Source organism: Mobula birostris, chromosome 8, assembly GCF_030028105.1.
Source record: "Mobula birostris isolate sMobBir1 chromosome 8, sMobBir1.hap1, whole genome shotgun sequence".
In the NCBI taxonomy this organism is placed as follows: domain Eukaryota; kingdom Metazoa; phylum Chordata; class Chondrichthyes; order Myliobatiformes; family Myliobatidae; genus Mobula; species Mobula birostris.
Window position 1 is genome coordinate 94,344,361 of NC_092377.1, and position 120,900 is coordinate 94,465,260.

General features: G+C 43.2%; 1 protein-coding gene and 2 non-coding genes across 6 annotated transcripts; all 3 read left to right on the plus strand.

The window, feature by feature from the left end:
- The first annotated feature begins 6,667 nt into the window (after nucleotides 1-6,667).
- Nucleotides 6,668-88,706, plus strand: LOC140201499 (retinol dehydrogenase 13-like). 4 transcript variants are annotated; one of them, XR_011886882.1, is made up of 8 exons: nucleotides 6,668-6,828; nucleotides 29,683-29,801; nucleotides 35,214-35,369; nucleotides 57,884-57,988; nucleotides 71,040-71,252; nucleotides 77,825-77,926; nucleotides 79,907-86,087; nucleotides 87,493-88,706. XR_011886882.1 is itself a non-coding variant. In XM_072265693.1 (7 exons), the coding sequence occupies exons 1-7, from the start codon at nucleotides 6,764-6,766 to the stop codon at nucleotides 80,131-80,133; spliced, it is 987 nt and encodes a 328-aa protein (XP_072121794.1). In that variant the 5' UTR covers nucleotides 6,668-6,763; the 3' UTR covers nucleotides 80,134-86,112. The 4 variants fall into 4 exon arrangements, 1 of the variants encoding a protein (XP_072121794.1); XR_011886881.1 differs by having other exon boundaries at nucleotides 79,907-86,064; XR_011886883.1 differs by lacking the exon at nucleotides 35,214-35,369 and having other exon boundaries at nucleotides 79,907-86,064.
- On the plus strand, nucleotides 68,647-68,760 carry LOC140202380 (U5 spliceosomal RNA). Its single transcript, XR_011887095.1, has one exon. It is a non-coding gene; the product is annotated as a U5 spliceosomal RNA (small nuclear RNA).
- A 374-nt stretch (nucleotides 88,707-89,080) lies between the features above and the next one.
- LOC140202378 (U5 spliceosomal RNA) lies at nucleotides 89,081-89,194 on the plus strand. The gene has a single exon (XR_011887093.1). It is a non-coding gene; the product is annotated as a U5 spliceosomal RNA (small nuclear RNA).
- The last annotated feature ends 31,706 nt before the right edge of the window (nucleotides 89,195-120,900 follow it).

Here is a 120,900-nt window from a genome sequence, read left to right on the forward strand (position 1 = left end):
TACACAGCCTTAGCCTATTCTTAATTCAACTGACTAGAGAGTATTGGTTTGCATCTGAACACAAAAGAAACTAATAGTAAATTAAATATGTCATTGATTGTATCTGTCAAACTCTGCCCATCAGTTGTTGAGTAACTCGGGTGTACTAGTGATCACTAATTTTTAATGCTGGATGCTGAGGAGTGCATTCTGTTGTTATGGAAAAGGATGAAAGAATTAAACTTTGTAGGGTCACCTTGTTTTTTGTTAGCAATTGAGTAATCAATTACATTTGTCTAAGTAGTCAAGTAAATTTGGGAATGATTGAGAGGCTACAATGTGAAGTGCAGAGGTCACAACCTCTTCCAAGAGGACGACAACCTTGTCATGGTTTGGAGGCTTGCAGGCCTCAATGACTTGGCTGGAGTCAGGGCCAGTCATTACTGCAGACAATCCAGGAGCTCATTGCAGGCCACAGGATCAGTTCAGCGTAGGGATAAGTAAACCCTACAGAGCAGCAAGCTGAACACCGGCCCCGACACCCTGATCTGGCCAGTGGATAAAGCGACCAAACAACATCGATCTCCGACCCATGCCCTGCCACATCGATATGCTTTCGGGCTCAGACCCCATTGCTTCGACTTGGCCCATGCCTGACCTTTCCAATTCAGCCTGATGCCTTGACTTTGCCTCCAAGTCCACTCCAGCAACCAAACATTGGCTTGTTCCCCACTGCCTTGATTCATCCCGTACACGCCACACTGCAACCCTCCTGCACCCACGAGACTTCAGTTCACACCATAAAAATTCCAGGTCGTACAGGTGGTTCAAAGCTCAACGCCAAAAGGGAAGTCACAGCCTATTGATTGTAGTGATCATTTTGAAGGGAAGAAGTGTGAGTAATACAGTAGTTAATAGTTGTGTTTGCTGCCAGTAAGTCATCACTGTGCTTCACCAGCGCCACCTTAAACCGGGTTACAGTGTTGGAAAATATTACCAAGATGCATGAAGGTTGATCACAGAACGGTTTGAAAACAAGAATGAAAACTGAGGCTTTTCCACCACTTTATGTTTCATAGAGGACCAGAATATAAAAACAAGGATATAATGCTGAGGCTTTTTGAGGCAGTGGTGAGGCCTCACTTGGAAAACTGTGAGCAGTTTTGGGCCCCTCATCTAAAAAAGGATGTGCTGACATTGGGGTTCAGAGGACGTTCACAGAAGTGATTCTGGGAATGAAAGGGTTAATTTATGATGAGCGTTTGATGGCTCTGGACCTGAACACACTGGAATTTAGAAAAGTAAGTGGGTGGGGGGTGGAATTTTGTTGAAAACTTTTGAATGTTGAAAGGTCTAGATACAGTGGATGTGGAGAGGATGCTCCCTATAGTAGGGGAGACTAGGACCAGAGGGCACAATTTCAGAATAGAGGGATATCCATTTAGAATGGAGAAGAGGAAGAATTTCTTTAGCCAGAGGCTGATGAACCTGTGGAATTTGTTGCCACAGGTGGCTGTGGAGGTCAGGTCATTGGGTGTATTTAAAGTGGAGGTTGATAAGTTCTTGATTAGTCTGGGTGTGAAAGGTTACAGGGTGAAGGCAGGAGAATGGGGTTGAGAGGAAAATGGATCAGCCATGACAAAATGGCAGAGCAGACTCAATGGGCTGAATGGCCTAATTCTGCTGTATGGTGTATGGTCTTATATTTCAGCATCTACCGTATTTCCTTTTTGTGATTTTCTATTTCCATTTCCTCTGGGATTAGTTGTCCCATTCTCACTCTTTCACAGGCCTTTCATTCACTTATTTTTTGTTACAATTTACTCCATCACAAACATCCTTACCTTCCTCCTTTCCTCGTACTTTAAAACTTACCTCAGTCTTGATAAAATGTTATTAACCTATCCTACAAGTAGGAGAGTCCAAATTAAGAGGTTAACTTTTCCATCAACTCTGGAATCAGAAAAGCTGCCATCTCTCCTCTAAATCTGTGTGTTGCATCAAGCCCTTTGCCAAATGTATCAGGAGGTAACGGGTGAGAAGATGGGGATGATGCCACACGTTGGGGGAACTTGGGTCAAAACCTCCCTATATGTTACTGTCTTCTGCTTGGACTCACTGTCGGTCTGGGTACTGATCAGCATCAATGTCCAGTTTGAAGGGACTTCAGCAGCCAGAGTCAATCAAAGGCAAGACCACATTCCCTGTCACTGGTTCAATTGATTCTTTGTTCCCTTTACCATCAGGTCTGATTACTGAAAGGGACAGCGAACTTTTGAAAATCTTCCTCTCAGGAAAATAATCATACCATGCACATTAACAGCATTCATGAACTTCTAAAAAGTCTGATCATGAGAATAGACAGGGAACTTTTGAAAATCATTCTCTCAGGAGAATAATCATACCATGCACATGAACTTGAAACATGTGAAGGAAAACAATTTAAATACAAATTCAATCATTCAGTATCCATTGTTGGACAGTTTTGCACTATGATGCTGGGAAAGTTGTCTTCTTGCTTCAAAGTGGGAGCAGGTGAGGAAACAGAATAAAAGAATCTGAAAGAACTCACTCAGGAAGAGCAAATAGAGTAAAAGAAAATACAGAAAATGTGAGAAGAAGCAGTGGCAAAGTGAAGAGAAAACGGCAATAAGGGGGATGTATAAGAAAAATAATTAATTGAAACCTAAATTGAGAAAGACAGAAATAGTGAAAAAGTAACTACAAAGTGAAACTAGCAACAAGAGGGTGGCATCATATATTGTATCTATTTTATGTAACTTACTGTAATCAAAAAGTTTCATGTTTTTTAGTTAGATCAGATCAGATTAGATTAGATTATGAAGATACGCAGTCCTCTTTTATTGTCATTTAGTAATGCATGCATTAAGAAATGATACAATGTTCCTCCAGAATGATATCACAGAAACACAAGACAAACCAAGACTAAAAAACTGACAAAAACCACATAATTATAACATATAGTTACAACCTTGCAAAGCAATACTGTAATTTGATAAAGAACAGACCATGGACACGGTAAAAAAAAGTCTCAAAGTCTCTCGAAAGTCCGATCATCTCACGCAGATGGTAGAAGGAAGAAAAACTCTCCCTGCCATGAGCTTCCAGCGCCGCAAACTTGCCGATGCAGCATCCTGGAAGCACCCGACCACAGCCAACTCTTGAGTCCATCTGAAAACTTCGAACCTCTGACCAGCTCTCCGACACCAAGCACCAAGCACCATCTCTGCCAAGTGCTTCGACCCCCGCCCTAGCAACAGGCAATAGGCAAAGCCGAGGATTTGGGGCCTTCCCCTCCGGAGATTTCAGACCACACAGTAGCAGCTGCAGTGAAGCGGGCATTTCAGAAGTTTCTCCAGATGTTCCTCCGTGCTTCTCACGGCTGTCTTCATCAAATCAGGATTGTGCACAGTACCTACTTGCAAATACGAGATCATTTCGGAGCGGCCGCGCGCACCACGTCGCACTGCCATCTTCTCCTCCCCTCCCCTGCAGTTATGTCTGCAGATGGGCATTATTAATACTCTGGATTTAGCTTGTGTATTCTTGATGTAATAAATTTCCTCCAGGTCCATCTCATAATGCTGGGGCTTTGTAAGGCATTGCTCAGACTCCACTTGGAGTATTGTCAGCAGTTTTGGACCCATATCTAAGAAAGGATGTGCTGGCATTGGAGGGGGTCCAGAGGAGGTTCTCAGGAATGGCCCAGGGAATGAAGGGATTGAAGTATGACGAGTATTTGATGGCTGTGGACCTATACTTGCTGGAGTTTAGAGGAACCTCATTGAAACCTTTTGAATATCGAAAGGACTAGATAGAGTGGATGTGGAGAGGATGTTTCCCATAGTGGGAGAGTCTAGGACCAGAGGGCACAGCCTGAGGAGGGAAGGATGTCCCATTAGAACAGAGACAAGGAGGAATTTCTTTAGCCAGAGGATAGTGAAACTGCGGAATTAATTACCATGGACAGCAGTGGAGGCCAAGTCATTGGGTATCTTTAAAGAGGGGATAAGGCAGGAAAATAGGTTTGAGAGGGTTAATAAATCAGTCATGATGGAATGGTGGAGCAGATTCAATGAGCTAATTGGCCTAATTCTGCTTCTGTGTCATATGGTCTTATACAGTATGTCAGTGATAATAAACCTGATTCTTATTCTGATTTGCTAGATATTTCCAGCAGTTCTGTTTGTTTTCAGTTTGTCCACTCTGGAGTTTGAACACAAAAATCAGGCTGAAACATCAGCCAAGAACTAAGGGAGGGCCACACTGTAAATCTGATATAAAACAAAATCTGAAATGAACATAAGATTCCATAAATGATTTCAAAGAAAAGCAAATTTCTCCATGTTGTCCTGCCTGATAGAAATTTTGAAAACAGACTACCTGATCATTTAACACAAGAGATTCTGCAGATGCAGGAAATCCAGAGTAACACGCAGGAAATGTTGGAGGAACTCGGCAGGTCAGGCAGTATTTATGAAGAGGAATGAAGAGCCGATGTCGTGGGCTGAGACCCTTCATCAGGACTGGAAGAAAGGGGCATTTACTTTTCATGCATTCTTACAAATTTTCTGAAAAGCACTCAGCTGCCAGCTGACAATGCTGAGGGCCCTCACCATCCAGGACAAGCCCTCTTCTCATTCCTACCATCAGAGATGAGGTACAGGAGCCTGAAGACACATACTCGGTGTCTTATGAATGTCTTCTTCCCCTCCACCATCAGATTTCTGAACAATCCATGAACACAATCTCATTATTTTTCTCTCCTTTTGCATCACTTAATTTTCTTCATATTTGTTGTTGTGACGCCGTATTTTATGTATTGCACTGTACCGCTGCTGCAAAACAACTAATTTCACAGCAGTATCAGTGACAGTAAACCTGATTCCGATACTTTTTCCATTGGATTCTCAGCAGGTCAGGCATCACCTGTAGAGCAAGAAACAGAGTTAATTGTTTCAGGTTGATGATCTTTATAATTTCTTGGTACTTACAAAATCTGCAGCACTTCGTTTCTGAATTGGAGTAAAACTCAAATAATCTGCTGTCCAGTTGTTCAGATATTCTGATGGTTCACCAGATGCAGATTCTCACACTCCTATTATTGCATTGGGGCCCTGTTTCTTTTTAATTTCAAAAATAAATTTTATTCACAGAAAACATTTGCAGAAAATACAAAAAAGTTCATGGCTTTGTTTATATTCATAGCATTTTTCAGTCTATGCATTACAGCATTTTTGGGTTTAGACATTTAAGTGTAAATGCATCCTATTTAAAAGGCACCATGGGCACTCATGTGGTCACTTATTTGAGAAGGTCTTACATAGAGCAAGGCCACAACTGCACTGTGCAGCAAAAGCAAGAGAACCATATGCCTGATGACTATGTTCTTGCCAGTTATTGAGAGGGAGCACCGCTCCCACAGTTGCAGTTTTGCTTTAACTTGGCGTGCCTGCTGCAGCCAATTTTTATCACACACCTCAGCTCCTGTGAACGAGATTCCCTGTACCTGATGGTGAAGTGGGTGGTGGGTGGCGGAATGGTGGGGCCAGTTTCCAAAGACCATGGCCTCAATCTTCCCGCATTTTGCTCGGGACCTGAAGGCCAGTCAAACTGGTGATGATCTGATCAATCTGCAAGACTACCATAGTTCTGAGGAGAAAGTGATGTTGTCCACATACACAGAGGCATATCCCAATTTTGTTCCTTCTTAACCTCGCTGGAGCCCAGTTCTCTGCAATATCTTAAACTCAGCTGGCCCTGCCCCACACTGATCTCTTTAAAAACAGTAAGCCCAATTTTCCAAACTTCCCTTAAACTCACTGAGTTTCTTGGAAGGAAAATCTATCACACCACCATGCAAAATCTTAAAAAAAAGACTGCATTAAAACCATGCTGTGATATTATGACATAATAATTAATAATCCAAAAAATCCACCAGTCCAACACCAAAAGCATGTCAGATTGTAACAGTTTTATTGATTACAATTGATCACTTTAAGTGTCATCATTATCACATAATTTACATCAGTATAATTTAGAAAGACTGCATTTAATCTCCTGGTCACTGAAATTTATTTTTTGAGACAATATTAGGAGTCAATAAGACTCATTTCAGGATCATTGAAGTACAATGGATTTATCTCAGAACCTTTCCTGTAACAGGTGTAACTGCAAGACTTTTCCAGAAGCTAAAATTACTTCCCTGTAAATAACAAACCAAAATTTAATATTGTCACTTTTAATCTGTTTACAGTAACACACAACAGAGAGGTAGTGCTAAGAGAAAAGCAAAATAAAATAGAATGCATAATGCTTTAAATCTGAAGTAAAACCAACGATTGCTAGAGACAGGAGGAACTCAGCAGGCCAAAATTCCTCCAGCATTTTGTGTGTGTGTTGCTTGGATTCCCAGCATCTGCAGATTTTCTCGTCTGAGTGCTAGAAATATCAGTAGGCCAGAATGATCTGTGCAGGCAAATAAAGTTCATGTTTCAGGTTGATGACCTTTCAAGAAAAAGGTTTCAGAAAGACGTGTTGCAGTATGGGAAGTGGCTCTCAATTGTGAACTACATCTCCCAGAAAGCGCATGCCTCGATGTCACACCTGCACATGCGCTTTGGCTTCGGCGCGCCCTGATTGGTCGATTTCTAAGGCCAACCGGCGCCGTAATGTACCGTCCCGTGGCGGCTAATGATGGAAGTCGTTGGGGTTCAGTGAAGTGATTGTGTGTGCATTGACAGGGAATATTGGAACGAGAACTATGTCTAAGTACATACTGCCGCTGTCAGTCGCCGGCACGGTAATTGGCGGGATGGTCCTAGTCAAGTGAGTAGTTAATTGGGAGTCGACCTGAGCTGTTGCCTGTAACTTGGTCGTCATGAACGCGTAGTTGCTGAGAGCCCCAGTCGTTGTACCTTGTTGAATTGTAGCCTGCAAACCCCAGTAAATGTGCCCAGTCAGTGACCGAAAGCAATGGGAATTCACGTGAAAGTCGGATGGAAGTTGAAGCCTTATATGGATGGCGATTATTAGGAAAGTTGTCAAAAGAATATGTCGAGAGTAGGTTTTAAAGGTGATTTTAAATCATGAGTTGTCCGAAGCTGTTATGTCAGTCAACTTTGGTTTTGTAGATTCAGATAACAAAGTTCAAAGTAAAATCATTATCAGCATATGTATATATCGCCCTGAGATTCATTTTCTTGCAGGCATTCACAATAGAACGAAAACTACAAAGACTGATAAACAGCCAATATATAAAGAAAGACAAAATGTACAAATAAAAAAAAACTTTTAGAGTAATTGGAAGTGAGTCCATGGGTTGTGGAATCAGTTCGGTGTTGAAATGAGTGAATTTACCCATGCTGGTTCAGGAGCCTGATAGTTGAAGGGTAAAAACTGTTCCTGAACCTGGTGGTGAGGGTTCAACTGCTCCTGTACCTCCTTCCTGATGGTAGGAACGAGAAGAGAGCATAGCCTGGATTGTGGGGTCTTTGATGGAGGTTCTTCATGGATCACAATTCAGTCTGGAGGCTTGAGAACAGCACCTAGACTGACAATCCAGTGTGCTGGTGAAGAACTGCTGCAATATAAATGATGCCAGTAAAAATGATGCAATTTTTAATTGGGGCCCTTTTGCCTGCCATCCTTGACTTTCAAATAGCCCCATGGAGGTAACAATACAATGGTAATATTTGAGATCATTAAACTAGATTTCCTACTGTTGTGTCCTGTGTTCATCTCTCAATGAGTGGTACAAACCCAGATGATCAGTAATATTTCTGTTTTTGGGAGTTTGATATCTGAAAGCTAGCCACCAAATTCAAGATTTTTTTTATTATTCTTCAGTACACAAGTGTAAAGGAGAATGAAATAATTATTTCTCTGGGTCTGAGGCAGCAAAAAAAAAACAATGAGCATTAAAAAACTCAATAAATACAAAAGCAATCCCATAAAACACAATGTATAAGTAACCATTGAATGTGGGTGTATATACATTAGATTAGCTTCTATAGATAGACTAATTGTATGGACATAAAGTGACGCTAGGTGCAGGAGTATCTGAACATAAGGTGACTGGCAGGAAATGATGAAGTGACAAAGTGATTCTTGGCAAGAGGAACTCTTCCAGGTAGCAGCAGGACACGTGAAAACACAGTCGGAAAGTGACTGACAGTGTGGGGACGAGGTGTGGAGTGAAGCATAAAGTGGCAGTGCTTGGGAAGGGGATGAAGGGTGTGGAGGGACTGCGGAGAGGAGTTGCTGATGTGGATATCGTGGTGATGGGATGGGAAGGTTTCTAGCGTTATAACAATGATGCTCCCTCTCTACCGGGAGGAGATACTTTGAGCCAATGAAGTAGTTTAAACACATTTATTTTTATTGATGCATGTTTAAATTCAGAAAAATTCATTCTTAACACACATTTAACACTCACTGAGGATTTCTACTTTATAAAAGATTTACAAAGTACAAAGAATTTCCAAACATAAGTACAATTCTTAAACTAAAAGAACATGCGAACGAGTTGCAGATGAAGAAGTCGTCCATTGCAGTAACTGAAGGTTGAGAAATGAATTCTGTTTCTTCTTTCTGTAACCCCAGTTTTCTCTTATTCTCTTTGTCACTCCTAACAACCCCCTCCCCCTGCCTTTCTGATATTTATACTATTTTTCTACTTTATGACATCCTCTGTATGTGATGTCTTCCAGGTAACTTGCTGGGACAAAGTAACTTACACAGATGGTCCTAGAAGGTTTTGGTAGCTCAGATCCCAGTCACCCACAATTAATGCTGTCCTGTTACACAAACCTCCCAAACTGTAACTGTGTTTGATGTGGTGAGTTATCTAACCCCACTGTATTGTGTGTGGCTAGTGGAGACAAGTCTCCTGGTCACTTTACTTTACAAAGCTGCATCTCCAACTTCAAACTGATTGCTGCTTGCAATTTACATTAATACCTGGTGATTATTTCTTGTTTACAACAAAAGACTGTGCAAACAATATTTGTTAAAAGTTTAACTTTATCACCAGCAACTCACCCTTTGGCCATGTAGCCGAAAGCTGACTTAAGCAATCAACCTCTTGGGCCCTGGAAAGTGAATATCCATCACAAATCCTATAAAGCATGTCTTGTTAGAATTTGCTTGATCTAGATGAGCCTGACCACAGATTGAAATTGTAACAGTTATTTAGAGCAACAGTTCTTTTCTGAGAACTTCCTTTAAAGTGCTATTAGTCAGTTTAATTCAGTATGTTTAATAACCATTCTTTAATCTTGCTTTCACTTCAAATTGAGCAGTTTGGATAAAGTAATAAGCACAAAAGATTCATTAGATGCTAGAAATCCAGAGTAATATACACAAAATACTCAGCAGTTAAGGCAGCATCTATGAAATGAATAAACAGTTGACGTTTCAGGCCGAGACCCTTCATCAGGACTGGAAAGGATGCCAGTAATTTGGGAATGTGTTATTTATGCTATTCGTTGTCTTTCTAGTCTTTCAGGCAACTTCCATTTATAAAGTTGGAATGCTTCTAGCATTATTGCATATATTTACAGTTTGCTAACTTGTGCTTGTTTTCAGTGTGTTTGTTGTATAGCTATCAGGAGCTGTTGGCCTAGTGTCACATGAAATTATAGGTACAGAATGAGAGAATTGATTACATAGAAACATAGAAAACCTACAGCACAATACAGGCTCTTCAGCCCACAAAGCTGTGCTGAACACGTGCCTACCTTAGAACTACCTAGGCTTTACCCATAGCCCTCTATTTTTCTAAGCTCCATGTAGCCATCCAGGAGTCTCTTAAAAGACCCTGTCGTTTCCGCCTCCACCACCGCCACCAGCAGCCCATTCCACGCACTCAGCACTCTCTCTGAGTTTCTAAAAAAAAAACAACTTACCCCGACATCTCCCCTGTACCTACTTCCAAGCACCTTAAAACTATGCCTTCTCCTGCTAGCCATCTCAGCCCTGGCAAAAAGCCTCTGACTATCCACAGGATCAATGCCTCTCATTATCTTGTACACCTCTATCAAGTCACCTCTCATCCTCTGTCGCTCCAAGGAGAAAAGGCTGAGTTCACTCAACCTATTCTCATAAGGCATGCTCCCCAATCCAGACAACATACTTGTAAATCTCATCTGCACCCTTTCTATGGTTTCCACGTCCTTCCTATAGTGAGATGACCAGAATTGAGCACAGTACTCCAAGTGGGGTCTGACCAGGGTCCTATATAGCTGCAACATTACCTCTCGGCTCTTAAACTCAATCCCATGACTGATGAAGGCCAATGCACCGTATGCCTTCTTAACTACAGATTCAACCTGCGTAGCAGCTTTGAGTGTCCAATGGACTCAGATCCCAAGATCCCTCTGATCTTCCACACTGCCAAGAGTCTTACCATTAATGCTATATTCTGCCATCATATTTGACCAAAATGAACCACCTCACACTTATCTGGTTGAACTCCATCTGCCACTTCTCAGCCCAGTTTTGCATCCTATCGATGTCCTGCTGTAACCTCTGACAGCCCTCCACACTATCCACAACACCCCCAACCTTTGTGCCATCAGCAACTTTACTAACCCATCTCTCCACTTCCTCATCCAGGTTATTTATAAAAATCACGAAGAGTAGGGGTCCCAGAACAGATCCCTGAGGCACACCACTGGTCACCAACCTCCACGCAGAATATGACCCGTCTACAACCACTCTTTGCCTTCTGTGGGTAAGCCAGTTCTGGACCCACAAAGCAATGTCCCCTTAGATCCCATGCCTCCCTACTTTCTCATGGGGTACCTTATCAAACGCCTTGCTGAAATCCATATACACTACATCTACTGCTCTATCTTCATCAATGTGCTTAGTCACATCCTCAAAATTATTTAAATTAAGGACCTTTCATTAGAAATGATAAAATTAGAAATTTAACAGGTTTTAAGCACTGCTTAGAGCTTTCCAATCTATTTCCTTTTAGTGAAGAACTTTACCAATGGAGTCAAACAAGTTGCTTTTCCTCTTTCCCCTCTTTTCCATGGGATCAATGGTGGCTTGCCCTCTTGTTTTGTGGGTGCTGTGGGTTACAATGTCAATGTGGAAAGGGCAGAATTCCATAGAAGGGGCAGGGTTGTCTAAAAGGGTCAGTGGGTTGGGCAGTTGGATGGTGAGGTGGTGTGCTCTTTTTTTCTGTCTAAGCAGGACTTCTGTGTGTCTGGCCTTGAAGCTCTTAATACAATCCCAAAATGCTCATCCTCTATTTGGGATGGTCATTTGCCCAGTTTTCCCAATGATTTGTGGGGACACTGTATATTATTAAAGAGGCTTCCCCTGTCTGCCTCATAATCCATTTCAGTGGCAGAACTTGAAACAGAATGTCTGTTTTGGAAGTCTGGTGTCAGGTGTGCACACAGTGTGGTTAGCCCAACAGCTCACACTGAGTATAATTAGGGCCTCAGCACAGGGGTCGTTGGTCTGGATGAAGACACTGATATTGGTTCATGTTTTCCAGGGTCTCGCCATGAACCTTTATTGTCTGAGGGCAGTGTTGTGCATCAGGTTAGCAAATGACCTGTGCCTTGTGAGTGTTGAATGTAATACCCATCCTCTTGGGTGCTTTAAGTGAACAAGCCAACAATGTCTGGGTACATGCAAATGTAAGCATTATCTGCTTACTGCAGCTCAGCTCTGCTGCTGATATTTGAGTATCCTTGGTTCTGGAACAATCTCCCATTACTTTGAAGATTCCCTGAGAAAATGAATCTCAGGGTAACATATATGTACTTTGATAATAAATTTACTTTGAAGATTATCTTCACTATGAGGAAGTTTGTTGGAGGTAAGATGTAACAAGGTAGCAAGAAAGGTGCTGGGGCAATGATGCAGGGTTGTTTGACATCTGTGGTCACTGAGACATGGCTGTTGTAGATCTACTGATTAGGAACATGGCTTCTATGACATTATGTTATGGAAGTGATGACAAATTTCAGTTGGCTGCTGAATTTGAAGGGGGTTTTCTACAGTCGCTCCTGATTGAGCCAAAGGCCAGGTATAATGGTTGGTGTTGCTACCTGCATTTCTGTTGGACTGGTAAAGTGGTGGCTTTTAGACCACACTGCAAGTCAGGGAGCAGTGCCTCAGTCATTTGGAGCAGCCTCTTGAGGAGGACCTTGGCAATGACCTTCTCCATGGCAGTGTGTAGGATATCCTTCCCTCGCAGATGGTCATGGTTATGACACAGTGGTGCTAAGATAACAACCTCTCCCTCAGTGTCCAAAAAACAAAAGAGCTGATTGTGGATTATGGGAGGAATGGAGGCAGGCTCGTACCGATCAACATCAATAGGTCTGCAGTTTACAGGGTGAGTCGTTTCAAGTTCGTCGGTATACACATCACCGATGATCTCTCCCGGACTGTACACACTGGCTTTGTGGCAAAAAAACACAACAACGTCTCTTCCACCTCAGGCGACCAAAAAAGTTTGGGGTGGGCCACCAAGTCCTCAAGACCTTCTACAGGGGCACCATTGAGAGCATACTGACTGGCTGTATCACCGCCTGGTATGGAAACTGCACCAACCTTGATCACTGGGCACTGCAGAGAGTGGTATGGACAGCCCAGCACATCTGTGAATGTGTACTTCCCTCCATTGAGGACATTTATAGCAGCAGGTGCAGAAAGAAGGCCTGGAAGATCATCGGGGCACCCATCACCCCAACCATAAACCATTGTTTCAGCTACTTCCATCTGGTAAATGGTACCACAGCATTAAAGCCAGGACCAACAGGCTATGGGACAGCTTCTTTCTACAACCCATTAGACTTTTAAATTTCCATGTCTGGAGTCATAACACAAAGACTTTTACTCTCTCACATTGTGGGATGAATGTAAGATTTAAATAAATTCTATTCCAACTTTGATGTCCCTGATCAAATGCAGATAATGGGATTGTATATCTGTGATTGAAACAGAGGGTTACTGAGGGTTTTTTTTAATGAGCTCAAGCAGGGATTCTGTCTGCTCTCTGGACTTTATTATTTTTTTATTTGGTGTGTAGCCTTTGTGACTTCTTGTCAGTCAAGAGATGTAGCAAAATTTGACCAAATAGCTTTCTGTGGGATGGAGTTAAGGCTGTTCACTTCAGGGATAGAATTGTAACTGAGAAGGTCTCTAAGCTATAACTTTGCCTAATGAGCTCACCCCTGTTCCAGGCTCTTGGTGGGGAGGTGTCTTGAGTTTTTAGGCCATTGAGTGCCATAGCAACACTGAAGAACGTGCGTGCTGTGGCTGCCAGCAAGGTACTGAACCGCCTTGCACTGTCAATCCACCATCTGTTCTATAGGTCTCATAGAGTCTTTAGATGATACTATAATTGGTTTTAAAATCTTCTAATTATACAAGTGATTCTGAGGAATGTCAGGATTTCAGTTTCAAAGTCCAATGAAAAGGTATAATAGTGTTGGCGATTATCTAATGATTTGGAATTTGGTACATTAAAAATGGAGAAGTATATGATAAACTGGAGAAGTGAATTTGGCTTTTTTTTTTACAATTGTGTTCTATAAGCCCCAGCTACTATATTTTCTCTTTCCTCTAATAATATGATTAACAAATGTAGGAATGACTGGATAGTAACATAAAGTAAAAATGATAGAAATATAATCACTGGATCATTATTACTTATTTGCTGGTGTCATAAGGAGTTAATCATTACTTTATAGGGCACATTATAAACATTGGTTTTATCATTTTCATAGTAAATATGTTCCCAAATGTAGCCAATGTTAAATATTATAATTTAGTTGCAAAAATCTCATTGATAGCTTATCTTGGGCCCTAAGTTCACATGAACCAGGACTCATCAGGGGATCAGAGGTGGAGTAGATTATCAACTTTAAATTACTTGGCACTATCATTTCAGAAAATCTGTCATGGTCCAGTACTGCTATTGCAAAGAAGGCATGGCTGTGCCTCTGCTTGCTTAGAACTTTACAAAGATCTGGCATGTCATCTAAAGCTTTGACAAACTTCTATAGACTTGTGGTGGAGAGTACACTGACTGATTGCATCATGGCATGATATGGAAACACCAATGCATGAGCAGAAAAGCCTACTAGAAGTTGTGTATGTAGCCCAGCCCGTCATGGGTAAAACCCTCTCCACCATTGAGCACATTGCAGGAAAGCAGCATTCATCATCAAAGACCCCCACCATTTAGGCCTTGCTCTCTTCTCGCTGCTGCCATCAAGCAGGAGAGCAGGAACCTCAGGTCCCACACCACCAGATTCTGGAACAGTTATTAACCCTCAACTATCAAGCTCTTGAACTAGAGGAGGTAATCACTCATTCACTTACTCCAGCACTGAACTGATTCTACAACCAGTTTCAAGACTCAATTTCAAGGACTCTTCAACTTGTATTTTCAACATTTATTGCTTATTTGTTTATTATTAATAAATTTTGGGTTTTTTTGCAAAATTTATTGGCCTTGCACATTGTTTATCAGTGTTTTTGTGTAGTTTTTCATTGCATTGTGTTTCTTTGTATTTACTGTGAATGCCCAGAAGAAAATGAATCTCTGGGTAGTATATTGGGACATATATGTACTTTGATAATAAATTTACTTTGAACTTTGAACATGTACTCAGTGGCCAGTTCATTAGGAACACCCGTACACCTGCTTTTTAATGCAAATATCTAATCATGTGACAGCATCTCAATGCACAAAAGCATGCAGACATGGTCAAGAGGATCAGTTGTTCAGACCAAACACCAGAATGGGGAAGAAATATGATCTAAGTGACTTTGACTGTGGAATGATTGTTGGTGCCAGACGGGGTTGTTTTGAATACTGTATCTCAGAAACTGCTGATTTCCTGGGATTTTCATGCACAACAGTCGCTAGAGTTCACATAGATTGGTGTAAAAAATGTTTTTTTAAAAATCCAATGAGTGGCAATTCTGTGGACATAAACACCTTGTTAATGAGAGAGTTCAGAAGAGAATGACCAGACTGGTTCAAGCTGACAGGAAGGCAACAGTGGTGTGCAGAAAAGCATCTGTGAATGCACAACATGTTAAACCTTAAGGTGGAAGCCCTAGAGCAGCAGAACATACACTCAATGGCCACTTTATTAGGTAGAGGAGGTACCTGGTAACATGGTCACTGAGTGTATATTATAGCTGAGAACTCCTAAGGCCATGATCAGAGCAGGAAATGGAAGTAGCATTGTTGATGAATGTGGGGGAAGGGGAACCCTCTGAAAATAAATTGGAAACCCATTAATAAAGGTTAGTAAACGAAGACATGCTCTGCATTTAAACATTGTTGCACTTAACCCAGAAAGGTTTAATGTTCTTGATGGACTTTAATAGAAATGCAAAAGCTCAGTTCCCAGGCTGACTGCATTCTTGCAAGCATAAGCACAAAGAAAAGTACTTCTGCTTTCTGAAATATCCTCAGTGAGGATGGGATGTAAAATCTATGCCTAGTTTTTTTTAATATGATTGGTACTTGAAATGAAACTGAAAGCATGGTACTTGAAATGAAACTCAAAGCATGCAGTTATAAAATACTTTCTTGCTTTTTAAAAAAAAGTGTCTATTACATATTTATGAGTAAATTGACTTGTCTTGTACCATAGCAATGCACTTCAGGGAATAGCCTATCTTCTTAAAGCCTTATAATGGGATCCTTTTCTTTTACATGATGGTGAAAAATAATTATTGGCCAGTACACCAGTGCAAGCTCCTTCACTGTTTTATGAAATAATTGGAATTTTTACATCCACCAGAAAGAACAGACAGCCCTCAGTTTCATGGTTCTTCCATGAGTTTTGATGGATTTCCTTACAATATCTTCCTCAAAATCAGTAAAGCAGATTTAAGACCAAATCTCTTATTTTATTTTTTGTTAAAAATCACTCTTCTAATTATAAACACAAGAGATTCTGCAGATACTGGAAATCTAGAGTAACACACACACAATACTGGAGAAATTCAGCAGATCAGGCAGCATCAATGGAGGGGAATAAGTAGTTGACATTTCGGGCTGAGACCCTTCATCAGGACTGGAAAGGAAGGGGGACGAAGCCAGAATAGGAAAGTGGAGGAGGCCTCTTAATCTTCTAATTATGTTTTGTTTTCAGTATGAAGCATCCTCATTCATAGTTGCTTTTGAGTCCTAGCGATAAATCACCACCATTTTCTACTTTATTATTCGTCTGTGGGAAGTGACTGCCTCAGCTTTTATTGCCTTTCTTAATTGCCCGTGAGAAGATAATGGTGAGCGGCCTTTTTGGATTGGTTCAGTCCTTTAAGTGAAGGTTCATTCATTTTGTATGTAAGAATACTTGTGCTGAAGGAGTTTTGCTTCGGTTTATTTATGTCACATTAAGGAAGAACAAGAAGGAATAAATCAATAAATCAATCTCTATATCACTGCCAGAAAGAAACAGGGAGTGGAGTGGTAGTTTTTCCACACACAACATATCTCTCACTCTCAGTCCACTTGTTTAGATGGTGACACTGGCGAAGTCTGGAAGAAGACTATTAGCTCGCTGTCACTCTCAGAGTGGTTTATGGGATTAAAAAAATCAGAAAAGGTGACATTTAAAAGGCAGAAAATTAATATATTTGCAAATTGGATGTTAGATTGGGAAATATTAATTCTACAATGATTTGTATCCTCTTTCGAAAATGCTGTTATATGGGAAAATTCTAAGCGTAATTACATGGAAGACCAGGTTCAAGAATAATTACTGCTCCTCAGCCATCAGGCTCTTGAATAAAAGGGGATAACTACACTCATTTAAGGACTCTTTTATATTGCTATTTCATGCTCATCATTTATTGGTATTTATTTATATCTGAATTTGTAGAGTTTACAGTTAACAGTTCCTGATGTTTACTGTTTGCAGATTTTGTTCTATAGATTTCCAAGTATGCCCACAGAAAAAGAATCTCAGGGTTTATGTGGTGACATGTATGTACTATGATAACAAAGTTCAAAATAAAACTTATTATCCGTTTTGATATTTAACCTCTTGTATCTTGGAGCATTTCACAAACTGTGTTCAGCTTATACCTACTCCCTTTGCTTTTTACTTGTTTAAAACCTGCTGGATCTCCAGCATTTTCCAGTTCTAATAAAACATGACCTGTATTATTGACTTTAACAATGCAGAGATGCATTCGTGCTGGCTAATCAGGTTTCATTTGGAGTGTAGTGTACCATTCCAGCTGCTATAGTTCAGGATGGTAGCAATTTTCTATAGAGGTGCTTTACCAGAATAATATGAGATTGAAGAAGCTAGGGTTCCTTTCCTTTAAGTCTAAAGAGGAGACCCAGTGAAGCTGTTCCAGATTATGATCAGTTTTGATGGAGAAAATATGACAAAACTGTTTCCTCTAGTTAATTGGTTGGACTTGTTGTCTCAGGTCTACAATAATAAACAAAAGAACTGTAAAGGAAATTATTTCACACAGTTTCTATCATTAGGAATTCAATAGCTGGAAGAGCAGTAAAATCATTTCCTGTTTGAAAAAATTTATAAAGGTAATTATACAAATGTTTGAAGTAAACGAATTTCTAGATTTATACAAGGAGTATGGGGTATGAATGTAAATTAAACAGCATGGGACTGATAAATCTTGTAAAATCCACCCTGTTTTTAATTATTCAATTATCCTGCTCATTAATTTTATTTAAATAGACGTTCCATTCCCTATGGAGCTTTTCTGATCTTATTTGAGGAATATGGAAATTGAAGGTTACTGGCATGCCAAAAGAGTACATTATTATTAAAACAAAATGGCTGCTCGGGAAGCATGGAAGTAACTTGGAGAAAACATTATGCAAGTCCATTATGTCAGCATTCCAATTTTCTACATTACTTTAATTGCTTAAAGGCTTCCTCCCAAGACAATGTGGAGGCTAACCATAATAGGCCTGTAAGGGACAAAGGGTGGAAATCCAGAGTATCCAATTGATGTTCAAAAAGATAGTTTACAAATCCAAAAAGAACCATCTTAATACCCACTTAATTTTAAGCTCATGGTTCATTGCCGTCAAGTGCCTCAGGGACAGTCTGACAGCAATGCCCAGGTGGGGGGAAAAAAAAGCAATCATACTGTTCCTTTGGTTGCAACATCAGTTTTCGAAGTAATTCAGCTTACGTTTTCAGATAGGAATTCTTACATATTGAATCAATACCAATTGGGTGTTGTCTTTGAAGTTCACTGAGTTTAAGGCATGTCCTTTTCTCTGCACAAGAGAGGTCAGTTCTCCTATCATTTTCCTTCTTAAAGCATCCTTTGTGATAGGAGAATAGTGAGATCTGAAATAGAAACGCTGAGGACTTCTTAAAAAAAAAAGTTGTCTTCATTCAACAGGCTGCACCTTTTACCACTTATTTACCCAACCTAAGTCTAGGTTTCAATGAGGCATCGTTAGTCTCATTCAAGTTTATTGTAATCTGAGTGTACTTGTTATCAACTAAATGAAATAATGTACCTCTGGACCATGGTGCACCCACAAAACACATCGCACACAGAACATAAAATATTACCACCAATAAGTTTATGAAACATAGTTCAAAATGCATGTAGTGTGCAGATATGTAAACAGTATAGTAAACATCTCAATGCCCTAGTGATTAGACCTTATAGAGATCAAGCGGTAGAAACCAATCCATCATGCTAAGAAAGAAGATTTTTTAACATTCTTCCCAGTTGTAAACATCAGAAATATTCAAACACGAGGAAATCTGCAGATGCTGGAAGTCCTGGTGAAGGGTCTCGGCCCGAAACATCGACTGTACCTCTTCCTATAGATGCTGCCTGGCCTGCTGTGTTCACCAGCATCTTTTATGTGTGTTATCAGAAATATTCAAGAGCTTTGCTCTTCATTGGAGGGGGGAGGGAGAGGTTATGGCAAAGACCTTTGATTCCCTAATTACACAATCCAGTCTTGAAATAATGCAACTTTAATCTGTTGCTGCTAGCCCTACTGCTCTGCTATTATATATGCCTTGAGTTTTTAATAGATTGTCTGTTAAGTTTTTTCAGCTGAATACAAAATAGTACTCCAACTGACTGAATATGCAGCTGACCAAAATCCCTGCACTTATTGAAATCTTTGTAGCCTCCACTAGAAATGGCAGTTTTGACTTATTTCTGAAGTAATAAAAGTTAATTTTGGAGTAGATTAAATGATGTTGAGCTATTTGGTTGTAATGCAGTGTGGCTAAGATACCAGGAGAAAAAAACAAAATCATTTGCAACTCCCCCCGCCTTCTACTGCCCTACAGAGAATGCAGAATTCTTAATAAATAATATCTTTGAATCTTCTGGCTAACATTTACTGATAAGGTCATTCTCTTAGTAGTTTTCTTTATATTTCCTGTTTTGGATGATTCTACATAGACAATAGTTAAACAAAGCCTTCTCATAAAATAAAATATCTTTAGCATTCAAAGCAGGTATAACTTCAAGACAAGTAGGACAAACTAAATGAAAAAAGTCATTTCCTGAAAAACTATAAGGGTTAATCTATTGCAGTACATCAATAATCTATTTGCTTAGTTACTGCCCTCTTAATAGTTATTTTAACAATACAGAACAATACTATAAAATTATTCTCCTGATATTCTTTAAAATAAATTGCCAAGTGATTTTAAAATATTATGTTAATATTACACATAACTTAAGGGTGCTTGAATTAATTTTTTCTCCTAATATATTACTCCATACAGCACAACAACCAGACAGTTCCTTGGTTGCAGAACAAAAATAAATTGTACAACATCCAGTTGTAAAATGTTTGTCAGCTGGCTATAAGGCAAAAGAATAAGCTGTGCTTATTAAATAAGAATAGTCTTATATGAACTTTCCAAGAAAAGCAATGCCTTGTATGACAGAACGTCTGGTGCTGATTTAATGCTGTAACTAAGTCTTGCATGGACTTTGTACGTGAAAAGTGAAAATCAGTACTTCTGTACATGAATCATTCATCTTCCACGAATAAACAAAGCCTACAAGCCGTTGAAGAATTGTGAACTCTCTTTGCACTGGAGCATTTATACTTAATGATCAGTTCATAATATAATGGGAAAATTTAATCTTGACGGTTTACCTATCTAAGTTGCTAATATAGCTGCCCTTTAGTGTCAATCAATCCCTCATTGTTCAGTACACCGAGTAGCTTTCCAGGTTGTTTCAAATATGAGGAAGAATCGTCTATATTAACAGCTCTGGAGTCTCACACAGGCCAGATCAGGAAAAGATGGTAGATTTCCTTTCTATAACATATTAGTGAACTTGTTACATTTTTATAGCCATCTGATAGTTTCTCAGTAGCATTAATGATGCTGGCTTTTTAATCCTAGGTTCATTTATTTACTTGAATTTGAGTTTTTCCGCTGCTATGTAGGGATTCAAACATATCTGCAGATCAATAATCCAGGCGTTTAAGTACTAATTCAATATTTTTGCCACCAGACTGCCTTATCTCCAAGGAAAAATGCTTCTTTATCTTGCAATTAATTTGTCTGAATTTGCCTTCCTTAGGCCTTGGCCTTTTCCAGGTTGGAAAGTTTGGCACATTGCCAAAGAATGAAAAATGGAGGTGGTACTGAAAATTTGCATTTTGTAGCCTGTAGCTAATGACCCCAAGGTGTAGTTTGACATCTTGTTCTGTGAGATCAGAGATGGGCCATTGCCAAGAATGTAAAGGGCATGCTAAACAAACAAAATACCATCCAGAAGAATTCGGATGAAACGTTCTTAATCATCTCTGATAAGTGCTTCATTTTCACAAATAAGAGAACTACTTATGAACATAAAACAGTAGAGTACAGGTCATTCAGCCCAAGATGTTGTACGACCTTTTAACCTACTCAAAGTCAATCTAACTCTTCCGCTTCTCCCCCCCCCTCCACATAGCCCTCCATTTTTCTTTCATCCATGTGGTCATCTAAGAATTTCTTAAACCTTCCTAATATATCTGCCTCTATGGTAATTCACTATTACATAGCAATTTACTATTGAATGTACTTATTTTAATATATCAGTTTTTAAATTTCTATCATCAGATCTTAAATAAGTCAGTGTTGTTACCACGCACTGAAACTTGTTACAACAAACTGCCTTCATGAGTTTTGGTTTAAATTACGTCAGTAATTATTAAAAGAATCATGTGCTCCATTGAGAAAAGTTAAAACCTTTTCGAGCTAAGACATCACAAGTTAAAGGTTAACTGAAAAGTTTCCCATAGTGCCAATGAATGGTGCTACAATAAGATTTCTGTATGTTACTCTGATCAGTAAACTGCCACTGCTGTCATTCTCACTGCAATAGAACTTTGGAATCTGATTATCACATGTTACTCCATTATCTAGAATAAGTAAGCATTTTTTTAATTAAATCGGTTGTTGACAATATTTAAACATAAATCATTAATGCCAGATACTCTGACGTTTCTTTGTTCAAAAATGTGTTGAAAACTCCAAGTTCAGGCTTCACCGTTGGCAGTGGTGCAATAATATAGGGTTTTCTTCTCCCGTACCCACGATTGCCTGAGCAACAAGCTGGTCTCCAGTACTAGTTACTTACCTGTGAAACACAGGGCCACCCTGTTGTAAATTGAAAGATTTTCTGCTGCAATACATTGACAGCTAAGCCATCAGGTTGAGTGTCTGGAGAAATTCTCAGAAGGCATTTTAGGATTCCGACAATCACAGCTTTGTAAAATACTCAAAAACTATTACAATTGTACTGCTATCAAAGTGCATGTATGTCACCATATACAACCCTGAGATTCATTTTCTTGTGGGCATACTCAAGTCTATAGAATAATAACTATAATAGAATCAATGAAAGACGGCCCAACTTGGGCGTTCAACCAGAGTGCAGAGGACGACAAATTGTGCAAATACAAAAATAAGTAATAATAGATAAGCAATAAATATTGAGAACATGAGACATTTTAATTTATTCTATTTAAATACAGATATTAAATTAAAATATGAGGACCTCCATACAATAGCTATAACTAAAGAGGTAGTGTTGAGCAAATGTGAGCTTGAAGATAGTTAAGTCCTTTGGTCCTGATGGAATGCATCCCAGGCTACTGAAAGAAATGGCAGAGGTTATAGTAGAGGCTTTGGTGTTAATTTACCAAAATTCTCTGGACTTTGGGCAGGTCCCGGCATATTGGAAGATGGTAAATGTCACACCACTGTTCAAAAAAGGATGTAGGCAAAAGGCAGGTAACTGTAGGTCAGTTGGTTTAACCTCTGTAGTTGGGAAAATGCTTGAAGCTATCATTAAAGAAGAAATAGCGAGGCATCTGAAAAAAAAAATGGATCCATCAGGCATACACAGCAAAGGCAGGTCCTGTTTGACAAACTTGCTGGAAATCTTTGAGGATGTAACGAGCTCAGTGGATAGAGGGGAACAGATGGACATTATTTACTTGGATTTCCGGAAGGCATTCAATAAGGTGCCGCATAAAAGACTTATCCATACGATAAGGACGCATAGAATTGGGGGTGATGTATTAGCATAGATAGAGGATTGGTTAACTAATAGAAAGCAGAGAGTTGGGATACATGGGTGTTACTATGGTTGACAATCAGTGGTGAGTGATGTGCTGCAGGGGTCGGTGCTGGGCCCACAACTGTTCACGATATACATTACCAATCTGGAAGAGAGGACCGAGTGTAGTGTATCTAAGTTTGCTGATGACACTAAATTGAGTGGAAAAGCAAATTATGCAGAAGATACAGAGAGTCTGCAGAGAGAGATATGTATAGGTTAAGTGAGTGGGCGAAGGTCTCACAGATGGAATACAATGTTGGTAAATGAAAAGTCATCCACTTTGGAAGGAAAAATCAAAGAGCAGGTGATTATTTAAATGATTAAAAAATTGCAGCATGCTGCTGTGCAGGCAGCAGTTGATGATTTCTGGACCAAATCTCAATGAGACTAGAATTGTTTCTGGAGGTTATGGAGGAACAGCCGAGGGAATCATTGCCAGCAACACCATCAAAGCTGTGGGTAAATAGTCGCACTGCCTTGTGTGTCCCTTGGGAAAGGCAAAGGCTAAGGAGTAAACCTTATGGAAGATTCGGAGTGGACGTCTAAGGCGGATGGATGGCTTACTATGTCACTTTCCGGCAATTCCTGCAGCTGCACTTGACACCAACTGTATTGGCTCTTCCTTTCCATTAGACTCTACCAGCAAAGCTGAGGGGGGGGGGGTCTTGATGTCTGGGCAGCCCAAGACCTCCATATTCCCTCATCCAGGCCTGTGCCACTATGGAGAGGACACTCCATCAACGTCACAAGATATCGGTTATTGGTTATAAGCTCATCCAATTGGCCTAGAAAAGGAGCACCAGGGACCTCTTCTGATGGTGGGAGACACCACTGCATCTCACTGGCCAGCTATTGCCTACCTCAGATTGGGCTGCCCCCAGTCAGTAAGGCACTGTCCCGCCACTGCTTGCCTGCCTCACTGGGTGCGTGGGGCTCAGAGTTCACCTCGACAAGCAAGCTGTGAGTCCGCATCAGGTAGAAGGATTAAAACAAGGAAGACGCCAGCTCTTCGCCTCGCAAGCTGGGACATCTGCACCTTGTGTCCCGAACTGACTGACAATCTCCAACAGAACGGCAGTCATAGACTGGGAGCTCACTCGGCTGAACATTGACTTTGCCTGCCTCCAGGAGACTCATTTGGCGGATAACGGTTCCATCAGAGAGCCCAATTACACCTTCTTTTGGCTGGGTCTCCCTCATGAAGACCCAGGCAGTGTAGGGTTGGTTTTGCAGTGAAGAACTCTATCATCGCCACCATGGAACTACCAGCAGGTGGAACAGAAAGGATCCTTGCTCTCCGCTTATTGTCACTTTCCGGCCCTGTAAACCTCCTGAGCATCTGTGCTTCAACACTTGTTCTTCACCAGAGACTAAAGACTAGTTCTATCAGACTCTGGATGAGACTATCCAGAATCCCAAGCATTGAAGGATTGTACCTGCCTGGAGACTTCAGCGCTAGAGTTGGAGCTGACCACAAAGCCTGGGCTTCTTGCCTTGGCCTTCGTCAGCATGATGAACAAGAATACGCAGAGACTGCTAGAGCTGTGCATCACCAACATGTATTTTCAGTGTAAGGAACGGCACAAGGTCTCCTGGAGACATCCAAGGTCTCACCAGTGGCATCAGCCTGATCTTGCCATCACCAGGTGCAGGGACCTGAGCAGTGTTCTTGGCACTCGCAGTTACCACAGAGCAGACTGCGACACAGACCACTCCCTTGTCAGTAGAGTGGGGCTAATGCCAAAGAGACTCCATCATTCCAAGATTAAGGGCCAATCTCGCATCAACACCTGCTATACAGTGAACACTGACAGAGTACAGCAGCACACTGGGAAAAAAGGAGCAAGTGACTGAAGCCAAGAGGAAACACCCTGCTGGCTTACCCTGCACCAGCATATGTGAAGCCCTCAGAGCTGCTAGAAACAAGGCATAGCAAACTGCCTGACGATATGCAAACAACTACTGGCTGAAGTTGTGCAGCAAAATCCAATCAGCTGCCAACAGCAGGAATGCAAGAGGGATGTTTGACGGCATCAAGTCAGCAACAGGGTCTTCAGCCACCAAGACTCCCCCCATTGAAGTTGAAGAATGGAGAGTGATCATGGACCAGAGCAAGCAGCTTGAAGGTTGGGTAGAGCACTAATGAGAGCTGTATGTAACTTGGAACGTGGTGACCAATGCTGCCTTGGAGGCACTGCCTCGCTTGCCAGTCATGGAAGAGTTTGATGTGTTGCCATCTATGGAGGAGCTCAGCAAAGTCATCAACTGTCTCGCCAGTGGAAAAGCCCCAGGGGAAGATGGAATTCCCCCCCCCCCCCCAAAAGTCTTGAAGAACAGGAAGCTTGCCTTGCTGCATCATCTTCATGAGCTTCTGTGTCTTTACTGGGAGAAAGGCCACGTCCCCCAAGACATGTGAGATGCCAACATTGTCAGACTGTAGAAAAACAAGACCAGGTGATTGTAACAACTACTTAGTGTGGTGGGGAAAGTGTTTGCCTGTGTTGTCTTGGCACGACTTCAGAGCCTTGCATTCAGAGTCTACTCAGAGTCCCAGTGCAGGTTCAGAGCAGGTAGATCTGCAGTGGACATGATCTTTTCATTGCGCCAGCCGCAAGAGAAGTGTCGAGAGCGGCAGAAGCCACTGTTTCTGGCATCCACAAGCCTGAATGCTTGAAACTGCAGTGAGTAGAACTGTTCTGAATTGTCTTACTGCTTATTTATTGACAACCATCAGTGACAAAAATCATTGTTTTATACACAGAAGCAGCCGCAACTGACGCTATTTAAAGACTGTTTGCACTAAGCACAGTGTAGCGTCTAATGGCCACACAAGTGCGTGCATCTAATGCTAGCTAGAAACTTCAGCAGCAGTCTTCCGTCCCAATTAAGTGGTATAGTGTCCCAAATAAATGAGGGGAATCCTGGCTATTTTCTTGATTAGTTTTTGTTCTTTAAGAGTTGTCCCAAATAAACAGCTGCCCCGATTAACAGATGTCCTAATTAGCTGGAATCCACTGTACATATTAAAGTAGTGGGAATAATGTGATATATTAAGAAATGTTGGCATGTAAGTTTTGTATTATGTTTATCTTTTGATGAATATAATATATTTTGAAATGTTGAAAGGCGTTGTGTTTATTTTTGACTGTATATTCATTGTCCATTATCCATCACCTATTAAATTCTATGTTCTGTCTCCAAAATTGCTTCTTTGGAATCTTGGAATTTTTAATCCCTGGATTAGATACAAATCCTCTTTGGGATTGAATACAGTGATATACCACCACCAAGCACAATATTGACACTTGTTCTTAAATTGTTAATTGAAGATAATTAACTTCCCCTCTCCATCAGAGTTGCATGGGAAATACTGAGGGTCTGAATCACTCAGTCAGTCAAGCATCATGAGTTGAGAGAGAAGCAGGCTTGATGTTTTGTGTGATGGGCCCTCAATCGGGTTGGAAAAGTAGAGAAAACAACATGTTTTCATTTGCAAATATGGTAAGGGAAGAACAGAGAGAGAGTACCATGGAGGTGCAGACCAAAGTTGAACCGTTTTACACCCCAAACCCAACTCAAGGCCTCTCTGTCAATCAGTGCGTAATTTTTCTCTGCAGCAGAAAAGGAACGTGATGCTCAAGCTGGAAGGTGTCAGTTCCATCACTCATAACCTATGACATGACTGCACGTATCCCATAAGGGGAGGTGTCACAGGCAAACTTCACTGGATGATGTGGATCATAATGTGTGAGCACAGTGTCTGACATCACCATTTTCTTTACCTTTTTGAAAGCCAGCTCATGATGCTTTGTCCATTGCTATTTCTTCCTGATCTGTGGTACTAAGTTCAAGCTGGAGTACCGTAACTAGGTTTGGCAGGAACCTGTTATAGTAATTGATGAAACCTAAAAAGGATCACAACTGTGACATGTCTTTTGGCCTTGAGATATCCACCACTGCTTGAATTTTCTCAGCACTCTTGTGTAGTGCTTGTGTGTCAGTGGTGTGACCACAGTAAGTGATGCTTGGTTTAAAGAATTCACACTTGTTACATTGTGCTCTGAGCACATTATCTTCTCATCTTTTTAACACTGTCTTGAGATTTTGGAGATGTTCCTTGTTATCCTCACCAGTATCAGTGATGTTATCCAGGTAACGCAGCACCTGGTACATAGCTTTCTGTCAGAGAGCAGGTGCAGATGCTCCTCTAACATTAAGCCTATTATAGTGATAAAGCCATTTATGAGTTTTTATGGTGAGAAACACTTTAGACTTTTCTTCCATTTCCATTTGTAGGTAGGCCTCAGCTGTTTTCCTCCAGAAAGATTTGCAAAGGTATCCTCTAGCCTGGGCAGAGGGTATTGATCTACTTTCAGTACTGGGTTGATGGTGACCTTAAAATCACCACAGATCCTGACAGACCCATTCTTCTTAGCTACTGGGACCACTGGCATTGCCCATGAGCTCCACTCAACCTTGGAAAAAGATTACTTCAACCTCCAGAACCACAATCAGATTTATTATCACCAGCATGTGTCATGAAATTTGTTAACTTAGCAGCAGCAGCAGTTCAATGCAATATATAAAACAGAAGAAGAAGAAGAAAATAATAAATAAATTAATTACAGTATATGTATATTGAATAGATTAAAAATTGCGCAAAAAAACAAATAATATATATTAAAAAGTGAGGTTCACGGGTTCAATGTCCATTTAGGAATCGAACGCCAAGAGGAAGAAGCTGTTCCTGAATCACCGAGTGTGTGCCTTCAGGCTTCTGTACCTCCTACTTAATGGTAACAGTGAGGAAAAATTCTGGTTACTTTATCATGTGTGCTATAGGGAACCAGATGGGCTTTGCAAAACTTGGGTGTGGCATTTTCATTTAACATTATTTTACCCTTGAAATGCTTGATTTTTCCAGCGCCGTCCTTGAACACTGCTATGACATCATCTGGTACTTAATTTGCTTTCGGTTGACTGTGTTGCAGGAGATGTGGTATGTAAACAGTGGATGGGACTCCAATCAAGTTGCAGTTGTCTCAGCCAGTCACGTCCCCACAATGCTGACCATCCTGTATGTACCACATACAAGCTCAATGTGGCTTGTTGGTTGTTGCATTTCACTGTTAGGAATGTCATTACCACAGGAGTTATCTTTTCTCCAGTATAAGCTCTTGGTTGGATATCTGCAGGCTTCCATTCAATATTTTTAAAATGCCATTCAAACTCATCTTGTAGAATGACTGAAATAGCCAAGCCAGTATTCAATTCCATTTTAATTAATTTGCCGTTCACTTCTGGTGTAAACCATATTTGTTTGTCTATTGTTTTCACGTTATAATTCTTAAGGCTAACTAGTCCTGTGTTACTGTCATCATTATCAGATTTTTTTATCAATAGCATGCAGATTAGTGTAGTCCTGAGCAGTCCATCTATTTTTGTCTGCCCGATATGCTCTTTGTATGTGTCCTACTTTGTTGCATTTTCTGAGTTCCGCCTTTAAACCTGCATTGGTCTGGTGTACGTGTGCTCCTGCCGCAAAGTTACACAGTTTGTTCGGCCAGGCCGGTATCTGTTTAGACTTTGCGCTCTCACAATTTCACTGGTTCTCAACACTTCTTTGGCATTGTGTTGCTGCTGCAGAGCACCAAGTTTCGTTTCATTTCATATAAATAAACCTGATTCTGAATCACATGTACTGTTTTTCAGTTTTCAAGTATAGTGCTTGCAATTATGAAACTCCTAAACTATTAACCAGAGATGGATTTGTTCCATTAAGAATTTTTTGATGAATTGCAATTCTCCATGTATGCTGTTTAATTATTTAGCTCCTGAGCTGTGTGATACTTTGTTTTTTCCTTGAATTTTTCCCCTCTGTTAAACATACTTTACACTTTTGATGGAAAAGGTGTTTTACCCATGTACAGTATAGCTTCCACTAATATGATACATTAGTTCATCTTTTTTGGTAGCTCTGACAACTCCATTGAGGTCTTCTAAGAAATGTCAGCAATTGATGATAGGTGTAAATCCAAATATGATCTTGGTATTTTAATCAAACGTTAAGGCTGTGTTTCTGATTATCACTTAACCAATCTGTTCTTTTTCACGCTTTGGTTGGTGATTTAGATCATCTGTTCAGAAAGGAAGTGCAGAAGGAGTATTATTTTGGCCATCTTTTCCCTTACCCTGTTATGAAGTCCTTGGCTGTTGCTTGGATGTGGCTGATTGGACACCGAGCTCTTCAGTTGCATGCTTGTGATGTGAGATTAGTAGATACTGAATGTCAGAAGTTTTTTGACCAGTTGAGACGCGCCCAGTCTCACCGTGCTCAGCTGTCCTTCACAGATTTGCACTTCTCAACAAGGTCATATTAGCAAATTGAAAACCATACTTTAAATCATTCTCCTTATTAGCTGAAGGTGTTCAGGTATTCAACAGCATTCCCATAACTGCTTGGGTGAGACTAGCTCAGCCTTGGATTTAAACTGAGGACTCCAGTCTTTAATGATGTGGTGGGCTGTACACTTATTCACTTAGATCTTTGTCAAGGCTTTTTAAGAAAGCTTTTGGAATGATGTAATCCAGACCGTAAAGTCCTTTGTTAGTTTGTGAAATATTTCAACTGCACTTGAAAAGATAATTGCGGCCAAGAGAATATGATCATTCATTCACTAATTCTGTTGACCAAAGTGAAGTTTGAGGGCAAAGCAAACAAAAAGGCAAAATTAAATTCATATGCATTTTAGTTAATGATAGTGAAAAATTAAAAGCTATTGTTTGTACCTTAGAGCGAGATTTTGGGTCTGAATAAAGGAACTCCTATTTTAGACACTGACTGTGCCAAATGCATATTTTCCTATTCAGGCTATTTGTGGCCTTTACAACTGGTTCTCCTAATTACAATTAGCATTTACATAGATCCTCATCCATTTAAATTTTTTACTTTAGTATCAATAAAGATGAGCTGAAATCAACTGTGCATATTATTTGTGGAATACATGTTTCAAATTTTGCTTGTGTGATAATGCATGCCAGGTAATTATTCATTCAGTCTCTGATTTATTTGCCTTTTAGAGATTATGTAACCGGTGGAAACTGTCCAAGTTCAGCAACTGTCTCAGGAAAGACTATAATCATAACTGGAGCAAACACTGGAATTGGTAAAGAAACTGCTCAAGAGCTGGCCAGAAGAGGTAAAATGGGTGTGGGGAGAGTGGAGAAAAGGAAGTTCATCATCTTGAATCATTGTCATTATTTTGTAACACTGTTGCCAAGGTGATGTATTACTAAATGGCTGACATTTATGTACAACATTTAATAACTTATCTCCAAGTCCTAAATCCTCAGTGTTAAGTTTTACACATAGAAATCAAAATGTTACAATGCATAAACAATCTGTTTGTGCCATCTTCAAGTTTAGTCTATGGAATTATGAAGCTCCTAAAATATTAACCTGAGGTTGGATTCCATTCAATGTAAGTTTTTGAATGAAGTGTAATTTTTTCATATATACTTTTAATTTTATTTCCTGGATTTTATTACTTTAATGTTTTCTTTGCATTTTCTCCTCCCTTATTTGTTTTATTTTATTTTGTAATATTTGCCATTTCTTTAATCCAATCTATTTTTGCCTCAATCACTAATCCTAGAAATCCACAGTCTCAAAATTTGACATATAATACAGATTTAGTTATCAAATGGACAGCAGTCATTCTTGTTCACAATTTCCCACAGGTTACATTTAGTAAGAAAAGATGCCTAATGCTAACATGTTGTGATGAGATATCTTTAACCTACAGATTACTTTGAAAATTGACTGATTTGAATGTCTGTTAATAAAAGCTATCAATAAATAATAGGAATTCAGTTTGACATATTAATTATTAGGAGATAGGATATAAATTACCAGTATTATTTTGCAGTATTTTTCCAATTATCCAAAGTGATAATAATTTGAACAACAGTCAAATTTTAGTAGGTGCGTTAATGCAAATTTTTTTTGGGTCTTAATCAGAACCACATCAATTAAAGCTGTTCAAGATTGTGTAAAGTTAGCCTTCTAAATGGAGAAGCCATAAGCAAACATTGTGCGAGTTGAGTGTTGCCTCACCTGGTGTCAAGTAAAATGGTGTTGGTGTGGAAACAGAAACCCTGCACTATTGACTTTGGAAACAAGATTCTAGATTAGTTTGAAGTAGTGTGGAAAGAAGGCTTATTAACACTTACATTAGCTTCTGAGGTGGACTTCTGCTCTTGCTGTTTCTCAGTTTAGCAGTTTTTTTTTGTCAAAAGGGTAAGGCCTATGCCACACCAGCTGGTTCAGCAAAGACAAAATGATGTCTTTGAGTCTTATGGCTGATTATATAGTGGCATCTAAATTACCAGTGGCTCCATTACCAAGGGACTGCTCGAACATCTTCATATACACTGCAGCAATACCTTATTACTTCTTCACCGCCTCCTGGCCAGGAAGACAAGGAAGGCAGATGAATGACAGCATCTCCAACTTCAGATTCCCTCAATAAAATGAATCTCAAGGTAGCATATGGTAACATGTACATATTTCGATGATAAATTTACTTTGAACTTTGATTGCACCATCATCCTGATTTGGTCTCACCTTACTTTCACTTGCCCCGTCTGCTGGCATTGTGACAAAACACACTCCAATGGTTCAAGAAGGTCCCACTGCCTTAGGGCAGACAGTGATGGGAAGTTAATGCTATCCCTTCCAGTGCATTCATCTTCATTTTTGTGGGTCTTGGAATTTCATGCTCATTATGTGCTCTTTCCATACGTTGAGGGCCTTGCCCCATCCCAAAAAAAAACACTCTCATCCTCCATGAGCTGCAGTTACTGTTTGGAGAATAACTATTTTGGCATTCCTCTGTTCATCCTACCAACTAACATAATTCATGTCCCCCAAGTTGTGAACCACTCTCACAGAAAATAGGTCAGTTTGAGCCTCCCCTCAGTCTCCTTTGTGATAAAGAATACAAACCTAATTATTTTCCTTGTAACTATGATTCTCCAGTCCCGATACATCTCTGAATCTCTTCTATACTCTCTCCTCTGGTTACATGATTCTCTTTAATGTGGTGTCTATACCTGTACAAAACATTCACAACTCAGTTCATGTGTTATAATTTGCCAGCTCTTGTATTTGCAGACTAGAGCAATAAATCCATGTATTCCATATGGCTTCTTAATCACTTCTACTCATTCTACTGCCTGGAAGAGTGGTTGAAGCTGAGTTATTGATAGCATTAAAGAAGCATTTAGGTGATCATTTGAATCACTTAGGCATAGAGGTTTACAGACCAAATGCGGGGCAAAGGAATTAACGTGGTTGGTGTGGATAAGTTGGGCAAATGGCTGTTTGCACACTGAATGACTCTTTCATTCAATGATGTGTGGACAAACTCTCCAAGATCCCTTGGTTGGTCCTCACTTGGTCTTGTACCATTCATTGTGTATTCCCCTGCCATGTTTGATCCACACACATGCATTATCTCACAGTTCTCTATCAAATTCCAATTGCCAATATGGTGCTCATCTACCCAATCCATTAATATTTCAAAGCAGCCAAAAACTTTCTCTCCATGAAAACCTTTACCACAAAAAAACTTTATTTTTCACTATCAAATTTGAAAAATCTTTTTGAGAAGGCAGATAAAATGTGGATTGAAGCTGGCAATGGTGGCCGCAAGCAAAAGGTTTGCCAAGACTGATTATCCTTTTTTTAAATATGAAGAATGGTCACTTGAGTAGTTTTCTGTGACCATAGCAGGAAGAGGCAAACACGAGGAAATCTGCAGATGCTGGAATTTCAAGCAACACACATAAAAGTTGCTGGTGAATGCAGCAGGCCAGGCAGCATCTATAGGAAGAGGTACAGTCAATATTTCGGGCCGAGACCCTTTGTCAGGACTAACTGAAAGAAGAGATAGTAAGAGATTTGAGAGGGGGAGGGGGAGATCCAAAATGATAGGAGAAGACAGGAGGGGGAGGGATGGAGCTAAGAGCTGGAAAGTTGATTGGCAAAAGGTATACGAGGCTGGAGAAGGGAGAGGATCATGGGACGGGAGGCCTAGGGAGAAAGAAAGGGGGAGGAAAGTCCAGAGGATGGGTAAGGAGTATAGTGAGAGGGACAGAAGGAGAAAAAGGAGAGAGGGAAAAAAAATTAATAATAAATAAATAAATAAATAACAGATGGGGTATGAAGGGGAGGTGGGGCATTAACGGAAGTTAGAGAAGTCGATGTTCATGCCATCAGGTTGGAGGCTACCCAGATGGAATATAAGGTGTTGTTCCTCCAACCTGAGTGTAGCTTCATCTTGACAATAGAGGAAGCCGTGGATAGACATATCAGAATGGGAATGGGATGTGGAATTAAAATGTGTGGCCACTGGGAGATCCTGCTGTCTCTGGTGGACAGAGTGTAGGTGTTCAACGAAATGGTCTCCCAGCCTGTGTCGGGTCTTGCCAATATATAGAAGGCCGCGTTGGGAGCACCGGATGCAGTGTATCACCCCAGCCGACTCACAGGTGAAGTGTCGCCTCACCTGGAAGGACTGTCTGGGGCCCTGAATGGTGGTGAGGGAGGAAGTGTAAGGGCGTTTGTAGCACTTGTTCTGCTTACAAGGATAAGTGCCGGGAGGGAGATTGGTGGGAAGGGAAGAGCCTCATTTCAGTGACTAGAGATAGTGTTGTCTGAGGAGTTAACATGTCCTTTTGACCACAAGGGGCTTTTCCCTGGGTGCACTAGCTTCCTCCACTTAACCAACAACGTTCTGATTAGTAGGTCAATTTGCCATTGTAAATTATCCAGAATACGGTTGAGTGATTGGAGGATCAAGGAGATTTAAGGGCATATGAGAAGTGAATAAGTTACAGGGAAAAGGACTGGTGGGATTACTCTGAAAGCTGGCATGGCCTTGATGGCCCAAACAGACTTTTCCTATGTCATAAGGAAATATGGGAGATATAAAATACAGTATATAAGTGAAGTGAGGGTGTTCTGCTACGCAAACAACAGGAATTCTGCAGATGCTGGAAATTCAAGAAACACACATCAAAGTTGCTGGTGAACGCAGCAGGTCAGGCAGCATCTCTAGGAAGAGGTACAGTCGACGTTTCAGGCCGAGACCCTTCGTCAGGACTAACTGAAGGAAGAGTGAGTAAGAAATTTGAAAGTTGGAGGGGGAGGGGGAGATCCAAAATGGTAGGAGAAGACAGGAGGGGGAGGGATGGAGCCAAGAGCTGGACAGGTGATTGGCAAAAGGGATACGAGAGGATCATGGGACAGGAGGTCTGGGAAGAAAGATAAGGGGGGGGAACCCAGAGGATGGGCAGGGGGTATATTCAGAGGGACAGAGGGAGAAAAAGGAGAGTGAGAGAAAGAATGTGTGTATAAAAATAAATAACAGATGGGGTACGAGGGGGAGGTGGGGCATTAGCGGAAGTTAGAGAAGTCGATGTTCATGCCATCAGGTTGGAGGCTACCCAGATGGAATATAAGGTGTTGTTCCTCCAACCTGAGTGTGGCTTCATCTTTACAGTAGAGGAGGCCGTGGATAGACATGTCAGAATGGGAATGGGATGTGGAATTAAAATGTGTGGCCACTGGGAGATCCTGCTTTCTCTGGCGGACAGAGCGTAGGTGTTCAGCAAAGCGGTTTCCCAGTCTGCATCGGGTCTCGCCAATATATAAAAGGCCACATCGGGAGCACTGGACGCAGTATATCACCCCAGCCGACTCACAGGTGAAGTGTTGCCTCACCTGGAAGGACTGTTTGGGGCCCTGAATGGTGTAAGGGAGGAAGTGTAAGGGCATTTGTAGCACTTGTTCCGCTTACACAGATAAGTGCCAGGAGGGAGATCAGTGGGGAGGGATGGGGGGACGAATGGAAAAGGGAGTCGCGTAGGGAGCGATCCCTGTGGAAAGTGGGGGAGGGGAGGGAAAGATGTGGTTAGTGGTGGGATCCCGTTGGAGGGGCGGAAGTTACGGAGAATAATATGTTGGACCCGGAGGCTGGTGGGGTGGTAGGTGAGGACCAGGGGAACCCTATTCCTAGTGGGGTGGCGGGAGGATGGAGTGAGAGCAGATGTACGTGAAATGGGGGAGATGCGTTTAAGAGCAGAGTTGATAGTGGAGGAAGGGAAGCCCCTTTCTTTAAAAAAGGAGGACATCTCCCTCGTCCTAGAATGAAAAGCCTCATCCTGAGAGCAGATGCGGCGGAGACGGAGGAATTGCGAGAAGGGAATGGCGTTTTTGCAAGAGATAGGGTGAGAAGAAGAATAGTTCAGATAGCTGTGAGAGTCAGTAGGTTTATAGTAGACATCAGTGGATAAGCTGTCTCCAGAGACAGAGACAGAAAGATCTAGAAAGGGGAGGGAGGTGTCGGAAATGGACCAGGTAAACTTGAGGGCAGGGTGAAAGTTGGAGGCAAAATTAATAAAGTCAACGAGCTCTGCATGCGTGCAGGAAGCAGCAATCAGTAAAATTTTATCTCAGTAGGAGTTGGTACTCTAGGAAATTGAAAGCAATAAACAAGGGCTTGAAAAAATATGTTACATGCTTTTTAAAAAAATCTCCATTTTAGGTGGCAGAATCATTTTGGCATGTCGGAATATGGAGAAATGTGAAGCTGCGGCTCGAGAAATTCGAGGAAAAACCCTGAATCATCATGTATACGCCAGGCACCTGAACCTTGCTTCACTTAAATCGATTAGGGAGTTTGCCAAGAGAGTAACTGAAGGTAAAATGTTGATTGTTTCCAGTACAGTACAGTACTGAAGGTACTGTAGTTTAAGAGTCATAGAGCAATACAGCATGAATACAGGCCCTGAGACCCAACCAGGGCATGCTGACCCTGTCGTACACCCAGCTGCTTTCAATTTTGCAATCGGCCCATATCCCTACAAGCCCAGGTCTTCTTTCACAAATAGTACAATTATACTACTCTCTCTGGTAGCTCATCCATATTCTCCTCTTTTGCTCGGAAAAAGTTGTCCTTCATGTAACTTTTAAATCTCTCCCCTCACCATAAATCTATGTCCTCCTACCCTGGGGAAAAGACTGTTACCATCACCTTATCTCTGCCTTAAACTTAAACACGTATGTAAGGTCATTCCTTGTTCTCCTGTGTTCCCAGCCTGGCCAACCTCTCCCTATCACTCCGGCTCTCTCTGCTCATGCCTACATACTCAAAAACCATTTTTGCACTCTTTCCAGTTTAACCACTTCATCTCTATAACAGGGTGACCAAAACACAGTTTTCCAAGTGTACACTCACTAATGTCTTATACAACTGCAACATAATGTCCTAACACCGATCCTCAGAGACCTAACTAATAAAGGCCTTTTTACCACCCTCTCTACCTGTGGTAACCACTTTCCAATTCAGCTAGGATAGTTTAATTTTTCCAATTTCAGTGGGAAATGTCTGTCTTTTATTTGTAAAACTAAGTTAGAAGCTTAAGTAAATTGAGGAAAGAAGAGTTTGTATAACTCAGAGAATTTTTTTAGATCATAGAATTCTTCAGTACAGAAGGAAGCCATTCAGCCCACATAATCAATGTTAGCTCTTGGAAACAGCTATTTGATTAGTCACACTTTCCTATTCTTTCCCTGTCACCTTGTAACCTTATCTAATTCCTATTTGGACTTTCCTTCTGTCAGTGTATTCTGATCACAATAATGCTCTTCTTTTGCTTTTAAATATGCATCCCCTGAAATTTCCCTAAACTCTACCCCAAGAAGAACAGTGCCAACTCTCTAGTCCCTTCAATTAACCTCACAGAAACTTACACTTCCCACTGACCTTCTCCAAGGTTTTTCAAAAGTGGATGCGCTAAGATTTATCAGGCCTTCATGTGAAGCCTGATGATTGATTTATAAAGGTTCAATATAAGTTGGTTTTGTTCTCCTTGAAGACTGGAGAGCACAGTTGGAAAGGGATGATTTTTGGATCAAACATCTAGAAGTAAGGGTTTCTCCATGCTTTTGCAAAATTTAACAGTAGAGGATGTTCTTAATTATCTTGGCATGTATCTTGCTCATTGGACCACCATATTCAAAGGCTGGTTGTCTATGGAGCTGGAAAGCAGGTTGGCTGGAAGGCCAATAACAGTTAGTCCATCTGGGGTGAGGAGGGGTTGGGCAAGGTGTATAGTGGTGTTCAATGATCACCTGGTTCTTGAGCAGAGTCTCTGGATGACTGGGAGACAACCAGTGCTGAGGTTGGGTCAAGGAGAGGGAAGGATTGATTACGGAGCAAGGATAGGAAAAGCAATCTGGGTTTGATCTGCTTGGTTTCCTAACCCACACAAGTCACAGTCTGCAAAAGTCAAAATGAAAAACTTCTTTATTTTGAGCTTCACTTGCCTCAGAAGATGGGCTAAAGTTTAAACTACCTCTGTTTATAATCCCAAGGATCCATATATTTTTAGGAGCCTTGATATTTTGCCCTGCCAAGTGTACATATGTAAATCCTAAAATCACTCTAGTTTCTGCCCCTTTTCAGTTATTGTACATGTCCTCATACTGAACACAAAAGGCAAAACTTTACAATTTAGACATTAAAGTTAATCCCCTGTACACTTAACTGTAGCCTGCATCAATCTTGTACACTATTTACTACACTTACAAGTTTTCAGGTTTTGAAATTGTGTTCCATATACACAACTCTGATCACCCATGATTTTATGCCTTAGTCCTCATATTTCTTATGTTAAGTCCAGGTTCTTAATGCAAATCAGAAACAATCTGTGCTCCTAACACTGGCTCCATGTGAAAACTCTGCGATTTAGTTACTTAATTTCATAAAATATTGATATATTTGTTCTCAGTAAAGACAAACTTGGTGTGGGTTTACGTTGGAACTTTTTATTCCTGAACTGCTACTCAACCCTGTATATGTGCAATCGGATTATCATTGTGCCTTCCGGTTCCAGGTGAACTCCTTGCATTGCTCACGGGAACTGAGGTTCTTCATTATGCACACATAGTAAAATCTTCACATCATGTTTCTGCAGCCTTATCAACATGCACTGTATCTTCATGGGACAGTCATTTAGTGGTTTGGACATTATTGAGGCCAGTGATTTATGGTCTGTTTCTGCTTCAAAAGTTTGTCCATAGATGTACTGATGGAACCTTTTGCATGCATGTGAGCTGACGAGAAACTCTTTCTTTATCTGTGCATAGTTGATAGTCGAAGGATGAACTTAGCCAGGTAAGTCACCATCCCCAAGAAATATCTCATCTCCTCTTTGTTTTGGGGCCTCTCCATGTTTTGAATGGCTGATGTCTCTCTTGGGTTAGGCTTCACTCCCTCTTCTGATATGACATCTCCTACGAATATCACCGTCTTAACACTAATCTCACAAATTGAATTTCAAGTTAACATACTGTGTCACATCAAGCACTTGTCTCAGTGGTGTATCATGTTCATCCTTGGTAGATACTCAGACGATGAGATTATTATACTCTTGACATCTGGTATGTCTTCAAAGAGCACCTGGATAGTTTTATTGTAGACTTCTGGTGAGGGCAGAATTTCATACGGTAGCCGAAGAAAGTAATATCTTCCCAGTGGTCTGTCGAAAGTACGCAGTCTTGAACTTGCCTCATCCAGTTTAATCTGCCAGAACCCATTTCACACGTTGAGTTTGCACCTGCAAACTGGGACATGTTGGGAATTTAAAATGCTCTCTCTTGATGGCCTTATTGAGATATCTTTGGTCTAGACATATCCGGAATGCTCAGTATTTCTTATGCACAATGACCAGTGAGCTCCCTCTATCTGTTGGTTCTTCAATTTTCTGTATGACATTCATCCGTTCCATGTGTGATAGTTCTTGTTTAAGTTTGTCTCTGTAAGTGCAAATGGAACTTTCCTGCATGCACGGATAACAGGAATCACTGTTGCATCTATATGAATTTTGTGTACACCAGGTAAGCGTCTGAGCTCCTCAAAGACATCTACGTACTCTTCCATGAGTGTTGTGTGGTCATCTTCAGTCTGTGAAGCCACTACAAAGACTCTTCACCAGGAACTTTTCACACACACTCAGACCTAGTATTGGCTGTACTCTATTTTTTTCTCTATAATGAGTAGCTGTGACTTTAGGTGCAGCTTTTTGTGCTTGAAAGTCTATACAGCCCCCTTTTTACTGCAATGTTCTGTCCAGTATAGCCTGTCACTTTTAACTTCAGTAGGTAAATCTTGCTCTTTACTGTGAGAGTCTTGTAATCATTCATGGAGAACAGAATCACCTGGGCTCTGGTGTCAAGCGTGAATGGAATTACTGTCTCATTCACAGTCACTGGAACAATCCATACTGTTTTACCAGCACCAGCCGTCTGTAGAGAATCCACAAAGAGTTCCTCCCATTTCCTCAGCAACATGTGCACCTTTCTCTTGGTAGCCCTAGCTTTGCAGCACTTTGCAGAATGATTCTTCTTCCCACAATTATTGCAGGACTTTCCAAGAGAAAGATGGGTCTTTGGGATGTGTTTACCACCACATTTGCTGCATTTGCTGTTTGATCCTCCTTTGCTTTGCTGTTGCTTTGGGAAAATCCTCTGTTTTCACAGCATGCATTGTTGTGCCTGCCCTGTGTAGCTCCTCAGCTTGTGCTGGTGTGGTCCCTGCTGCCCTACACGGCCTTTTCCAGTGTCAAATCTTTTTCACACAGCAGTCTTTCCCTGAGTCCGTTATCTGGAATTCTGCAAACTATTCTGAATCTTTCTAGTGAGTTTCTCAAATTTCCAAATTTACTCAGTGTGAAGCTCAGCTATTGGTCGAAGTTAACACCTTGTTTCTGGTCACAGGAAAAAAAATCTTACATCTCTCAAAAGTGATGCTTAACTTGGGACAAAATATGCCTCAAATTTTGTCATCAAAGTGTCCAACGTAAAAGCTATCTCATCAATTTGAAAGCTGTTAAAGATCTCTAAAGCATCTTTGTCAATTACATGCATAAAAATAGATGCTTTCAGTTTTTAAAAACACAAACACGAAATCTGCAGATGCTGGAAATTCAAGCAATACACACAAAATGCTGGTGGAACGCACTAGGCCAGGCAGCATCTATAGGAAGAGGTACAGATGACGTTTCGGGCCGAGACCCTTCATCAGGTCCTGGGTTCTGGTTCCGTGTCAACCCATCTCATTGCCCACTGGGAAGTCAAGTTCTTTATTATGCATGCAAACATTTCATTTAAAAGTGTGTAAAAATATTTATGACAATGACTTGCTTTATTTTACAATTTTTCGTGATATATACCAAAATCATTTTTTAAATTATACCACGTAGATGATGTGCTCTCAGATTCAGCTTCGGATTTATTTATCATACTTACATCAAAACATACAGTGAAATGCATTGTTTGTGTTAACAACCAGTACATCCAAAGATTTGCTGTGGTCAGCTATAAGTGTCATCACACATTTCAGCGCCAGCATAGCTTGCCCACAAGGTTCCACAGAACAACCACAAGCAGCAGCAAAACAAAACAAAGCAAACTAAAACAAAACAATAATAGCAAAACAAATCCCTTTCGCATCCCTCCCATCCACCCACTTCCATACCAAGACAGCTAGCCCTTCAACCCTAGGAGAGGCCACCTCCAGGTCTCCATTCCGTCTCCCTAGTATTCTAACTTCAGACTTCATCCCAGGAGGACGCCAATTACGGGTTTGACCTTTGGACCTCAATTCCAGACTTGCACAGACCTCCGACCCCTGTGACCTGGGCCCTCATGACTCCTTAAGGCCTGTACCTTCAGTCTTCAACACCAGTGGGTTTGACTATTTTCAGACTCGTACAGATTTCCAACCCTGGTTACCTGGAGAGGTCATGGGCCCTTGTGACTCACACCCATACCCAGGACTGGCTGCCCACACGGATTTCCCACCTGGGACTGGTGTCCAACCTGGAGATCTCCGGTCTCCTCAGTGCTTGCAACACGACTTCTGGGATCACTAGCGTTCAACTGTGGAGCGCTTCGACCTGGACTTGAGTTGCTGCCCAGGCATTCCCCACATCCCTGTCCCTAAACCCTAACCTGACATCTAATTCCTCGCTTTGTCCCTAAAACCTTCCCTACAAACCTAAACAACAGCTGAGTTTGTGCCAGGATGTTGATAGACGTTGCAGTCTGAACGGTCTTCTTTTACTCTCATATAGTGTGTGAAAATGGGGTCCTGGGGAGGTCCTGTTCACATAGCCTTTCCCACTGGCCTCTTGAGTGCATTCTGCAATTCGTGCATGCAATATTGGCAACGTTCTGCTGTAAACAGGTCCTTAACTTGGCACTGATTTGGTGTGCACCACAGAACTTCTTTTTCCACAAAACTGATCTTCTAGCAGCAACTCGTGTCTGCCCCAGTGTACAATGTGTACGCTCAGACACTGAGATAGACACCTTAGCTTTGGGGCAAAGAGACATTTCAGGAGAAGTCTCTCCCTGCTGCAGCTTTGTAGTCAGCTTATGGTGGCATGAGGTCCTAAGCATGTTGGAAGGATCAAGTAAAGCACTCTCCTCTTCGATTTCTGTTCTCTATCCAAGTGCCGACAGGGCAGTTCTGGCAGCAGGATGTTTTATTGAATGACATTAACTAAGAGCGCAGTGAAGATCCAGTTGAATCCATTCTCTTCTTTTTATCTTTAACCTAACCTCATTCTGTGATAAGCATTGCCTGACAACTTTGAGGTCAAAGGGGCACTTCTTCAGGAACCTCTCCATCCAGAAAAGGTGATGGATGAGGGACAATGTGGTTTAGAATCCCAGAATGTCTCCTATCTTCTCAGCCCATGAGATTATATCCAACCTTCTCAGCGCAGGGAATAGGTAGATCATAGTAACACTTTCTGTTTATGTACCTGGGCTGAACAGACTGTGTTAGGCAGCCAGACACAGAGGTAACCATCAGGATCAGCAAGGGATGTTCTCCACCTGTTTCTCTGGGACGTTTTTCATCCTGCCTGTCAGAACATGTTCTAGTTTGGATCTCCAGGTAAAATAAACAGTTGCTCAGCTGATTGTGATAGTGGTGTTGTGGAGTTGCAACACTGGCATCCAGCCAGCTACTTCTGTCTATATCACCTGCAAGGTAGTGGGAAGTATCCTAAGTAGTGGTAATCGGCAACATTTATTCCATAAGACCATAAGATATAGAAGCAGAATTAGGCCATTTGGTCCATCAAATCTGCTCTGCCATTTCATCATGGCTGATCCAATTTTCCTCTCAGCCCCAATCTTCTGACTTCTCCCCATTTCCCGTCATGCTCTGACCAATCAAGAATCTATCAACTTATTCCTTAAATATACATAAAGACTTGGCCTCCACAGCTGCCTGTGGCAAAGAGTTCCATAGATTCACCACTCTCTGGCTAAAGAAATTCCTCCTCATCTTCATTTGAAAAGGACACCCCTTTATTCCCAGGCTGTGTTCTCTACACTTAAACTCTCCCACCTCGGAAACATCCTCTCCATATCCACTCTATCAAGGCCTTTCACCATTTCGGAGGTTTCAATGTGGTCACCTCTCATTCACTGGAATTCTAGTGAATACAAGCTCAGATCCATCAAACGCTCATGTGAAAAGATATTCAATCCTAGAATCATTTTCGTGAACTTCCTTTGAACCCTCTACAGTTTCAACACATCCTTTCCAAGATAATGGGCCCAAAACTGCTCACAGTAATCCAAATGAGGCCTCACTAGTGCTTTATAAAGTCTGAGCATTACATCCTTGCTTTTATATTCTAGTCCTCTTGAAAGAAATGCTAACATTGCATTTGCCTTCCTTACCACAGACTCAAACCCGCAAATTAACCTTTAGGGAATCCTGCATGTGGGCTCCCAAGTACCTTTGCACCTCAGTTTTTTTGTATTTTCTCTCCATTTAGAAAATTTTAAAAGTTGCAACAAAGCTATCAATTCCATCATTCAAATCATTGACATATAATGTAAAAAGAATCGGTCCCACCACAGACCCCTGTGGAACACCACTAAGTTACCGGCAGCCAACCAGAAAAGGCTCTCTTTATTCCCACTCTTTGTCACTGCTTTATCCATGCTAGAATCTAATACTCTAATAACCTGCTCAGTAATGTCCGGTTTGGGATTCACCAGGCCATGTGGCTCCAGACATCATTACAATTGTGGTCATAGCTAGATAGATACTTTATTGATCCCAAAGTTAATCACAGTGTCACCATAAAATTAAGTTACCTCAAACAGTCTAACAGGAGGGGTCATCACTTACCCGGTGATAGGTTGACTCATTATAGAGCCTAATGGTCGAGGGTAAGAATAACCTCATAAAGTGCTCTTTAGAGCAGCACATTTGTCTTAGTCTATTACTAAAAGTGCTCCTCTGTTCGGCCAAGGTGGCATGCAGAGAATAAGAAACATGTTCAGAATTGCCAGGATTCTTCGTTGGGTCTTTTGTTCTACCACAGCCTCCAGTGTGCAGTTTATCTCCTATAATCCTGTTATAATCCTATAACTGGCCTTTCTTATCAGTTTATTGAGCCTGTTGGCATCACCCATGTTGATGCCTTTGTCCCAGCACATCACCACATAGAAGGTTTTACTGGTGACAGTAGACTGGTAGAGCATGTGAGGGAGAGGCCTACATTCTCCAAAGGACCTCAGTCTCCTCAGGAAGTAGAGGAGACCCTGGCCCTTCTTGTACACAGCTCTGTGTTGGTGCCCTACTCAAGTCTGTCATCCAGGTACACCCCCAGGTCCTCACCACATCCATGTCCTCAGCATCAATAGTAACGGAGCAGTGTGTAGGCTTAGTCTTCCTCAAGTCAATCTCCTTTGTTTTGCTGATGTTAAGCTGCAGGTGGTTCAGCTTGCACCATTTGGCAAAGTGCTCCACAAGGGTCATAAAAACATAGAAAATCTACAGCACAATACAGACCCTTTGGCCCACAAAGCTGTGCCGAACATGTCCTTACCTTAGAAATTACATAGGGTTACCCATAGCCCTCTATTTTTCTGAGCTCCATGTGCCTGTCCAGGAGTCTCTTAAAAGACCCTATTGTACCACTGTCGCCGGCAGCCCATTCCACGCACTCATCGCTCTCTGTAAATAAACTTACCCCTGACATCTCCTCTGTACCTACTTCCAAGCACCTTAAAACTGTGCCCTCTCGTGCTAACCATTCCAGCCCTGGGAGAAAGCCTCTGACTATCCACACGATCAATGCCTCTCATCATCTTTTACACATCTATCAGGTTACTTCTCATCCTCCGTCGCTCCAAGGAGAAAAGGACTAGTTCACTCGACCTATTCTCATAAGGCATGCTCCCCAATCCAGGCAACATCCTTGTAAATCTCCTCTGCACCCTTTCTATGGTTTCTACATCCTTCCTATAGTGAGGCGACCAGAACTCAGCACAGTACTCCAAGTGGGGTCTGACCAGGGTCTTATATAGCTGCAACATTACCTCTCGGCTCCTAAACTCAATCCCACGATTAATGAAGGCCAGTGCACCGTACGCTTTCTTAACCACAAAGTCAACCTGTGCAGCAGTTTTGAGTGTCCTATAGACTCAGACCCCATGATCCCTCTGATCCTCCACAGTCTAGAGTCTTACCATTAATACTATATTATGCCATCATATTGGACCTATCAAAATGAACCATCTCACACTTATCTGGGTTGAACTCCATCTGCTACTTCTCAGCCCAGTTTTGCATCCTATCGATGTCCTGCTGTGACCTCTGACAGCCCTCCACACTATCCATAACACCCCCAACCTTACTGTCATCAGCAAATTTACTAACCCATCCTTCCACTTCTTCATCCAGGTCATTTATAAAACTCATGAAGAGCAGGGGTCCTAGAACAGATCCCTGAGGCTCACTGGTGACTGACCTCCATGCAGAATATGACCTGTCTACAACCACTCTTTGCCTTCTGTGGGCAAGCCAGTTCTGGATCAACAAAGCAATGTCCCCTTGGATCCCATGCCTCTCGACTTTCTCCTGGGGTACCTTATCAAACATCTTGCTGAAATCCATATACACTACATCTACTGCTCTACCTTCATCAATGTGTTTAGTCACATCCTCAAAAAATTCAATCAGTCTCGTAAGGCACGACCTGCCTTTGACAAAGCCATGCTGACCATTCCTAATCATGTTATGCCTCTCCAAATGTTCATAAATCCTACCTCTCAGGATCTTCTCCATCAACTTACCAACCACTGAAGTAAGACTCACTGGCCTATAATTTCCTGGGCTATCTCTACTCCCTTTCTTGAATAAGGGAACAACATCTGCAACCCTCCAATCCTCCGGAACTACTTCTGTCCCTATTGATGATGCAAAGACCATCGCCAGAGGCTCAGCAATCTCCTCTGTCGCCTCCCACAGTAGCCTGGGGCAGATCTCATCCAGTCCTGGTGACTTATCCAATTTGATGCTTTCCAAAAGCTGCAGCACATCTTCTTTCTTAATATCTACATGCTCAAGCTTTTCAGTCTGCTGTAAGTCATCCCTACAATCGCCAAGTTCCTTTTCCGTAGTGAATACTGAAGCAAAGTACTCATTAAGTACGTCTGCTATCTCCTCCGGTTGCATACACACTTTTCCACTAACACACTTGATTGGTCCTATTCTCTCATGTTTTCTCCTGTATTCATCCTCCTGTCCTCCCTTTATACACCCAACTATTGCTGAGTTATCAGAGAATTTCTGCAGATGACGTGATTCAGTGTTGTATCTAAAGTCCATGTGCGAAAGAAAGAGTTCAATTACACGGTGAGATGAAAATGACTGCCTTTGATAACAAGGCAGCATGTGACTGTGTGGATCGAGGGGCCCTGGTAAAATTTGTCCAACACAACAATGATTCAATGATACTTGGACAGAGAGGTGATTACGATCATTGGTCATTCGTTCCAGCTCCTGGAGATCCTGCAGCACCTCCTCAGGGCAGTGTCCTATCACCTTCTGCCATGAGGTCAGAAGTTCATTAATGGATTTCACAGTGCCTAATTCTATTTTGCAATTCCCCAGAAGATGAAGACATCCATGTTGTTATGCACAAGATCTGGGCAATGTTAGGGAGATGGGTGGCGAGTAACCTTCAGGCTACTTCCTTCAAGTGAGAGCCTAACACCCATTAGATATTCAGTGACATTACCATCACTGATCCAGGCCATCAACATGCAAATAATCATTACTGGCCAGAAACTTGTGTAGGCCAGCCACATGCACTCAGTGGCCACTTTGTCCTGTACCTAATAAAGTGGTCACTAAGTGTATGTTCATTGTCTTATCCCACTGTAGCCCATCAACTTCAAGATTTGACGTGTTGTATACTCAGGTATGCTCTTCTGCATGCCATTGTTGTGCTGCTGCTGAGGCCTCCGTCGGTCAGAGCTAACCATGGATATTGTGTCCTAGCTGTCTAGATACGCAAGCCTGGGCAGAACGATATGGAAAGCAAGTTGTTGCCCATGTAGCAAGCTCCCCCTCTCCATACATCTGATGAACCCAAAGGAATCGTAGAGACCGCTGCAGTTGGGTACCAGCAGCGTCACAGGGTTGCCAGTCAGCGTTGAGCTCAATGTAGGACTGCCTTAAGGACTCCAGCTCTGGATGTTTCTCTCAGGGTTTACTCCTGAAGCCTTTCCCATGAGTGGGTATAACCACAAGGCAGTGGCGGTTTGAAATCAGAGTCTTCCTTCTAGATGAGCTGCCAACCACGGCTGATGAGCCCCATCGGCCCGAAGCGACTGGTTTTAAGGTGCCAGTAACCTGCCTTTGCCCCTTCTCCTGTCAGTAGAAACAGTTCTGCCGGGCTTAGTAACTAAGCCATGCATGAAGGCCAGGAGCTGGACTTGATTGTCAGAGGCTATTTGAAGCACATGCCATTGGGAGCATTTAATAGGTAGTGGGAGCGTATCTCCATTACCATCCTGGGCCATAAAAACCACTGTTGTAACTCATGGTTATTTGATTTACTCTCACCTTCCTGTCAGCTTGAATCAGTCTGGCCATTCTCCTCTGACCTCTCTCATTAACAAGGCATTCTCACCAACAGAATAGCCACTCACTGGATGTTTTTTTGTCACACTATTCTCTAAACTCCAGAGGCTGTTGTGCGTGAAAATCCCAGGAGATCAGCAGTTTCTGTGATGCTCAAACACCTTGTTTGGTACCAACAATCATTCTACGGTCAAAGTCACTGAGATCACATCTCTTCCCCATTCTGATGTTCGCTCTGAACAACAATTGAAACTCTTGACTGTGTCGGCATGCTTTTATGCATAGAGTTGCTGCCACAGGATTGGCTGATTTGATATTTGTGTTGATGAGCAGGTGTAAAGGTGTACCTAATAAAGTGGCCACTGTGTGTTTGTACTATGCTTACAACAGCAGTGACTGCCACTGTGACACCTCAAAGCCATCCCACCATCTACAAGGTGCATATCAGGAATACCATTCATTCGCAGGATAAGTGAAACTACGAAGCCAAAGAAGCATAATACTGCACAGAACAAAGTCACCATCTTGCTCATGTTATGTCCAGCATCCTAAATATTCATAGTCCATCATATGGTGACTACGGTGGGTGCCAGCTACAAAATGAACTGCATTTACTTCATAATTGCATTTACCAGCCAGCGTTGTCCTAACCCATGACTTCTACCACTTGGAGAAACAAGGGCAGCAGCCATCATGGAAACACTGCCACCTACAGGTTCTCTTCATTATCACGGCACCTGAATCTTGTAGTTCCCTGCCCGAGATCCCTGTGGGAGTCTTCACCAGAAGGACTGCAGCAATTCAAGACGGTGCCTCATAGGCAGTAGGGGATGGCAGCAACTGATGGCTTTGCCAATTACTCCTGCATTTCAAAGTAATTTATTTTTATTCAAAAAATAAACTTTATTCATCATAAAAATATATACAAAGAAAGTCCTGTTGAAGGGTTCCGGCCTGAAACGTCGACTGTACTCTTTTCCGAGATGCTGCCTGGCCTGCTGAGTTCCTCTAGCATTTTGTGTGTGTGTTGCATTCGTAGTAGTTACATGCAATAGTGCAAACAATGTTTTAAATTAAAAAAACACAAGTACCATCTTCTCACAATATACAAGGTGATTGGCTACAGTTTACCATCACTGCAGAACTTTTGTGTCCAGGACAAAGAAGCGAGCAGGCAGAATTGTTGCAGGCACTATCCACCCAGCAAACTGCCTTTTCTGAAAGCTCCCTTCCTGCTGAAAGTGCTATTAAAACAAAAACTTCACACCATCTTAAAAGGATTTTTCCCCAATCAGTTTATCTGATCAATCAATCTAGTTAGTAGTTAGTCCCCCAAACCTCCCCCCACCCCACCCCATTTAGTGGAGTTCAGGATTTGCAAATCCAGTCCATTGTCCTTTCCTTTTTTTTTTATGAATCTTTTTATTGATTGTTACGTACCCCGTAACTGGGTTGCCAAACCAGCAGAAATGGACCACTAGTTGGAGTCTGGATTACTAGGAACTAATAAAGTTTTATTAAGAAAATAAGTAACACAGTACTCTAATCATAAGGATATAAATGCAACAGGTTAGCAATGATAATACACACATGTACACAGAACTAGGATAATAGGAATCAAACCAAGCTCTATCGCAGTCTAGGGGTAAAATGATCAGTCTTAAGTGACGCAGAGTTCAGTTCAGCTTAGTACAGTTCGCAGTAATCGCTGTTGTGCCGTTGGAGGGGGGGGGAATGCAAATTTGATTCAGGCAGACCTTTGATGTCTTCGCAGTTGGTTTTCGGGCGGACCCTTTTATGTCTTCTATCCTGCTGTGGTCACTGACTGTGACCCCTCCGTTCCGGATACGACCGTTCTTCCGCGGTGAACCCGGCACCCAGGCAAGGGCGGACACACACACCAGGTTCCCACCGATTGTACCTTTACACCCTGTGAGTCTATGGTTGGTTCCCACGAACCGGACCTCCAAACTCCCACCAACTTGTGGGGGCACACCGCTGTTCCAGGGTCTCGTTATCTTGTGATCTCATGGTGTGTCCCGTGCCTTAGCGAACCTGTTCTTTTTATCCCCCTGCTGGGGTATCGCCTGTCCATCAAACTTCAAACAGTTCAGGTTCAAAGCAACCGGTCTGTCAATATTCTGAATTGTGTTTCTTTTCCGTTAATCTCTCTCTCCTCTCTCATTAACATTTTGAACGTTTCTCCATTGTCTCCCTTATCTTTCTCATTAGCATCAATCGTCTGATAACTTGGTTTGGTGTCACATGATTTAAAAGGAACATAAATACAAACAAGAGGAGAATTATCTCAAATATATGTATCAATAACCATACAAACAGAGATTAAAGTAGACATTATCAAAATCATACATAGTGTTAAGCTAGTGTATAATAAAAAAGAAAACAACAATTCTCCTCTTATCAGTTCGTAAAGAGGAAAGAAAAAAACTTTGAATTTTAAATGAGGAAAAAACAAAACCCTCTACACTATACTAAAAAAATTGGGGGACTGGGCAGTCTATTTTGAAGATATGACCAGAAAAGAAAAGGAAAGACTTTCTGATCAAATCTAAAACTTCAAAAAAAATTGGAAGAGTAATAAATCAAATCAAATGAAAATATTGAATAAAAGGTTGCCAGATTTGCTCAAATTTAAAGGATGTATCAAATGTCTGACTTCTTATTTTCTCTAAACTTAAACAGGACATAATGGAGGAAAGCCAATAAAAGACAGTAGGTGGATTAGAATCCTTCCACTTCAGTAAAATGGGTCTCCTAGCCAATAAAGTTGAAAAGGCTATCATACGTTGAGCAGAAACAGGAATATTTCCTGGTTTTAAAAACGCAAACACAAGGAATTCTGCAGATGCTGGAAATTCAAGCAACACACATCAATGTTGCTGGTGAACGCAGCAGGCCAGGCAGCATCTCTAGGAAGAGGTACAGTTGACGTTTCGGGCCGAGACCCTTCATCAGGACTAACTGGAAGAAGAGCCAGTAAGAGATGTCAAATCTCTTACTAGCTCTTCTTTCAGTTAGTCCTGACAAAGGGTCTCAGCCCGAAATGTCAACTGTACCTCTTCCTAGAGATATTTCCTGATTTCGATGGGGTAATCCCAAATATTGCCGTAAGTAAATTAGGTTGTAGGTCCAGATCCAAGGCTTTTGATAATGTTTTAAAAACATCTCTCCAAAAATTGTCTAGCTTTGTACAAGACCAAAACATATGAGTTAAAGTGGCCTCCTCACTATTACATCTGTCACAAATAGGATTGATGTTGGAAAAAATAGGTGCTAGTTTATCCTTTGACATATGGGCCCAATGCACTACCTTGAACTGTATCAAATAGATGAGTTATTAACCAAATGAAGAATTTTACTCCATTGATTATCTGAAAATGACTCTTGAACTTCCAATTCCCAGGCACGTTTAATTTTATCATTAGATATCATTTGTAAATTCAATATCCGTTTATAAATTATAGCTATCAACCCTTTTTGAAGTGGTTTAAGCTGGAAAAGAACATCTGTCATGTTAGGTGGATAAGCATAAGGGTAATTTGGCAGCAAACCACGTAAAAAAATTCCTAATTTGTAAATATCTAAAGAAATATATATTAGGTAAACCATATTTATCCACTAACTGAGAAAAAGACATTAAACAGTCCCGTAAAAATAAATCTGAAAAAGTTGTTATTCCCTTGGTTTTCCAAATTAAAAAGGTCTTATCCAAAATTGATGGTTTAAAAAAATAATTAAAATGGATATTACTGGAAAGAACAAAATTATTTACCTCAGAAAATCTACGAAACTGAAACCAAATTCTTAAAGTATGTTTAATAATAGGATTAAAGTCTTGTCTACTAATCTTAGAAAACGAAAAAGGAAGAGGAGCTCCCAGTAAAGAGGCCAAAGAGAACCCCTTCACTGAGTTTTCCTCCAAATCCAACCATGAAGGACATTCATGTATGTCTGAGTAATGAATCCAAAAAGTAATATATTGCATAGTAATTGCCCAATAATACATTCTAAAATTTGGCAAAGCCATACCACCATCCTTTTTAATTTCTGTAATAAAGGTTTACTCAATCTAGGATTTTTATTATTCCAAATATAAGATTATAGAATCTATTCTATCAAAAAACGTTTTAGGAGCAAAGGTAGGAACTGCCTTAAATGTACACAGTATAAGAATTTTGGTAGAACTATCATTTTAATAACATTAATTCGACCTATTGATAACGTCATAGGTGGCCATTTAGAAAGCATTTGTTGGGTATAGTCAATTAATGGAAGAAAATTATATTTATATAGGTCCTTAAAATTTTTAGTAATTTTAATACCAAGATAAGTAATTTTTAGCAATACTAAAAGGTACTTGATGATATTGATCCGAGTAATTATTAATGGGAAATAACTCACTTTTATATAAATTTAATTTATATCGAGAAAAACTACTAAATTCAGAAAATATAGATAGCATAGGAGGAATAGATTTCCTAGGATCTGAAATATAAAGTAACAGGTCATCTGCATACAACGAAACCTTGTGTATTTTGTCTCCTCTCTTAATACCCTGAACAATATTGGAATCCCTAAGAGCAATAGCAAGGGGTTCTAAAGCCAAGTTAAATAATAAAGGGTTAAGAGAACATCCCTGCTGAGTACCTCTGTATAATCTAAAGTAAGGAGATGTTTGATTATTAGTTATAACCGCAGCCATAGGTGCGTGATAGATCAATTTGATCCAGGAAATAAATCCCGGACCAAAATTAAATCTCTCCAAAACCTCAAATAAGTAAAACCACTCTACCCTATCAAAAGCTTTCTCTGCATCAAGAGAAACAACACATTCAGATTTTTTAGATGGAGAAGATTGAATAATGTTTAATAATCTTCAAATATTAAAATGTGAATACCTATTTTTAATAAATCCAGTTTGATCACTGGAAATAACACTAGGTAGGATATTCTCAAGTCTATTAGCCAAAATCTTAGAAAGAATTTTGAAATCCACATTCAGTAAAGAGATTGGTCTATAGGAAGCGCATTCAGATAAATCTTTTTTAGGAATTAGTGAAATTGATGCTTCATAAAAAGTTTTTGAGAGATTCCCAGAGGATATAGAATCAGTAAAAATTTGACATAAATAAGGTGTAAGTATTTCAGTGAAAGTCTTATAAAATTCCACTGTATATCCAACTGGTCCTGGAGCCTTGCCTGATTGGGAAGAGGATATAGCCCTTGCTATTTCCTCTTGTTTAATAGGTGCATCTAATGTGTTCATATCTTGGGTAGAAATTTTAGGTATATTCAATTTTTGAAAAAATCTATTCATAAAAGTAATATTGTCTGAAAATTCAGATTTATAAAGGTTAGAGTAGAAATCCATAAATATCTTATTAATTTCCTAAGGATCTACCGTTTCGGTTCTATCAGGTCTTCGAATTTTCAGGATCTGTCTTCTAGCCATAGTTGCTTTTAATTGACCAGCCAATAATTTGCCTGACCTGTCCCCATGTATATAAAATTGGCTTTTAAATTTAAGAAGTTGCTACTCAATGGGAAAAGTCAAAAGCAGATCATGCTGTGTCTCCCCTTGGCAGCTTATGGAGTAAGGCGCGTTTGTCGCAGCTCCATCTTTTACAACTTTCTTTCCACTGTTAGATTTGTTTAAAGTTTGAAAACTTATTACTTTTGCTGAAGAATTTATGATTTAATTGCGATGGGTGATACTTGATCTGGAATTGAATTAAGAGGTGGCAGAACTCTTCCCGAAGCTGAACAAAGAAATCAGAGGAATTCTCTACTTTAGAAAGAATGATCTTTTTAATAGAAACTATAAATGCTAAGATCAGTTTGGTAGACACCAAAATTGATAAGCTGACGAACACTAATGCAAAGCTTGAAAAAACTATTTGTGCTGTTCAGGAATCTTTGAAGAATTTGGAAGATCAGTATCAGATGCTTAAACAGAGCACTCATAGAATTGAAAGACAGCAGGAGTCAACGAGTCAAACTCTTAAAGAACAAGAATTGAAATTATCTTCTATGGAAAAGAAAATTAATGAGGTTATTTCAGAGTTATCAAGAATTAATAAGAAAACAATCGACCTGGAAAGCGGAAGTTGCGGGATAAATTTACGCATACTGGGTTTGCCTGAAAATACGGAAACCGGTGAGCCATTAAAGTTCTTTTCGAACATGTTATATTCACTTTTTAGTGAGATTCTTGAAGCCTGTCTGCTACTGGACAGAGCTGACCGAATTTGACGTCGCAAGCCTTCAGCTGAAAAGAAACCTCGTCCTATTATAGTATGTCTGCATTATTTTACAACCAAAGAAACTATTTTTCGAGATGCAAGGAAAAGGGATAAGCTAATTTATGATGGAGGAAAAATTCCTACAGTTGAAGATTTTGCCCCAGAGAATTATGCTGAAAGAATTAAGCATCGGGAAATCATGGCTGAACTTTATAAGATTAACTGCTGTCCCTCTCTGTGTTATCTGACTCGTCTGATAATTACTCCACCTAACTCTCACTCAAAACTGATTGACTACCCGGAAGACGGTTGGAAATTTATAAAGGAGTTTAAGTCCATTTCGTAAGCAATTTGAATAGTTAATCCTTAGCTGGGAGCTGTTTGTAGCGGCTTTGATGAAAGTCCGTTCCACGTTTTATGAGTGCCCAGATATGGACTTGGTTGATTTACTCAGATCCGTTATTGCTTACTTTAATAGTTAATATGATTTTGGACTATTATAATTATTTACTTTTTCTTTGATTTGTAAGTCTTTTAACATTAGTTGTAGTTTATTAGTTGGTTGGATTTATCTTTTTTGAATACATGGTTACGTATTTTAAATGAATCTAAGATGGCCTTCGTTAGTTCGGTGTTAACTATCGCTAACATAATATGAAAATATTTGGAATTTGTTATTTATGTATCTTTTGTTATGTCTTTCTGCTGGTGGCAACGTATTACATTGTAAGCAACAGCTGCTAACTGGAGACAGGGGTCAAGGGTCATTAGGACAGCATGCCGTCTGTCTATTGGACAGTTTCCGGGTTTTTGGGAGAGGAGGTTGGGTATATTAGACTAGTTTTTTTTGACTGGGCAATCCTGTGAGGCTTTTTCTGTCAATTATCTTGTTTTTCTTTCTGATTGAGTCATGCTTTGTCCTTTTTTCGGATTTAGTTTGCACCTGTGCATTAGCTTACTTCATGAAAATTTTAAATTAAGTTTTAAATATGAATTTTAATAAAATGAATATAATATCTTGGAATTTGAATGGTATGAACCAACCTATTAAGCGCAGAAAGATCTTTAAGAAATTAAAAACACTTCATGCAGATATTATTTTTGCGCAGGAGACTCATATCCGTAGGCAGGATGAAAATCGTTTCTTTAAATTTTGGAAGGGACCCTTATTTCATTCTTTATCAGTAAATAAAATAAGAGGGGTATCTATTTTTATTGATTCTAAAATCCCTTTTGTACATTTCAACCTGGTTACTGATTTAATTGGAAGATATTTAATTGTTACTGGTCTGTTATGTGGTCAAAGGTGGCTTTGGTGTGTGTCTATGCACCTAATATAGATAGCCCTGAATTTTTTAAGAAGCTATTTTCTGTGTTGCCGAAAATGGTAAATTCAAAACAGATCTTAAAGTGGTAAATTCGAAAGTCCAAGTGATTTACACAGTCAATTAAGAGAGACTTCTCTGGAAATGGATTTCTTCAGAGACGTGACGTTACTGCTGATTCTGTCCAAAGGATTAACGACGAAGGAAATAAAATGGCTTAAAGGAATTGACCTTTTTCTGGCGAGTGAACACTGCACAAACTTCCCTGATCTTGCAGGAGTGATCTCAGATGCAGGTCACTATTTCTGAAAGATTCTATAAGGTTGATCCTGTATTAAACCACCAAACGACACCAACTTTACTCGATCCTTCGGGTTCCCGTACTTTAGTAAGGTCTTCACTCTCCATACTAGACCTACAATAGAATGTAAAACTCTACTTTAAAACAAAACTGCATCATGAGACGAATACGCTGCATAACTGAGTAACTGATGAACTAACGAAAACTAACTGCGTCACAACAGGGGTTTCCCATTATATACCTGTTGAGAACATGTCATCACGTGACCTCACACTGGCGGGGAAAATTATATCACCCCACCATCACAAGACCATTACATCAGGCTCACAAGATACTCAATTACATCATGGTCATAAGACAGTCACAAGATACCCGCGACGTATGTAACACCTTCGATTGATAGATCATCCACCAATCAGTCGCTTCCTAATAAAGCTGCGACTTGTATTAATTCTTTTTTATTAGAATACGGTCTGGTCGACATTTGGAGATTTATGTACCCTAAAGATAAGGATTTTTCTTTTTTTCACATGTATATCATAAATACTCAAGAATTGATTATTTTTTGTTGGACATGCGTTTGGTGCCCTCCGTTGCAGATTGTGCGTATGATGTCATTGCGTTGTCGGATCATGCACCTATGAAATTAACTTTGAAGTTTTCTGATAATATACTGAAGGTACCTCAGTGGAGATTTAATGTTACTTTGCTACAAGATTCAACCTTGTAAGTTTTATGAAAGAGCAAATTTCTCTATTTTTTGAATTAAATACGACTGAGGGAATGTCCAATTTAGTTATTTGGGACAGGATGAAATCTTTTCTTAGGGGACAGATAATTTCATACTCAGTTGGTTTAAGAAGGAAAACCAAGGTGGAATCTTTAGTGATTACTAATAGGATTAAAGAAATAGATAAAGTTTATTCAGTAATGCCTAGTGAAGATCTCTATAAGGAAACACAGTCCATTGTCAATCAGCCTGAACCCTTGTCCCACAGCCTCGGTGAACTGTCTCACAGTTTTTGGGCTACAGTACTGGGAATGGTCTTCTTCAGGGTGTGATTAGGCTGATCAGTCTGTGACCTTGTTCCAATCTCTGTCCATGATGTTCTGCAGAGGCGTTCGATTGGATTCCCAATCACCATTAGAATCCCCTTCTATGTCAGCAGGTTAAGCTCTCATTTGGCAGCTACTTGATTGTGAAGAGTCACTGTTCTCTTCCTCCTCCTTCACCTTCAAGTTGGAACATAAGAACATAACATAAGAAAGAGGAGCAGGAGTAGGCCATCTGGCCCGTCGAGCCTGCTGCACCATTCAATAAGATCATGGCTGGTCTGGCCATGGACTCATCTCCACCCACCTGCCTTTTCCCCATAACCCTTAATTCCCCCGCTATGCAAAAATTTATCCAGCCTTGTCTTAAATATATTTACTGAGGTAGCATCCACTGCTTCATTGGGCAGAGGATTCTACAGATTCACCACTCTCTGAGAAAAGAGGTTCCTTCTCATTTCCATTCTAAATCTACTCCCTAGACTCTATGTCCCCTAGTAGTAGTCACCTTCCAGTGGAAACAACTTCCCTGCCTCTGCCCTTTCATAATTTTATATGTTTCTATAAGATCTTCTCTCATTCTTCTGAATTCCAGCAAGTACAGTCCCATGCGACTCGATCTCTCCTCATAGTCTAACCCACTCATCTCTGGAATCGACCTGGTGAATCTTCTCTGCACTGCCTCCAAAGACAGTTTATCCTTCCTCAAGTAAGGAGACCAGAACATTTGCAGTACTCCAGGTGTGGCCTCACTAGTACCCTGTACAGTTGCAGCATAACCTCCCTGCTCTTAAATTCAATCCCTCTAGCAATGAAGGCCAACATTCCATTTGCCTTCTTGATAGCCTGCTGCATCTGCAAACCAACCTTTTGTGATTCATGCACAAGCACTCCCGTCCCTCTGCACAGCAGCATGTTGCAATTTTTTGCCATTTAAATAATAATCCGCTCTTTCATTTTTTCCTCCAAAGTGGATGAACTGGCATTTACCAATGTTGTACTGCATCTGCCAGACCCTTGCCCACTCACTTAACCTATCTATATCTCTCTGCAGAGTCTCTATATCTTCTGTACAATTTGTTTTTCCACTCAATTTAGTATCATCAGCAAACTTCGATAAACTACACTCTTCCAGACCGTTAATGTATATCGTGAACCATTGCAGGCCCAGCACCGACCCCTGCAGCACACCACTCACCACTGATTGCCAACCAAAGTAATGCCCATGTATCTCAACTCTCTGCTTTCTATTAGTTAACCAATCCTCTATCCATGCTAATACATCACTCCCAACTCTATGCATCCTTGTCATCTGGATAAATCTTTTATGCAGCACTTTATTGAATGCCTTCTAGAAATCCAAGTAAATAACATCCATCTGTTCCCCTCTATATCCTCAAAGAGTTCCAGTAAGTTTGTCAAACAGGACCTGCCTTTGCTGAATCCATGCTGTGTCTGTCTGATGGATCCATTTCTTGCCAGATGCCTCGCTATTTCTTCTTTAATGATAGCTTCAAGCATTTTCCAAACTACAGATGTTAAACTAACTGGCCTGTAGTTACCTGCCTTTTGCCTACATCCTTTTCTGAACAGTGACTTGACGTTCACCATCTTCCAATCTGCTGCGACCTGCCCAGAGTCCAGAGAATTTTGGTAAATTATTACCAAAGCCTCTTCTATAATTTCTGCCATTTCTTTCAGTACCTTGGTATGTATTCCATCAGGACCAGGGGACTTGTCTATCTTCAGGAGTGAACAAAGTTCACTCATGAATCTGCTTTGTAGTCAGCCTACATGATTACCATCACTGGAGAGTGGTGGCATTGATCACTAACTCTCCCCTGCCAGGACAGTCACTCAGGACTTCCTGAGCACTGTCACAAGTTCTGAATCAAGTCTATTATCACTGACAAAAGTTGTGAAATTTGTTGTTTTCTAGCAGCTGTACAATGCAATACAAAATTAAGTATGTCCATAAAAATAAGTAGTGCAAAAAGAGAGCCGAAGGTGAGGTAGTGTTCACGGGTTCTTGGTCTGTTCAGAACTGTGAAGGCAGAGGGGAAGAAGCTGTTGAGTGTCTGTCTTCAGGCTCCTGTGCCTCCTCCCTGGAGTTGAAGTGACCTGCAAGATAGCCATTACTGATAAAGTACAGATTCCAGCATCTGCAATCTCTTGTATCTCCAGATTACTGTGAACCTTTGGCGCAAATGTGGAGTGACAGGAAAACTTCCAGCTGCAGAGTACATTGTTCTCAGTCTGTGTGAAATTTCAAAATCTGATATATCTTTCCTTTTGTTTGTTTAGAAGAAGAGAACATAAATATCCTGATTAATAATGCCGGTGTCATGAGATGTCCTCACTGGCAAACAGAAGATGGATTTGAAATGCAGTTTGGTGTAAATCACCTTGGTAAGTCTGCACTGTTTTCCTTTTCGGCTTTGTATTGATGAACGTGTTTGGAGATTCCTTGTGAGCATGGAATCTGCATCTGTAAGATAGAATCAAATAGACATTTGTACCCTCGTGTTTAAGTTTTCCATTAGCTTTAGGATAAAATTGCTCATTTTTGAATTATTTTTTTCTTCCCTTTCTTCTTTGGGTGCATCTGCAGTGATCCCTGGCCAAGAGATCAGCTCTGCGGCTTCTCTGTGAAACGCCATCAGAAAATTAAGTTGCTTTTTAATATTTCCCCTGTCCTGGCTAAAGCCCAACAAATGCTGGAATCACACTAGTTTCCTATGGCTGGCAAGCATTCCATTTCTTTAATTGTGGAACTAAGAGGTTATGCACCTGAAAAGGTTTGTCGATTGGTCAAAATATACAAAAGTGCTTGGTCTTGAACTAACACTGTTTCCTGACTATGTTGAAATTAATTGTGAACTCAGTACAGTGGTCTGGATTCTGTGATCATTAATGAAATGAGGGCCTCATCACTGACTTCCATAAGTCATGGCTGATCCTTTTTTAATCTCCTCCTCAGCCCCATTTCCCGGCCTTCTCCCTGTAACCATGTCCAATCAAGAACCTATCAATCTCTGCATTAAATACACCCAATGACCTGGCCTCCACAGCTGCATGTGGCAACAAATTCCACAAATTCCCCACCCTCTGGCTAATGAAATTTCTCCACATCTCTGGCCACAACTTTGCCACAAAGCCATCAATTCCAGAATCCAAATTATTGACAGACAGTGTGAAAAGCAGCAGTCCCAATACCAGACATCCCACCCTGCAAAAACTCATTTCAGGGAGATATCACCACCATTTCAAGGAGGTTAGCACCCCCTCCCCGCAACACCATATCCTCCCCACCCCACCTGTCGACCTCCAAGGGTGTATGTAATACTTTGTTTAGTGATTTTGTCTAATCTGTAAACCAAGTTGGGTATATGCAGCAAATGTGACATTAAAATATGTGCTTATATTATCATGTTTATTCTATTACAACTTTAAGCAAGTCTACAGGGAGTTTAGCCTCATCACTTAGGACATGAATAGCGTAGCTCCTTAGCAGCTAGCCAGCTAGTTTAAATAACGTTAGCTATGCTGTAATGACACCTGTTAAACTCACCTCAACATGCCTTTTACATTTTAACCCACCATGGACAATAGAAAAGTCACTGTTGCAAACAGTGCAGCGAGCAACACTGTTATTATTTTTCAGGTCGACTGTAAAGCCCGCCCACAGAGAAAACTGATAGGTCTACTTAGCAGGGGTCCCCAACATTTTTTGCACCGCAGACCGGTTTAATATTGACAATACTTTTGCGCACCGGCCAACCGGTGGGGGGTGTTAATCACGACCGGAATATAGGTGGTAAGTCAATAGCATCATAACATTTTAAGTAACGTTTGGATATTAAACACACAGTGCATATTTTCCCCATATGAACATATAAAATCATTGTAATACACCAATATCGCTGAATCAGTGGGAGCCCTGGGCTTGTTTCCCTGCAGCAAGACGGTCCTATCGAGGGGTGAGGGGAGACATCGATACTTGAAGGGGGTTCCTTATGTCCAGTCTATCCCGCAATTTAGTTTTCGTTGCATTCATGCAGAAAACTCCACTTTGCAGCGATATGATGTTGGAAATGGAAGCAACGTTTTCAGTGCTTTCGTGGCTATCTCAGGATATTTAGCCTTGACTTTGATCCAGAATGCCAGCAGAGATGTTATGCCAAACAAACTTTTCAGCCCGCCGTCATTTACAAGCTCGAGGAGTTGATCTTTTTCCCGCGCTGACATGGATGACGCGTGTGTAATGATCTTGCGTGCGTGACAGGGAATGAGGAAAGGTGCAAATGACTTGTATTGTTTCATATCGCCAAATCATATTGTTTCCTCATGGCGTGGTGGTTGGGGTCCACTCTTGGCACGAAGAGAGACCAATCAGGATGCTATCTATTTCCGGGATATTGTATATAATTTCCGGGCATCAGGGAGCCACTATCGATATGCGGGAGACTCCCGGATCTTCCGGGAGAGGTGGGATGTCTACAATACTGACCCTGAGGAACACCACTGGTCATGGTAGCCAACCAGAAAAGGCCCCTTTTATTCCCATTTGCTGCCTCCTGCCTGTCAGCCATTCTGCTCTCCATGACATTATCTTTTCTGCAATGCCATAAGATTTTATCTTGTTAAGCAGCCTTATGTGTGTCACCTTATCAAATGCCTTCTTAAAATCTAAGTAAGTGACAGCCACTGCCTCTCCTTTGTCTACCCTGCTTGTTACTTACTGGAAAAATTCTAACAAATGACCTGACTTGGTCCAACCAAGTAGAGTTCACTGCCAAGAAGGCCCACCAGCGCCTTTACTTCCTAAGAAAACTAAAGAAATTTGGCCTGTCCCCTAAAACTCTCACTAATTTTTATAGATGCACTGTAGAAAGCATTCTTCTAGGGTGCATCACAACCTGGTATGGAAGTTGTCCTGTCCAAGACCGAAAGAAGCTGCAGAAGATCATGAACACGGTGCAACACATCACACAGACCAATCTTCCGTCTGTGGACTCACTTTACACCGCACGCTATCGGAGCAATGCTGCCAGGATAATCAAGGACACAACCCACCCAGCCAACAGACTTTTTGTCCCTCTTCCCTCTGGGAGAAGGCTCAGGAGCTTGAAGACTTGTACGGCCAGATTTGGGAACAGCTTCTTTCCAACTGTGATAAGACTGCTGAATGGATCCTGACCCAGATCTGGGCTGCACCCTCCAAATATCTGGACCTGCATCTCGGTTTTTTTGCACTACCTTACTTCCCATTTTTCTATTTTCTATTTATGATTTATAATTTAAATTTTTAATATTTACTAATTTGAACTATCTTTAATATTTTTAATATTTAATATTTGTAATCCAGGGAGTGTGAAGCACAGAATCAGATATCGCTGTGATGATTGTACGTTCTAGTACCAATTGTTTGGCAACAATAAAGTATAACAGATTTGTCAGGCAGGATGTCCCTTTACGGAAACCAAGCTGACTTTGACTTATTTTATCATTAGTCTCCAAGTACCCCGAAACATTTGCTCTCATGTTTCATCTTCTTATAGCTTTTTAGTTGCCTGGTGTTGGATCTTAAAAACCTCCCGCTCACTGTTGCTACCTTATAATCCCTTTGCTTGGCTTTTATGCAGTCCTTAACTTCCCTTGACAGCCATGGCTGCCTGCCCCTGCCATTTGAGAACTACTTCTTCTGTGGGACATATCAAACCTGCACCTTGTGAACTATTCCCAGAGCTATCTCTGCTTTGCCATCACCCTTGCCAGTATCCTCCTCCAATCCACCTGGGCAAGCTCCTCTCTTGTGCCTTTGTAATACTCTTTATTCCATTAAGATACTGATACATGTGACAAACAGCTGTCTACAAAGGTATGGTCCAAGACTATGCTGTGGCAAATGTCATCCACTCTTTAAGAAGGAAGGAAGGAAGTCAAAAAAAAAAGGAAATTATGAGCCAGTTAGCCCAACCTCAGTGGTTGGGAAAGTGTGTTGGAGTCCATTATTAAGGATGAGGTTTTGGGGTACTTGGAGACTAATGATAAATTAAGTCTAAGTCAGCATGGTTTCTGTGAAAGGGAAATCTTGCCTGATAAATCTGCTGGAGTTCTTCAAGGGAGTAGCAAGCAGGAAGGACAAAGGAGAAGCAGAGGATGTAATTTATTTGGGTTTTCAGAAAGCATTTGATAAGGTGTCACACATGAGGCTGCTTAACAAGATAAAATCCTATGAATACTGGCATGGATAGAGGAATGGCTGACAGGCAGGTGGTACTGAGTGGGAATAAAGGGGATCTTCTCTGGCTGGCGGCCAGTGACTAGTGGTGTTCCTCAGGAGTCAGTATTGAGACGGCTACTTTTCACATTGTTTGTCAATGGTTTGAATAATGGAATTGATGGCTTTGTGGCAAAGTTTGCAGATGATACAAAGATAGGTGGGGGGTAGATAGTGCTAAGGAAGCAATGCGATTGCAGCAGGACTTAAGTCATATTAAAAGAATTGTCAAAAAAGTGGCAGATGGAACACAGTGTTGGCAAATGTATGATGATGGAATGGCAGAGCAGACTTGATGGGCTGAATGGCCCAATTCTGCTCCTGTGTCTCAAACAAGAGAAAATCTGCAGATGCTGGAAATCCAAGCAACGTATACAAAATGCTGGAGGAACTCAGGTTTTTGGCCCGAAACGTTGACTGCACTTTTTTCCATAGATGCTGCCTGGCCCATTGAGTTCCTCCAGCATTTTGTGTGTGCTGCTCTCATGTCTTATAGTCTTATGGCCTGGAACCAAGCTGTCCTTGTGAAACTGAAGTAGGTGCCAGTTGAAGATGACACTCTGTATCACTTTTAAGATGCTTGGGTGAATCGATTGGGTTATCCATCAGAATCAGATTTGTTATAATTGTAATTATTATTATCATTGATATATGACATGACATTTGTTTTGTGGCAGCTGTACAGTACAAAGAAATGAAATTCTACAAATTACAAAAGTAAGTAAATAACACAAATAAGCATTTGCGAGGTAGTGTTCACGGGCCATTCTGAAATCTGTTGGTAGAGGAGAAGCTGTTATGAAAACGTTGAGTGTGGGTGCTTCAGGTCCCTGTACCTCCCGTGTCAGAATGGAACTGCTCAGCTAGTGCTGTAGATGGTTTTGGAACATCCCAACTCTTCAGCTGTGATGTTACTTGGTCCCATGTTCGTACTGTCAGCTGCTCCGTGATATCAGCTGGAGAGATCCAGATCGGCTGAAGACTGACGTCAGTGGTGGGGGACTGGGTATCTCAGGAGGAAACAAAGTTGGCCCAACCTCTCAGCATTTCCAGCTGAATGTGAACAGGAATGTTGCAGCCTTGACTCCAGCATTCATATGCTAGGCTTTGCCATTCTTGATATTTGGGATGTTCTTAGCATCTTCTCTTCCCATTAACTTGCTAATTGCACCCTCCCCCCCATGATTCATAACAAAGTGTGCCAAGCTTTCATATTATCTGACTGATCAGGGATCGCTTAGTTCTGTTCATTCCATAGTATTTTGGTCATTTAGTGGGTTTTCACTATGTTGGTGCCTCATTAGGTCTGCCTGGTGCTGTTTCTGGCATCATTTCTGCTGCTTATTGAACCAGGTTTGATTCCCTTGGATTGACAATAGAGTGAGGAGCATGCTGGTCCATAAGGCTACACATTGGGGTATCACACTCTCCTGTCAAGGGAAGCTTAACAGGTTTGGTCTGTATTCTTTGGAGTTTAGAAGGGGGTGACCTTTATGAGACATACAAGGTGCTAAGCAAGCCTAACAGGTTAGATGTTGTGATGTTCTCACTAGTGGGAGCATCATGAATGAGGGGACATAGCTTCAAGCAAAGGGGCCAGTCACTTAAAGCCTTCCTGCAGTGAGCAGTGAATCTATGTAGTTCTCTACCTCAGAGAATTGTGGAGGATAATCCATTCAAAGTAGTTAAAGTAGAGGTAAATAAATGTTTGAAAAATAGGGGGATTGAGGGCTATGTGAACTAGCACAGAGAATGAATTGAGGCCTAGTGATCACACTGAATGGCAGATCAGGCTTGAGGGACCAAATGGTCTTGTGTGCTGTCCTTGTGCATTAACACTGCTGCTTACCACATGCAGTTTTGATCTGTCAGATCTCTTCCAAGTTAACCTCATTTCGAACTATTCCCATGCCTTGTAACTTGACCTAATGTCCTCAAGTATCTCCACATAAAATGCATGGTGATCAGTTCCACCAGTTCTGTCATCCATAGATTGATGAGGATGACCTCAAGTCTGTTTTTCCTTCATGATGGTTCACTTGTGACATGTCAAGACTCAGTTTGGCAGCTATGCCCTTTGGGACTTGGCCAGCTCAATTTGAGTTTGGTTTGCTCTTTGCTTGCAGTTACGTTTTAGTTTTAGCTTTTGACTGATTTAATATATGCATGGTTTCTGAGGAAGAGCCCTCCTTTGTTCTTTAAAGAACCCTGAAGGTAGTAAACTGGCCTAGCATTCTTAACTTCACCTGAAGCCTAGGTGTAATTTGAATTGATTGGCATGCCTTCTGTAAATATTCCTTACCTCCTTCTTCCAGGCACCTATTCATGAGATTGAATGTGTTGTTCTGCTGCCATTGTTTTTGTTTGAGCTTCAGCGTGTATAAACCAGATGAACATCACGTGGAAGCAGCTGAACCCAGTCCTCCCATTACCTTAACAACCTGTAACAAGGTGCTTTACAAAATGGTCATGATTACAAATGCAGTAGGTGTGCTTATCAATCTTTTCCAGTCCAGCTATCCTACTTCACAATTTGGACTAGTCGTTCAATTCTAGCTTGGATTAGATATTATAAATCAGGGACTGAACTTGGAACTTCCTGGTTCATATAACTTATGATATACCATATGGTGTGTTTAATTGCAAAATCATCAGGGAGTTTCCTTAGCACCAGCCTCTGTCCCAATATCTCATTTGCAAGCTGTGTGGAGTTCTGATGCACTCTTGCTAGCTGTGAGATGGTTGTCAACTTTCTTCGGCTGTCCATCGATTTTCGATGTTGACTGAGGCCTGGGCAAGGTTGAATGGAAGACCGGCAGTTGCCCATACTGCAAGTCTCCCCTCTCCCTCCTGTGGAGAGGTTGTCAACTCGCACACATGTGAATCCTAAAACTGAACTGGAAAAATTGCAAAGAATATTTTGTTTCTCAAAGTCATGCCCCTAGACCTGTTCTGAGGTTTTTGGTGTAATGTTTTCTAATTCATTAAGTTCTTGCACTTTGCTTCTTCTCTTAGTGCAAAAGGAGCATCTTTAACTTCAAGATGTCCCCTTACCCTAGCCAATTGAGTTTTTTTAGTTGTTCATATTTTTCCCAAAACAATTAGCTGTGAGGGTGTTGAGAAGGTACCAGCAGTTAATACGTGCTATTAGCACCAAAATCAAATGAACCATTATGGTTTTGATCATTTAAAGATCAGAATTCTTTATATAGTAAGATAACAGTGTACACAAACTGCAAAATATCCCAGATATCAGCGTTATGGGAAAGAGATTTTTCATAAAAGGCAAAGAAATGTCTCAGGAGCCAATATATCAGCTCATCTTTCAAGGGGATGAACCCTGGCAAAGTGTCGGACTCTGACGGTGTACCTGGTGGGGCATGGAAAACCTGTGCCAACCAAATGGCGTGAGTGTTCAAGGACACCTGCAATTGGAGATTCCCACCTGCTTCAAAAGGGCGACAAGTCATACCAGTGCCCAAAAGGAGCGGGGTGAGCTGCCTCAACGACAGTGGCACTCATATCTACCATGATGAAATGCTTTGAGAGGTTGGCCATAGCTAGAATCAACTCCTGCCTAAGCAAGTTCCTGGACCTACTGCAATTTGCCTAACACCACAGAGTCAGTTCAGAATCAGAATCAGAATCAGGTTTATTATCACCAGCATGTGATGTGAAATTTGTCAACTTAGCAGAGCAATACAATGCAATACATAATATAGAAGAAGGAAAAAAACAAAATAAAATAATAATAATAAATAAAGAACTAAATCAATTACAGTATACGTAGATTAAGTAGATTAAGAATTGTGCAAAAGACAGAAATACCAAATATTTAAAAAGTGAGGTAGTGTCCAAGGGTTCAATGTTCATTTAGGAATCAGATGGCAGAGGGGAAGTAGCTGTTCCTGAATTGCTGAGTGTGTGCCTTCGCTGGAGGTCCTTAATAATGGATGCTGCCTTTCTGAGACACTGCTCCCTGAAGATGTCCTTGGTACTTTGTAGGCTCGTACCCAAGATGGAGCTGACTAAATTTACAATCCTCTGCAGCTTCTTTCAGTCCTATGCAGTAGCACTCTGCCCCCCCCCCCACCATACCAGACAGTGATGCAGCCTGTCAGAATGCTCTCCATGGTACATCTATAAAAGTTTTTGAGTTTGTATGTTGACATACCAAATCTCATCAAACTCCTAATAAAGTATAGCCGTTGTCTTGCCTTCTTTATTACTGCATCGATATGTTGGGATCAGGTTAGATCCTCAGAGATCTTGACACCCAGGAACTTGAAGTTGCTCACTCTCCACGCTTCTGATCCCTCTGTGAGGATTGGTATGTGTTCCTTCGTCTCACCCTTCTGGAAGTCCACAATCAGCTGTTTCGTTTTACTGATGTTGAGTGCCAGGTTGTTGCTGCGACACCACTCCACTAGTTGGCATATCTCACTCCTGTACACCCTCTCGTCACCACCTGAGATTCTACCAACAACGATTGCATTGTTGGCAAATTGATAGATGGTATTTGAGCTACGCCTAGCCACACAGTCATGAGTATAGAGAGAGTAGAGCAGTGGGCTAAGCACACACCCCTGAGGTGCACCAGTGTTGATTGTCAGCGAGGAGGAGATGTTATCACCAATCCACACAGATTGTGGTCTTCCGGTTAGGAAGTTGAGGATCCAATTGCAGAGGGAGGTACAGAGGCCTAGGTTCTGCAACTTCTCAATCAGGATTGTAGGAATGATGGAACTAAATGCTGATCTATAGTCGATGAACAGCATCCTGACATAGCTGTTTGTGTTGTTCAGGTGGTCTAAAGCTGTGTGGAGAGCTATTGAGATTGCATCTGCCATTGACCTATTGTGACGATAGGCAAATTGCAATGGGTCCAGGTCCTTGCTGATGCAGGAGTTCAGTCTAGTCACAACCAACCTCTCAAAGCATTTCATCACTGTCGATGTGAGTGCTACCGGGCGATAGTCATTAAGGCAGCTCACACTACTCTTCATTAGGCACTGGTATAATTATTGCCTTTTTGAAACAAGTGTGAAATTCTGCCCCTTAGCAGTGAGAGGTTGAAAATGTTGAATACTCCTGCCAGTTGGTTGGCACAGGTTTTCAGAGCCTTACCAGGTACTCCATCGGGACCTTCTGCCTTGCGAGGGTTCACTCTCCTGACAGCCTAACATCGGCCTCTGAGACAGAGATCACAGGGTCACTGGATGCAGCAGGGATCTTCACAGCTGTCGTTGTGTTCTCCCTTTCAAAGCAGGCATAGAAGGCCTTGAGTTCATCTGGTAGTGAAAATATCGCTGCCATTCATGTTATTGGGTTTCGCTTTATAGGAAGTAATGTCTTGCAAACCCTGCCTCATTCAAAATTGTCTCTTCGCCCTTGAAGTAGCCCTCTGCAAATCATACCTGGCCTTCTGGTACAGGCCTGTGTTGCCAGACTTGAATGCTACAGATCTAGCCTTCAGCAGACGACGTACCTCTTGGTTCATCCACGGCTTTTGGTTTGGGAATGTAGGGTAAGTCTTTGTGGGCACACACTCATCCACACAGGTTTTTCATGAAGTCGATAACAACAGCAGCATACTCATCCAGGTTTGAAGATGAAACCGTGAATACAGTCCAGTCCACTGATTCAAAGCAGTCCTGTAGGTGCTCCTGTGCTTCCCTTGTCCATACCTTCTTGGTCCTCACTATTGGTGCTGCAGTCTTCAGTCTCTGCCTGTACTCAGGGAGTAGAAGTACAGCCAGGTGATCTGACTTCCCAAAGTGAGGCAGCAGCCGATACAATCTCACTGGCTCTCCATTCAGCTTTGAGTCACCTGGACAAAGCAATGCCTACATCAGGCTGCTGTTATGATTATAGCTCACGATCATATCCTCAGTTCTAATCAACAAGCTCAAAAGCCTAGGCCTCTGTACCTCCCTCTGCAACTGGGTCTTTGACTTTCTCATCTGGAGAACATAGTCAGTGCAGATTGAAAATAACATCTCCTCCTCGCTGACAGTCAACCCTGGTGCATCTCAAATATGCATGCTTAGCCCACTGCTGCACCCTCCCTACACCTGGGGTTCCCAACCTTTTTTTATGTCATGGGCCAGTACCATTAATCAAGGGGTCCTTAGATCATAGATTGGAATCTCCTGCTCTATACCCACAACTGTGTGGCTAGGCACAGCTCAGAAGCCATCTATAAATCTGCCAATGCCACAAATATTGTTGGCAGAATTTCAGATGGTGACAAGGAGGGAGATAATCAGCAGGTTAATGTATTAGTGAACCACCCCAGGGTCACATGAGTGCCAACAGTCCTATTGGTTTTAAGGAATGGAATTGACATTCTGTAACACATTGACTGTGAATGTAACAATGAAAAGGTATTGCCTGGTTTATTCTTGTAATTTATACTGTGAATAAAGTTTATTTTGATAAAAAGATTCTACTTTTCCCTGTGGATCACATTGTGACCCAGGATTTCTTCTCCGTAACACACAACACATCAGAAAGAAAACCAGCGGAAGTTCAGCCTGTGGCTGATCACGCCCCGCTCCCTTATTTACATACCACAATGCTTTGCGCAATTGAAAAAAATATATATAATTCCTTTCGTGGTTCGCATTAAGGCTTTGTAAATCAACTTTCTGCTGCTTGGAGAAGTTTTGTTAAATCGTTGTTTCTCTTCCAGTGTGATTTTGGTTACAATTGTAGCTGGTCGTATTTACTTTAGAAGGGTAGGGGATGTGTGAGGAGAGAATGGAGAGGGTTGAATATCAGTATACTCTGGTTTCTCTTCAGATCGTATAAATCTTTCGCCTTTTACTAAAGATTTCCGTGGAGAGGAACACTCAGAGTCTCAGACAATTTTTTGTTGCCCTGCTTTGGTAGGGCTGCTCTAACGTGAAAAATAGATTTTGTCTGTTGTTCTGCTTTCTTCATTGAGTGTTTCAGGAAGAGGCTGGACTTTTCCTTCAACCCTGCCTGAGCTGTTGCTTTTCTCCAACTCTGGCTGCTGGGCATGAGTCTCAACATCCTCCATGAATCCCTTCCATCCTCCTCCACACCTTCTCTGCAAACTCACAGTGAGCAAAGAGCTGAGTCACTGACTCTGCCTCGCTGCAGTCCTCCCGTGGGTAGTGGGGTGTGGAGACGACGTTCCGGGCATACAGGAGGGATCTGACTGGAAGGGCCTCTCTCACCGCCAGCCAGGTGAGGTCTTGGTGCCTGTTGGTGAGTTCTGGTGATGAGGTAATTTGCCAGATGAACTGGACGGTCTGCTCAGGGAACCACCCCACTGTGTCCATCACACCCTTCTCCTGCAGGCCATGACGTGCTGACCACTGCCTGATGGCCCTGTGATCGAAGGCGTTGACCTGGAAGAACTTTTCTACGAAGGACATGTATGGCGGCAACGACCAGCTGATGGGAGTGTTGTGCAGGAGTGGGGCCAGACCCATCCTTTGCAGTCAGGGTGACAGGTAGAACCAGGGCACATAGTGGTACTTGGTGCCCACGTATCTGGGATCCACGCACAGCCTGATGCAGCCACACACGAAGCTGGCCATCAGGGTGAGGTTCTTGCCCCCATTGTCCAGGGACTTGTGCATGACAAGGAGTGAGATAGATCAGCAGGTCGAATGGTGTTGCAAGAACAAACCTGCACTCAACAACAGTAAGATTGGGAAGGTGATTGTGGACTTCAGGAAGAGGAAGTAGAGGGAACACACCAGTCCTCATCGAGGAATCAGCAGTGGAGAGTGTGAGCAGTTTCAAGTTCCTGGATGTCAACATCTCTGAAGAGCTGTCCTGGGCTCAACATTTTAATGTAATTACGAAGAAGGTACAGCAACAGCTATTTTTCATTTGGAGTCTGAGGAGGTTTGGTAGGTCATCAAAGACTAGCAAATTTCTACAGATGTACTGTGGAGAGTATTCTAACTGTTTGTATCTTGTGTAGAACACCCTGAAGGTTAACTTGCAGGTTGAGTCGGTGGTGAGAAAGGCAAATGCAATGTTAGCATTCATTTCAAGGGGGCTTGAATACAAGTGCGGAGATATGAGGCTGAGGCTTTGTAAGGCATTGATGAGGCCTCACCTTGAGTATTGTGAACAGTTTTGGGCTCCTCATCTAAGAAAAGAGTCCAGAGACAGTTCACAAGGTTGATTCCGGGAATGAAAGGGTTATCATAGGAGGAATGTTTGATGGCTCTGGGTCTATACTCGCTGGAATTTAGAAGGATGACGGGGCATCTCATTGAAATCTTTTGAATGTTGAAAGGCCTAGACAAAGTAGATGTGAAAGGCATGTTTCCCATGGTGGGGGAGTCTAGGACATGAGGGCATAGCCTCAGGATAGAAGGGCGTCCATTTAAAACAGAGATGCAGAGAAATTTCTTTAGCCAGAGGGTGGTGAATTTGTGGAATTTGTTACCACAGGCTGTGGAGGCCAGGTCATTGGGTGTATTTAGGCAGAGATTGATAGGTTCTTGACTGGATGCGGCATCAAAGGTTACGGTGAGAAGGCTGGGAAATAGGGTTGAGGAGGGGAAGAAAGGATAGGCCATGATTGAATGGTGGAGCAGACTCGATGGGCCAAATGGCCCAATTCTGCTCCAATGTCTATGGTCCTGTCACTGTCTGGTATGGAGGAGCCACTGCACAGGATCGGAAAAAGCTGGAAAAACTCAGCCAGCTCCACCGTGAGCACTAACCTCCCCAGAATCCAGGACATCTTCAAAATCCAATGCCTCAAAAAGAACCTCCATCACTCAGGACAGGCCCTCTCCATCAAGGAGGAGGTACGGGAGTCTGACAGCACACACTCAACGTTTCAGGAACGGATTCTTTCCTTCCACCATCAGATTTCTGAATGGACAATGAACCTGTGAGCACCATCTCACTTTTTTTTTGCTCTCTCTTTGCAGTACTTACTTATGTAATTTAATTTTTAAATATATCCTCTTATTTTCATTTATAGGTTTTGTTTTTTATTAATATGTATTGGAAAGTACTGCTGCTGCAAAGTAACAAATTTCACAACATATGCCAGTGATATGAAACCTGATTCTGATTCTGAAATGTGTAGTGAAGTCTGTAAGTAGACTAATTATCTTCATTTATTAAATCATTGTTCATAACATTTAATCATGATGGATTTCCTTTATTACACAGGTCATTTTCTCTTGACAAACCTACTGCTTGACGAGTTGAAGAAATCTGGAAAGAGTCGCATTATAAATGTGTCTTCACTGGCTCATGTTGCAGGGGAAATTGATTTCGAAGATCTCAACTGGGAGAAGAGAAAGTATAACACAAAGGCAGCATACTGTCAAAGTAAACTTGCAAATGTTCTGTTTACAAATGAGTTGGCTAAGCGCCTTGATGGTAAGTTGGGTCTAACTGCTATTTGTTAACCCCTGAAATATGTGAGGTCCCACCATGTAATACAAATATAATGGCTTATCCAATCAGTTCTTTCTAAGCAACAGATCTTACCGAAGCAAGCGTTATTATAGATAGATGAATTGGCAGTATAAATACATTTTTCCATACTCCATGAATACTACTTCTTTGGCTGTCCATCGATTTCAATGTTGACTGTATCCACGCCTTGCACAGTAATAAGACAGACGGTGTTATGCCCCCACCATACAGTCTCTCTGGGCTTCCAAATCTGAGGCTGAGTGGTACACAGGAGTGTAACAGACTTAGCGGATAAGGAAGCTGCCCCGCAGTGACAACTAACTAGCCCAGTGATGCCGTCCGTTGAACAGCACTCTGGTTACCCCGCATGTCACCAAGCTGGCTGTACCATTGACCCTTTTGGGTTCATCTACCACAGACACCATCAGACGCCCTGCTGCCGGCGTCCTTGTTGGGTGTAGCCTTTGCCTGGAGAGGCATGACCTACGAAGTGGCAAAGGCATGCTTATCTCCTGGACTTAGCTAGCCATGATCCTACTACTAGATCAAGTCTAGTAGTGTACCGATGGAACATCACCTTCACAGCTAGGTTAGGCCTGCCAGAGAACGAATCTCCGTCGTACTTTGCTGATGTTCAGCCGGTGTCACTCCTACGCCAGGGTGAAGCGCCAAGGTAGGATTTTGTGGGAGCCCATGAATATGTAAAAGTAGTAAACGTGCAAATGTATGTGTCTATGAGAGAAAGAGCTAAGTTCAAACTGAGAGCACTGGTCAGTAAATTGTCAAGTTTTCACCTGTTGGCAGAGAGATTTTAAATATGTATTGAGAATGTGACCATCACTACTGTTCTATAAGAGGTTAAATTAGATCATTCTTTACCTATCGGGGAAGGCTGCTGTGTCTCCTTCCTGTTGGTGGTAATGTGAAGGGGTCACATCCTGGACGGTGAAAACCCTTGACGCTGGATGCCACCTCTTGAGGTGCCATTCCTTGAGGATGTTCTCGATGGCAGGGAGGATTGTGTCTGTGATGGAGCTGCCTCTGTCGCCTCTGGCAATCCTGTGCATTGAAGCCTTCACACCGGGTGTGCTACAACCAGTCAAATGCCCTCCACCATACATCTGTAGAAATCTGCAAAACTCCTCAGACTCCGAACAAAGTTGTGCCACTGGCATGCCTTTTCCATGATTGCATCAATGTGTTGGGCCCCGGAACTTGAAGTTGCTCGTGCTTTCCACTGCTGACCCCTCAGTGAGGACAGGTGTGTGTCCTTCCAGCTTCCCCTTCTTGAAGTCCACAACCAATTCTTTGGTTTTGCTGATGGTGAGTGGAAAATTATTGTCATGACAGCACTCAACCAGCCACTGTATCTCATCCTACATGCTTCTTTGTTGCCATCTGAGATTCTGCCAACCTGTGATAGATTCTGTTTTAGTTCAAAAACATCATCCCTATTCAACTGAATAATGAAGATATACACTGAGTAGCCACTGTGTTAGGTACACCTGTACACCTGCTCGTTGATACATATGATGGACACTGTAATACCATCAAGGACGGTTTGCTGCTTCCCTAACAACAAACCAGAGGTCACCAGTGATCTAAAGTCTCTTCTCAACCACAAAAAGAGATCAGGAGATGGAGGAATTGAAACATGCAGAGAGGGAGCCAAAGAAGAAGATGAACGTGGCTAAGGAGGAATACAGTGGAAATCTGGAGAACAAGCTTGGGCAGAGTTGCACACAGGAGGTGTGGAGAGGCATGAAGAACATCACTGGCTTCAATCAGCCTAGCTGTAGAGCCTTGGAATGCAGCCATGAATGGGTGAATGAGTTAAACCAATTCAATAGGTTTGACAACTACCCTCCTGTTCACACATCCCTCAGCACACCAGTCCAGGTGTCAAGGTACCCAATGCTCCCTCAGCACCAACGACTCCCCTCCTACCCCCTCCAGTTCAACACCTTGGCTGAACAGACGAGCACTTTCAGTAATCGACTAAGACAACTGTGTGGCTCCAAAGAGTGCTAGATGAGATCATTCTTACCCTTGGCCATTAGGCTCTATAATGAGTCAACCTTCAGCCGGGGAAGTGATCTTGTAATCTTTGACTTGTAAATCTTGTACATCTTATTTTTAAGGTACTGTAATTTATTTTTATTCTTTCTACTTCTCTTCTAATATTTGTCTATCTGTGCACTTGTAATGCTACTGTGACACAGTACTTTCCTTTGGGATCAATAAAGTGTCTATCTAATCAGCCAGTCATGTGGCAGCGGCTCAGTGCAGACATGGTCAAGGTTCAAACCAAACATCAGAATAGGGAAGAAATGTGATCGAAGTGACTTTGATTATGGAATGATTGTTGGTGCCAGATGGGGTGGCTTGAGTATCTCAGAAACTGCTGATCGCCTGAGAATGGTGCAAAAAAACAAAAAACAAGAAACATACAGTGATCCGTTCTGTGGACAGAAATGCCTTGTGGTGATGAGAGAAGTCGGGGAGAAAGGCTTGACTGGTTCAAGCAGACGGGAAGGTAAATAACCATGAAATACAACAGTGGTGTGCATAAGAACATCTCTGAATGCACAACATATCAAACCTTGAAGTGGATGGGCTACAGCAGTAGACGACCCTGAACATACACTCAGTAGCTACTGAGTGTACACAGAGCCATGCGCTGTGTTTTTGTTTTGAATGTATATGTGTTTTTATGAATACTGTTTATGGAATTAAAAAGAAAAATTATTTATCAACCTCCCTTCCAGAGGAAATCCTCTCTTTACTTATGCTCCCAAAGCCAATGATATCAAAATCATGATTGCTGCTCAGGACAAGTCATTGATTCATATCCACTTTATTGATTTGCTTCTAAATTCATATTCAGGGTGTAATGAAACTCCTTGCTGGCATGAAGCTCACAGAGTGAACAGTATTCATGGTAATAATTACATAGCGAGCACGGTGAGCACAAACAATGGAATCGTGCAGATGAGGTACAGAGCAAAAGAAATCTACTTTATGCTGCAAATACTCTCCATCCCCACCTCCGCCTTTCGTCTGTCATCCTGAATATAGGACTTCTGGAAACTCATTATGAAAGTATCTTGGGTCACTGAACCACTCTTCACTATGTCAAATTAATGTTGAAATTACTGTGTCATAGAGCACTACAGCACAGAAACAGGCCCTTCAGCCCATTTAGTCTGTGCCATACTGTTATGCTGCCTAGTCCCATTGACCCACTCCTGGACCATACTCCATACCCCTCCCATCCATATACTTATCCACACTTAAATGTTGAAATCAAACCAGCATCCGCCACTTCCTCTGGCATCGTCTTCAATATTCATACCAGCCCCTGAGTGAAGAACTTCCCCCTTCAGATTCTTCTTAGTTATTTTACCTTTCACCCTTAACCCTTAATCTATGAGCTCCAGTTCTAGTTTCACACAACCTGAGGGAAAAAAAGCCTGCTTGCATTTACCCCATCTATACCCCTCATAATTATGTATACCTCTATCGAATCTCCCCTCATTCTCCTATATTTCAAGGAATAGAGTCCAAACCTATCCAACATTTCCTTATTATTCAGGTCTTTAAAGTTCCAGCAATATCCTTGTCAATTATCTCCATACTATTTCAATCTTATTGATACCTTTCCAGTAGGTAGATGACCAGAACTGCACATAATATTCCAGATTTGATCTCGTCAGTGTCTTATACAACTGCAACATAATACCACTATTCCTATACACAATACTTTGATTTATAAAGGCCAATATGCCAAAAGCTCTCTTTATGATTTATCTGTGACACCACTTTCAAGGGTTTCTGGATCTGTACTCCTAGATATCCCTGTTCTACTGCACTCCTCAGTGCCCTACCATTCACTTTGTAAGTCCTACCATGGGTTGCCCTCCCAAAATACAACACCTCACACTTGTCTACATTAAATCCAGTCTGCTATTTTTGCAGTCCATTTTTCCAATTGGTCCAGATCCCACTGCAAGCTTTAAAAGCCTTCCTCGCTGGCCACTATACCCCCAATCTTGGTGTCATCCACAGATTTGCTGATCCAGTTTACCATATTTTCATCGAGATCATTGATATAGATAAAAAGCAACAGCAGACCTTCACGGATCCCTGCGGTACACCACTAGTCACAAGTCTCCAGTTGGAGGGGTAACCATGACCACTCTCTGGCTTCTCCTGCAAAGCCGAAGTTCAGTCTAGTTTACTGTCTCATCCCGAATGCCAAGTGACTGAACCTTCTTGTCCAGCCTCCCCTCTGGGACTTTGTCAAAGGCCTTGCTGAAGTCCATGTGCACAACATCTGCTGCTTTTCATTCATCAACTTTCATGGTAACCTCCTCGAAAAATACTGTAAGATTGAATAGACATGAACTACCATGCACAAAGCCATGCTGACTATCCCTAATAGCTCAGTGTTGATCCAAATACTTATATGTTCAGTCCCTTAGAATTGCTTCCAGTAACACCCACTACTGACATCAGGCTCACTGGCTATAATTTGCTGACTTACCCTTAGAACCTTTCTTAAACAGTGAAGCAACATTGGCTTTCCTTCAGTGCTGTGGCTAAGGACATTTTAAATACCTCTGCCAGGGGCCCTGCAGTTTCTGAACTAGCCTCTCACAAGGTTCAAGGGGGCACTTTGTCAGGCCCTGGAGCCTTATCCACCCTAATTTGCCTCAAGACAGCAAGCACCTCCCCTTTTATAATCAGTATATGATCTGTGACCTCACCACTATTTTGCCTCAGTTTTATAGCATCTGTGTCTGTCTGCCGAGTCACTACAGTTACAAAAACTCCATTTGAGATATTCCCCATTTCTTTCGGCTCCACACTGATGACCACCTTGACCCTCAAGCAGACCAATGTTTTCCCCATTCTATTCTTTTGCTCTTAATATATCTGTAGAAGGCAACCTCATGCCCCTTTTAGCTCTCCTGATTTCCCTCAAGTGTTCTTTTGCATTTCTTGTACTACTCAAGTACCTCAAGAATCTCAGGTGGTGGCAAGCAGGTGTACGGGTGTGAGATATGCCAACTAGTAGAATGGTGCTGCAGCAACAACCTGGCACTCAATGTCAGTAAGATGAAAGAGCTGATTGTGGACTTCAGGAAGGGTAAGATGAAGGAGCACATACCAATCCTCATAGAGGGATCAGAAGTGGAGAGAGTGAGCAGCTTCAAGTTCCTGGGCTTCAAGATCTCTGAGGATCTAACCTGGTCCCAACATATTGATGTAGTCATAAAGAAGGCTATACTTTATTAGGAGTTTCAAGAGATTTGGCATGTTAACAAATACACTCAAAAACTTCTATAGATGTACCATGGAGAGCATTCTGACAGGCTGCATCACTGTCTGGTATGGAGGGGCTACTGCACAGTATCTAAAGAAGCTGCAGAAGGTTGTAAATCTAGTCAGCTCCATCTTGGGCACTAGCCTACAAAATACCCAGGACACCTTTAGGGAGCGGTGTCTCAGAAAGGCAGCATCTATTATTAAGGACCTCCAGCACCCAGGGCATGCCCTTTTCTCACTGTTACCATCAGGTAGGAAATACAGAAGCCTGAAGACACACACTCAGCGATTCAGGAACAGCTTCTTCCCCTCTGCCATCTGATTCCTAAGTAGACATTGAAGCTTTAGACACTACCTCACTTTTTTTAATATACAGTATTTCTGTTTTGCATATTTTAAAAAATCTATTCAATATATGTAATTGATTTACTTGTTTATTTATTGTTTTATTTATTATTTTTTCTCTCTGCTAGATTATGTATTGCATAAAGCTGCTGCTGCTAAGTTAACAAATTTCGTGTCACATGCTGGTGATAAAAAATCTGATTCTGATATGCCAATCCACACTTGCCAGATCCTTTCTGATGCCATCAAGATTGTCCTTTTAGCAATTTAATATCTCAACCTGTGGACCAGTCCTATCCTTCTCAATAATAATCTTGAAATTGGTGGAACTATGATTACAAGACCCACACTCCTCATTTCAGGAATGTCTTACCCTCTGCCATCAGATTCTAGATGGCCCATGATCCAATGGACACTACCTCACTAATTTGCACTCATGCAGTGCTTATTTTTTTAAATATAATTTTTATTGTAATTATAGTATTTTCATATGCGTTGCATTGTACTGCTGCTGCAAAACAACATTATTTCCTAACGTGTGTCAGTGATGATAAACCTGATCCTGATTCTAATTCTGAAGATAGCCACCTGCCCATCCTATCAGGCACCTCCTACCTCATTCAACAGATCTCTACATTGGTCTAATCAGCCACAAAGTTAGTAGAAGCAAGTCATCCTGTGGTACTGCCTAAGAAGCACGTGTGACTCATATGAGCCTTAACACAACCATAATGTCTTCTGAACAGCTCACCATGAAGATTTCCCAGCTATTCGCTGAATTATTTCAAGAGCCTTTGAAGATGATGTCTTTTTTGATGCTCTAATTTCATGGAAAATCTCTTCTTCTTTACTTCAAGGAACTGGGGTAACTGCCAATGCGGTGCACCCAGGTGTAACTGATACAGAGCTCGGCAGACACACAGGAATGCACAAATCCAGCTTTTCTAGCACGGCACTCGGTAAGTGGAGTCAACAGCTCTTCTCTCACCTTGTAAACAGCAAGCGTCTCTCCTAATAAACAGGGTTGTTTTTGAACAATGCTTGGCTTACCACAACATTACTTTCGTAAGTGAGATATTCCACTGCCTCAAATGAATATTTTCTCATTAGTTTTATTGGTGCAGTAACCACAAAAGAGCTCGGGGTTGGGGGGGTGGGGTAAGAACCACAGTGTAGGGTTCTTCCGCTACAGGACAGGGAGGGCCTGGGTTGGGTGTGAAAGCTCCTCAACTACTGTAGTAGTATACCACCTCAGAGGGCCACACGAGCGACAGCAGTTCTATCGATGTGTAGGCGTGTAATAGAGCAGTACTGAAAGAATTGACGATGAGTGAAAAGGCATCGTCGCGTAGTAGTGGCAGGCAGGGGAGAGACCGCATCAAGAGGATACACAGCTGGCAGGAGACACTCAACCACATGAGCAGAGAACAGTGCAGTGCAAGAATGGGCCATTTGGACACCGTGTTTGTGCTCATCATGATGATAAATGAAACTAATCCCAGCTGCCTGCTCATGTTCTGCATCCCTCCATTTCTTTCATTTTTATGTGTCTGACTGAATGCCTCTTCAGCATCACTATGTTTTATTAAAAGAACTTGCTCTATACATCTCGCTTAAATTTTCCCCTGTCACCTTAAGACTATGCCCTCAGTATTTAAGACATCCAGCCTGGGAAAGAGACTCCGACTGTCTGCCCTATCTTTGCCTCTCATAATTTTATAAATGTCTTATCAGGTCTCCCTTCAGCATCCAACACTCCAGAGAAAAGAGTCCAAGATAATCCAACCTCTCCTTACAGCTAATAGTCTCAAATCCTGTCGAATCTCCTCTGCACCCTCTACAAAGCCTCCACATCCTTCGGGCATGGTGTGTAGAACGCCATGTAACTGCATGTAAAGAGAACTGAAGCCTGTAGAACTGAGGCAGTTTTGCAAATACATTTAACTCAGTTAATCTGAGAAAATATAAACTACTTGGAACTCATCTTTCTCCCTTGTGTCAATGCCGTTGAATTGAAAAGAAGGGAGGTGCTGAATCTCCAACAGGTCACATTGGTCAGATTTTCCCAATTGAACTGCTGATAGATTGGAGGAAGTTGCCACTCTGTTGCTGTTATAGTCTTGGATCATAATTTGGAAGTCATCAGTGCTGCAGTCAGAGGAGATTTGGGGCTTCTACATTTGTTTCCTGACAAGTGGTGAGAGAAATGGTGGCAGTTCCATGTGGAGCTACTAACATTTCTCCAGAAGGTCTAGCATTTTGTTTCTTTCTGCTTCTATAAGCTCAGTGAATGTTTTCTTTTATCTGCTGCCAGTATATTATACAGGGGAATGTTTGACCACTCACACTGGGGCTGAAATTGTGAAGCTTTACCTGTAGGTGTAGACAAACAATATTTTTGTTGCACTTTATCCTGACCATCTGTGTGACTGAGAACTCTGTGATCTATGGGCTGTTCCCAGGGACATGCATGGAGACAAACATCAAGTGATGCAGACAGACCATCAACTTGGTGAAAGGTAACCTTTAATCTGGCTGAGACTTGTTGGTCTGCCAGCATGTCGCGATATCTCTGTGGGAACGCTGCCGACTGGCACATTCCAGGCTGCAGGAATTCGTGCTGAGAGACGCATTGGAGCTCGGTGCAGCCACTGCGAGGGCTCGGTGAGGAAGGACCACAGTGTAGGGTTCCTCTGCTCCTGGACAGGGAGGATCCAGGTTGTGTGAGGAAACCCCTCAATTACTGCAATCATGAACTACCCCAGGGTTCACATGAGTGGCAGCAGAGCTATTGATGTGAAGGAATACAGTATAATAGAACTGAACTGCAAGTATTGACTATTAATATAAAGACTATTAATATGAAGGCAATATGTGGTTAATTCCTGTAAATATTTTATTCTGAATAAAGTTTGATTTTTAAAAATGTTATCTTTCAGGGCCTTTATTTTCCCTTCTTGTGAAATCCCCCAAGCTGGGAGCACAAGCTTCTGTGTATCTAAGTGTGGCAGAAGAATTGGAAGGAATATCTGGAAAATACTTTGATGTCATGAGGCAGAAGGATCCTTCCCCACAGGCACTGGATGCGGAGACAGCCCGACGACTGTGGGAAACCAGTGCTAGATTAGTGGGGCTAGAAGACAATAAAGACACAACAGCTCAGTAATTCCAACCTGAATATGAATACCGCAGAGCACTCAACAACCCTCGATAGCTACGCAAAAGATGAGTATGTGATCACGTACTGAAAGGCAATATACACTCCCTAGCCACTTTACTAGGAACAGTAGTGCACCTCATAAAGTGGCCACAAGAGTGGAACCTGGTGTAGTCTTCTGCCATCTCCAATGGGATCCCACCACCAAGCACATCTCTCCTCCCACCCCCCCCCACTTTCCACTTTCCGCAGGGATCGCTCCCCACTGATCTCTCTCCTAGCACTTACTCTTGCAAGTGGAACAAGTGCTACACCTGCCCCTACACCTCCTCCCTCACTACCATTCGGGGCCCCAAACAGTCCCTCCAGGTGAAGCGACACTTCATCTGTGAGTCTGTTGGGGTCATATACTGTATCCAGTGCTCCCGGTGTTTCCTTCTGTATATTGGAGAGACCCAACGTAAATTGGGAGGCCGCTTTGCTGAGCACCTGTGCACCACATGCTGGAAAAAGCGATGAGGCCACACTCAGGTTGGAGGAGCAACACCTTGTATTCTATCGGGTAGCCTCCAACCTGATGGCATGAACGTTGATTTCTCAAACTTCTGGTAACATGCCCCACCCCATTCCCATTCCCTCTGTTACTGTACCTCCTTACCTGCCTGTCACCTCCCTCTGGTGCTCCTCCCTTTTCTCTTCCTTCCATGGCCTTCTACCCTCTCCTATCAGATTCTCCCTTCTGCAGCCCTTTATCTTTCACTAATTGACTTCCCCGCTCTTTACTTCACCCCTCCCCCCTCCCAGTTTCACCTCTCACCTACTACCTTGTACTTCTCCCTCCCCTCCCCCCCCCCCACCTTCTTACTCTGACTTTTCATCTCCTTTTCCCAGTCCTGATGAAGGGTCTCAGCCTGAAACGTCGACTGTTTACTCTTTTCCACGGATGTTCTCTGACCTGCTCTTTCTTCTCCAGTATTTTGTGTGTGTTATCTTGATTTCCAGTATCTGCAGATTTTCTGTTGTTTGTGGTCTTTGCTGCTGTAGCTCATCCACTTCAAGGTTCAATGTGTTGTGTTATACACACCACTGTTGTAAGGCATGTTTATTTCAGTTATTGTCCTCTTCCTGTCATCTTGAACCAGTTTGGCCATTCTCCCCTGACCTCTCTGGATGTTTTTTTTTGTTTTTTGCACCATTCTCTATAATCTAGAGACAGTTGTACATGAAAATCCCAGGAGATCAGCAGTTTCTGAGATACTCTACCCACCCTGTCTGACACCAACAATCACTCCATGATCAAAGTTACTTAGATCACATTTCCTCTCCATTCTGATGTTTGGCCTGACAGCAAGTGAATCTCTTGACCATGTCTGGATGCTTTAATACATTGAATTGCTGCACATGATCATCTGATTAGGTATTTACATTAACAAGGAGGTGTACTGGTGTACCTAATAAAGTGGCCACTGAGTGTATGCCACACATCATATGCTAGTGAATTTTTAATTATGATTGTGATTACAATTCATTCCTGTATAAATTTCACAATGTTTCACTGTGGATCACTTAGTTCACCTTGTCTCCATTTCCCATCCATCCGTTCATTTATCCAACCGTGCACTGCAATTTTCCACTGAGTTATACAATTCCTTTTAAGGATTACAGCACAGAAATCAGTCCTTTTGCCCAACTCATGCATGCACACTAAGATATCCACCTAGGCTATCCCATTGGCCTGCATGTATCCCTTTAAGTTAGAATGAAATAGTAATGAAACATTATTCCAATATATTGGTGGGCTTAAGCATTCTTCTGAACAACCAAACCTATCAGTGTAGCTATAACCACAGTTCCTTCAACTTCCTTATGGAAAGGATGTAACTGTAGGAAAGGTCATTCCTCGTTGCCTTAGTAGCTTTCAGTAGAAGACTGAGGGCAAGTCAAATGCCCTCCATCTTTCACAGAAGATTATATCTGAAGAAGGTTAGTAGAAATGAGATGTTCTGCAAACTGGTTGTAAGTTACTGAACTTTTTTCCAACCATTGAAATGAGCTGCTGTCATTTTAAGCACTAGAACTTGCATAGTTAATAATTTTACCAACAGGTGTTTCTCTGTTTCATCTTTGTATGTTTTTATATTAAAAGTTAAAGTGCCCACGTATTATGTTTGTGAAACTAAGAATGAATGATCTTATGTATTCTGGGATGAGATTAATTAAACCGTTACAAATGAACCATAAAGTAATTGTCATACTGCAAAAGAATACTTTCTTACTGGTGCTACATGTCTGTTAGAGAGGTTTAAATTCTTCAGGCACAGTATAAAAACAAGTTCTTCAAGCTATTAAGAGACAATTTTGCAAAAAAAAAACTGTTCCAGCTATCAATTTACATTTTGTTTCCACTCAACATTATGTAAGATATCTGACAATTTCATTTTGAACCTGGTAGGCAGCCGTCGATCCCAGGGGATCATGGGTTTGTGCCTCTGGTGGACTGTGTCCTCTCCAGGGCGCAAGCGTGGGTGGGAAGGTTTGAAGAACTGGATGTTGCCCGTGTAGTGGGTTCCCCCTCTCCACGTCACTGATGTAGTCCAAGGGAATGCAAGCGCCAATACAGCTTGGTACCAGTGTCGTCGCAGAGGCTGTCAGAGTGAAGTTGTAAACAATATCAAACTGCTCCGGATTTCTTCCTCGGGGTTTACTCTCAAAGCCTTTCCCATGGGTGGGTATGGCCACAAGGCAGCGGAGATCTAAAATCAGAGTTTTCCTTCTCTGTTGAACCATTGACTGCAAAATCAGCCAAGAATAATCTTTTGATGACCATAAGACATAGAGCAGAATTGGGGCTTTCAGCCCATCAAGTCTGCTCTGCCATTTTGTCATGGCTGATTTATTTCCATCTGAAAACTGTTCTCCTGCCTTCTCCCCGTAAACTTTCAATCCCTGACTAATCAAGAACCTATCCTGGATTCCACAGATTCACCACTCTCTGGCTGAAGAGGGGTGCCCTTTACTCCGAAGCTGTGCCCTCTGGTCCTAGACTTCCTCACCAAAGGAAACATCCTCTCCATATCCACTCTGTTGAGGCCTTTCAACATTCGATAGGTTTCAATAAGATCCCTCATCATTCTTCTAAATTCCAGTGAGAAAACACCCAGAGCCATCAATCTCCCCTCATGTAATAAGCCTTTCAATCCTGGAATCATTTTTGTAAACCTGCTTTGAACCCTCTCAAATGTCAGCATAATCTTTGTTAGATAAGGGGCCTCAAAACTACGCACGATACTCCAAGTGAGGCCTCTCCAGTGCTTTATAAAGCCTCAAAATTAAGATTTAAGATTTATTTCTTACATCCATCTCACAACATGAGGGAGTAAAAATCTTTATGTTGCGTCTCTGTCGCAATGTACAAGCAATAAGAAGGGAAATGTGGGAGGATATTAGCCAAACTAAAATTGTATATATAATTGTTTTGTGTACATGTACAGTCATATACACAATCAGATCAAGGTACAGTCAGATACAATGTAGTCAGATATGCGATCAAATTAATGTTATTGATGAATCTGATGGCCTGGTGAAAGAAGCTGTCCCAGAGCCTGTTGGTCCTGGCTTTAATGCTGCGGCACTGTTTGCCAGGCGGAGACAGCCGAAACAGTTTATGGTTAGGGTGACTGGAGTCCCAGATGATCCTCTGGGCCCCTTTTACACACCTGCTGCTGTAAATGTAAATCTTCTAGTCCTTTTGAAATGAATATCAATATTGCCTTTGCTTTCCGCACCACCAGCTCAACCTGCAAATTAACCTTTAGAGAATCCTGTACAAAGACTATCAAGCAGCTTGGATTTTTAAATTTTCACCCCTTTAGAAATCCTTGTACCAAACTGCATGACCATATACTTCCCAACACTGTATTCCATTTGCCACTCCTCTGTCCAACCTTCTAACATGTCCAAGTCCCTTCTGCAGCTGCCCTGCTTCTTCAACACTATTTGCCCCTCCACCTGTCCTTGTATCAACCGCAGACTTAGCCAGAAAGCCATCAATTCCTTCATTCAAATCATTGCCACACTACGTAAAAAGAAGTGGTCCCAACACCGACCCCTGTGGAACACCATTAGTCACCAGCAGCTGGTCAGAAAAGGCTCCCTTTATTCCCAGTCTTTGCCTCCTGCCAATCAGCCAATGCTCTATCCATGCTAGTATCTTTCCTGTAATACCACAGGCTCTTATTATTGTTAAGCTGCCCCAAACTGTACAGCACTTTGTCCCCTATTACCATGAGCTGAACAGTTGTAATGATTCCATTTCCACAGACAACTGTATCCTTCAAGTGCACATTCAGGGGACTACTCCCATCCACATGGACTTGCTGTTACACCACAGAGGCATTGTGTCTTGAACCATATTGACACATGGCACGATTCAAAAGCAAAATACGGCAGATCTGAAAGAAAAACAGGAAGTCTGGCATTTTTTTCCAATGTAGATGCAAACTGAGTCTCCCTGTTAAAGATTCCACTGAACAATTTTACAAGCAGCAAAGAATTTAAACTTCTGTGTGAGATTATGGTCGTTGCGACCAACTTCTGTGCCTAAGTGCATGACTGGCATTGAGCTGCAATTCTGCAACTGTCCAACAGATGGGGTGAGATACTTTATTGTCGCCAAACAATTGATACTAGAGCGTACAATCATCACAGTGATATTTGATTCGACGCTTCCCGCTCCCTGGATTACAAATCGATAGTAAATATTAAAAATTTAAATTATAAATCATAAATAGAAAATAGAAAAACGGAAAGTAAGGTAATGCAAAGAAGACCGAGAGGCAGGTCCAGATATTTGGAAGGTACGGCCCAGATCCGGGTCAGGATCCGTTCAGCAGTCTTATCACGGTTGGAAAGAAGCTGTTCCCAAATCTGGCTGTACGAGTCTTCAAGCTCCTGAGCCTTCTCCCAGAGGGAAGAGGGACGAAAAGTGTGTTGGCTGGGTGGGTTGTGTCCTTGGTTATCCTGGCAGCACCACTCCAACAGCGTGCGGTGTAAAGTGAGTCCAAGGACAGAAGATTGGTTTGTGTGGTGTGCTGGGCTGTGTTCACGTTCTTCTGCAGCTTCTTTTGGTGTTGGACAGGACAACTTCCATACCAGGTTGTGATGCACCCTAGAAGAACACTTTCTACAGTGCATCTATAAAAATTAGTGAGGGTTTTAGGGGACAGGCCAAATTTCTTTAGTTTTCTCAGGAAGTAAAGGCACTGGTGGGTCTTCTTGGCAGTGGACTCTGTTTGGTTGGACCAAGTCAGGTCATTTGTGATATTGACCCCGAGGAACTTAAAGCTTTTGACCTGTTCCACTTGCGCACCACTGATGTAAATTGGGTCATGTGGTCCGCTACTCCTTCTGAAGTCAACGACCGATTACTGTTACCACCAAATCAGGTCATGGCTAAAGTTCAAGGTAAATTTAGTATCAAAATACATATACATTGTTACGTACCCCGTAACTGGGTTGCCAAACCAGCAGAAATGGACCACTTAGTTGGAGTCTGGATTACTGGAACTAAGAAAGTTTTATTAAAGAAATAAGTAACACAGTACTCTAATCATAAGGATATGAATGCAACAGATTAGCAATGATAAAACACAAATGTACACAGAACTAGGGTAATAGGAATCAAACAAGCTCTATCGCAGTCTAGGGGTAAAATGATCAGTCTCAAGTGACGCAGAGTTCAGTTCAGTTTAGGACAGTTCACAGTAATTGCTGTTGTGCCATTGGAGAGAGAGAGAGGGATTATGTAAATTCTGATTCAAACAGACCTTTGTTCTTCGCAGTTACCTTTCGGGCGAACCCTTTTAATGTCTTCTGTGGTCACCGACTGTGATCCCTCCGTTCCGGATACGACCATTCTTCCGCAGTGAACCCGGCACCCAGGCAAGGGCGGACACACACACCAGGTTCCCGCCGATCATACCTTTTCACCCTGTGCGTCTATGGTCGGTCCCGCGACCAGACCTCCAAAACTCCCACCAACTTGTGGGGGCACACTGCTCTCCCAGGGCCTTGTTATCTCGTGATCTCGTGGTGTCTGTCTTGCCTTAGCGAACCTGTTCCTTTTATCCCCCTGCTGGGGTATCGCCTGTCCATCAAACTTCAAACAGTTCAGGTTCAAAGCAACAGGTCTGTCAATACTCAGAACTGTGTCTCTTTTCGTTAATCTCGCTCCTCTCTCATTAACATTTTGAACGCTTCTCCCTTTTGTCTCTCTTATCTCTCTCATCAGCATCAATCTTCTGATAACTTGGTTTGTTGTCACAACATATAGTTCTGCCAGCAGTGGCTGTATCATCAGCAAATACTAGCCATTCTGGTTGAGAAAGCACACAAATTTACATCCCAGCTGGTCCATTACCCCTCCTCTTCTCAGGACTCCAAACACATTCTGGCCAACCATTGCCTAATGGATCTCTGCTCAATGGGGCCCCTACTGAGGACTTTCTCCACCTGGAATGAGAGGACAGGATTGCAGTCCACCATAGCAGAATGCCCTGCGTATGACCAGAACATTGAGATAGAGCATCAAAGTGAAAGTCGAGTTCATTGTCTCTGACCGTATGACAGTACATGTATAAACACAGGTGCAATGAAACACTTGCTGCAACATCACAGACTCATGGCATCAGATGAGCAGTGTTCACAAGAAAAACATCAATCATACACAGTTTTTTTTACAAGAAAGCACAACTAGAACAAAATAAAACTCAGATTGAGAGCAAAGTGCTCATAGTGTTGCTAAACCGAAGGATTTAACCAGCTGGGTCAATAACTGAATATCTGAAGGAAAGTAGTTGTTCTTGAACCTGCTGGAGGGGGACTTAGACTAAGAGGGAGCATGACTAAAGTATATAAAATTGTGGGAGATAGAGATAGGGTGATGTTGGTATTAGCATTAACTTCTGCAAAGGTAAATGTAAAGTCTTCACTTAGAACAGGAGTTCCCAACCCGGGGTGCATGGACTCCCTCAATTAATGGTAAGCCTCCATAGCATAAGAAAGGTAGGGAGCCCCTGACTTAGAACAATACACATCTCCTGCCTCCACACAATGGCAATGTCTTCAGTTTCTCATTGGACCAGTTCTTCCCCTGTGGAGCTCTCAGTATTTGTTGTAAGCCACCCTCTCTTTGGTTCAGCCTACTCTGTATGCTCCTCTACCTCCCTGGATTTTGATTCGGGAATTGCTTCTTTTATTGATTTATACCCGTTCTCGCTGCTCCTTAAATCACTCGCACACCTTCAAGAAACTCGTATCCTTTGGTGGATAAAACCAGTCCTAAACCTGAGTTTTTGCCGTTGTTTACAGATTCATGATGTTGCTTCAAAACGCCCTCCCATCTACCATTTCCATTTGCCAGATTAGTCCACTACTACGCCCTCTCACGAAGGCAAACGAGACTGCAGGTGCTGGAATCTGGACAAAGTACAAAATGCTGGAAGAATGCATTCAAGATACGTTTATTTATCACATGTACATGCAAGCATACAGTGAAATGTGCCGTTTGCATTCACAAGCAACAACTAAGGCTGTGCTGGGGGCAGCCTGCAAATGTCGCCACACATGCCAACGACAACATATCAAACCCACAATGCTCGGCAGAACAACACGGAACATAACAAGCAACAAAACAGCAGCAAAACAAGCCCCAACCCTCCCTCCCTCCCGCCCTCACACATACGTCATGACAGGCTATCTTCCAGCAGACTCGGGCTCGCAGATATTGGGCTTCGGCTTCCCTGGTGATCTCAGCGACATATTTAGACTCGGGCCTCCGACCAGCTTCCGGACTTCTGACTCGATCCTTATCCTCGATCCCCAAGGGCCTACTGATCACCGAGCACGAGGCCTCAAACTCTGCACTCGTCGAAGACGGCGTCCTGAAACCTGAACAGATTGAGAACGGATTGCCCAAGTATTGCTGTACAAGGGAGCGGTGGGATAGAGGGTGATGGAACTGGAGAGAACAGGGGAACTCCCTCTGCATCCCAGGGTGAGGGAAGTGGATTTTTGGTCTGTAGGAGAATGAAGGGTTATATCCAGCAGGAAGGAAGGAGGAGCTGAAGTCAGGTCAGAGTAGCCATGAGTTTACTGAAGGAGGTCAGGCACGAGGGGCCAAATGGCCTCAGCTTGCTCCTTATTTTATGGTCTGAGTGTTGCCACCATTTCCCATCTTGGTCCGCCCAGAACGTTAGTCTACCAACACACGGAGATGTCCCGAGAGGAATGCTGCCAACTGGCACATTCCAGGCTCCATGCTGAGGGACACACGGAAACCTGGTGCAGCCACTGCAAGGGCTCGGTGGGGAAGGACCACAGTGTAGGGTTCATTCACTACAGGACGGAGAGGGGCCGGGTCGAGTGAGGAAGCCCCACAATTAATGTATTAGTGAACCACCCCAGGGGTCACATGAGTGCCAACAGTCCTATTGGTTTTAAGGAATGGAATTGACATTCCGTAACACATTGACTGTGAATGTAACAATGAAAAGGTATTGCACGGTTTAGTCTTGTAATTTAAATTGTGAATAAAGTTTATTTTGATTAAAAGTTTCTGATGTACAGTATCTGCTTTTCCCTGTGTATCACAGTCTTACCCAGGTTTTGTTCTCCGTAACACACAACACGCCAGAAAGAAAACAAGCGAAAATTAAGCCTGCGGCTGATCACGCCCCGCCCCCTTATTTACATACCACAATGCTTTGCGCAAAGAAAAAGAACATAATTCCTTTTGTAATTCGCATTAAGACGAAATCTACTTTCTGCTGCTTGGCGAAGTTCTGTTAAATCGTTGTTTCTGTTCCAGTGTGATTTTGGTTACAATTGTAGCTGGTCGTATTTACTTTAGAAGGGTAGGGGATGTGTGAGGAGAGAATGGAGAGGATTCAATGTCAGTATACTCTGGTTTCTCTTCAGATCGTATAAATCTTTCGCCTTTTACTAAAGATTTCCGTGGAGAGGAACACTCAGAGTCTCAGACAATTTTTTGTTGCCCTGCTTTGGTAGGGCGGCTCTAATGTGAAAAATAGGTTTTGTCCGGTGTCCTTTTTTGTTTTGATAGTCGTCTCTTCTCTCACCTTTACCTAATCGGTTGCTTTTCTCCAACTTCAGTATTTTGTTACTGGTTTTTCCTGACTATGTTGAGGGAAACAACCGCTGCTGGGATGGAAGACCATCAACTCAGTAGAAACTACCTCCATTAATCAAGGGGTCCTTAGACCAAGGAGTTCTATTCTATCAACACACATCAAAATTGCTGGTGAACACAGCAGTTCGGGCAGCATCTCTAGGAAGAGGTACAGTCGACGTTTCAGACCGAGACCCTTCATCAGGACTAACTGAAGGAAGAGTGAGTAAGGGATTTGAAAGTTGGAGGGGGAGTGGGAGATCCAAAATGATAGGAGAAGACAGGAGGGGAGGGATGGAGCCAAGAGCTGGACAGGTGATTGGCAAAGGGGATATGAGAGGATCATGGGACAGGAGGTCCGGGAAGAAAGACAAAGGGGGGGGGGACCCAGAGGATGGGCAAGGGGTGTATTCAGAGGGAGAAAAAGGAGAGTGAGAGAAAGAATGTGTGCATAAAAATAAATAACGGATGGGGTACGAGGGGGAGGTGGCCACTGGGAGATCCTGCTTTCTCTGGCGGACAGAGCATAGGTGTTCAGCAAAGCGGTCTCCCAGTCTGCGTTGGGTACGCACATTCTTCTCTCACTCTCCTTTTTCTCCCTCTAACTATACCCCTTGCCCATCCTCTGGGTCCCCCCCCCCCTTTGTCTTTCTCCCCGGACCTCCTGTCCCATGATCCTCTCATATCCCCTTTGCCAATCACCTGACCAGCTCTTGGCTCCATCCCTCCCCCTCCTGTCTTCTCCTATCATTTTGGATCTCCTCCTCCCCCTCCCACTTTCAAATCTCTTACTAGATCTTCCTCCAGTTAGTCCTGACGAAGGGTCTCGGCCTGAAACGTCGACTGTACCTCGTCCTAGAGACGCTGCGTTCACCAGCAACTTTGATGTGTGTTGCTTGAATTTCCAGCATTTGCAGAATTCCTGTTGTTTGAGTTCTGTTCTATACCCACAACTGTGTGGCAAGGCACAGCTCTAAAGCTGGGACAGTACTAAGATTCATCCCCAGCAGCTGCATTACCGAGGACTCCGTGATCTACGGGCTGTTCCCGGGGACGCACACAGAGACCAACATCCGGAGCTGCTGGCAGATCATCAATTCGGTGAAAGACGCTCTTTGGTCGGCCCGAAACTTGATGGTCTGCCAGCTGACGGAGATGTCCGTGACTGAATGCTGCCGACTGGCACACTCTCGTCTGCAGGAGTACGTTCTGAGGGATGCACTCAAACTTGGTGCAGCCACCGCGAAGGCCCGGTGGGGAAGGAACACAGTTTAACGTTCATCACCCGTAGGAGGGGGAGAGGTTGGGTGGGGAGGAGACCTACCCTCATCAGCGGTGTGGACAGATAATCAACATGGTGCCCAAGGAGTGGGTGCAATTGTTAATTTGGGAAAGTATTAGAGCCATTGCCTGCCTTTATTGTTGAAAATTTTGATTGTTATTAAGTCTTAACTCTTGACCAAGGGTTGAGAGTAAACGCATGATTTACTTTAAACATCTTTCATTTATAAATGAACAGAGTCAACGCAAAATTTTATTGTTAATAACTGTATTGAATAAGGACTCACAGTCAACGAATGGTTTTCTTTTCCTGTATGTAATTATTTTTATTTTGTAATATTTCTGAGAATTTTTGGAAAAAAAAGCTCTAAAGCCATCTATAAATCTGCCGATGCCAGAACTATGGTTGACAGAATTTCAGTCGGTGACAAGGATTTTTTTTTCGAGAAATACACTTTATTCAGAAATATTACTAAAGAAAGTTATTTACAAAAAAAATTCGTTGACTCTGAGCCCTTATTCAATAAATAAAGTTCTTTACAATAAATCATTCGTTGACTCTCAAACTTTAGTCAAGAATAAAAACTTATTTACAGTAAAAATAATCACAATAGAAACCAGGCGTTGACTCTCATTCCTTTACCGAAGTTCCTTTACGGTCTATACCTTTCCACATTTCCAGCCACTCCTGTGGCACCATGTTGATTTATCTATCCACACCGCTGATCAGGGGTATCCTCCTCCCACTCCCGCGGGTGACGAACCTTAAACTGTGGTCCTTCCCCACCGGGCCTTCGCGGTGGCCGCACCAAGTTTGAGCGCATCCCTCAGCACGTATTCCTGCTGGCGAGAATGTGCCAGCCGGCAGCATTCAGTCACGGACATCTCCATGTGCTGGTAGACCACCAAGTTTCGGGCTGACCAAAGAGCGTCCTTCACCGAGTTGATGATCTGCCAGCAGCACCGGATGTTGGTCTCCGTGTGCGTCCCCGGGAACAGCCCATAGATCAGAGAGTCCTCTGTTACGCAGCTGCTGGGGATGAAACGTGACACTAGCCTGTCCAACCTCCTCCACACCCTCTTTGCGAACTGACAGTGTGCAAAGAGGTGGGTCACAGACTCCTCCTCACTGCAGTCCTCCCGTGGGCAGTGGGGTGTGGAGACGACGTTCCGGATGTACAGGAGGGATCTGACTGGGAGGGCCCCTCTCACCGCCAGCCAGGCGAGGTCCTGGTGCCTGTTGGTGAGGTCTGGCGATGAGGCATTTTGCCAGATGAACTGGACGGTCTGCTCAGGGAACCACCCCACTGTGTCCATCACGTCCTTCTCCTGCAGTGCCTGCAGGACACTACGTGCCGACCACTGCCTGATGGCCCTGTGGTCAAAGGCGTTCTCCTGGAAGAACTTTTCTACGTAGGACAGGTATGCCGGCAACGACCAGCTGACTGGGGCGTTGTGCGGGAGTGGGGTCAGACTTATCCTTTGTAGCCAGGTAGAACCTGGGCACATAGTGGTACTTGGTGCCCACATGTCTGGGTTCTACACACACGAAGCTGGCCATCAGGGTGAGGGCGACATTGGGGACGTTTTTGCCCCCGTTGTCCAGGTACTTGTGTATGATGGTCTGTCTGACCCGCTCCATCCTCGATCCCCAGACGAATCTGAAGACGGCTCGGGTGATTTCCGAGCTGTAGAAGCGGGGGACGGGCCGCACCTGCGCCAAGTACAGCAGCCCTGAGAGCACCTCACACCTGATGACCAGGTTCAATAGGGAGTGCCCTCCCCACAGTCCCAGTTTCTGTTTCACCTTGCCAGTCCGCTCCTGCCAGTTCTTCCTGCACGCCTCGGCCCCTCCGAACCAGATCCCCAACACCTTCACGTGGTCAGACCTGATGGTGAAGGGGACGCTGGATCGGTCGGGCCAGTTGCCGAAAAGCATGGCTTCGCTCTTCGTGCGGTTGACCCTGGCCTCCGACGCTAGCTCGAACTGTTCGCAGATGTCCACAAGTCTGCGAACTGACCTCGGATCAGAGTAGAAGACGGTGACATTGTCCATGTACAGGGAGGTTTTTACTTGGGTCCCTCCACTGCCTGGCAGCGTCACCCCTCTTATGCCCCCATCCCTCCTGATGGCTTCCGCAAAGGGTTCAATGCAGCAAACAAACAAGACAGGGGAGAGGGGACAGCCCTGCCTGACCCCAGACCTGATGGGGAAGCTTTCTGTTTCCCACCCGTTGACCTGCACTGCACTACGGATGTCTGCGTAGAGCAGTCTGATTCAATTCCGGATTCCCTCCCCAAATCCCATTTTGGAGTGCACGTCCGCCATGTACGTGTGCGATATCCTGTCGAAGGCTTTTTCCTGGTCCAAGCTGACCAGGCAGGCGTCTACCGCCCCCCCTCCCACGTCCTGCAAGTAGGCGATGGTGTCCCTCAGCAGCGCCAGGCTGTCCGAGATCTTCCTGCCCGGTACAGCACAGGTGTGGTCCGGGTGGATCACCTGTCCCAGAGCAGACTTGACCCTGTTGGTAATAGCCTTGGACAGGATCTTGTAATCCATATTCAGGAGAGAGATGGGCCTCCAATTCCTAATGTCCTCCCTTTCCCCCTTCCGCTTGTAGATGAGGGTGATGATGCCCTTCCTCATGGACTCTGACATGCTGCCAGTCAGAAGCATAGCGTTGTACCCCTCCAGCAGGTCAGGGCCCATCCAGTTCCACAGAGCCGAATACAGCTCGACCGGTGGGCTGTCGCCTCCGGGAGTCCTATTCGACCCAAAGGAAGGGACGAAGCATGTCAGCTTGCCCATCGTCAGTGGCTGATCCAGACTCACCCGCTTGCCGTCGAAGACCAGCGTGTTGGACGACAGGAAGTTGTCGGAGGCTGTGGTGTCTCTGTCCTTTCTGTCGTACAAACCGGCATAGAAAGTTCTTCAGATTCTCGATATATCTGTCTGCGAGGACGCTCCTGCAGCTCGGAAATCTCTCGGACAGTCATTGAATGGTTTCTTGTATATAATTTTATTTTTGAATAAAATATATTTTGTTTAAAAAAGTGAACCACCCCAGGAGGTCACGTGAGTGGCAACCGTCCTATTGGATTTAAGGAATGGAATGGAACACTCCGTACCTCATTGACTGTGAATGTAACATTGAAAAGGTATTCCACGGTTTATTCTTGTAATTTATATTGTGAGTAAAGATTATTTTGATAAAAAGATTCTGATGTTCAGCAACACACATAAGATCAGCTGCTTCACCACCATTCAGGCTACATCCTAGCTGGTCCATTACCCTTCCTCTTCTCAGGACTCCAAATACATTCTGGCCAACCATTGCCTAATGGATCTCTGCTCAATGGGGCCCCTTCTCAGGACTTTCTCCACCTGGAACAAGAGGACAGGGCTGCAGTCCACCATAGCAGAACGCCCTGTGTATGACCAGATCATTGAGATAGAGCATCAAAGTGAAAGTTGAGTTCATTGTCTCACACACACAAGTACATGTCATGGTCCAGTCCATGAAATCCACATTCCGGTTCACGGTCCGGTCCATGGACCCAGTCTCCGGGTCTTCCGGCTGTCCCTTGTTTCAGTTCGGCTTAATCATAGGCACCTGATGTTCGTCTTGGGGCTGGGAATATAAGTGGCCCTGGGGTCGAGTGTGGGTGCTGGTTTGTCTTGTCAGTATCCCCTTGGAGCAACCTGCTGGTGGAAGGCTAGAGCAGCCATTCGTGATCTCTAGGCCTGGTTGCAGGACCACAGCTTCATGGAGCTGTGTTGTCTCTAGTCGGAGCAGTCATTGTGGTATGGATTTGGCTGTTTCCGGCACCAGCTGAGTGGCTGTCTGCCACTCCGAGCTGGATATGGATTCGGCTGTTTCTGTAGCCAGCCAAGGTTGCTGGCCACCCCGAGACTTCGAGACACCCCCGATTGAGCTCCCTCCCTGTCCTTGCCTCCGTGGGGTAAGTCAGGCTGTCCTTGCCATTACCCTGCGGTTGGATCTGTCCTTTCCCATCCTCACCTCCGTTGGGAAGTCAGGCCATCTTTCCCGTTACCCTGCAGTTGGATCTGTCCCTTCCTGTCCTCACTTCTGTTGGGTAGGCCAGACCGTCTTTGCTGTTACCCTGAGGCTGGACTGTTCCATTCCCCTCTCCATCTGAATCCCTGACAGTTTCCTCGGCGGTTTACCTCAGCAGTCATCCTGGCCCTGCATCCTAGTAAGTTACCCAGCCTCAAAGAACCCAAGTCTCGCCTAGTCCTGTAGCCAAGCCTCGAATAACCCAAGCCATGTCCAGTCCTGTAGGCACTTCATGTCTTCGCCTAGTTCAGGAGTCCGAGCTCTAGTCAAGACTCAGGTTCTGGGTCCTTGCCCAGTCTCTGGCTCAGAGTCCATACCCAAGCCTCGAAGAACACAAGCCTTGTCTAGTCCTGTAGCCACGTCATGTCCTCACCCAGTTCCAGGGTCTGAGCCCGAGTCAAGACACAGGTTCTAGGTCCTTGCCCAGTCTCTAGCTCAGAGTCCAAGAACCTAAGCCTCGTCTAGTCCTGTAGCCACATCATGTCCTTGCCTCGTTCTGGGACCTTGTCCAGTCTCTGGCTCGGAGTCCAAACCCGGGCTCCTAGTTCCCAGTTCCTTGTCCTGGTCCCACTTTCCCAGTCAAAGTCCTAGCCCAAGTCTGTGTTCCTGTCCCAGCTCCTAGTCTATGGCCAGTCCCGTCCCTAACTCTAGTCCAGTCCAGTTCCCAGTACTTAAGTGTCCGTGTCTTGCATTTGGGTCCACTCCCAGTGCCCACCGTATGACAGTACATGTATAAACACAGGTGCAATGAAACACTTGCTGCAACATCACAGACTCATGGCATCAGGTGAGCAGTGTTCACAAGAAAAACATCAATCATACACAGTTTTTTTTACAAGAAAGCACAACTAGAACAAAATAAAACTCAGATTGAGAGCAAAGTGCTCATAGTGTTGCTAAACTGAAGTGATTAGGGTTTTAACCAGTTGGGTTGATAACTGAATATTTGAAGGAAAGTAGTTGTTCTTGAACCTGGTGGAGGGGGACTTAGACTAAGAGGGAGCATGACTAAAGTATATAAAATTGTGGATAATTTGCTGTGCGATAGAAATATAGCAAAATCGGTAACAGATACTGATCTAAATGTACTGTACTTAAATGCACGCAGCATTAGAAACAAAGTGGATAACCCTGGTGTACAGCTACAGGTTAAAAGATATGACATTGTGGCCATCACCGAGTCATGGCTAAATGATGGATGTGATGGGGAGCTGAATGTCCAAGGATACACAGTGTATAGGAAAGATAGGAAGGTAGTTAAAGGGGGTGGCGTGGCCCTGGTGGTAAGCGACAATATCAAATCACTAGAAAGAAGGGACATAGGATCAGAAGAGGTAGAATCCTTATGGGTCGAGTTAAGAAATGGCAAGGGTAAAAAGACACTAATACCAGTTATATTCAGGCCTCCAAACAGCAGCCGGGATGTGGACTGGACATAGAAAAAGCATGTCAGAAGGAAACTGTCAAGATAATTATGGGGGATTTTAATATGAAAGTGGATTGGGAAAGTCAGGAAGGTACTGGATCTCAGGAGAGGGAGTTTGTAGAATGCCTACAGGATGGCTTTTTGGAGCAGCTTGTCCATAAGCCCACCAGGAGATCGGCTGTTTTGGATTGGGTTTTTGTGAAGGGTGCGTGGGGTCCTTCACAATACTGTTAGCTTTGCGGGTGCCGCGTGTGGTGTAAATGTCTGTAATAGCAGGAAGAGAGACCCCGATGATCTTCTCAGCTGACCTCACTATCCTCTGCAGGGTCTTGAGATCTGAGACAGTGTGTATTCCAAAAAAGAAGAAATTTTCCAATGGAAAAAGGATGCAACCGTGGTTGACAAGAGAAGTCAAAGCCAAAGTTAAAGCAAAGGAGAGGGCATACAAGGAAGCAAAAATTAGTGAGAAGACAGAGGATTGGGAAGTTTTTAAAAGCTTACAAAAGGAAACTAAGAGGGTTATTAAGAGGGAAAAGATTAACTATGAAAGGAAGCTAGCAAATAATATCAAAGAGGATACTAAAAGGCTACCAGTAGGATACCAGTAGGCTAGACAAGGGAGATGCAGTGGATGTTGTATATTTGGATTTTCAGAAGGCCTTTGACAAGGTGCCACACATGAGGCTACTTAACAAGATAAGAGCCCATGGAATTACGGGAAAGTTACATACGTGGATAGAGCGTTGGCTGATTGGCAGGAAACAGAGAGTGGGAATAAAGGGATCCTATTCTGGTTGGCTGCCGGTTACCAGTGGTGTTCCACAGGGATCAGTGTTGGGGCCGCTTCTTTTTACATTGTACATCAACGATCTGGATTATGAAATAGATGGCTTTGTGGCTAAGTTTGCTGATGATACGAAGATAGGTGGAGGGGCCAGTAGTGCTGAGGAAACGAAGAGTCTGCAGAGAGACTTGGATAGATTGGAAAAAATAAACGGGCAGACTATTATTTAAATGGGGAAAGAATTCAAAGTTCTGAGATGCAACGGGACTTGGGAGTCCTCGTACAGGATTCCCTTAAAATTAACCTCCAGGTTGAGTCAGTAGTGAAGAAGGCAAATGCAATGTTGGCATTCATTTCTAGAGGAATAGAGTATAGGAGCAGGGATGTAATGTTGAGGCTCTATAAGGCGCTGGTGAGACCTCACTTGGAGTACTGTGGGCAGTTTTGGTCTCCTTATTTAAGAAAGGATGTGCTGACGTTGGAGAGGGTACAGAGAAGATTCACGAGAATGATTCCAGGAATGAGAGGGTTAACATACGAGGAACGTTTGTCCGCTCTTAGACTGTATTCCTTGGAGTTTAGAAGAATGAGGGGAAACCTCATAGAAACATTTCGAATGTTAAAAGGCATAGACAGAGTGGATGTGGCAAAGTTGTTTCCCATGATGGGGGAGTCTAGTACGAGAGGGCATGGCTTAAGGATTGAAGGGCACCCTTTCAGAACAGAAATGCGAAGAAATTTTTTTAGTCAGAGGGTGGTGAATCTATGGAATTTGTTGCCACGGGCAGCAGTGGAGGCCAAGTCATTGGGTGTATTTAAGGCAGAGATTGATAGGTATCTGAGTAGCCAGGGCATCAAAGGTTATGGTGAGAAGGCGGGGCAGCGGGACTAAATAGGATAAAATGGATCAGCTCCTGATAAAATCGTGGAGCAGACTCGATGGGCCAAATGTCCTGCTTCTGCTCTTTTGTCTTATGGTCTTATGGTCTAAAAGCTTTTTCAAGAATATAAAGAGTAAAAGACAGGTCAGAGTAGATATAGGACTGATAGAAAATGACACTAGAGAAATTGTAATGGGAGATAAGGAGATGGCGGAGGAACGGAACGAGTATTTTGCATCAGTCTTCACTGAGGAAGACATCAGCAGTATACCGGACACTCAAGGGTGGCAGGGAAGAAAAGTGTGCGCAGTCACAATTACCACAGAGAAAGTACTTAGGAAGCTGAATAGTCTAAAGGTAGGTAAATCTCCTGGACCTGATGGAATGCACCCATGTGTTCTGAAGGAAGTAGCTGTGGAGATTGCGGAGGCATTAACGATGATCTTTCAAAAGTCGATAGATTCTGGCATGGTTCCGGAGGACTGGAAGATTGCAAATGTCACTCCGCTATTTAAGAATGGGGCAAGGAAGCAAAAAGAAAATTATAGACCTGTTAACTTGACGTCGGTGGTTGGGAAGTTGTTGGAGTCGATTGTCAAGGATGAGGTTACAGAGTACCTGGAGGCATATGACAAGATAGGCAGAACTCAGCATGGATTCCTTAAAGGAAAATCCTGCCTGACAAACCTATTACAACTTTTTGAGGAAATTACAAGTAGGCTAGACAAGGGAGATGCAGTAGATGTTGTATATTTGGATTTTCAGAAGGCCTTTGACAAGGTACCACACATGAGGCTACTTAAGAGCCTATGGAATTACGGGAAAGTTACATACGTGGATAGAGCGTTGGCTGATTGGTAGGAAACAGAGAGTGGGAATAAAGGGATCCTATTCTGGTTGGCTGCCGGTTACCAGTGGTGTTCCACAGGGATCAGTGTTGGGGCCGCTTCTTTTTACATTGTACATCAACGATCTGGATTATGGAATAGATGGCTTTGTGGCTAAGTTTGCTGATGATACGAAGATAGGTGGAGGGGCCGGTAGTACTGAGGAACCATAGAGTCTGCAGAGAGACTTGGATAGATTGGAAGAATAGGCAAAGAAGTGGCAAATGAAATACAATGTTGGAAAGTGTATGGTTATGCACTTTGGCAGAAGAAATAAATGGGCAGACTATTATTTAAATGGGGAAAGAATTCAAAGTTCTGAGATGCAACGGGACTTGGGAGTCCTCGTACAGGATACCCTTAAGGTTAACCTCCAGGTTGAGTCAGTAGTGAAGAAGGCGAATGCAATGTTGGCATTCATTTCTAGAGGAATAGAGTATAGGAGCAGGGATGTGATGTTGAGGCTCTATAAGGCGCTGGTGAGACCTCACTTGGAGTACTGTGGGCAGTTTTGGTCTCTTTATTTAAGAAAGGATGTGCTGACGTTGGAGAGGGTACAGAGAAGATTCACTAGAATTATTCCGGGAATGAGAGGGTTAACATATGAGGAACGTTTGTCCGCTCTTGGACTGTATTCCTTGGAGTTTAGAAGAATGAGGGGAGACCTCATAGAAACATTTCCAATGTTGAAAGGCATGGACAGAGTGGATGTGGCAAAGTTGTTTCCCATGATGGGGGAGTCTAGTACGGGAGGGCATGACTTAAGGATTGAAGGACGCCCTTTCAGAACAGAAATGCGAAGAAATTTTTTTAGCCAGAGGGTGGGTCAATCTATGGAATTTGTTGCCACGGGCAGCAGTGGAGGCCAAGTCATTGGGTGTATTTAAGGCAGAGATTGATAGGTACCTGAGTAGCCAGGGCATCAAGGGTTATGGTGAGAAGGTGGGGGAGTGGGAATCATGGGAGAATGGATCAGCTCATGATGGAATGGCGGAACAGACTCGATGGGCCGAATGGCCAACTTCTGTTCCTTGGTCTTATGGGCTTAATTCCCGAACCAGGCAGTGATGCAGCTGCTCAGGATGCTCTCGATACATCCTCTGTAGAATGTGGTGAAGATGGGGGGGTGGGAGATGGGCTTTTCTCAGCCTTCGCAGAAAGTAGAGATGCTACTGGGCTTTCTTGGCTATGGAGCTAGTGTTGAGGGACCAGGTGAGATTCTCCGCCAGGTGAACACCAAGAAATTTGTTGCTTTTAATGGTCTCAACGGAGGAGCCGTCAATGTTCAGCGGAGAGTGGTTACACCGTGTCTCCTGAAGTCAACAACCACCTCTTTTGTTCACATTCAGAGACAGATTGTTGGCTCTGCAGCAGTCTGTTAGCTGCTGCACCTCCTCTCTGTATGCTGACTCATCGTTCTTGCTGATGACACCCACTATGGTCGTGTCATCGGCGAACTTGATGATGTGGTTCGAGCTGTGTGTTGCAGCACAGTCGTGGGTCAGCAGAGTGAACAGCAGTGGACTGAGAACACAGCCCTGGGGGGCCCCCGTGCTCAGTGTGATGGTGTTGGAGATGCTGCTTCCAATCCGGACTGACTAAGGTCTCCCAGTCGGGAAGTCTAGGATCCATTTGCAGAGGGAGGTGTTCAGGCCCAGTAGGCTCAGCTTTCCAATCAGTTTCTGAGGAATGATTGTGTTGAATGCTGAAATGAAGTCTATGAACAGCATTTGAACGTATGTGTCTTTCTTGTCCAGGAAGTGGGAGATGGCAATAGTGTCGTCTGTCGAATGGTTGGGATGGTACGTGAACTGCAGGGGGTCCAGTGAGGGGGGCAGCAGGGTCTTGATGTGCCTCATGACGAGCCTCTCGAAACATTTGTTACGTAACCGGCAACAATGAATATTAATCGAAACAGGTTTTATATAAACAACCGAACATTTATTAAACACGTATAAACGACAAGGAGAAAAAACAAAGGAAAACTTTGACCGGAGGTTAAACAGGTACGCAGCCGTTCATCAACTCCACTCAGCTCTGGCTCTTAAAGAGTTAAATGCGGAACCAGTTCTTAAAGTGATACAGTCAGATACAGTTCTTAAAGCGATAACTTCAAAAGTCCAACAGTTTCACACATTCAATTGGGAGAGACTTCTCTGGAGAACGATTTCTTCACCGACGCACCTTTACTGCTGGTTCCGTCCACAGGATTCCCGATGCCAAAAATACACAGTTTAAATCGACTGACCTTAAATTGTTTAGAGAGAGAGAGAGCCTTTGTGCATGAACTCATTGCGCTATTGCAAGAGTTATCTCAATGCAACTTCTCTTCAACAAAGACTCAATAAGGTGGATGCTTTATTAAACTGCCAAATGATGCCGACTCCTCTCAATCCTTCACTTCGACGAATTCTTCACTCTCCCTTCAAAACTGTCGGAATTGAGTAAATTGGCACTTCCAGCCACAAATTCCCAGTCCAAGTAATATGGAATCTTTCAACAGAACGTACAACCGTTTTAAAAATGAAACTGCATCACAAAAACAAACGCAACAGAAACAGAGGCACAACACGTTCTACCCAGAAATCTACAAACTCAAAAACCCCACTGCGTCACCTGAGTCGACTCTTATATAGTCACGGGCACATGTCATCACGTGACCTCACAGCGGGAAAATCACATCTGGTGACCTCCAAAAGACCATTACAGCATTCTCACAAAAAAAACAGATTTCCTTGAGCATGTAACACATTTCATGATGATGGATGTGAGTGCAACAGGACGGTAGTCGTTGAGGCTGGACACTGAAGACTTCTTCAGCACAGGGACAATGGTGGTGACCTTGAAGCATGTTGGAACGACTGTGCTGCTCAGGGAGATGTTGAAGGTGTCAGTGAGAACATCTGCCAGCTGGTCTGCACATCCTCTGAGCACTCTGCCAGGAATATTGTCTGGTCCAGCAGCGTTCTGTGGGTTGACCCTGCATAGAGTTTTCCTCACATCGGCCATGGTAAGACACAGCACCCGGTCATTGGGAGGAGGAGTGGTCTTCCTCGCCACCACGTCATTTTCTGCCTCGAAACAAGCATAGAAGTTGTCCAACACATCTGGGAGGGAGGCATCACCAGCACAGGCAGGTGATGTTGCCCTGTAGTTGGTGATGTCCTGAAAGCCCTTCCACATGTGCCGCGTGTTGCCGCTGTCCTGGAAGAGGCTGTGGATTCGCTGGGTGTGTGCACACTTTGCCTCTCTGATGGCCCGGGACAGTTTGGCCCTTGCTGTTGTTAGGGCTGCCTTAGTGCCTGCTCTGAAGGCGGAGTCACGGGTCCTCAGCAGGAGGACCCATGGTCATCCGTGGCTTCTGGTTTCTTTTAACCAAAAAAATCTGGTTAGCGCGTGTAGTGACGGCCTTGGCCACAGTGACGTCATCAGTGCCCTTGCTGACGTAGCTAGTCACTGACGCCGTGCACTCCTCTAAGTCGCTTGCAGCCTCCCTGAACATGTGCTCAAAGCAGTCTCGAGGAGCAGAGACAGCTCCAGCTGGCCAGGTTTTCACCTGCTGCTGAACTGGTCTGGAGCGCCTGTCGAGCGGTGTGTATGCTGGGGTTAGCATAGCCGAGATGTGGTCTGAGTAACCGAGGTGCGGGCGGGGCTCCGCCCGGTACGCGTCGGGAATGTTTGTGTAAACAAGGTCCAACGCGGAGAGGTTGTGTGGGGAGGAGACCTACCCTCATCAGCGGTGTGGACAGATAATCAACATGGTGCCCAAGGAGTGGGTGGAATTGTTAATTTGGGAAAGTATTAGAGCCATTGCCTGCCTTTATTGTTGAAAATTTTGGTTGTTAATAAGTCTTAACTCTTGACCAAGGGTTGAGAGTAAACGCATGATTTACTGTAAACATCTTTCATTTGTAAATGAACAGAGAGTCAACGCAAAATTTTTATTGTTAATAACTGTATTGAATAAGGACTCACAGTCAACGAATGGTTTTCTTTTCTTGTATGTAATTATTTTTATTTTGTAATATTTCTGAATAAAGTATTTTTGGAAAAAAAAGTTCGCCCCTCTCGTTACAAAGCCCACATACTGATGGAATTTGGGGAGCACTGACTTGATGTTCGCGTGGTTAAAATTTCCGGCGACAATAAACAGTCCATCAGGGTGTGCCTTCTGCAGTTCGCTCATCTATCTATCTCTATATTATTATACTACTGAAACTCTCATGCTCTGTCTGTCTGTGTCCCCCAATTAGCGCAAACGGTGCACTACAGCGGCACTTTTTTGGCTAAATCGAATTAAAATGTGCTAACTTACAGAATGCAAGCAAAGTTCAGGGTTATATATTCGTATAAAATTGCTCATTCGCCAAAAATCTTCACCCGAGACCTGATCGACCATCATGGAAATCGGGAAGCGACAGCCCGACGCATGCGCACGGCCAGCCTCAACAGCGACACCTACCGGAGCAGAAGGGCAGGGCAGCTCTATTTGGATGGGTCACGTTCTGCTAATCACCATCAGCATGTGCAGGATTGGGACAGATCTAACTGCCACCCATCAATGAGAGATAATTATTTTTTTTAAAAATACTTTATTCAGAAATATTACAAAATAAAAATAATTACATACAGAAAAAGAAAACCATTCGTTGACTGTGAGTCCTTATTCAATACAGTTACTAACAATAAAATTTTGCGTTGACTCTGTTCATTTACAAATGAAAGATGTTTACAGTAAATCATGCGTTTCCTCTCAACTCTGGGTCAAGTGTTAAGACTTATTAACAATCAAAATTTTCAACAATAAAGGCAGGCAATGGCTCTAATACTTTCCCAAATTGACAATTGCACCCACTCCTTGGGCACCATGTTGATTATCTGTCCACACCGCTGATGAGGGTCGGTCTCCTCCCCACCCAACCTCTCCCCCTCCTACGGGTGATGAACGTTAAACTGTGGTCCTTCCCCACCGGGCCTTCGCGGTGGCTGCACCAAGTTTGAGTGCATCCCTCAGAACGTACTCCTGCAGACGAGAGTGTGCCAGTCGGCAGCATTCAGTCACGGACATCTCCGTCAGCTGGCAGACCATCAAGTTTCGGGCCGACCAAAGAGCGTCTTTCACCGAGTTGATGATCTGCCAGCAGCACCGGATGTTGGTCTCCGTGTGCGTCCCCGGGAACAGCCCGTAGATCACGGAGTCTTCGGTAACGCAGCTGCTGGGCATGAATCTTAGTACTGTCCCTTCCATTCTCTTCCACACCTTCTTTGCGAACCCACAGTGTGCAAAGAGGTGAGCCACTGACTCCACCCCATTACAGTCCTCCCGTGGGCAGTGGGGTGTGGAGGAACCGTTCCGGGCGTACAGGAGGGATCTGACTGGGAGGGCCCCTCTCACCGCCAGCCAGGCGAGGTCTTTGTGCCTGTTGGTGAGATCTGGTGATGAGGCATTTTGCCAGATGAACTGGACGGTCTGCTCAGGGAACCACGCCACTGTGTCCATCACGTCCTTCTCCTGCAGTGCCTGCAGGACACTACGTGCCGACCACTGCCTGATGGCCCTGTGGTCAAATGCGTTGGTCTTGAAGAATTTTTCTACGAAGGACAGGTAAGGGGGCAACGACCAGCTGACGGGGGCGTTGCGCGGGAGTGGGGCCAGACCCATCCTTCGTAGCCAGGGCGACAGGTAGAACCTGGGCACATAGTGGTACTTTGTGCCCACATACCTGGGCTCTACACACAACCTGATGCAGCCACATACGAAGCTGGCCATCAGGGTGAGGGCGACATTGGGGACGTTCTTGCCCCCGTTGTCCAGGGACTTGTGCATGGCGGTCCGTCTCACCCGCTCCATCTTGGATCCCCAGACGAATCTGAAGACAGCCCGGGTGATTTCCGAGCTGTAGGAGCGGGGGACGGGCCAGACCTGCGCCAAGTACAGCAGCCCTGAGAGCACCTCACACCTGATGACTAGGTTCTTGCCCGTTATCGACAGGGAGCGCGCTCCCCACAGTCCCAGTTTCTGTTTCACCTTGGCAGTCCGCTCTCGCCAGTTCTTGTTGCACGCCTCGGCCCCTCCGAACCAGATCCCCAACACCTTCATGTGGTCAGACCTGATGGTGAAGGGGACGCTGGATCGGTCTGGCCAGTTGCCGAAGAGCATGGCTTCGCTCTTCGTGCGGTTGAGCCTGGCCCCCGTCGCTAGCTCGAACTGTTCGCAGATGCTGATCAGCCTGCGAACTGACCTCGGATCAGAGCAGAAGACGGTGACGTCGTCCATGTACAGGGAGGTTTTCACTTGGGTCCCTCCACTGCCTGGCAGCGTCACCCCTCTTATGCCCTCATCCCTCCTGATGGCCTCGGCAAAGGGTTCTATGCAGCAGACAAACAAGACAGGGGAGAGGGGACAGCCCTGCCTGACTCCAGACCTGATGGGGGAGCTTTCTGTTTCCCACCCGTTGACCTGGACTGCACTACGGATGTCTGCGTAGAGCAGTCTGATCCAATTCCGGATTCCCTCCCCAAATCCCATTTTGGAGAGCACGTCCGCCATGTACGTGTGCGATATCCTGTCGAAGGCTTTCTCCTGGTCCAAGCTGACCAGGCAGGCGTCCACCCTCCTGTCCTGCACATAGGCGATGGTGTCCCTCAGCAGCGTGAGGCTGTCTGAGATCTTCCTGCCCGGTACAGCACAGGTTTGGTCCGGGTGGATCACCTGTCCCAGAGCAGACCTGACCCTGTTGGCGATAGCCTTGGACAGGATCTTGTAGTCCACATTCAGGAGAGAGATGGGTCTCCAATTCCTAATGTCCTCCCTTTCCCCCTTCTGCTTGTAGATGAGGGTGATGATGCCCTTCCTCATGGACTCAGACATGCTACCCGCCAGAAGCATAGCGTTGTACACTTCCAGCAGGTCTGGGCCCATCCAGTTCCACAGAGCCGAGTACAACTCAGCCGGTAAGCCGTCGCTTCCGGGAGTCTTCCCCGACCCAAAGGAACGGATGGAGCCTGTCAGCTCGTCCAGGGTCAGTGGCTGATCCAGACTCTCCCGCTTACCGTCGTCTAAGACCTGCGTGATAGACGACAGGAAGTTGCGGGAGGCTGTGGATTCTGTGGCCTTTTCGTCGTACAGACCGGCATAGAAGGACTTGCAGATCCTCAATGAGAGATAATTAAATCTTATTGTAATCACGTACTTGGAGACACCCATAAAACCCTTTGCTGCAGTCAAAGGACAGCGGTGACTATATCACGCAACACACATCAAAGTTGCTGGTGAACGCAACAGGCCAGGCAGCATCTCTAGGAAGAGGTATAGTCGACGTTTCGGGCCGAGACCCTTCGTCAGGACTACATTCAGTCGTGTTCACCAGCAACTTTGATGTCTGTTGCTTGAATTTCCAGCTTCTGCAGAATTCCTCGTGTTAGGGTGACTATATCATGGCCATTTAGGAAAGCACCAATCACATCATCGAGAATAATCAGCATCCTTTGGTGTTAGTGCTTCGTATCTTCTATCCAGCATTAGGGTAAAAAGAAAATGGTCAGCCTAATTATGCTGTGTGGAAAGGGAAGGGGGACATTATGGTCAAGAGATGATGCCAAACGTTGTCAGGAAGTGGCAAGGAGAGGGAGAGAACAAGAATCAGATGAGGCCAGGGCCGCATGTCTCCAGGATCAAAGAGTCAGGACAAAAAAAGATGAGAGAAGAAGAGACAGAGGAGGAGAGGCATGCACGTCTCCAGGATCAGAGACAAACAACTAACAGCAGAAGAGATGAAGAGATGGTGGATGAAATGGCTACACATCTCCAGAATGACACCGAGAGGCACAAAGTTGGCAGATAAACCAGAAATGATGCCATCAAAAGTGTCCTTCGTTAAATGAGGAGCAGCTATATTTGCTTTGCTATGTGGCATTCTTTAATAAACTGAGGTTTTTTACTTCAGTTTCCAAAGTAAAGTCATACGAATAGCATTCAGGAAAATTTAATGTACATTCTGGTCACATCAGACTGCACAACCTTTCTGTAATGCCCAGGTCTGTCAGCTCATGTTTATCTAGGGGACACCTGTCCACCCGCCAAACCGTGCCTCACAGTTGCGTAATGCTACTTGGTACAAACTCACACATCAAATATCAGACAGCACACAATGTACTATTTACAGATTACACTTTATAAATCGTACTGCAACTATGTAATTAATATACAATATAAAAGGGAAAGTAAAAGGCGCCAAACTTATCAGAATTCAACCACTTCGTGCACAACCGTTGCAGCTCAATTAACGGGTTCCTCTTTCCACCATGCAATCCCCTCCGACTCCCTCGACTCGCCGCTCGGGACCAACCCTGGTGGTCGACCAGAGCGCGTCCAGCACGTCCTTCCTCTTCGGGTCTCCTCCTGAAAACCCCGCCAAACCACACGGTTCCCAGCCATATGAGACAGAGTATCACCCACAAAAAGAATAACATGGACACTCATTGGTTCGTTCTTTCCCTCATCAATATTATAACCCAAACAAACAGGGAGAGAGAGAACGCCTTACATCGCAGTTATTATTACAGAAAAGCCATTTTTATTATAACATAACAAAGAAGCCACTTTATTAGCCTTAGCAGTAATGTAAAAGAAGAAACCCCTTACACTTCTCTCAAAGGGTGCCCCAACAGGTCACCCCGTTGTCTAGTGGCCTGATACAGTTCACAGAGCGCCTCCTTAGCATTAACGCTGGGGGCAATGTACACACCGACTATAAGGACAGTGGTGAATTCCCATGAGCAGTTTAGGGCCCATATCTAAGAGAAAGCGGCCAGAGCATGAGTGGGCCAGTGAAGGAGTGGAGCTTTGAGGCTTTGACTCTAGAGATTCTGGCAGTTGGTCTGTGCAATCAAATCAATCAAGATTTGAATAGATCAGCAGAAAGCTGTTGATTAGACAATCAAGATTTGAATAGCTCAGACTCAGCAGAAAGCAGCTGATTGGGCAGTCGAGGTCAGGTGACCAAACATTTTGAAAAGCTCAAACAGATAAATAGAGCGATAGCTCAAGCAAAGCAGCCAGTAAGTGAGTGGGCCAGTGAAGGAGTGGAGCTTTGACTCGAGAGGCTTCGACGAGAAGAGGTGGAGGACAAGCTAGCTTGCAGTTAGTTTTTACAATGTCTCCCGAGACGGTGATGTGCCTCTCATGTGAGATGTGGCAGTCGTGGGGGAACTCTCCTCTCCTGCAGAGTCACATCTGCCAGAAGTGCATACGGCTAGGCGATCTGGAAGACCGTGTAAGGAATCTGGAGCAGCAGCTGGATGACCTTTGACTCATAAGGGAGAATGAGGCAGTCATAGATGAGAGCTACAGGGAGGTAGTCACATCTAGGCTGTCGGAAGCAGGTCGTTGGGTGACAGTCAGAGGGGGGAAAGCGAAGGTGAGCAGACAGGTAGTGCAGAGCACCCCTGTAGCCATTCTCCTGAATAATAAGTTTACCGTCCTGGATACTGTTGGCGGGGACGACCGACCAGATGTGAGCCACGGTGGCAGGGCCTCCGGCACTGAGTCTGACCCTGTGGTGCAGAAGGGTGAGACGAAGAAGAGGAGAGCTGTCGTCATTGGAGACTCTATAGTCAGGGGAGCAGACAGGAGATTTTGTGGACGTGAGAAGGACACCTGCATGGTTTGTTGCCTCCCGGGCGCCAGGGTCCGGGATGTCTCTGACCGGGTGCACGACATCCTGGTACGAGAGGGAAAGCAACCAGCAGTCATGATACATGTTGGGACCAACGACATAGGCAGGAAGAGGGATGAGGTCCTGAAGTGTGAGTTTCAGGAACTAGGCAGAAGGCTGAAGAACAGGACCTCAAGGGTGGCGTTCTCAGGATTGCTGCCAGTGCTACGTGACAGTGATGGTAAGAATTGGAGGAGATGGCAGTTGAATGCGTGGCTGAGGAGCTGGTGCAGGGAGCTGGGTTTTAGATTTTTAGATCATTGGGATCTCTTCTGGGGAAGGTGGGACCTGTACAGATTGGATGGGTTGCATCTGAACTCGAGGGGGAGCAATATCCTTGCAGGTAGGTTTGTTAGCATGGTTCGGGAGGGTTTAAACTAATTTGCGAGGGGGATGGGACCCAGAGCGATAGAGCAGTGAAAGAAGTGCATGGAGTAAAGCCAGATCTAACATACAGGGAGGCTTTGAGGAAAGAGAAGCAGAATAAACGGTGTAAAGACAGTAAGGTAGAAGAGCTGAAATGTGTGTACCTCAATGCAAGAAGCATCAGGAGCAAAGGTGATGAACTGAGAGTTTGGATACATACATGGAATTATGATGTAGTGGCCATTACGGAGACTTGGCTGGCACCAGGGCAGGAATGGATTCTCAATATTCCTGGATTTCAGTGCTTTAAAAGGGATAGAGAGGGTGGAAAAAGGGGAGGAGGGGTGGCATTACTGGTCAGGGATACTATTACAGCTACAGAAAGGGTGGGTAATGTAGCAGGATCCTCTTTTGAGTCAATATGGGTGGAAGTCAGGAACAGGAAGGGAGCAGTTACTCTATTGGGAGTATTCTATAGGCCCCCTGGTAGCAGCAGAGATACAGAAGAGCAGATTGGGAGGCAGATTTTGGAAAGGTGCAAAAATAACAGGGTTGTTATCATGGGTCACTTTAACCTCCCCAATATTGATTGGCACCTGATTAGTTCCAGGGGTTTAGATGGGGCAGAGTTTGTTAAGTGTGTCCAGGACGGATCCCTGTCACAGTATGTGGACAGGCCGACCAGGGGGAATGCCACACTAGATCTAGTACTAGGTAATGAACCAGGTCAGGTCACAGATCTCTCAGTGGGTGAGCATCTATAGGAAGAGGTACAGTTGACGTTTCGGGCCGAGACCCTTCATCAGGTCCTGGGTTCTGGTTCCGTGTCAACCCATCTCATTGCCCACTGGGAAGTCAAGTTCTTTATTATGCATGCAAACATTTCATTTAAAAGTGTGTAAAAATATTTATGACAATGACTTGCTTTATTTTACAATTTTTCGTGATATATACCAAAATCATTTTTTAAATTATACCACGTAGATGATGTGCTCTCAGATTCAGCTTCGGATTTATTTATCATACTTACATCAAAACATACAGTGAAATGCATTGTTTGTGTTAACAACCAGTACATCCAAAGATTTGCTGTGGTCAGCTATAAGTGTCATCACACATTTCAGCGCCAGCATAGCTTGCCCACAAGGTTCCACAGAACAACCACAAGCAGCAGCAAAACAAAACAAAGCAAACTAAAACAAAACAATAATAGCAAAACAAATCCCTTTCGCATCCCTCCCATCCACCCACTTCCATACCAAGACAGCTAGCCCTTCAACCCTAGGAGAGGCCACCTCCAGGTCTCCATTCCGTCTCCCTAGTATTCTAACTTCAGACTTCATCCCAGGAGGACGCCAATTACGGGTTTGACCTTTGGACCTCAATTCCAGACTTGCACAGACCTCCGACCCCTGTGACCTGGGCCCTCATGACTCCTTAAGGCCTGTACCTTCAGTCTTCAACACCAGTGGGTTTGACTATTTTCAGACTCGTACAGATTTCCAACCCTGGTTACCTGGAGAGGTCATGGGCCCTTGTGACTCACACCCATACCCAGGACTGGCTGCCCACACGGATTTCCCACCTGGGACTGGTGTCCAACCTGGAGATCTCCGGTCTCCTCAGTGCTTGCAACACGACTTCTGGGATCACTAGCGTTCAACTGTGGAGCGCTTCGACCTGGACTTGAGTTGCTGCCCAGGCATTCCCCACATCCCTGTCCCTAAACCCTAACCTGACATCTAATTCCTCGCTTTGTCCCTAAAACCTTCCCTACAAACCTAAACAACAGCCGAGTTTGTGCCAGGATGTTGATAGACGTTGCAGTCTGAACGGTCTTCTTTTACTCTCATATAGTGTGTGAAAATGGGGTCCTGGGGAGGTCCTGTTCACATAGCCTTTCCCACTGGCCTCTTGAGTGCATTCTGCAATTCGTGCATGCAATATTGGCAACGTTCTGCTGTAAACAGGTCCTTAACTTGGCACTGATTTGGTGTGCACCACAGAACTTCTTTTTCCACAAAACTGATCTTCTAGCAGCAACTCGTGTCTGCCCCAGTGTACAATGTGTACGCTCAGACACTGAGATAGACACCTTAGCTTTGGGGCAAAGAGACATTTCAGGAGAAGTCTCTCCCTGCTGCAGCTTCGTAGTCAGCTTATGGTGGCATGAGGTCCTAAGCATGTTGGAAGGATCAAGTAAAGCACTCTCCTCTTCGATTTCTGTTCTCTATCCAAGTGCCGACAGGGCAGTTCTGGCAGCAGGATGTTTTATTGAATGACATTAACTAAGAGCGCAGTGAAGATCCAGTTGAATCCATTCTCTTCTTTTTATCTTTAACCTAACCTCATTCTGTGATAAGCATTGCCTGACAACTTTGAGGTCAAAGGGGCACTTCTTCAGGAACCTCTCCATCCAGAAAAGGTGATGGATGAGGGACAATGTGGTTTAGAATCCCAGAATGTCTCCTATCTTCTCAGCCCATGAGATTATATCCAACCTTCTCAGCGCAGGGAATAGGTAGATCATAGTAACACTTTCTGTTTATGTACCTGGGCTGAACAGACTGTGTTAGGCAGCCAGACACAGAGGTAACCATCAGGATCAGCAAGGGATGTTCTCCACCTGTTTCTCTGGGACGTTTTTCATCCTGCCTGTCAGAACATGTTCTAGTTTGGATCTCCAGGTAAAATAAACAGTTGCTCAGCTGATTGTGATAGTGGTGTTGTGGAGTTGCAACACTGGCATCCAGCCAGCTACTTCTGTCTATATCACCTGCAAGGTAGTGGGAAGTATCCTAAGTAGTGGTAATCGGCAACATTTATTCCATAAGACCATAAGATATAGAAGCAGAATTAGGCCATTTGGTCCATCAAATCTGCTCTGCCATTTCATCATGGCTGATCCAATTTTCCTCTCAGCCCCAATCTTCTGACTTCTCCCCATTTCCCGTCATGCTCTGACCAATCAAGAATCTATCAACTTATTCCTTAAATATACATAAAGACTTGGCCTCCACAGCTGCCTGTGGCAAAGAGTTCCATAGATTCACCACTCTCTGGCTAAAGAAATTCCTCCTCATCTTCATTTGAAAAGGACACCCCTTTATTCCCAGGCTGTGTTCTCTACACTTAAACTCTCCCACCTCGGAAACATCCTCTCCATATCCACTCTATCAAGGCCTTTCACCATTTCGGAGGTTTCAATGTGGTCACCTCTCATTCACTGGAATTCTAGTGAATACAAGCTCAGATCCATCAAACGCTCATGTGAAAAGATATTCAATCCTAGAATCATTTTCGTGAACTTCCTTTGAACCCTCTACAGTTTCAACACATCCTTTCCAAGATAATGGGCCCAAAACTGCTCACAATAATCCAAATGAGGCCTCACTAGTGCTTTATAAAGTCTGAGCATTACATCCTTGCTTTTATATTCTAGTCCTCTTGAAAGAAATGCTAACATTGCATTTGCCTTCCTTACCACAGACTCAAACCTGCAAATTAACCTTTAGGGAATCCTGCATGTGGGCTCCCAAGTACCTTTGCACCTCAGTTTTTTTGTATTTTCTCTCCATTTAGAAAATTTTAAAAGTTGCAACAAAGCTATCAATTCCATCATTCAAATCATTGACATATAATGTAAAAAGAATCGGTCCCACCACAGACCCCTGTGGAACACCACTAAGTTACCGGCAGCCAACCAGAAAAGGCTCTCTTTATTCCCACTCTTTGTCACTGCTTTATCCATGCTAGAATCTAATACTCTAATAACCTGCTCAGTAATGTCCGGTTTGGGATTCACCAGGCCATGTGGCTCCAGACATCATTACAATTGTGGTCATAGCTAGATAGATACTTTATTGATCCCAAAGTTAATCACAGTGTCACCATAAAATTAAGTTACCTCAAACAGTCTAACAGGAGGGGTCATCACTTACCCGGTGATAGGTTGACTCATTATAGAGCCTAATGGTCGAGGGTAAGAATAACCTCATAAAGTGCTCTTTAGAGCAGCACATTTGTCTTAGTCTATTACTAAAAGTGCTCCTCTGTTCGGCCAAGGTGGCATGCAGAGAATAAGAAACATGTTCAGAATTGCCAGGATTCTTCGTTGGGTCTTTTGTTCTACCACAGCCTCCAGTGTGCAGTTTATCTCCTATAATCCTGTTATAATCCTATAACTGGCCTTTCTTATCAGTTTATTGAGCCTGTTGGCATCACCCATGTTGATGCCTTTGTCCCAGCACATCACCACATAGAAGGTTTTACTGGTGACAGTAGACTGGTAGAGCATGTGAGGGAGAGGCCTACATTCTCCAAAGGACCTCAGTCTCCTCAGGAAGTAGAGGAGACCCTGGCCCTTCTTGTACACAGCTCTGTGTTGGTGCTCTACTCAAGTCTATCATCCAGGTACACCCCCAGGTCCTCACCACATCCATGTCCTCAGCATCAATAGTAACGGAGCAGTGTGTAGGCTTAGTCTTCCTCAAGTCAATCTCCTTTGTTTTGCTGATGTTAAGCTGCAGGTGGTTCAGCTTGCACCATTTGGCAAAGTGCTCCACAAGGGTCATAAAAACATAGAAAATCTACAGCACAATACAGACCCTTTGGCCCACAAAGCTGTGCCGAACATGTCCTTACCTTAGAAATTACGTAGGGTTACCCATAGCCCTCTATTTTTCTGAGCTCCATGTGCCTGTCCAGGAGTCTCTTAAAAGACCCTATTGTACCACTGTCGCCGGCAGCCCATTCCACGCACTCATCGCTCTCTGTAAATAAACTTACCCCTGACATCTCCTCTGTACCTACTTCCAAGCACCTTAAAACTGTGCCCTCTCGTGCTAACCATTCCAGCCCTGGGAGAAAGCCTCTGACTATCCACACGATCAATGCCTCTCATCATCTTTTACACATCTATCAGGTTACTTCTCATCCTCCGTCGCTCCAAGGAGAAAAGGACTAGTTCACTCGACCTATTCTCATAAGGCATGCTCCCCAATCCAGGCAACATCCTTGTAAATCTCCTCTGCACCCTTTCTATGGTTTCTACATCCTTCCTATAGTGAGGCGACCAGAACTCAGCACAGTACTCCAAGTGGGGTCTGACCAGGGTCTTATATAGCTGCAACATTACCTCTCGGCTCCTAAACTCAATCCCACGATTAATGAAGGCCAGTGCACCGTATGCTTTCTTAACCACAAAGTCAACCTGTGCAGCAGTTTTGAGTGTCCTATAGACTCAGACCCCATGATCCCTCTGATCCTCCACAGTCTAGAGTCTTACCATTAATACTATATTATGCCATCATATTGGACCTATCAAAATGAACCATCTCACACTTATCTGGGTTGAACTCCATCTGCTACTTCTCAGCCCAGTTTTGCATCCTATCGATGTCCTGCTGTGACCTCTGACAGCCCTCCACACTATCCATAACACCCCCAACCTTACTGTCATCAGCAAATTTACTAACCCATCCTTCCACTTCTTCATCCAGGTCATTTATAAAACTCATGAAGAGCAGGGGTCCTAGAACAGATCCCTGAGGCTCACTGGTGACTGACCTCCATGCAGAATATGACCTGTCTACAACCACTCTTTGCCTTCTGTGGGCAAGCCAGTTCTGGATCAACAAAGCAATGTCCCCTTGGATCCCATGCCTCTCGACTTTCTCCTGGGGTACCTTATCAAACATCTTGCTGAAATCCATATACACTACATCTACTGCTCTACCTTCATCAATGTGTTTAGTCACATCCTCAAAAAATTCAATCAGTCTCGTAAGGCACAACCTGCCTTTGACAAAGCCATGCTGACCATTCCTAATCATGTTATGCCTCTCCAAATGTTCATAAATCCTACCTCTCAGGATCTTCTCCATCAACTTACCAACCACTGAAGTAAGACTCACTGGCCTATAATTTCCTGGGCTATCTCTACTCCCTTTCTTGAATAAGGGAACAACATCTGCAACCCTCCAATCCTCCGGAACTACTTCTGTCCCTATTGATGATGCAAAGACCATCGCCAGAGGCTCAGCAATCTCCTCTGTCGCCTCCCACAGTAGCCTGGGGCATATCTCATCCAGTCCTGGTGACTTATCCAATTTGATGCTTTCCAAAAGCTGCAGCACATCTTCTTTCTTAATATCTACATGCTCAAGCTTTTCAGTCTGCTGTAAGTCATCCCTACAATCGCCAAGTTCCTTTTCCGTAGTGAATACTGAAGCAAAGTACTCATTAAGTACGTCTGCTATCTCCTCCGGTTGCATACACACTTTTCCACTAACACACTTGATTGGTCCTATTCTCTCATGTTTTCTCCTGTATTCATCCTCCTGTCCTCCCTTTATACACCCAACTATTGCTGAGTTATCAGAGAATTTCTGCAGATGACGTGATTCAGTGTTGTATCTAAAGTCCATGTGCGAAAGAAAGAGTTCAATTACACGGTGAGATGAAAATGACTGCCTTTGATAACAAGGCAGCATGTGACTGTGTGGATCGAGGGGCCCTGGTAAAATTTGTCCAACACAACAATGATTCAATGATACTTGGACAGAGAGGTGATTACGATCATTGGTCATTCGTTCCAGCTCCTGGAGATCCTGCAGCACCTCCTCAGGGCAGTGTCCTATCACCTTCTGCCATGAGGTCAGAAGTTCATTAATGGATTTCACAGTGCCTAATTCTATTTTGCAATTCCCCAGAAGATGAAGACATCCATGTTGTTATGCACAAGATCTGGGCAATGTTAGGGAGATGGGTGGCGAGTAACCTTCAGGCTACTTCCTTCAAGTGAGAGCCTAACACCCATTAGATATTCAGTGACATTACCATCACTGATCCAGGCCATCAACATGCAAATAATCATTACTGGCCAGAAACTTGTGTAGGCCAGCCACATGCACTCAGTGGCCACTTTGTCCTGTACCTAATAAAGTGGTCACTAAGTGTATGTTCATTGTCTTATCCCACTGTAGCCCATCAACTTCAAGATTTGACGTGTTGTATACTCAGGTATGCTCTTCTGCATGCCATTGTTGTGCTGCTGCTGAGGCCTCCGTCGGTCAGAGCTAACCATGGATATTGTGTCCTAGCTGTCTAGATACGCAAGCCTGGGCAGAACGATATGGAAAGCAAGTTGTTGCCCATGTAGCAAGCTCCCCCTCTCCATACATCTGATGAACCCAAAGGAATCGTAGAGACCGCTGCAGTTGGGTACCAGCAGCGTCACAGGGTTGCCAGTCAGCGTTGAGCTCAATGTAGGACTGCCTTAAGGACTCCAGCTCTGGATGTTTCTCTCAGGGTTTACTCCTGAAGCCTTTCCCATGAGTGGGTATAACCACAAGGCAGTGGCGGTTTGAAATCAGAGTCTTCCTTCTAGATGAGCTGCCAACCACGGCTGATGAGCCCCATCGGCCCGAAGCGACTGGTTTTAAGGTGCCAGTAACCTGCCTTTGCCCCTTCTCCTGTCAGTAGAAACAGTTCTGCCGGGCTTAGTAACTAAGCCATGCATGAAGGCCAGGAGCTGGACTTGATTGTCAGAGGCTATTTGAAGCACATGCCATTGGGAGCATTTAATAGGTAGTGGGAGCGTATCTCCATTACCATCCTGGGCCATAAAAACCACTGTTGTAACTCATGGTTATTTGATTTACTCTCACCTTCCTGTCAGCTTGAATCAGTCTGGCCATTCTCCTCTGACCTCTCTCATTAACAAGGCATTCTCACCAACAGAATAGCCACTCACTGGATGTTTTTTTGTCACACTATTCTCTAAACTCCAGAGGCTGTTGTGCGTGAAAATCCCAGGAGATCAGCAGTTTCTGTGATGCTCAAACACCTTGTTTGGTACCAACAATCATTCTACGGTCAAAGTCACTGAGATCACATCTCTTCCCCATTCTGATGTTCGCTCTGAACAACAATTGAAACTCTTGACTGTGTCGGCATGCTTTTATGCATAGAGTTGCTGCCACAGGATTGGCTGATTTGATATTTGTGTTGATGAGCAGGTGTAAAGGTGTACCTAATAAAGTGGCCACTGTGTGTTTGTACTATGCTTACAACAGCAGTGACTGCCACTGTGACACCTCAAAGCCATCCCACCATCTACAAGGTGCATATCAGGAATACCATTCATTCGCAGGATAAGTGAAACTACGAAGCCAAAGAAGCATAATACTGCACAGAACAAAGTCACCATCTTGCTCATGTTATGTCCAGCATCCTAAATATTCATAGTCCATCATATGGTGACTACGGTGGGTGCCAGCTACAAAATGAACTGCATTTACTTCATAATTGCATTTACCAGCCAGCGTTGTCCTAACCCATGACTTCTACCACTTGGAGAAACAAGGGCAGCAGCCATCATGGAAACACTGCCACCTACAGGTTCTCTTCATTATCACGGCACCTGAATCTTGTAGTTCCCTGCCCGAGATCCCTGTGGGAGTCTTCACCAGAAGGACTGCAGCAATTCAAGACGGTGCCTCATAGGCAGTAGGGGATGGCAGCAACTGATGGCTTTGCCAATTACTCCTGCATTTCAAAGTAATTTATTTTTATTCAAAAAATAAACTTTATTCATCATAAAAATATATACAAAGAAAGTCCTGTTGAAGGGTTCCGGCCTGAAACGTCGACTGTACTCTTTTCCGAGATGCTGCCTGGCCTGCTGAGTTCCTCTAGCATTTTGTGTGTGTGTTGCATTCGTAGTAGTTACATGCAATAGTGCAAACAATGTTTTAAATTAAAAAAACACAAGTACCATCTTCTCACAATATACAAGGTGATTGGCTACAGTTTACCATCACTGCAGAACTTTTGTGTCCAGGACAAAGAAGCGAGCAGGCAGAATTGTTGCAGGCACTATCCACCCAGCAAACTGCCTTTTCTGAAAGCTCCCTTCCTGCTGAAAGTGCTATTAAAACAAAAACTTCACACCATCTTAAAAGGATTTTTCCCCAATCAGTTTATCTGATCAATCAATCTAGTTAGTAGTTAGTCCCCCAAACCTCCCCCCACCCCACCCCATTTAGTGGAGTTCAGGATTTGCAAATCCAGTCCATTGTCCTTTTCTTCTTTTTTTTTTATGAATCTTTTTATTGATTGTTACGTACCCCGTAACTGGGTTGCCAAACCAGCAGAAATGGACCACTAGTTGGAGTCTGGATTACTAGGAACTAATAAAGTTTTATTAAGAAAATAAGTAACACAGTACTCTAATCATAAGGATATAAATGCAACAGGTTAGCAATGATAATACACACATGTACACAGAACTAGGATAATAGGAATCAAACCAAGCTCTATCGCAGTCTAGGGGTAAAATGATCAGTCTTAAGTGACGCAGAGTTCAGTTCAGCTTAGTACAGTTCGCAGTAATCGCTGTTGTGCCGTTGGAGGGGGGGGGAATGCAAATTTGATTCAGGCAGACCTTTGATGTCTTCGCAGTTGGTTTTTGGGCGGACCCTTTTATGTCTTCTATCCTGCTGTGGTCACTGACTGTGACCCCTCCGTTCCGGATACGACCGTTCTTCCGCGGTGAACCCGGCACCCAGGCAAGGGCGGACACACACACCAGGTTCCCACCGATTGTACCTTTACACCCTGTGAGTCTATGGTTGGTTCCCACGAACCGGACCTCCAAACTCCCACCAACTTGTGGGGGCACACCGCTGTTCCAGGGTCTCGTTATCTTGTGATCTCATGGTGTGTCCCGTGCCTTAGCGAACCTGTTCTTTTTATCCCCCTGCTGGGGTATCGCCTGTCCATCAAACTTCAAACAGTTCAGGTTCAAAGCAACCGGTCTGTCAATATTCTGAATTGTGTTTCTTTTCCGTTAATCTCTCTCTCCTCTCTCATTAACATTTTGAACGTTTCTCCATTGTCTCCCTTATCTTTCTCATTAGCATCAATCGTCTGATAACTTGGTTTGGTGTCACATGATTTAAAAGGAACATAAATACAAACAAGAGGAGAATTATCTCAAATATATGTATCAATAACCATACAAACAGAGATTAAAGTAGACATTATCAAAATCATACATAGTGTTAAGCTAGTGTATAATAAAAAAGAAAACAACAATTCTCCTCTTATCAGTTCGTAAAGAGGAAAGAAAAAAACTTTGAATTTTAAATGAGGAAAAAACAAAACCCTCTACACTATACTAAAAAAATTGGGGGACTGGGCAGTCTATTTTGAAGATATGACCAGAAAAGAAAAGGAAAGACTTTCTGATCAAATCTAAAACTTCAAAAAAAATTGGAAGAGTAATAAATCAAATCAAATGAAAATATTGAATAAAAGGTTGCCAGATTTGCTCAAATTTAAAGGATGTATCAAATGTCTGACTTCTTATTTTCTCTAAACTTAAACAGGACATAATGGAGGAAAGCCAATAAAAGACAGTAGGTGGATTAGAATCCTTCCACTTCAGTAAAATGGGTCTCCTAGCCAATAAAGTTGAAAAGGCTATCATACGTTGAGCAGAAACAGGAATATTTCCTGGTTTTAAAAACGCAAACACAAGGAATTCTGCAGATGCTGGAAATTCAAGCAACACACATCAATGTTGCTGGTGAACGCAGCAGGCCAGGCAGCATCTCTAGGAAGAGGTACAGTTGACGTTTCGGGCCGAGACCCTTCATCAGGACTAACTGGAAGAAGAGCCAGTAAGAGATTTCAAATCTCTTACTAGCTCTTCTTTCAGTTAGTCCTGACAAAGGGTCTCAGCCCGAAATGTCAACTGTACCTCTTCCTAGAGATATTTCCTGATTTCGATGGGGTAATCCCAAATATTGCCGTAAGTAAATTAGGTTGTAGGTCCAGATCCAAGGCTTTTGATAATGTTTTAAAAACATCTCTCCAAAAATTGTCTAGCTTTGTACAAGACCAAAACATATGAGTTAAAGTGGCCTCCTCACTATTACATCTGTCACAAATAGGATTGATGTTGGAAAAAATAGGTGCTAGTTTATCCTTTGACATATGGGCCCAATGCACTACCTTGAACTGTATCAAATAGATGAGTTATTAACCAAATGAAGAATTTTACTCCATTGATTATCTGAAAATGACTCTTGAACTTCCAATTCCCAGGCACGTTTAATTTTATCATTAGATATCATTTGTAAATTCAATATCCGTTTATAAATTATAGCTATCAACCCTTTTTGAAGTGGTTTAAGCTGGAAAAGAACATCTGTCATGTTAGGTGGATAAGCATAAGGGTAATTTGGCAGCAAACCACGTAAAAAAATTCCTAATTTGTAAATATCTAAAGAAATATACATTAGGTAAACCATATTTATCCACTAACTGAGAAAAAGACATTAAACAGTCCCGTAAAAATAAATCTGAAAAAGTTGTTATTCCCTTGGTTTTCCAAATTAAAAAGGTCTTATCCAAAATTGATGGTTTAAAAAAATAATTAAAATGGATATTACTGGAAAGAACAAAATTATTTACCTCAGAAAATCTACGAAACTGAAACCAAATTCTTAAAGTATGTTTAATAATAGGATTAAAGTCTTGTCTACTAATCTTAGAAAACGAAAAGGGAAGAGGAGCTCCCAGTAAAGAGGCCAAAGAGAACCCCTTCACTGAGTTTTCCTCCAAATCCAACCATGAAGGACATTCATGTATGTCTGAGTAATGAATCCAAAAAGTAATATATTGCATAGTAATTGCCCAATAATACATTCTAAAATTTGGCAAAGCCATACCACCATCCTTTTTAATTTCTGTAATAAAGGTTTACTCAATCTAGGATTTTTATTATTCCAAATATAAGATTATAGAATCTATCCTATCAAAAAACGTTTTAGGAGCAAAGGTAGGAACTGCCTTAAATGTACACAGTATAAGAATTTTGGTAGAACTATCATTTTAATAACATTAATTCGACCTATTGATAACGTCATAGGTGGCCATTTAGAAAGCATTTGTTGGGTATAGTCAATTAATGGAAGAAAATTATATTTATATAGGTCCTTAAAATTTTTAGTAATTTTAATACCAAGATAAGTAATTTTTAGCAATACTAAAAGGTACTTGATGATATTGATCCGAGTAATTATTAATGGGAAATAACTCACTTTTATATAAATTTAATTTATATCGAGAAAAACTACTAAATTCAGAAAATATAGAT

Excerpts from the sequence above, each read along its gene's own strand:
- LOC140201499 (XM_072265693.1), top strand. The coding sequence starts at position 6,764 with ATGTCTAAGTACATACTGCCGCTGTCAGTCGCCGGCACGGTAATTGGC. Across the intron at positions 29,802-35,213 it reads TCAAGAGCTGGCCAGAAGAG|GTGGCAGAATCATTTTGGCA; the intron begins GTAAAATGGGTG and ends TCTCCATTTTAG. Across the intron at positions 71,253-77,824 it reads GTTGGCTAAGCGCCTTGATG|GAACTGGGGTAACTGCCAAT; the intron begins GTAAGTTGGGTC and ends CTTTACTTCAAG.